The sequence below is a fragment of the Tinamus guttatus genome, unplaced genomic scaffold (genome assembly GCF_059628265.1).
Source record: "Tinamus guttatus ecotype Peru unplaced genomic scaffold, ASM5962826v1 Tinamus_guttatus_pri_ptg000293l, whole genome shotgun sequence".
In the NCBI taxonomy this organism is placed as follows: domain Eukaryota; kingdom Metazoa; phylum Chordata; class Aves; order Tinamiformes; family Tinamidae; genus Tinamus; species Tinamus guttatus.
This window is the reverse complement of record NW_028288827.1, coordinates 1,052,571-1,194,059: the sequence shown is the minus strand read 5'-3', so window position 1 is coordinate 1,194,059 and position 141,489 is coordinate 1,052,571. Positions and strand designations below refer to the sequence as shown.

Here is a 141,489-nt window from a genome sequence, read left to right as displayed (position 1 = left end):
AATTAATTGAATAATCCATACTCTAAACGCATTTCTCTTTACTAACCATGACATGCCAAATCCATCTCCTCTCATGGATCACAATTCAGGTAAGTATACTCAAGCCAAGAAGACATTTATTTCATTTTTAATGACTTGAAGATGCTTGAGGTCTTTTTGTTTTTTGAGAGACAGTATTTCTCAACTGCTTTATTTTATTCATTAAGCTAAGCTACATGACTTCCTTCTGTGCTCCTTGAATCACTTAAAAGATTCTTAAGAATTCAAAAACGAGAAGGTCTCCAGACAATATGTCTTCATATATATTTTTACAATCTGAGAAAAACATCAAGTTTGCAGAACTATGTGAGGAAATGTAAGAAATCGAGCAACTTTAGTTCCGTTTCCTTATGCTTATGAGACCCAGGGCTTCCTTATTCTGTGTTTTCTGTCATCCTGCAGCTCTTCCTTGGTCCTCTGACCAGACAGAACTCCACTTATGTCTGTGATTCTGGCTGGATCATCCCTCAAGTTCAAAGATAAAACTAGTCCCTCCGGCTGATCCCAAGATTGACTTCCATCAACTTTTCTCGCCTAGGAAAAGGGAGTGCACAGCTCTGCTTCCACTCTGCTTCACAATGGGAAGGTCAACAAGGAAATCTTGCTTTTCTGGTGACCTCGGCTTTCTCCGGGCTCTGGGCTCTTCACACCAAGAAGTCTCCTCTTCATCTCAGGTCCCTCTTTGCTCTTTGCGAATCAGCCAGTCAGTTTCTGCCATCCCCATACATCCCCTATCGTGATATAGTCAGTAGGTACTTCCCATCCCTAAAGATCTCCTGTTATGATAGGATCAGCAGGATTTGTACCTCTTTTCAACACAATTTGAGTAATGATTTTCTTTGACAACACATCTTGAAGCAAAGTGTGTTTTGTTTCAGGTTTGGTAAATAGGAGGTTAAGGATGGGTTCTTTGCTTCAATCAGGTATGAAAACTGAGCACTGGAAAATACCAGAGAAATCCGATTTTTCTCCAGGAAGCAGAGCCTACGTGTGCACACGAAGCAGGCGTGAGATAATGTTCCATATGGAAGTTTTATTTGACGGAGAACTCTTTTACAGAGCAAAGTTTATACAACCTTTATAGTCACCTTTCAATCCAAACAGAGGTAAACCAGGACACAAGACAGAGGAGTAACCAGTTGTTTCTGAAATCAGCCCAACTGGTCGTGATGAATCAGCACCTCAACATGGGCGAAATTTGCTCAAGTGGATTTTTATGAAAATGCACATCTAGGGAGAATGAAAAAAAATAAAAAAGAATAGGCGTCCAATGTAGGTTTAGCTCATCTGAGAGTCCTCTGAAAGTCCTTCTAGAGGCTTTCCCCTACTTGGCCGTGTCCCAGGAAGAGTCAGAACAAAAGTGAGAGACCCTGAAGCTTGAAGCCACCCTAAAGTTAGAAGCGGCTCTAGGATTAGAGAGCCAGAAGTGTGAGCTAGCTGAAAGCCTGTGAAGCGTGCTAAGGATAGAAAGGCAGAAGCAGGAGGCAGCCAAACCACGTACTGAGAAACCAGACCTGGAGCGCTGAAGTTGGGTGAGATTTACAGCGAAAGAGCAGAGGCTTTTATTGCTCCAGAACAAGGTAGGGACTAGCAACCAAGGCTCTTCTGACCGCACTGCTCAAATCGGATTGTCTGTCTCCTAGGGAGGGGTAATATCATATCTTTTGATGGAGTGCACTTATCTGGTCTGCTGCTACCACCAAATATGTTTTTCATGCCCTCTAGACCTACCACGGGACTGTAGAAATAGGCTAAGTATCAAGTTAATGAAAAGGAAGGAGAGAAGACAGTAGCTTTACTGCTGGTACTTTTTTCAAGCACTTCTGCAGCAATAGCCTCCATATCCTGTTAAAATACAACGTTATCCAAGGCCAATGCTCCGAATGGTTCCCAGGTACTCCTGAGCATCTGGAGCATGGTGCTTCATGTTAGTGGAAAATGGATCCAAACGCCTTCCAAATCCCATTAAACACCATAGCCTGGGAAAGCAGAGATCAGCTATTCCTAAGAGATGTCAAAAGACCTCCAGTATGGTCATATATTTGGTCATATATGGTTGTGTTTGCCAGTATATCTCTGGAAAAAAAAAACATATTTTGCAAAATTGTAAAATTGAGCTGGTAACCACCAAGTGCCCAGTCATCTTCTTGCTAGAATTACGAAATGTTGTCCAGGTTTGTTGGTTTGAGCCTGTCACCAACTCTGATATTTTTTAAGGAGAAGCTATTTGATGGATTTGGCTGCCAGAAGCTGTTCATTGTGCAAGTGCAAGGGTATTCTTCACCATATTCGACTGGGTGCTCCCAAAAGAAACACGATGCAAGAGGGGCATGCCTGGTTTCGTGGTTTTGTGGATTAACAAGTTTGAAGATCATGAGATGAAGCACACCTGAATTCTGCACCTTTGCAAACAGAGCTCATTTGGTGTCAGATTTAGTGGGATCCTTAAATTCCCATTGCAAAGTTATACGACTGGGGAAGTGTATAATTTGGATTTATTGTTGGCCCTTGCATACCACAAGGAAACCACAAGCTACCACAAGAATGCACAGGATTTATCTTGTGTGACCTTCTGTAGAGATCAGGGATCTATTGGATCTCATTAAATTTGGAAAACCATCACTCACTCTACTGAAAGGCCTCTAACCACTTAAAATGTATTTTAGCAACAAAAAGTGGTGTAGAAAAATGAGCTCCAAAATTAAGTCTGGTAAAAAAAAAAGCAGGAGAAGTGGGAGATTTTTTTTTGCTGGTTTTCAGCCCTGATAAAAACTCAAGTCTGCCAGTCGGTAACAGTCAAGCAGAACAGGTTGGGGATAACCTGACAGAACAGATGAGCTGGGAGAGAAAAGACACATTGGAGCGAGCTGTTGCAGCCAAATCTAACAGCCTCCAGGGGATACCATAGCTAGGAGATATAGAGGAATAAAGTCCCATGGAGATGAATGCCGTAGACGTGCTCAGCCTCTCCTTGCTTGATCCCTTAAGGATGATCTCCAAGCACAGTGGCTGTGGAGGGGGGATGCTGGAAGACCCCCCGTCTCATCGCAGGGCTCTCGGCTTGACTCTCGTGGTCAGGCCACCCTCTTCCAACCCAACAATGCGGCAGCTTTTCAGATCATGGTCAATTAAGCGTTGGCAAGATTGCGTTAGCGTCATCCAAGCTGCGGATGGCTACGATCAGCGGCAGCTGAAACGGAGCCAAGAAACACGTGGATTTCTATTGCAAAGGCTAGAAGAACCATTTTAACCATTAAAGTGCATAAACATAAAACTAAGGATTAATTACAGAGACCATAAGCCCGCGGGAAAATGCCCTTCAAATCTTTAAGGTGAAGACCCTTCCTTGTATGGTGGTCTTTCCACAACTCATGTGATAAGTTTGGCCAAGAAAAGATTTGTGAATTATTCTGTGAGTTATACAGAGAATCCCAGCAGATCCCTCCTCCTTTCAGTGAGCTCCAGCAGAAGCGTAAACCCAAGAAGTAATTTTACTGAAGGCTTTTCAAAACATTTTGAGCTGATAAGAGCAACCTTGTTGGAGAGTTCTTTCCATGTTAGCTCAAATTTTAACAAGATGTTGGAATTTTTTATGAAGGCTCCAAACGCAGGATTAGGAACTGTGGTTTGGCAGGGGGGAGAAAAGGAGGAAAATAGCCTTTGCTGTTTTAAATGAAAAATCATGACTTTGTGCAAACAAATGCCTTAAGTCCTCAAGAAGGCAGCTTATACCACTGTGTGAATCCAAAGAAATAGGATGTATGCTGAAAGGTTTCTCCTCTCCAAGGTGGTTTCCCCTGATAGCAGGGGAATACATCCCTAGTTGCTGCAATGGACCAATGTTCCAGGACCTTAACATGCAGGATATTCACGTCACGGCCAAGGGAACTTACTGGAAGGTCCATTAGCCCTGCAGGAGATTCCATGTGCTTTTGCCTTTGGTAGACACAACAGCCTATCTCTGAGTGTGAATTTCTTAGGCAGAACATACCACCTGGTCCCTTAAACAGTAATTTTGGGGTCAATCGCCCCAAACCACTATCGCTACAAAGTGGCTGCCATCGCAACTGGTTTCAATCCAAAACACTGAGCATCTCCCTGCATCAGTATCATTTATGTGAGAGCACAATACGTGGTTGCTAAGTTATAGAAAATAGAGAAATATAAGGTATGGTGCTTGAAGAGGCTTTGTCAGAACTTGAACATGGTTATCCTGGACAGAAGAGAATCCTTTACTTTATAACAAATTTCCCATCTGGAAGCTGCTCACTCCACTGTGGTCAACAGTGCAATGGAAAGAGCTTGGAATTGCCCTTCTCGCTGTGTTGAGTAAGAAGGGCCTGGAGAGAAGATTTGTGCTTGCATGGAGCTGCCTGCAATGCAAGGGAAGGACATAGGTGTAAAAGTGAGTATGTGATCTCAGAAACAACTTTTCCTTCCTGAATGTAACTCGAGGATGTAAAGAGTAGTCCCAAATCACATAATAGGAAACTGTCCAAACAGACTTCAACAACCCGAGCAACAGCACGAGAGAGCTGGTCTTAGGAAGGAGTTGTGGTTTTCTTCTGCTTCTCCTCGGATGCTTTTGTAACCCATACGAGTGTTTTGTTTGGCTTCTGAAAAGACATCATTTTAAGTTAGTTGCCCTTATCTAGCTCGTGATAAGGATGATGTTGAGATAACCAGTAAACACCAAAGCACAGCAGTTCATTGAGCCAGAATCCGGGATCATTCCTGAACTGCCTCATACCCCAAGGGGTGTTTGGGTGTCTTCCAAAGTAACCACATAGGATTCCTCACCTTAGCTGCTGGACTAATTCACTGGTTGATGGGGCAGGAACTCTGCAGAAGGAGCACTTTCTGCTGAAATGCACTGCCCTTGGCAAGCCTTAGGAGACTGAAGGGTGGTTGAACCCCACCTTGGGGTATGTGTCACCTCTGCATCTTCTGCAACACACGGCTAGGGCTGCAAACAGATCCACGGCACGACGTCCGGATGAAACAGCCCCATTCCAGAGTCACCCCGATGGAGCGGGAGCCCCAGTGGAGGGATAAGGCCAAGCTTGATTTTGAATCCTCTTGTATGTCCCCAACCACTCCAGATGCACATGCGGACACGCTGAGTACTTCAGAAGAGACCTCTCATATGAATTAGCACCAAACACGCCTCCTCGGAAAAACAGAGGAGCAAAGAGAGAGAAGATTAATGGTCAACTTCAAAAATGTTGGGTTAAGTTGGTTTAACTCTTCTTCTGCCAATATTTTCTAGCTTTTACAACAAAGACCACCATGTCCCAAGGCAACAATTTCCTTTAGTGCACAGCTCCAAACAACGCGCGTGAAGAAGGCAGGGGCCTTGGTGGAGCAAACCAGCACGTGGTGGGTGTCACCTGGGACATCTCTAGCATGTGTGTGTGATATAGGTATGTTTATGGATGAGTATGGATACGTATGTTGGGGAAAAGTCAGCTACTCCATATTCTGTATGCCCTGGCAGGTTTAAAGTCCTACTGAGATACTGCTCAAGTACAGGAGCAGGCAGGAACAGAGGGAGTCGCGAGACACCATTTAATTTTGGAAAATCCAATTTCCAATGGCACTAACTGGCAAACTAGGTACCTCAGCTCTTGCAAAACCCCATGAATCGGATTTTGGTTTTATAGAGTTGTACCTAAAACCAGAAGTATTTTGAATATAAATTCCAAAGTTTGGAGAAGGATTAGATAAAATATTCTAATGTAAGCCCATGTCTAGTTAATGGATAGAGTTCTCCTCCAGTATTTATCTTTCTCCTGCCCTTCCTTTATCGCTACTTGATCCGCAGCTAATCTCGACTTCATAACTGAATGTTTTCTGCGCGTATCTTAATCAGCTCTGTCTTCCAGGTCAAAGATCAGGGCATATATTTTAAAAGGATATTTCAGACTCGAGCAGACCCTCAATTGTTACGGCCGCAACATAAATCATTTATGGAGAGCGAATCTTCCCGGCTGATTCTCAGAGAGATGCAAATGCCAACTTCTGCTTGCTGGGTGTTTACAAAGCAATAGCCATAAATGGAGATAAAATCTGAAAAACCCCTGTCCCACAGAGGAAGGGGTGGCCTGACCCCAATACGCGGCGGGCTTGAGAAAGAGCAGATAACTTGCAATAAATATCTAAGCTTTTAGGGCAGGTTTTGTGCGATCTTTGTGTGATCTTCCTTCAATGGAGCAGAGTTAGGTTAATGCTGAATGTTTTGGAAAACACCATTCCCTCTTGCCAGCCTGAATCCTCTGAGATCTGCCGTCATTAGCTTAATTCAGCCATAAATGTTTGGAACAGCAGCCAAGGGATTAAAATGATCAACAAAGTCAATTGCTTTGTTTGTAAATGCTCTTTTGCTTAGTTTTCTGCAATGTAAAAGTTGTTCTGTGAACCTTGTTTTGACTCATTTAAACCCCATTTAGTAATTCTGCAGAAAAGATGGCATTTGTGATGTTTGTGTGATATCTTCCTCCTAAAAATCATCCCCTACCCCACAAACTTCTTATAGCTTGTCCCACATTGGACTGGTAAAGGCGCTTCTGTTCTATAGAGTGCCAAATACTCATATTTCAATTGATAGTTTGAGAAAAGGAATGCCAGAATATAACCCCTTTTTTCCCAGAGTTTCTGTAGATGAAGATATGAAGCCTTTAGAAGCATCCAGCATCGCTTTTTTGGAAAAGTACCTTATTCTGTTTTTACATTTCCAAATTGACTTAGTCTGGAAACATCACACACATCTGCAGACTCTGACGCTCACAGAAATAATGAGCAGGGGGAAATTTCAAAAATGAAAACCAAGACTAATTTTAACATCTCCCAATTTGTTCTCTTCCCATCTCCCTCCTAGGCAAGAAGTCCTGGGAAATCCACCCATGGCCTTTCTTGTGGTCAGTTTTCCCTATCCACCTTCCGTAATTTTCATCCTTATGAGAGGGAAGAGAATGGGATGAGGAGCTCCATGACAGGGAAGACCAAGGGGAAAGGACCTTCATGGAACAACAGCCCTTCCTTAAACAGCAACCTGCATTTCGTTGAGGGCTCTCCAGGTCCCCCAAATCCTTCTCCAAAGTTATTGTTTATAAAATGTTTGATAAAAAATAAATGATGCTTTCCATTTAAACAAAACCTCACACTGTTACCGGTTTTAATAACAGTTTTGACAGATGAGATTTTCATCATCTGTTTTTTCTTTGTAAAGCCTTCTTCAATAAACTAGAAACGCTTTAAACTAACAGATGTGGCTATAAAGTAAGGCTGAGCATGAGACATCAGGAGCTGAGGTTTGTCAATGCTACTATATATAAATTAATTCCTAGTTGAAGCTTCCGCTGAGCATTGGAACAGCTATTTTGCCCTGCTGTTGGTTTCTGGATGGTTAGCTGACCTTGCCAAGGTTTTGTACATGGAGAAACACTCCGTGTGAACAATCTAGGTCCTTCAGATTGCAATTATATGTGTGTTTTTGGCATTAAAAGATGCAGCAATTTATTGATGGCAAGTCGTTTGAAGCTAGACACCTGATGATGGTCTAGTATCCATCCAAAAAGAGTATTTTTTCCATCCCTTTGAATACTCAACACCTTTTGAATTCAGGTTTATTATCTGAAAGCCAAAATAGGAACCCTCAGGCTGGATTTTAGACAAAAACTTTAAAACCAGAAACCTTGGTCCCTTTCCAACATTTCTCCACCATTTTTGCAGGTCCAACCCTATTTTGTTTCTCTTACATTACAAATGTGTCCAAGAGCCATCAGGAATAGCATTGCTATCTGAATAACCAATAAGCTGTGCTTTATTTTATCTACAAAAAGTTCAAAAATCAGAATTTCCGATGATATTCTGTTTGCTGCAAACTTATATCTACTGATTCGGAGGGGAATTTCGCTTTGTTTAACAAGCTTGAATTGAGGGTGTTATTCCTTCTGAATGCGTAGATAAAGTAACTAATACAACATGGTCATTATTTCAGCTATGTCTCCAGATTTTACTCTAATACAACAAATAATAAAGAATAAATAAGACATAATGGGGTCTTGCCTCATGACTATGCTTCTGCTGCGATACAAAGGCATGCATAAATGAATTAATAATAACCACAATGGTGAAGGTATGTAAATATATTAGCTCAAGATAGGAAAAAAAAAGCAGATCAAACAAAAATACTGATGTCATAAAAATCCAAAAATAAAATTATTTGAGAGTATTGATTTGCTGAGTGCAAACTTAAATAAGACTTTGGAAAAGAGAATTTCCCAAAGACACGAGTCCACTGGGATCTTCCCTGGGAGATGCAGACAAGGTTCAGCAGGGACAAATCCTCAGGCTGAGGAGCCCTGGATATTCATGGAGCTTCTCAAAAAGGTGCTTTATACCTACCTTTATTTGATGTTTCATTACGGCGTCCCAGAGATTCCTCGGAAATAACTCGGCACTGTTATAGTTTTTATACCTTCATATCGCTCCATCTCAGATCCTCTTTTCAAACTCAGACTGCCGTTCATTAAATCCTTTCTTCTATGGAGCCATAAATGCAGTAATCTAGATCCTGATAAAGGCTTTAAAGTTATCCCATAGGATACTTGCGGTTGGAACTGATGGAACATTAGTGTCAAGGAAGCATATTATTTGAGTCTCAATATAATTAATAAACCCCTTCTCTCCCCCACAGGAATGTGCTAAATCTCCGAGTCTTGTTTGTATTAGGCAAAAGATTTAGTTACCTCTAACAGAAAAGAGGCAAAAAAAAGATGAAAAAGGCTTTAAATATTTAACAGTTTAAACCCTACATAAATTGGAGATTTGAATAAAAAATCAGCCCAAGTATATTTGTATGAAACTGGTGAACAGAAGGAATATACATGCTCAGAGGAATAGATTTTATGCCAAACATCAATCAATCCCGGCTCCGAAGCCTATTTATAATACTGTGGGGGTTCTGGACGGTTGCACTTCACACTGTGAGGACCAATCCATGACATTATCTATTGAACAATTGAAGTCTTTACAAATAATTAAAACTCTGTTTGAAAATGGAGATATTTTCCGCCGCTTTTGTGTCCATGCAGCGGATCATAGATGTTGGAGTGGAAATAAGGAGTAGTTAATATGCGAGCCTGTTTGGCAGCTCTGCTTTACCCTGTGCCCTTCTGCCTACCTGTGCATGGGCACCTGCCTGGTGCCACCTTCTCCCCTCACCTCCTTCCCTGGCCACCGATGATGCTCCAGACCCCGAAGCAAAAGGAAATAATTCGGTTTTAAGCCGGTTGCTGCATCATCATGTCCTCCTCCACCCTCCTCCTCCTCACGGCACGACGCTTTTCCATCCAGGTCTGTGTGTCCCGGGAATCCGAATAGCGCCAGGCCCTGCTCTGCTGCCCTACTTACACCTCGGAAAACTAGGGCTGCAGAAATCCATGTGCATCCCTGTTGGAAGCACCGGATTTACCGGACTGAGGAGCTGCCCTGGTCCGCTGCTGCAATCCAGAGGGATCCTGGATTGGAATCCACAAGAAGGATGCAAGGAAATCCCTGCACGGGTCGTGGTGCAGGTGATAAACCTCGCATTGCTTCGGGTGCGTTAAAAACACAGATACTTCTCTTGGGCCACAGCTGGAGGGAGCAATAAGAAGAAAAATAACCTACCCGTCAAATCAAAAATTTCTCAAGGCCACATCTAGTATCAGGTCTTCGAACAACATATGGCACTAGGACTCCCATTTCAAGCGCAACCTTCTATAACCTATTTAAAGGCTAATGTATTTCAAGTGATTTTTAATATTTTTTCTTACCAGTGCTTCTTTTTCCTTTTTACCAGCAGCATCCATCCACAATTAAAACATCCAGATGTTTTAACTAAAGCCAACCTATGAAATAGAGCAAAAATAAAACCTATTAAATACTTGCCAGATAACCACATCTGTTCAGGAAAACACAGGCCCGGTTCAAAACAACAACAAAGCAGCAACTGCCATTCCCAAGCACGCACAGCATTCAAAAAGAAAAATAAATAAATAAAAACAGCCTCATCCACACGGTTCTGCCGGGGACGGGGACTCCGCCATGTCCCTGGGGAGCCTGTTCCGAGGATTTTCCACGCTTTCCATGTGGAAATTCTTCCTAAAATCCAACCTGAACCTCCCTGGCACAACGTGAGGCCGTCTCCTCCCGTCCTCCATGGGAGGACCGGCTCCTTTGCTCCAGGTCTCCAAGTCCCCCTGTGTGCTGGGACCATCTGGAAGGCTGCACAGGGAAGCTCCAGCATCCCTGCAGGCTCCGGGGACCCCGTCGGCATCTCGGAGCTCTTCCCGGTCCCTCTCCCGCCGGCTCCTTCGGGATGCGGAGCACCAGGGGGAGCTCAGAGCTCCCGTTTGGCTCGCTCCGAGTGCCGCTCCCCGAGACCTTCGGCGCAATTAGGAAAAATCGAGCGCGAATCAATCACGCAGACACGAGGGCACGAAATAATGAAGATAAATGTTCTTTCAAGCCTCGTACGAGTTCCTGCCTGCGCCAGATAGCATCCTGAGCAGCGTTAGATAATCCAAGTGACCTTAGAGGCGTTCGAGCGGTGGCTCGGGTCGGGTCCCTCCTTTTGGGCACTATCCCCTTCCCTGGATGCCGCTGGCATTTTGGGATTCGGAAACACCAACAGCCCCAGCACGGGCATCCGCAGGGTTTCCCCTATACCGGGACAAGAGGAACGCTCCCTTCTCCCGCCTCGCTTTTCGTGAGGGAAATAAATCTTTCCCTTTGATAGGGAAAAATCCCTCTTAAAAACCTCTTCCCAGCTGTGGGACCCCTAGATTTAGTTTCACGGAGGGTTCCTGAGTTCTGCGGCGGGTGCGGGAATTCTGGCCTCTCGCTCAGGTTTCCTCGTCTTGCGGAGGAAACAGGTGGGCTTAAAGCCCTCCAAAGACACCAAAGCGGCTCTTTGCAAAGCGACTTGCAAAGCAAAAATGAAAAATAGATTATTTTCTTTTTTTTTCCCTGGGATTTTCGAACATACGAAGCACAAAAATAATCGCATAAATGGTGCAAAGGGGAAAAAAAAGCTATTGGGCTAAGTCAGCGTTTCCGACGCGGTGTCCTCGCCGCCTCCTGCTTTGCAGGGCCGTGACACCGAGGGCTGGTTCCAGCAGGCTGCCCTGCTCAGCAGCGGCCTAACCCATCATCTTAAATCCCTGCAGCCTCGGGGCAGCCGGATCTCGGTGCCAACCTCGAGATTTCGGCAGGTTGTGATGACGCTCACAAAGAACCGAGCGGATAACTCGGATTTTTTTATGCATCGCGGATGAAATTCTCCTGGATCAGCACGAGACGCCCACGTTGTCATCCCAGGACACAGATGTGAAGACCCCTGTGGAGGCTGCCAGCGCAGAGAGGGAAAAGCAAGTTCCTGGACCCCAACCGTTGCTTTCGGCAGGCGTTTCCATTGCCTTTTCCTGCGGCAGGTCCTCATATTTTTCCCTGCGTATCCGCTCGGCTTCAGGTGCGCGTTGCACCGGGGACTTGGCTTGTTCTGCCTCGCTCCGAAACAAAAGTGGCCCAAAATCAGCCGAATTCCTGCGCTTTTACGAACGCAGTGGGAAAAGAGGGAACTGGCTTCTTCCCTGCAAGGAATGCTGAGGCTCTTCCATAATTTCTGTAATGACATTTGATATTACGGTGATGAGTGCCTTCGAAATACATATGATAATCATTATAATCAAGCCCATGTGTCTGGAGAGTGTAATAGGTACATTCTATAAATTGGAAAATAAACATGTGTTAAGGCAAGGCTTCTAATATTAATTTCCATTTTTAGAAAGGGAGGTTTGAGCTCCAGCTATGGATTAGGGAGCCAAAGCGAGACTCGAAACGGGAGAGAAGCCCAAATCCGACCTCGCAGCCCACGGCCCTCCCGCCAGCATCCCGGGAAGTGGCTTGGCCACCAAATTCCCTGTAATTGAGTCCCACCGGGACGTGCCACCCTTGGGGCAGTGACGTGGGCGCATCCCCTCGCTTTCCCCAAACAACCCCCGTTGCACTCGCTGCTCTCCAAGGTCATTCCCAACCACGACGATTCCACGTCTTTATCCCGTGTTTCAGCACCGTTTCGCTCTCGCGGTGAAACGCAAACGTGCTGCAGCGCATGCAATTTAGCAGCAAGTAATTGGAGGCCACTTGTGCAAAATAGCTATTAATTATAAATAACAGGCCCACCCCAGCTCCCCGCGCCGCGGCCGGGCCCTGGAAGCAGCAGTTTCCCTAAGGCACGAGCAGGGCGGTGCAGGGCTGAACGAGGCCCATTTCATGCTTTTTGAATGGAATCATGCAGAATTCCGCTTTATGGACCTCTTCGGCAAGTCCAGCAGCTGTTGCAAATCAGAGTAGCCCCACTGGCTTCAGTGGATCTGCTGCAATTTCCAGCAGCTGGGAATCTGGCCTTAAACTCCGCCGATAGGTACTGGATTTTACCGTCAACAGTTTAAGCCTATAAGTAGGGATTTATTACAGAGAGGAAAATATGAATAACTGTAAACAGAATGTACAATGTCATATTTTGGAAAGAGCAAAGGAACGATGTTAGGAGGTGCATAATAACTCTTAAGAAACACATTTTACACAATAAAGCCTGAGCAAGCAGGCGCTGGCGTTGTTCGGTCCCTGAGATTTAGCCCAAAATTCTGGTCCCGACCGGAGCGTTGGGAAGCCGAAAGCTTCTCCCAACTGCACAGCCTATTGGTTTTATAAGTCATCAATGTATATTGTCTGTCTATACTATTAGCAGGACAAGCAGGAGGTGCGCAGCGTCATTCGCCTGCACAAGCCAGTTGTCCCATGCTGTGCCCTATGGGAAGCCACTGATTCTTACACTTGGAGCAGGGACAATGCAACTTAATCAGACTGACAGGAAACAGGCAGCAATTACAGTGTGCAGCTACATCTGCTGGGTTCCACTTCACTGAAGGAAGAGTTATCTCAATTTTAATGTACATCCCTTTTTCATGTTTCATTTAACCTCTGCTGTATTATTAAACACATCAAAATATAATGATGGTCGTTAGGAGAAAAAAAGGGAAAGGGAGCGTTTTGGAAATTTTGGACTCCCCTCTTTATCTGCAATTATCAGCACTGGCTTTACTTTCCTGCAATGCTCTGCAGCAGTAGAAGTCTCATTTAATATATAGTTTCGTTTGTTTTAAATAGCAAGCACAGACCCAATCCCCCTTCTCGCAAAGTTGACGGCAAAATAGCTACCAAGGCACTGAAAGCAAGATGTGACCTGCTGATACCGAGTCTTATTAATTTAGATGGCGGAGCGGAGCCTTCCCCACGGTTTGCTCGTTTGCACAAATTGTCTCGCTAACCTTGAGAGGCTCCTCGTGTGAAAGGAGCCTCCCAGGGACCTGACGTGGCCAAGGATGAGGTCCCCGAGGTCCCCGAGGTCCCAAGGGTCTGGCCAGGACCATGCGCAGCTGCGTCCTGAACCAGGATGGTTTGGATGTGAGAGGATGTTGGGCTGCTCGGGATGCCCATGAGCATCCTCTCATCCATCCACCCTCCATCCATCCTCCATCCATCCTCCATCCATCCTCCATCCATCCTCCATCCATCCTCCCATCCATCCTCCATCCATCCTCCCATCCATCCTCCATCCATCCTCCATCCATCCTCCCATCCATCCTCCATCCATCCTCCATCCATCCTCCATCCATCCTCCATCCATCCTTCATCCATCCTCCATCCATCCTCCATCCATCCTCCCATCCATCCTCCATCCATCCTCCATCCACCAACCCAATCCCCTCGCGTGGTCCTTCTCCCCCTTGGTCCAGTTTCTCCTGCCCTGCCTTTCCATGAACAACTGCTCAGGATGGGAGCCCAGAGATGGATTTTCATGTCTCACTCAGCTTTCACCCACCCATAGGGTTTGGTGACAGTACAGTCCTCAATAAATAACATTATTAAGTATTTTTAATAAGATTCCAAAAGTGTCCAGGATTCTGCTAAGAACCTTCTTATTATTCACTATCTGTTATTGTCACAAATTATCACAGCTGGGCTCGATGATCTTGAAGGACTTTTCCAACTGTAATGATTCTGTGAGCAGAATCCCTGCGCTCAGCCTTGAGCTCATGACGAATCCCACCGAAATCCGGAATCCTCCAGGTCGGGATCCTGCAGGTCGGGAGGGCCGTGGACCTGTCGGTGTCCACGGATGCCGAGCGTCTCCCCCCGAGTTCTCTGGGACCAAGGCTGTGTTTGCTTGGGTAGAGAAGTAGGAACAAAACAAATTAGTATGATGATGACACCGTGCTAATTATTACTCCTTGGTAATCATCCCGGAGTTGGACGCGGAATAATCCCCCAGGAACGCAGCGCCGTAATCTATTTGCCCAATATTTCGCTCGCCGAGGGAGGCGCGTGAGTCGTGCATCTTAAGTGGGATCCTCTAAGGCTCAATCTGCACCATGTTCGGAGGACGTGGACACCAACGTGGACCCCAAAATGTGCCAGGGAGCAGCACAACCCCAGCGCCCTGCTCCATGCCCGGCTTCCTTGGCATCCCGCTCCGGGAAAAGCTGCAGCCAAGAGTGCAGGGGCATCAATAACCCGACGTGCGGCTCTGGGAATGAGCAGCAGCGACGGAGCGCTCCGGCATTCCGCTTTTGGATGGTGGAAGTACAGCTGAAGCATGAAACCTACGGGTTTGAAATGTTTCCTGAACGTAAAGCTCCGCAGCGCTGCCTTCGTAGTGTCTAATGTGCTTTCGGTGTAACTCAAACCTTGAAAGCACGGATAAAATGCCTCATATTCTGCTGAGGAAAATGCCATTTTAGAGAGGCAAATTCGGCACGGAACAGCTAGAGCTCCAGCATGGATCACAAGGGTTGCATCTCGGCGGGTTTTGCACTGTTTGCATTGAAGGAGGTGCTGCCTGAGCGCTTCACTTGCTCGGGGAGAAGCGACTTTTGCCAGGAGACCTCAGGAGAGACCTGGTACCTCGTCACAGTTACATGGGGACCAAGTCTACAAGATCGGCACTGGGAAAGGCTTTTGCTTATGGAAACCCCATCTGCTCTCCCGGCGTTCCAGGATATTCCGCTGGGAAGCTCTCAGGAGCCTGCTTTATTACGCACCCTGCTGTGCTGGAGCATCCTGGACAGAGGAAGGGTGGTTGGAAATCCGGGAGCCCGGGCACAGGCTGCCCAGAGCGGCTGCGGAGGCTCCTTCTCCGGAGATCTTCCGAATCCACCTGGATGCGACCGGGTGCCCCGTGCTCTGGGTGTCCCGGCTGGAGCAGGGGTTGGAATGGGTGATCCCTGGAGGTCCCTGCCAACCTCAGCTGTTCTGGGATTGTGTGATCCGGTCTTTGCTTATGGGGGCTGCAGCCAACTCCATCCTGGCGGGCGAGCGGGGATAGAGGACCCCGAGGCCGAAGGCTCCTCTGCTCCCAGCGACGGCTCCTTGCACGGGGAGGTCCCGCTGGGATCGGTATTCCCTGCTCCGGGTGGGAGAGGCTTCCAAGGCAGGACATGCAGCTCACGCAGCAGGAGGCTCGCTCCCAAATCCCTGGATCTGTGACATTTGGACATGCCCGCGTTCGCTCCGGGATTGCCAGCTAGGGCACCCCAAAGGGGAGCCCACGGCACGGACAGCTGGTGATCCCGGTGCTAAGGACACTGCTCCGGGGAGGACACACACATTGCGTCCCGCTTGCACGGGGAATTGCTCCAAAAAGCCAGTGTTTCAGAGGGAAATCGTGTTCCCAAATCCCGCCGCGCGGTTGCTCCATGCACCAGCGCTTCCTGGCCGGAGGCACGTGCAGATCGAGGCTTGTGGAGAGAGTGTGCACCGTCTGCTCAGGAAGGGACCCACCAATACGTTCCCATTTTATTTCATTTTATTTTATTTTATTTTATTTTATTTTATTTTATTTTATTTTACTTTATTTTATTTTACTTTATTTTATTTTACTTTATTTTTATTTCTGTTTTTGGAGGCAGAATCGTTCTCCGCTGCTGGAGGACAAGCATCGCCGCACGCCCTATAACCACGGCAAGCTCAAGGTTCATCGCGATGTACTCGGACGTGGTCACAGAGGGCCTGACCATTAAAACCCAGTTCTGTTCCACCACTTCAAATGACAAGTGAAATTTGGGGCGTTTTCTGAGTAAATGCAATGTCCTGTCTGCTGCCAAAGTTTCCTTCCCTGGGAGGCACCAGCCTCTTCCGTTGCAGCATCCTCACCTGCTCCATGAGCACCTAAATCCTATGGATTTAATGAAGAATCATGGGCGTTCGGGTGACAATTCCAGCCTAGCTTGTCTAACATCAATGCAATGTGTTAAAGCAAGCTGATCATTTTAAGTTTTAACCTAAAGAACACACACGAAAGCAACTCCTCCATCTGGAAACCAAAGAAGAGGAAGCCAAGGGGGCAACCAGCATTTGAGGCCCCTTTAATATAACATGAACACTTGAAGTGAAGCTGCAGAAAGAACAGGGGATGTGGAATTGCCAAACAAGGACCAGACTCGGGGGCTCCTCTGAAGCTGCGTGTTAATTGGGAGGAAGCTGGAAAGCTTTCTGTCAGCATCCTGCAACGAGCCTCGTTAACACGGAGCAGAGCGAATTGCAGATTAAAATTAAAGAAAAAAAAAAAAAGAAAAAAAGGCGCACTAAGATAATTAAAGGGTGATTTAATTGAGAAAGGTACTGTCAATATGAGGTGGTAAAAAAAAAAGGCTAACCTGGCACTATCCGAGGCCCACTTGGGCCCCAGCACATATCAAGTGTGGCCACAGGGGTGTCACTAGAGGAATTGGTCCGTTGAGCGGGACCACGGATTAGACATGAATTATTCCGTTTTCATTTCATTTAGTTTGATTTTCCCTCTATTTCCTATTTTCTAAATTAAATAAACCTGGTTTGATTTAAGGTAATTTGCCCTCACCGCCTATTACTTAGGGCTCCGCGTTGCTAGGCCGTTCCCGGGGAGAAGGAGAGCGGGATCGCGGGTTCGGAGGCTGGCGAGGAGAGCAGGGAACAGGAGAAATGCAGGATGCAAGGGGTGTTTTGCCCGTGCCCTGTGTATGTGAAGCTCCTTTTGCCTTTCCAACAACTGAGCATTTCCTAAGCTGAGCTGCTCTTGTATTTACCGAGAGCGCAGCAAGAGGGACCCATAACCGGCAAACGCACCGGCTGCCGGGCCCTGTTTTCTTAGGGGTTATAGGATGAGATTATGGGTTTCAGCAATTCAGCCGCCTGCTTTTATTTCTCCTTTATGTTGCGGTTGCATCTGGAAATCAGAAATTTCCGTTTTAGGAACGAGAAAGGGAGGGAGAGGGGAGCAGAGAGGAGGAAAACGAGGGAAAAGGAGAATAAAACGGGGCCAGTTAGGACATTGGACATGTTTTCTTGCTCATTGGGCCCTATCTAATCTCGGAGATCTCCCTCCAACTATTAATATGGGAAAGCTGAAAGCTGTTTTTGCTGTTTCTAGACAGATGCACCATAAAGTGTCTCTCTGACACCTCGACCCCATGAAAATCCCTACCCCGTCGCTGCCCGCGTCCCGTATCTCTGCCCTCGCCTCTAATCTACGCAAAGCAAATAATTGTCTCGGATTTACCTGGAACGTCGCGGCCCACCCGGCAATTTGTAACTGCTGTTTGCGGTGACAGAAACTCTTCATCACGCCGCAGGATGGAGATATGTCCTTAAACTCATTAAAAGCAGGAAACTTTTAAGGGCGAAACGGCAGGAGCGGCGGGTCGCATCCTGAACGGGATGCACTGCTCCCAAATGGAAACGGATAACGAATAATGAAAAAGAAGCAAGGAAATGCTGAAGGGCGCCCTCCTCTTCCTACATGTGTTTTGCTGTTGGACGTACACAATAAATCGCGACGGTTACCGAACAGGCACTCAGGTCCAAACAATGTTCACGCATCTATAACGTTGCTCAGGATGCCACTGTGTCCTCCGGTGCAATTCCGTATCAGTGGCTTTTCCAAATCAATCTCGTTGCTGGTTGATATTAATGAACTGTCACCGTTGCCATTGTTTTCCCGGGCCCTTGCAGCTGCATTCTTTCACAGGTGCTTGGCAAATTAAAACGATGCTGGTTTGGGGTTTCGGGCTCATGCAAAATCACTCCTTCAGCAGATTGCCGGGAAGTTATTCCTGCAAAAACCCACGGCTTTCCTCGAGGCGCTCGGCTTCGCCCCTCGCCCTCCCGGTCCTTCGCTGACCCTCTGCCTTTCCGACACTTCCCGATGGGATAAAGAGCAGGATTGCTTCCCGCTTCTGCTGAGCAAATAGCCCGTTTGGTGGGGACTAAGTTCAAAATTTCCCTCTTTCTGAAAACCAAAATACTCTACAAAAGCCAAACTCTTGCTGACTCCCTGCCTGTGAAAGGCTTCTCTTGATGTCTTACCTCTAGGCCTTGTTTCCTTGGAAAATTATCCCAGTTAAGGATAGGGAAAGACTTTGGCATTTGATCTCCTTTTTAACACAAATATCTTTTGGAAACATCTCTGGAAATGACATTTATATTGTACATAAGCATTGCGTGCAATGCTATGCTGGCCCGCAGAGGCCTTGTCCAAAACGCCACCAAAATGCAGGAATCCCGACTTCTTCCAGCTAAGGAAATCCAGCAGATCCAGGGATAACCTCCCAGGATCTGCTTTGCTTTGGAGCCGCGTTGCCATCAACATTTTAATCTTGTCTTCCTCCCTGTTCTACTAAACGGCGTAGATTTAACCATCGTCAAAAACAGAGCAAAACAAAATAAAAAAATTCTCCATTTATGTAAATTTTATTCCTGACTATTGTAAGGAAAGGCCACACAGAGAAGTTTTAGTGCATTTGCAGTATCATTCCATTCACGTCTTCATTTTTGGGGGGCTTGATTGTTTAAAACTCCGCTGAATCATTGGATGAATAGACAAGAACACACAAGAATATTTGCTTTTAATAAGACTATTATTATACTTTAAATAATGCAGAGCATTAAAGCGACTCTAAAAGGGCCTTTTTTAAGGTGTTTTTGTTCAAGAGCATTTCTTGTGGGTGGATGAGTTCTGTAAAAGTCCACAAGTGATTTAGGAGCATGAATTCCAGCAGCAGCCCAGGAACGATGGGTGTATCCTAAATAACCCCGGTGTATCCTAAATAACTTCAAACAGGCCAAATTGGTTGAGAACTCAAATTTGTTTAGAATTGAGCTAATGTTTTGATTAATTAAGAGATGTTTAATGCGAATGCACCGAGAGGATAGCGGGGCTGAGCGGAATTTGCCCAAATCGGCCCAAATTGGCTCTTCCGCGCGCCCCGCTCCTGCCGGCCTCGCGCTCCTGCCCTATCTCTGCTTTCCAGAGAGCTGCTGCTAAAACCCGGTGCTCGCTGAGTTTCTAATCCTTAAAACATTTGCAGAAATAGAGATTTCATCCCACACAACGGATTAGCCGAAAGAAAAGGCAATATTGGCAGGAATCCCCCTCGGCTGGGGCGTATTCCGCAGCAAAGCAAATAATCCGGGAGCGCGGAAGGGCCGGGCTCCCCCGTGTAGGTAGGAGTGAGGAGCGGCTTTGCGTTTCCATCTGAAATGCTCCATTGCAACTTCAGCAAGGCATCTCTTGCCCTAAATACAGCCGTGATTTTTTATTACAGCTGAAAGGTAAATCAGCTTTGGAAAGCTGAGCCTCCTTTCGGGAAAATCAAAGCAAATTTCACTTTAACTCCACTATGTTGTTTCGCCTTGTATTATTTTATATATATATGTATATATAACACAGGGGTGCAAAGGAACAAGCCATTTGTTGTCACACCTCCTTAAGAGCGGGAATTTTTTACGTCACCCAGATATAAAGCAAAATTTGAAGACTTCCTGCCAGTTAAGGGGGAATTAACTTGAATTTCATGTATTCAGTCATTCCCCAGAGAAAGCCCCGGTGTTATTCCTGTACCAACCCTGAAATCAATTTCAAAACACAGCGAGAGAACAAAACAAAGCCAAAGCTGCTTTGCAAAACCACTAAATAAAGGTCAGACTCTTCCTCTCCCCTGCACTGCTTTCTGTAGATGGAATTGTGCTGTGTTTTCAGGAGCTTTGGGCAAACAGCAAGTCGCTGAAATTGTACACGCTGCAGAAGAGAACTTCTTTATATTTGTAGGAAAAACATTACCCAATGGGAACTCGGGGGCTTTAAGTGTTTGGTCAAGATGTTGCGCGAGGTGAGGGAGAAATGGAAAAGAAAACTAAGAATTTTACCACTTCTTCACATGCCTATAGCCTGAACTGTTAAATCTAGAAATGATGTGAAAAAAATGTATAAACACACTGCTAAAAATTGCCTTTGACGACCTCCCCGTCTCTCCAAGAAAAGCTTCTACGGGGACCGCAAGATGTTTGAACGCTCCAAGAAGGTCAAGGGGAGCGAAGGGAGAGCGGAGCTCCGGCGTGCAGGGCGCTCAGCTGAGAATTCCCTGTCCCCATCCATAAAGCCATCAGTCCAGAAACCGTCAGTTCGGATGCGCCAGCTCGTCCCTCACGTTGTGTTGGATCGCACAGGAAAGCAGGTCCCAGATGCCGCGGGCCTAAATCATGTATGTGGCAGAGCCGCCGTCGGAAACGGAGCGGGAGCCGCGCAGGAAAAGCCGGAGGAGGAATGTGGGGCTTGCTGGATTCTGAGCTGCTCCGAATCCAGCAGGTGCCGAAGCCACCGTCGAAAATTGCAAGTTATTGACACCAAATTGAGGCAGTTCTCTGCCCGATGCCTCGGAATGCTTCGCGTTCCTGAAAGTCCTCGTGTACACCAGGAAAGTAGGAAGCGGCCGTGATTTCCAAATCAGCAACCTCTGCTTCTGCATAACCGCAAGAAATCATTAACTTCTCCTTACCGGGCAGCGAGCTGCTGCATCGCACGCAGTGCGGGGTTCTTGAATAGCTGGGAAACACATTTATTTTTTCCAAATATGTCAAAACTGGAGGAGTTACCTCCGTAAGGACCCGGGGTCTTTCTCTCCTTTATCTCCCACCCGCTCAAATCGAGCAGCATCCCCGGGGAGCTGGAGAAAAGCCCTTTTGGGCACAAGAGGTTTTTGTCACGATAAAGCCGAGGAAAGCGGGTAGAGATCCCGAGGCAGAGCCTAAAAATAGCAGGATGGGGTTGGACTGCAGAGGAGCAGTAAAACACATCTTTAATTTGAACCAGATGTGGTTCCCGTCCCGATTCCGCACCGCGTTTGGGTGGAAAGCACGTGCTCGCGAGGCCGGGGCCCCTGCAAAAAGAGGGATTTGGGCTATTTTTCCCCCCTGCTCCAACTCCTGACAAGGTGCCTACGGAGGGCTGATCCGTTTTATAAGGTGGCCGATCCGTTTTATAAGGTGGATCCCATAGGGATTGGATTTTCTCTTCACATTAAGTTTTTCCATTAACTGGACCGGAGTGAAAAATCCTACATTGGTAGCACGGATCTCTGGTTCACACATGGCCATTTAACACTCAGCTCTGTGGTGGCCTGTTCGTATTTTCAAAAGCATTTTCAAAGCTTCCCAGCAGAGTCTTCGCTCACCCTCCAGTCCCTTCTCTGATACATTCCTGTCACCTGCTGTCCCCAGCCTGAGCTTTCTGAAAACAGGAATATTTCACCGAAACCTTTGGAGCAGCTTTGGAGCAGGAAGCATTTGCAGAGTCCCCCAGAGTCCTTCAGTTTTTCCACAGAGTACTGAAAAATTTGGAAAACAATCAAAACGAGAGGTGAAAATTGCATACTTATAAACATATATATGCATTTATTTACTTCGATGGCCACGGGCACAGGAGCAGAGGCAGCTTCGTGCACGTTGCTCACATTGCCACAGAGTCTTCACATGCACCTGTTGGAATCGTGAATATTGCTTTTTTATTTCCTTTCTTACAGTTTTTTAAGAAGTGGAATTTCTTCTATAGGCATCTCCAATCTCCAGCGACGTTCCCGTGCTAAACTGCTTCTATTCACCCCAAAGCAATCGACATAATTTGGAGCAAATGCTAATAGAGCAAATATTTTGCATACTGTCCTCTCTGTTTTCCCCAGCTGATAGGCAGCTAAATACAGAGAGATGGATATGATGAAATCCCTGATAAGGGAGTCAGAGAAACGGGGGTAAAATGATGAGCTGAGTGATGGGGAAACCGGCCTTTCCCTGCATCCTGGAATAATTCACCTACATCTCCATCACAGTGTTTAAATAAAGCCCAAGATTGAATATTTAACTTCTGTCTTATGTACAGATATGTGATTTTTACAAAAGTTTGGCCATGTCTTAGGCTGTTCCCTGTGAACTGTGTGGCACTTTGGAAAGAAAAGTTAAAATTCCTATCATTCACTTTGTGCCTTGATAAAAGGGGGTTAACGTGGAGAAGAAACAAGTCTAGCATTAGAAAAATAAGCAGAATCAAAATCCATTTAACTGAAACCTGGAGCTCTTTATATTTGAATTATAATACACTTACAGCAGCAGCTTCAATAAAAACTGTCCTTGTCAGAGATAGCCCTTTATTCTTTCCTCTGTATCTCTTGTCAAGTAGCTAATTCAAGTAGCTAATTGTGCAAGTAACTAATCCAAGCACCATGTATTCCTTTCATTATTTTCTTCCTCATCCCTTTTCTATTCTTATTGTCATGTATTTTTATATCATCTTTTAATTAGATTATAGGGATCTAGCAATGTATGTCAGTGCGTAGATCCCGGAAGCAAGGATCCCAAATGATCATCTCTGCACCTAGAATTTGTCATAAATGTAATATATATAACAATAAAAACAATGACATGATCTTTTCTCCATCAATACAGAGCCTTCAAGTAATATTCAATATGTTAAATAACACCATTTGGGAGAATACAGTATTAAATCTTGGAAACTCTCTAGAAGAGCTCCTGCACATGATGTATGAGCCAAGAAAATACCATCTATCTTGGCATTTTCTAAACAAGCCTTATGAAACATTGTGAACTTGGCCTTAGATAGTCGAAAACCACTTTTTCTTCTAAAAAGCGTGAGGTTGGAGACTGCCTAAAAGAGGAATACGACACAGAAAATAATTCTGGTTGTCGTAGCCTGACTTCGGTTGAGTCAAAGGACGCGCAACGCTCACAGGCCTCCTCCAGCTCTTTGGTGGTTTATCTCATCTAAAGGAAGAGCCGAGCAGCTATTTTTGTGATTCTTGGCCTTGAGAGCACATATATGACCTCCAAAGAGCTGAAAACCTGCGGGTTTTCACCCGTGTTCTGTAACCAAGAGTCGCCTTGAAAGAGGGTCCTTTGGCAAGCGAGGAACAAGGGTATTTGATTTCAGGGAAAACAAAGAACTAAGTTTTTTCTTGAGCCTCTTGCCCAGTTGGTTTTAGTGTTTCCTTACTTTTTCTGAATTTGGGTTGTTCAGAAGATAGCAGTATTTATTGGCTTCGTAGGTATAAAGAAACCAGACTAACTTTGTCATAAATTCATGTTCTGTTTTCTGAGACGCTCGGGAAATGCCTGTAGACACTCCATGACCAGCCCAGAAGACACCAAAACCTTCTGGGACACTGTGTTCGGCATTGAGACGCTTCAAGGTCCAAGAGCCTCCCAAAAAGCTCTGGAATTCTCCATCTGTAGGAATCCACGGAAAACCCTCCGAATCCCCAGCCTCCATTCCCGACGCATTTTTTATTGCATTTTTCTGATGCATTTGCATTGCATTATTGCATTTTTCTGATGCAATAGAGGGTTGATGAAGAAATTTTCCATTTCGCATTTGAATTAAAAATGTAAAATCAAATTAAAATAAAAATGAATTGTTTTAAAACGTTGATATAAGAGGAATAAGAGCATTAAAATTTTCCCCCAAACATCTCGAGTTAACAGGCAAGGTTCCTCGCCACCGCATTAGCCCATGTCACCTTGTGAGGCAAAAGACTCCTCTAGCTGTAGTTTCCATAGGTATAAAATAAACTGCAAACTACAGAAAATATATATAGGTAACTAGATAATTAACCCACAAGGACATTTATTATGTGGCCAAGCCAAGCCCTTCCAACCTGAGTTCTGTCCCCTTGGGTTTTGTCCAATTTACGGAAAGAAGCAGGAGGCACAAAGGGCTATAGCAGAGGAAAATAAGACTTTTTGCTGTGCTCCACGCCATGGTGGGAGGGTGGCGAGTTGCTCCTGGGTTGGATTTTGTGGTTATTCCAGGGATTTTATTGAGCATGGCTCTGGGTAGCAGCACAAAGCCTAGCAGGGCGGCTCCGGGTTGCATCCCTGATGGTCGGACCAGCCTGGCCCAGGTGCTCCCTGGCTTCTTCATGGCAGGGATGGATCATATATATATTATATATATAAATATATATATATAAGAGACACAGCTCAGCTCGCCCGCCTGGCCAAGACACTCTTGACTCTTTTAGGATAACTCACCAGGTCCCTCCTCCCGATTTCCCATCTCATCCGAACTCCTTCCTTCTGCTTTTTCCTCCCGGCGCTTTAGCATTCGGCCTGTGAAACCCGGGCACGAAGAACCGAGGTGTTACATTTTACAGATGCGTGTGGTCTGCAGTCCTTTACCCATTTCCCGCTTCAAACGGTAAATAAGGGAAAGAAGGAAAGGTGTTATCCTTGGGCAGAACGCAGATATGTTCCAGATGCAGCGCCAAAAATCCTCAGTTTTTCGAAAATTGGCTATCACTACAAATTGCTTAAAGCAAAGCCAGGCAGAGCAAGGCAGCGGCTATGGAAGCAGTCATTAGCAATAATTTTGTGGTTTCCGCCTCGTTCCTTTAAAAATGACTCACGAGCAGGGACTCGAGGGCCTCTGTCACAGCCGGCGTCCCGGCTCTCGGTGGCTGATGTGTCCAAAACAGCCAGGTTGGGTTTGCAAAGACTCGGTGTGCAAGCAAAGGCATCAAAACGGGCGCAGATCCATCTCCAAACCCAAAAAGGCAGCCTAGTACTTTGTGGTCCTGCTATTAAAATGCACCAATTGGGGGGGAAAAAAAGAGTATTTGGAGACGTGTAGCTACCAGACGCATTCGGGAGCCTCCAGATGTGGATTCACAGTGGTGCTCTCAGCTGAAACGCAATTTATGGTGTCCACGGAGCAACGTGGCCAATGCTGCACAGTGCCAAGCGGCTCCACGTTCCCTCTCCAAACAGTCCCAGGGCCAGTATGACAGTCGTGCCATTCCTTTTCTCATTTCATTTAAAAATAATAGCAATAAAAGCAGCAAAGCCTTTATTAAGCGCAGCTTCTGCGTTAATTTGCAGCCTGCCAACCTAGCGGGCTCCAGAAAGACAGGGCTTTGCCACAGAAACTGGCTTCACTTTTGTCACTGCGTGTGAAGCCTGACATGTCACCGCGAATTTCCATTTTGTGTTTTATTAGCATTTGACTGCTGTGAGGTGAATAATTATATTTACACTACTTTCAGGGAAAATAGACGTATTTATTATATTATTTTAATACATCCAGCGTTTCTGCTTTTGCTAATATTAAGAATGGATTTAATTACGACTTGATTAATCCCAAACCAAAACATGGCTGGTATCTGAACAGGCCAGGCGCAATTTACATCCCTAATTATTGCATTACAATTTCTTTCCCCCGAAAGGCCCAGGTGACGAGGCCGGTGCCACCGCGAGGAGCAAGGTCTGCGCTGCACTGAAATACCTGAGCGTGGCAGGCTGGAATTATCCCAAGAAACCTGTGGAAAATGCGGAACTGGGCTTGGAAAAGCCCCTGTGTTGTAAAGACTCCCAGCGTGCAGGGATTCCTCTGCTTCCCCAGGGTCCTGCATGGGGATTCTGAGGACCAGTCCTGTCCCCTTCCACGTTATGTCCCCATGAGCGTCACCCAAACCAGGGTGGCCACAAGATCATCCCGGTCACACTCCAATCTCCACTCACGTTCTCCAGGGATATCCATAGGTCCTGGACACACGTCTGGCTGAAATAATTAAACAAATCCTCGTCTCTCATCTGGGCTCATATTATTTTTGCCTTCTGTATTCGCTTTTTTTTTGCGGTTATTATTATTATTGCTAGACATCTGCATTTCAAACAATAAGTATTCTGGCACAGGAACTGGCTTTTCTTTGCACAATGCGTCGCGCTAAGACCACGGCCGGTGCCAGAGGAATCGTAACTCAATAGATAAAAAAGCCCTCCAATAATACCGGGAAATGAGTGACGGGACACGGGACACGGGACGCGGGACACCAGGCCGCCCGCCAAGCTGCACCACGGCTGCCTGGTGACAGCGATTCGGGGCGCTCTGATTTCCGTGCCCTCCGGGAGGACCCGTCTCCCTCTCCATTAGTCCCTTCCCTTGTGGGGCAGCACACGGGTGTTTGCACGTGGTCAGCCCGCCCGCTCCGAGCACGGGAACGCGTTCCCAGGGAATTCTGGAAGCGGAAAGCCCCGGGAAGGAGGCCCCTATGGAGACGGCGGTGACGAGCTGAGGCCACCAGGATCCTCGCATGGACACGGCGGATGGAGGAGGCTCTCCAAGGAGGAGCTCGGCTGGGACCATCCCCAGGAGGGACGGCAAGGAGAGGGGAGCGGGGATGCCAACCTTAAAGCCAGGGAGCTTCCCTTTTCCCAAGGGCTCTCCCTGGAGCGCTCCGGGCCAGGAAGGCCCTGCCACGCAGCGGGACTGGGCTGAGGGGCTCTGAGCATCCCGCAGGGCTCCGAACTCCTTGGAGACCCCACGGGAGCAGGGACGGGGGCCGCGCATCCCGCAGGGCTCCGAACTCCCCGGAGACCCCACGGGAGCAGGGACGGGGGCAGCGCATCCCGCAGGGCTCCGAACTCCCCGGAGACCCCACGGGAGCAGGGACGGGGGCAGCGCATCCCGCAGGGCTCCGAACTCCCCGGAGACCCCACGGGAGCAGGGACGGGGGCAGCGCATCCCGCAGGGCTCCGAACTCCCCGGAGACCCCACGGGAGCAGGGACGGGGGCAGCGCATCCCGCAGGGCTCCGAACAACCCGGAGACCCCACGGGAGCAGGGACGGGGGCAGCGCATCCCGCAGGGCTCCGAACTCCCCGGAGACCCCACGGGAGCAGGGACGGGGGCAGCGCATCCCGCAGGGCTCCGAACAACCCGGAGACCCCACGGGAGCAGGGACGGGGGCAGCGCATCCCGCAGGGCTCCGAACAACCCGGAGACCCCACGGGAGCAGGGACGGGGGCAGCGCATCCCGCAGGGCTCCGAACAACCCGGAGACCCCACGGGAGCAGGGACGGGGGCAGCGCATCCCGCAGGGCTCCGAACAACCCGGACACCCCACGGGAGCAGGGACGGGGGCAGCGCATCCCGCAGGGCTCCGAACAACCCGGAGACCCCGCGGGAGCAGGGATGGGGGCAGCGCATCCCGCAGGGCTCCGAACTCCCCGGAGGCCCCACGGGAGCAGGGACGGGGGCAGCGCATCCCGCAGGGCTCCGAACAACCCAGAGACCCCGCGGGAGCAGGGATGGGGGCAGCGCATCCCGCAGGGCTCCGAACAACCCGGAGACCCCACGGGAGCAGGGACGGGGGCAGCGCATCCCGCAGGGCTCCGAACAACCCGGACACCCCGCGGGAGCAGGGACGGGGGCAGCGCATCCCGCAGGGCTCCGAACTCCCCGGAGACCCCACGGGAGCAGGGACGGGGGCAGCGCATCCCGCAGGGCTCCGAACTCCCCGGAGACCCCACGGGAGCAGGGATGGGGGCAGCGCATCCCGCAGGGCTCCGAACAACCCGGAGACCCCACGGGAGCAGGGACGGGGGCAGCGCATCCCGCAGGGCTCCGAACAACCCGGAGACCCCACGGGAGCAGGGATGGGGGCAGCGCATCCCGCAGGGCTCCGAACAACCCGGACACCCCGCGGGAGCAGGGACGGGGGCAGCGCATCCCGCAGGGCTCCGAACAACCCAGAGACCCCACGGGAGCATGGACGGGGGCAGCGCATCCCGCAGGGCTCCGAACTCCCCGGAGACCCCACGGGAGCAGGGACGGGGCCAGCGCGGGGACGGCAGCACCCGGCTCCAGGCAGGAGCCTCCGCCCGGCCCGGCGCTCCCGGCCGCGGCTCCGAACCCCCCCAAGTTCGCGGGGCTCCCGCTCGCCCAGCCGGGGCCTCGCGAGCCCCCCTGGCCCCACGCGCGGGCGCCGTCCCCGCTCCCGCCACCGGCCTCCTCCCGCTCCGCCTCTCCCGGCCTCTTCCCGCAGGGAAGCGGGGCTGGATTTGCAGGAAGCGCCGCCGAGCCGGCTAAAAAAAAAGGAAAAAAAAACAAACAAAAAAGGGGCAGAAGCGGCGAAGAGGCAGGAGGGGAAGGGGCAGGAGGAGAAGGGGCAGCAGGGGAAGGGGCAGGAGGACCCCGCTCGCGGGGGCGGCCCGGCGGGCGGGGACGGGCGCGGCGCGCGCACGCCTGCGCGGGCCCCTCCATCTTGCGCGCGTGTCCGCGCGTGGCGCCCCGCGGGGCGCGGGGTGGATGGGCGCGCGCGCCGCCCCCCTCGTCACCGCTCCGCGCGCGCCGGGGCCCGGATGTGAGCGGGCCCCGCGGGGGCGGCGGCCCCTCCGCGCCTCCCCGCCCCGCAACCCCTCCGGGATTTATTTATTTTATTTTATTTTATTTTTTTGGTGTTGCAGGAAGGGCCGCGGGGCCGGCCCCGCAGGCACCATGTGTTCCTAAAAACAATAGGGGGAAAAGTTGTCGGACCTTCCTTTTTTTTTTTTTTCAACAATTATTTTTTCCCCCACCCGCCGGCCGTGATTTTGATTTTATTGTATTTTATTTTTCCGTCTCTCGGTTCCCCCTTCCCCCCAGCCAGGTGCAGCAGCGCCCGCGGCCACGCGCGGGGCCGCTCCGTGGGCTGCGCAGGGTCGCGCACGTGTGAGATAATAAAGCACTTGGGCAGAAGATTCCTCTCTTTTTATTGTCTTTATTTTTTTTTTCCCTTGGAATATTGTGAACATATTTGTGGCCATTTAAGGTAAAGTTACAATTTGCTTTTCGAGTAACTTATATCTTAACTTGTATCTTTTTTTTTTCTTCTTTTGCGATTGTTGAGCTCATCGATCCCATTTTTTTTTTAAATGCGGTGCAATTGGTGCAATTCTGACTCCGCGTGGACAGGGGAGCAGAGAAGGCCCCGCTGAGAGGTCGCCGGGGGTGCATGGGGGGCGCAGCAGGCCCGGCCAACGCTTCGTTTCCTCCTGGAAAATGAAGCCAAAATAGTGTTTTTTTAATTTTTTTTAAATTTTTTTTTCGGAGCACGCTGGGCCTGCGAGCCGCGCACAAGATGCCTGGGGAGGGGGAGGCAGCGGCCGCGCAAACTTGCGCGTAAACCCGCCCGAGCGGGTGAATATTTTTTTTGTTGTTTTGCAAAGTTTGCGGCGGCAGCAAAGCGAAAGGGTTGGGGAAATTCCGCCGTAGGAAGCGGCTGGGGGGGACGGCGGCCGAAACAAAGCAGAAATTAAGAGCTAATAACAATGAAGGGAATCGTGATAATTATTAAAAGCAGCAAAAGGAGCGGGGCAGCCGCGCTCCGCTTGGCAAAGTCCGCGCATCACGTGCGCGCGGCCCCGTCGAAACTTGCCCGGCCCCGCGTGCGCGCGCGCGGGGCGCGTTTAAAGTGGAAGCGGCGCAAAAGTGCGCGCAGGGCGGGCCCGGGGCCGCTGCGCTGCGCGGGGGGCGGGCGGTGCGCGGGGCTGCGCGCGCCGATCCCCCCCGTCCCCCCCGCTCCGCTCCGCTCCGCTCCGCGCGGCGGCGGCGGCGGCCCCGGAGCGCCGCGGCGGCAGCTCCGCGCGCGCGGGCGGTGGGTAGCGCGGAGCGGCGCGGAGCCCCCCCCGGCCCCAGCCCCTTCCCTGCCCGTCCGCGGCGCGGAGCAGCCGCCGGCTCCGCGCAGGCCCGAGCCGCGCGGGCTCGTGTCATTAAGCGCCCTCCTAATTGCAAACGGGGCTAATTGTCCGCGGCTGCTCGCGCGCCCCAACCCCCTCCACGCGCTCCACCCCGCGACTTTGCACCTTATTTTTTTTTTTCCTTTATTTTTTTTTCCTCCATCGCTGCTCTCGTCCTTTTTATATTTTATATTTTTCATTCCCCCCCCCTTGCCCCTCCTTTCCGCCTCTCGGCGGGGAAGAAGGAGCCGGGGAAAAAAGTTGGGAGCGGCGGGTTGTACTTTGCGCCGCGGAGCCTCATTCATTCCGCGCCGAGCGAACCTCCTGTTGCATAAACGATGCTCGGCGAGCGCGGCTCCCTGCGCGCCCCGCGGCCGTAGCGCGGATGCGCCCGCCTTCCCCGCGCCTCTTCGGAAATCCCATCTCGCCTCTTTCTTTTCTTTTTTTTCCCCTATTTTTTCCCGTGTGTTGTTGTTGTTTTTGCTGCCCCTCCATCTTTTCTTCCCTCCCTCGTCGCCGGCCGCCCACCCCCGCCCCCACGCCGACCCCGCTCGCGCTTCCTGCCAGCCTCGGGACTGCCTTTTCTCATTGCGGTTATTTCCATGTTTCTAGGTTTGGGTGATTTTGCTAAAATGCATCACCAACAGCGAATGGCTGCCTTAGGGACGGACAAAGAACTGAGTGATTTACTGGATTTCAGTGCGGTAAGAAACAACGCTGGAAATTAACAACAGCTGTAAAAAAAAATATCTGCTAGCTGCTCTGGTAAACTAAAAAAAAAAAAAAAGGCAACAAAAGCAAACTGCGAGCTAACTACATTGGGTATTTTTTTAACCGGCAGCTAGAAGCACGGTAAATATCTTTTCGCTTTGAAAAAAAAAGAAAAAAAAAATTAAGAGGCTTTTTTTTTTTTTTGGATTCTTTCGTCTTGCGGGCGCCGCTGCCGCGTCTGGCGTCGGGCTGGGCTCGGGTGGCGCGGCCCGGTTCGGTTCGGTTCGGTTCCGTCCCACGCTGCGCGGGCGGGCGCGGGGCCGCGCTTTAAAGTTGCGCGGGGGGCGCGGGGGCGGCGGCGCGGGGCTCGCGTGGGGGCCCGCGGGGCCTCCCCCCTCCCCCGACCCCCCCCCAGCATCATCCGCGCCCCCCCGGGGGCCAGCGCTGCACCTCGCCTTGCTCCGCTTATTTATTAAATTAATTAATTAATTTGGGGGGGGGGGGGGGAAGGGGGGGGAGCGAGGGAAGGTGCGCGAGCTCCGCCAGCGCCCGCCGAGCCACTCGGGCTCGCGCGAGCGAGCGGGGAGCACCCCGGCCCGACATGGACATCGCCGCCTTCATGGCCAAGGTTTCTCCCTCCGCAAAACTTTTCTTCCCTCTTTTTTCCTTTTTTTTTTTTTTCCCCCCTTTCTTTCTTCTTCCTCGGCTTCGCGGGGCGGGCGGCGAGCGCGGCCGAGGCGCGGCGGCCGCCTCCTCTAACGCGGCCTCTTCCCTGCTCTCTCCTAGATGTTCTCCCCTCCCGTGAGCAGCGGGAAGAACGGACCGACCTCCTTGGCCAGCGGGCACTTCAGCGGCTCAAGTAGGTAGCGCTCGGGCGCGCGCGCCGCTCCGGTGCCGGCCGCATCCCGGTGCCGGCCGCATCCCGGCTGCCCATCCCGGGAGCGCCGGCTCCGAGCCCTTCGCCCTGTTAGTTCCACCGGGCTGGGGCGTTTGCACAGCATTTCTGCGCGTTTATGATTATTTTAAATAGCAACTTGTGTGAGGTAGCTCAAGGTGAGCTCCTTGGAATCTTTTGTTTTCTTGCTTTTGAATTTGGTTATTCCTAAGCACGGGGAGGTTGTTTATTTCCCGTTCCAGCTGCTATCTTTGTGTGCGGGAGCGGCGATAATCCGAGCATCTTGAGCCAGAAGGAATTTTGTGGCTAGGAACGGAGGCTGCTGGAATTAAATAAATAACGGAGCTCGCCGGTGCGGCTCTGCCAGGGCGCTCGGTGGCAAGGCCGGCTTCGCTGCGGGAATATTTTCCCAAATCTTTTTCCGCCGAGTTATTCAGCCGGGGGGATTTTTCCGCTCCGGAGCGGGGCGTTTTCCCGTGGAATAGCGGGAGCTTTTGGAGGGGCTGCGGATGCAGCGGGGGGATTTGCGGTGCGGCCGCGAGCAGGTGGCACAAGGAAGGGTGCCTTGGTGGCCGGGCGCGCGGGCACCGCCAGCAGCTCAAGTTTTCCATGGAGTTTCCGCGTGCCCGTGGGATGAGGAGCAGGCGGGGAGATGCTGCCGGGGCCGGCATATCCTTAGATATTTATCAAGTGCCATCCTGCAATTATTCAGCGCTCGTTTTATGCCTTTTTATTCCGCCCCGGCTTTCAAAACAATTGCGGAGTTTTGCTTTGCCTTCACAAATTTGCTTTTCATTTGAGTGGGGCGACTTGGAGAATTTTATTGTTAGCTTCGAACAACTTTCCGCTCGCAATTCGCCTCGTTTCTCCCAAGCTAAAGCTTTTTTTCGATGCCGTCTTTCGCGTTTTCGGAATTATGGAATTTTAGCAAGCCGTGCGAGCGAGTGTGTGTTGGATTTGTTTTTGTTGGAGGGAGCTGGAACGTGTTTGCCAGGCAGATCCGTTGCTCGAGCTGGTGCAGCAGCCGGTGCAGCGGAGGAGACGCTCGTGTTTCATAAATGCCCCTCTGCGGAGCCGGCTCCGTCGGAAGGGACCGGAGGCCCCAAAACCCGAGTAGCGAGTGACAGGATTTATTTTGCTTTGTTTTCCTTTACCTCTCTAAGCGGAGGGCGTTGCGGCGACTTGGGGGCATTGTTTAAGGCGTGCGGATGGTTTCCGGAGCTGAAGTTTAGGAAAAGGACCTTGGAAAATGACACCTGAGCTCGGGCCGCGCTTGGATGCGGGGCCGTGCGGGCTGCGCCGCTGCTGCTGGGGTCCTATGGGCACCTCTGGGCACGTGGCTGCGCTCCCGGCCGGAGGATCCGGGCACGCTCTTCCCATGGGAATCCGTGTCCCGTTGCTCCTTGCTGCTCGCACGTGGGGATTTTAGTTGCCTTTTTCCCCAAAGTTGCCCCTGGGATGGACAGGAAGCGGCTGCTCCCGCTCGCCGCCGTGGCCGGAGCATCCCGGGATGCTGGATAAATACGTGGAGGGATTAGGGGTCGTTAACAGCGCCGGAGCGGGGTTGATTATTCCAATTATCCCCATTGCTAACGTGGGATCGGAGCGGCCGGCGCTCACCTTTTCCGCAGGGCCGCACGGACATCCCGGGAAGCACGGGTGTCCCTCCTCGCCACCAGCCCCAAACTTCTCTTATATCAAAAAATAATAATTAAAAAAAGGGCCCCGGAGCCAAGTAATCCCAAGCAGCGAAGTGAAACTAGCTGGACCCTGGGCAGTGCGGCGATGTTTCATGCGTCGAGCCCTCCTAAGAGCGCCCTGCTCCTCTAATATCCGCTGCTCCGGCGTGATTTGTAACGTGCGAGTGGAAATAAAGCGAAGCCCCTTTTTTTTTTTCTTTTCCCCCCCTTTTTTAATCCGTAATTCCCCCAACATGGCTCCGGAGGCAGGAATGTAACCTGAGCCCGGCGGCCGCGACATTCCCGGCCTTCCCTTCCCTTCCCGGGGAGCATTTTTCACATGAAAGGCTTTTGTGAGCGGGGCCGAGGAGCAGGAGTTTCTGTTTGATGTTTGCAGGTGTTCGGCAGGGAGCACGGAACGATCCGGCCGCTGCCCTTCATCATCATCATCATCATCATTATTATTATTTTTTTTAAGAAAGTCTCCAGGGAGTAACCCCCCCTGATACCCGGTGCATTTGTAAAGCGATTTCATACCTGTTATTTAAATCAAACAGCTTCCCCCTGTTAGAATCCAGGGGCCTTTTGAAAAGCTTTTTTTTTAAGAAAGTTGCCAGAATAAAATGAATTTTCCCGAATTTTCTGCACATTTTGGCCACATTTTTCTGAACGGCCGCTGCTTCTGCGGCAAAAACACCCGCGTGGAGCCGCACGGGAGCCCGTGCCAGGGAGGATGCCCATGGCTGGCATGGGGTTGCGAGGGCTTTTCGGCTCCGGCGATGCCGAAGGATTTGCTGGAATCGGGAATTTTCCAGCCCCGTCAATGCAACCCCGCGTCCTCCCCGTTCCACTCGTTTTTTGCTCCTTCTAATTGAAGTGGTTAATTGTACCTGGCTTGGGGAGCATCTGCTCTCGCTCGCCCGCTGCGCCGGGCAGCGCCGGGGAAGCGACGCCAAGCGCCGGCTTTAGAGGCTCGCTCTTAATTTCGCCATTAGTTTGATTAAGGCTTGTCCGGCATTAGAATAACAGTGATTACAATACATCTTAATCTAGGAATCCACAAATTCAGCTGGCCTTTGCAGAGCTTTTGTACTTTCGGTGTGGCTATTAAGCGAATGGCTGCAAAAAGCAGGTATTTAAGGACGGTCCGTTCATTATTTTTTGGTTTTGGACTGGGGCCTCCTGGGAAAGGCGCGTATTTTTGCCATTACCGGTTGATCAGCAGGAAAGCTGATGCAAAACACAATCTTTATGTGGAAGCGCAGGGCTGGGGGCACATTGGGGTGCCTGCAACGCGGGTGCACGGGGAGGTGCATTGGAAGGTGCATTTCCCTTGGTTGGGGGTTAGAATGCAAGGCGATGCAGCAGGAAGCGCTGCAGCGGGGGAATTGCAAGCACGTGGATTGCTCGGCAGCGCGGTTGCAATGGACGGCGTGCCGGCGGGCAGCTGCTTTGCAGCTATTTCGGGCCGTGCGGGCGCGCGACGCGGAGCGGGTCGTGCCGTGCCCTGGCGCGGGCAGCAGGCACCCAGCGGGGCCCGGGCGTCCGGGCCGCTTTCCCCCCTCGCGTGCAGGAAGGCGGCTGCTCCCGCACTCCTTGTCCGTCCCTTGTGTTCCAGGACTGCGAGGAGGAGCAGCAGGAGGAGGAGAGCTCGTGGCCCTGCGTTGCCCTGGGTGCCACCATGCACGGGTGCTGCATTGCCCTGGGTGTCACCGTGCACAGGTGTTGCGCCGCCCTGGGTGCCACGGTGCACAGGTGTTGCATTGCCCTGGTGTCACCGTGCACGGGTGTTGCATTGCCCGGGGTGTCACCGTGCACGGGTGTTGCATTGCCCGGGGTGTCACCGTGCACGGGTGTTGCATTGCCCTGGGTGTCACCGTGCACGGGTGCTGCATTGCCCTGATGTCACCGTGCACGGGTGCTGCATTGCCCTGGGTGTCACCGTGCACGGGTGCTGCATTGCCCTGGGTGCCACGGTGCACGGGTGCTGCATTGCCCTGGTGTCACCGTGCACGGGTGTTGCATTGCCCTGGGTGTCACCGTGCACGGGTGCTGCATTGCCCTGGTGTCACCGTGCACGGGTGTTGCATTGCCCTGGGTGTCACCGTGCACGGGTGCTGCATTGCCCTGGTGTCACCGTGCACGGGTGTTGCATTGCCCTGGTGTCACCGTGCACGGGTGCTGCATTGCCCTGGGTGTCACCGTGCACGGGTGTTGCATTGCCCTGGTGTCACCGTGCACGGGTGTTGCATTGCCCTGGGTGTCACCGTGCACGGGTGCTGCATTGCCCTGGTGTCACCGTGCACGGGTGTTGCATTGCCCTGGGTGTCACCGTGCACGGGTGCTGCATTGCCCTGGTGTCACCGTGCACGGGTGTTGCATTGCCCTGGGTGTCACCGTGCACGGGTGCTGCATTGCCCTGGTGTCACCGTGCACGGGTGTTGCATTGCCCTGGGTGTCACCGTGCACGGGTGTTGCATTGCCCTGGTGTCACCGTGCACGGGTGCTGCATTGCCCTGGTGTCACCGTGCACGGGTGCTGCATTGCCCTGGTGTCACCATGCACCGGTGCTGCATTGCCCTGGTGTCACCGTGCACGGCTGCTGCATTGCCCTGGGTGTCACCGTGCACGGGTGTTGCATTGCCCTGGTGTCACCGTGCACGGGTGCTGCATTGCCCTGGATGTCACCGTGCACGGGTGCTGCATTGCCCTGGTGTCACCGTGCACGGGTGTTGCGCCGCCCTGGGTGCCACGGTGCATGTGCAGCAGGGTTGCATTGCCCTGGGTACCTCTGCTTGCAGGTGTTGCAGCACTCTGGGCACAGCCATACGTGCACGGCCGTTGTGTTGGCCTGGGCGCACCGCTGTGCATGCGTGGGTGGGTGCTGCGCTGCGCCGGGTGCCACGGTGCACGTGTGCCGGGCGTTGCACTGGTCTGGTTGCAGCAGTGCACGTGTGCCGGGCGTTGCACTGACCCAGCTGCTGCGGCGGGTGCATGCAGGCACCGCTCTGGGTGTGTTGCACCGCTGTGCACGTGTGCCAGGCGTTGCATGGGTGCAGCACCGTGCATGCACACTGAGCGATGCACTGATGTGGGTGCTGTGCTGCTCGTAGGTGCTGCGCAGGGTTGGGTGCAGCACCGTGCATGCATGCAGGGCGATGCACTGATGTGGGTGCTGTGCTGCTCACATGCAGGTGCTGCGCAGGGTCGGGTGCAGCACCGTGCATGCATGCCGGGCAATGCACTGACATGGGTGCTGTGCTGCACGGGCACTGCACAGGGTTGGATGCAGCACCGTGCATGCACACGGGGCAATGCACTGACGTGGGTGCTGTGCTGCACGGGCACTGCACAGGGTTGGGTGCAGCACTGTGCATGCATGCCAGATGATGCATTGACGTGGGTGCTGTCCTGCACGGGCGCTGCACAGGGTTGGGTGCAGCACCGTGCATGCACACCAGGCAATGCACTGACATGGGTGCTGTGCTGCATGGGTGCTGCACAGGGTCGGATGCAGCACCGTGCATGCACACCAGGCAATGCACTGACGTGGGTGCTGTGCTGCACGGTGCTGTGCAGGCTTGGGTGCAGCACCGTGCATGCACACCAGGCGATGCACTGACCTGGGTGCTGTGCTGCATGGGTGCTGCGCAGGGTTGGGTGCAGCACCGTGCATGCACACCGGGCGATGCACTGACGTGCGTGCTGTGCTGCATGGACACTGCACAGGGTCGGCTGCAGCACTGTGCATGCATGCCAGGCATTGCACTGACATGCGTGCTCTGCTACTTGCATGCAGGCGCTGCACAGGGTTGGGTGCAGAGCACCCGGCTGGGCGCAAGGCAGCGCAGGGAGGGCCTGGTGCAGCGCAGAGGTCACGGGTTTTGTCACCGTCACACTTGTCCACCACCCCTGAGTATATTTAATAACCTGGAAACATGCACAGGGCCGGGGGCGCTTGGAGAGGCGAGCGGCACCGCCCAGCTCCTTCCTGCGTCATTCCCATCACGGGCAAGAGCAGCATCCCTGCACCGAATTCCCAAGGAGCAGGGAATAGGCCCCAGGAGCTGCACATGCTTTGCTGGTGCAGCAAGCACACATTGACATTTATTTTATTTAATTTTCTCCTCCGTGGGGAGAATCTTTCCTGGATTTGGGGGTCGCTTTGCCATTCCCCTCTCCTGCTGCGGAAGGGTTTATGGATGGTGCTCGGGATGGGGCACGAGCTGCTCCCACCGCATGTCACGGTGCCGTAACGGGGAAAGCGCTTAAATAACAGGCGGGTAACTAAGTGGCACGAGCACATAGAATTGTGTAATGAAAGTTTATGCTGTTAATTGCTCAAATCTCTCTTAAATGCCCAGAATCGTGGCACGCTAAAAGCTGTCGTATAAACAGTGCTGATTCGAGCTCAGCATCCTTCCTTTTGCCCTCCTTCCCCTCCGCGACGGGCACCGCCGCGCTGCGCATCGAGCACCTGCTCCTGCTTCCCAAGGCTGCTTCCCAAGGAACGGGGCCCATCCCGGGATGCTGAGGTGCTTCAGGCCGTGGTTTCTGGGGACTTCTGCTTTCTTCTCATTTTCTTAGAAGTTTACCTACAAAGCCTCTTGTGCACTGCCCATGCAGCAACCGATGCCTCTGTCTGCATGATTTTAGGGAAGCGCCCATGGAAATGATGGGAAGCGCTTGCATTCGGGGGCTGTTGCATCCCTGGCATGTGCCTCATCCATCAGGAAACGGGGCTTGTGCCCCGGGGGGGTATCCTGGGCTCTATCCCAAGGCTGCTCCCGCTTTGCAGGGAAAACTGCGGGAAGAGGCCGGCTCGGGAGCGGGGCCGGGCTGAGCTCGGGAGATGCTCTGGGATGCAGCGGTGCCGGAGCGGGATGCGCCCGGTGCATTTGGAGGAGCACCGGAGCAAAGATTAGAAAAACACGTTTCCTGATCACTATTTGTCCTCATTTTCTTTATTTTTCTTCTTAAAGCCAACACGATGTTGTGTGGTCGCGGGTGCAGCCGTTCCCTGTTGTCTTCCGTGGCTGTCACCGATGCCCTTTGCTTAGTTTTCCTTACAGAATTCCTTAGTTTTCCTGTGCTTGGACTCGCTGGTGTCACCTATTAGCTGCTGCCTTTGGGTTGGCTTGAAATTTGTGCTTAAATTTGTTCTTTGTGCTCTCCTAAGCCAACTTATTAAATGCTGTTTTGTCCGTCGTGGCCCTCTGGGAAAAATTAAGCATTAAGCCCCGCTCAGAGACCAGACACCGCTTTATTCCGCAGGATCCGCGTTGTTAGCGAGCCCCTTGCTTCACTTTTGTTTTCTGTGTCTAAATGCTTTGTTGATTTTACACTCCTTGGAAAGATTTACTTACGTAGGAAATGCTGTGCTTTGTTGTATAAACAGGGGAAAAATCGTGTTCCTAAAATTAAATATTTTGTAAACACTGCAAGCCAGAGCTTTTAATTCGTGAGCTGGCTTATTAGCTAATGGACGTTGTCTTTTTCCCTCTCCTAATTTTCTCATTTGGGGTTGGGGTTTTGGTCCCTGTGCAGGCTCGTGGTGCAAAGTGTAGCTAAGTGCAGTACAAATTAAATAATTGTTCTTTTATAACCCCAAACCCGGCTCATTTGAAGCATAAGAACGTTGCCACCTTCAGAAATGTGCAACAACCAGAATTTTTCCTAAGCCGTTCCCGAGAATGCAGCCAAGTCCAGGCTTGTGTGGGTTGGTATCCTGGTTGCTTCCCAGCTCCGTGTGGCTCCCAGCTTGTCCGGGTGTTTATCCGCTCCTTTTCTCCATTTCTCCCCATTACCAACTTGCTTGGATTCGCTCCTTGGCCTTGGATCTTGCTTCCAAGACCTCCCCATTCCCACTGGGTTATCTGCTGCAGACATCGGGGTGGAGGAAGGCTTGCAAGCTCTTCAACCCAAACCATGCCCAGGCAGCAGATAAGAGCATTGGTAATCACATTTCCATACTTCTAAAAGACCCGTTGCCTGTTATTTTCCGAGTGCTTGGTATCGCCGTCGTGCCCGCAGTACCTGAGCGCAAGAAGATTGCATTTATTGTGCTTAAAGTAGGATATTTCCAGATATTAAAAATGTAGTTTAACTTGCTTTCTGCATTTATTTTTTGCCTGTGAAAAGTCTTCTGCCTCTTCACCATCAGGTGAAGGTGATGGGTCTGAAAACGGGGCATGGCTGGATGCTGTCCCTAACGCAGAGCTGCCGTTTTCTGGCTCCAGAATAGAAAGTGCAGGATTATTAAAGAAGCGGCTTCGTTCCTGTTGATACAGAGCAGTTTCCTCTCCCGGTACCCCGGGTCCTGGAGGGAGAGGGATGGGGCCTCCGGGAGCATCCCCCTGCATCCCGCTCCCGCGGAGCATCCCGCTGGCGGCAGATGGGTGCCCGCGAGGAGACGGGAAAGCTTCTCCCTTTTTTTCGGAGCTAATGCCTTCAAATGGCTCTTTCCAGGCACCCATCTCTCCACGCTGCCTATAAAGAGCGCTCGGTGACTTGCTGCCTGCTTTCTAGATGGTTAAAGTTAAATGAGATGAATCCCGTCTTAATGGTCCCCTGGGCCTACTTGAGTCTTTTTTGAGAACACAAAACCCTTCCTTCTTCTGGCTCTGAAGAATCAAGGGACCACATCGTATAAACTGGAGAAGCGCTCTCTCCCTGCAGTGCTTTCCGGTGTTATTTATGTATTTAGAGTGTTTATTAAAGGCTGCCGCTCCGGCGTTGCGCGGCGTCGAGGGTTAATTGGGTCCCGCTCCAGAGCTAATTGGTTCCGGTCGGCTCCCGAAGACGAGACGTGAACCGGACCCTCCTCCGCGGGCGATCCCGGGATCCCCTTGGCGCCTTCGGAGAGCGGCGTTTTCCCTGCCTTGCCATTCCAGCCCATTCCTAACAGTGGATTCCCAAAATCCGGGATCTGCCCGGCCGCGGTTGCTCGTCTCCCTTGGTAGCATCTTTTGATCCGAATCCAGCTCGGTGACTAACAGCGCCCGAGTCCAAAGAGTTATTCTGAGGCTTTTGAGTCAGTCCCAATTTTGCCTTAAAATGGGTTTGCTTACATGCAAGAGCTGTTTTGCTCGCCCGCGTTTATTGTTGCGTTTTTGAATCATTCTCGACTGGAAAGGTCTCCGATTTCTTTTTTTCCCCCCCCTAATCTAATTGGCGTTTCCTGGGAGAACTTACTTAAGAAAGAAGGACGTGTCATTTACTGATGCATGAGCATGGGGACGGTCCTCACAGAGATATGCCACAATTTCCAGGTGCTTGCTGCCCAATCCTGGGTTTATAAAACGGGTGGAAAATGTGGTAGGAACCGTTTTTCTGCAGGGCTTTCCCACCTTGTGTCTCCAGCTCCTGCAGCAGCGCTGCGAATACGGCGCTTTGGAGACAGGGAGCTAATAAATAGGAAGAAGTTAAACACCCGATGGGAAAACATTAGCTGGGCCCTATGACTGCACAACCTGCATGCTCTTTGGAGTAATAAAAAATAATAGATAACATGCAGAGGAAGTGGTGTGGGGTTTATACAGCGGGAATATATCAGCATAGCTCCGTGGACACCCCATAGCCGTGCCCAGGCAGCATCCCTTAGTGGGATAAGGTGTAAAATCGCTTTTCTTGGAGCAAGGGCAGCGAGGAGAGTCCTTGCTGGCTGGCAGAGGAGCTGCAGCTCCCTAGGCGCTTCCGAAGATCTCGCCGCGTTCCCTTCCTTTTCAGCTTCCATTGTGGAATTAAAGTGCGCGTTTCCTGCTCGCTCGTTTGGCTCAAGCCTCCTTCAAGCGCACATGCAATAATTTGTCTTCTTCATCTCCTCGTCGTGCTCGTGGTTGTGCTGCGTTCGCCTACCGGGAGGCTTCGGGGATCCGGAGAGGCGGGATGAATATGGATGAAGGAGGGGAAAAAATGGGAATCTTCCTCCCGGCTTCCCCACGGGAAGGACCGGGTGGGATGGAGATGGGTGCAGAGCGGCACCCTTGGGAGCCAAGGGCTCTGCTTATTTATTATTATCCAGAATTATTTTCTCATATCCATTCCTTGAGGCTTTGCTCGGAGATGATGTTTTCGGGCGATGGAGCAAACTTTTCAATAGTTTCTGTGTTTTAAAGCAATTTAAGAATTATTCTTCCCTACCCGCTTAATTTGCAGGGAAACTTCTCTTTGAAAAACTCGCTGCCATCCGTACGACGAGGGTATGCTTTGTATTTCCTTGTCCTACTGTTTGGGTTATAAACATATTTAAAAAAATATATTCACATACACAACATTATCATGATTCGGCTTAAGCATCTGTGGTTATAAGTGCACTTCATTTCACCTAATTAAGTTATTTAGTCATTTACACATTAGCAGTGTACTACATATTCCACTTTTACAGGAACTTATTTTAATTATACCCACAGTTCTGTTCTGCTCCATTATAGCCATAGATCAAGCTGAATAATAACCATTCTAAAAGCCATATGCTAAAAGAGATTATAGGTCATTAAGGCCAAATTAAGGTAACATTTCTGATGGTCACAAACAGAAGTCTAACCAACAATTAGCTTTTTTCAGGTCTGGAGATAGGGTCCTCTTTGGGCTTTTAAGATGACAACCAAAGGACAATCTCCGAGTTCCTAATTGTCGGCATTGGTTTCAGAGGTTGCAATTGCTGAAATTAATAAGGTTTGCTCAGGCAGAACGATATTTGTTTGTTTTTTTCCCTCTTGCTCCCATTCAGGGGGTTGTCCCACGTATCCCTGCTCTTCCAAACGGGTCCAAGCCTGGCCCTTTGTGGCCATGGGAAGCGGAGGCGGCTTCCCCGGGTGTCCCCTGGCCCTGGGGACACCGCCTGGCACGGGGCAGAGCTGGGACTAAGTGTCTGCAGGTTAATCCTGCTGCCCAGTTTGCACCGAAGGAGCCCGGGCACGTGTGCACGTGCAGCCACCGGGAGCTGTGGCTGTTTCAGAGGAACATTTATAATGCCTTTATTGGATAAAAATAACTCTTTTGACAAAAAAAAAGCTACATATGGGTGTGAAATATAAAAATATATATAGTAAAAATGGCTGTTGACCATTTAAAGCTGCTGGTAGAAGGATGGGACGGGAATGGCGCCTCTCATCCCACGGCCGAGGCTGGCAGATCCCTCGGATCCCGGCGCGTTTAATCCAAAACGGGCGATATTACAGACTCGGATCCCCTCGCCGGCTGGCGTGGCTTAGGAATAATAGCAGGAAAAAGAGCAAAAAAAGCAGTCGCTTATCTAATGGTTGTGTTTAAAACAGGTAATCCGCATTCCTGGCGGGCTCTCCCCGCAGCCGGCTGGCGGGCCGCCCGCCGCTCGTCACTCCCGCGCGTCTCCCGTTGCCAACCGAGTCTTATAATAAGTCTTCGGATAATAAGTTTGGTATTGCAAAGCGTTTCCTTGGTGTTTATAGGTGTATATCAACCCCGTTTATTGGAATGTTTGCAGGAGGAAATCGGGGCTGGAAGGGACATTTGGGATTAGCCGCTCTGGTTGCCTGCTGTTGCTTCGATCGCCGTGCTTTGTCTTACAATCTTTTCGGTTTTATTTTTGGCTCCGAGGAACATCTTGGAATAACGTGGCAGCATCTCAGCCCCGATGGCCAGCAGTCTTATTGTAATGTTTTGACAAAATTTCAGTGCGGCCGGTTTGCGCTCGCCTGTTCTCGTTCCAGCACTTCGGCGGCACGTTTCCCGGCCCCATCTGTCCCCGTCCCCACCGCGCGGAACGCGTCTCCACCAAACGGGGGGAATGTCTCTCCTTGGGGGTTTGCTCGGGATTTGGATGCGGAGTGGGATTGAGCAGCCCTCGTTTTGCTCTTGGGAAGTACAAAAGGGCGCTTGCCTGCAAATCCGGTCTTTGCGTCGGTGCGTGTGTGTCTGGACAGCGGAATTTTGCCACTCAAATGTTATTCTGGAGATAAATACACTTGCTGGCCTAGTCTAGGTGTTCATGGGTTCCTAGCAGAGCTTTGCTCGCAGGAGGTAAAGCCCCTTTCATCAGTAGGGCCAAAATGGTGAAATCTGCTCTGAAATACTGACATTGAAGTGCCGTAGAGCCTCGCGTCCCACCGGTTGTGAGGACATCGTGTCCTCCACGCTTGGCTCGTGGGTCCCCAAGCCCCTCGCTGTGTCCTTGCCCATGATAAAGCTGGTAGGTAGGGGCTTGCCTTGGGTTGCACCTCGGTCTTGCGTTGTCACTGCCCCCGTGTTGAGCTGCAGGGATGGGGGTTGGAGTGGGTACGGGAGCGTTTCTGATGGATTTCCTTGTGCTCCAGGTCCAGTGGGTGTTGTAGTCCGGCTCTCATTCCTTGCAGCACCGTTTCCTCCCACCTTGACTTCTACTCTGACCATGCCCTTGGCCGCTGGGTTGCCCTTGGGCCTTGGGTTGCCCTTGGGCGTTGCGTTGCCCTCAACCTTGGGTTGCCCTTGGGCGTTGTGTTGCCCTTGGGCGTTGTGTTGCCCTTGGACCTTGGGTTGCCCTTGGGCGTTGTGTTGCCCTTGGGCACCGGGTTGCCCTTGGGCGTTGTGTTGCCCTTGGGCCTTGGGTTGCCCTTGGGCCTTGGGTTGCCCTTGGGCGCTGGGTTGCCCTTGGGCCTTGCGTTGCCCTTGGGCACCGGGTTGCCCTTGGGCGTTGTGTTGCCCTTGGGCCGTGGGTTGCCCTTGGGCACCAGGTTGCCCTTGGGCGTTGCGTTGCCCTCAACCTTGGGTTGCTCTTGGGTGCTGGGTTGCCCTTGGGTGTTGGGTTTTGGGTAGGTTTCATGCCTGACCTGAGATGCGAATGGTAACATCAGCAGCTCTTTGTATTGTCACCCTCTGCCTGGCTCCGCTCTTGACGAAACCTCCCGTGGGCGCCGTCCGGAATCGCCCGCGGCTCCGTGGGTTCCCACCAGGCTCAGACTCATGGAATTCAGAGGCTTTTCCTGCATTTTTGTCATGGCTAGGGAGCCCTATTTAAAGCACCGCGCTCGCGGCGGAGCCCCTCTAACCTTGCCGTGCGCGGCGGGACGTCGCCCGGCGCGGCAGCTCCGCCGGCTGTGACACGGAGACGCGTTCGCAGCCCCGGAGCTGCTGGAAGTGCCTGTGTTTTATTTAAACAGCGCGAGCGTTGAGCGTTGGCACCTTCTTATTTAAGAGAAACGGGACTCTTAAGGGTGACATCACGGGAGCATCGCGCGCGGGCACGTTTGGAAGAGACGAGTGCGTTTTAACGTGTTCCCTCCGATTCCCTCTCCGAATCCTGTAGGAAATTGCATTGTGGGGTCCCTGGAATAGACACCAACGTTTTTTCCTTAAACTGTGAAATTTCTATCTCCACGTCTATCATTTGCAAGAGCAGCTAGAGCTCTCCTTCCTATATAATTAGTCATCGAAACAATCTGAATTCCACGGTCTGCTATCAGTGAGATGGAAACCAGCTCTCACTTTTGCAAATCTGGCCATTGATTTGAAGTATCCGAAATAAAGGTGTGGAAACCAGCTTTAAAATCTCCCTTTTAATTAACGAGTTATTTTGGTCACTGGAAGCAGAAGAAATTTGTATTGAGCAGGGTGTATTTTAATTTGAAATTTCAGGAAGATTCCATGGCAACTGTAATATGAAAGGAGGAGAATCTTTCATGAAACCTTAGATTTTAGGTAATCAGGTTTGTTTACGTGCTTTTTTGTTTTGTTTTGAACAAAATCCTAGCAGTTGGACCGTGAGCCTTGTACGGTTGTCTCTTTGCGATAGGTAAATTATTGTGAATTGAAATGGTCTTGAAACTTCATAAACACCGTCGCAGCCTTTCAGGAAAATAAGAAATATTGTGCACTCTCCTGAAAACGCTTTCCCCAAATATTTGTAATTCAAAGATTAAAAGAAGGGTTCACAGTCGAATTTTTAATATGCAGTAATTAGTGTTGAAAAATAGTAAGAAAAAGACAGACAACTATATAAACATTTTCTGCACGCCATCAAAGGTAAATATTGAGTGATAGGAAAATAATAACGTTACCGGTGATAGCAGATAAATCTGGTGGCTGTTCAAGATTTTATTTCTTACTTAGGCCATTGCAGCGCCGTATTACTGAGGTTTATTTGAAGTATGAATACAAAGAAGAACTTTACCAGGTTGCTCGTCACAGAAGTTGCTATCTAAAGGGAAATATCACTGATGGAAAACCAGAGAGACTAAATAGATATATTTGGTCTCACAGGCAGTCCATTAATTTGCTCAAATTAAATATTATCTTTAAATATTGAAAGGTTAAATGTACACTGATAATGGATTTAGACAGCCATTAAGTCATAATTGCTCTCTAATGCAGTTAGCAAAAGACATTATTTGATATAACTTATTGAAAAGGGACTAAAAGCACCAGGATTATTTTTTTTTTCACTTGCCCTTTTTCATATAAATACACCAGATTAAATTCCATTTTCATCTTACATGGGGGAGCCTTCTCAGTGCCGTGTTTGTGGGGTTGGAGCAAGCGCGCGGGATGCTCCAAATGGGTGAATTTGTGTCCGACGGTCCCTTTTGGGGGACATACCCCCAATTTGGGTCCTTTTGGGTGAAATAACCCCAATTTGGGTCCCAACCTGGCAGCTCCATAGTCACAGAGCTCATAGGACTTTCCTCTATGTCGAAAATAATAAATAAATAAAAGATGGTTATCAGCATGTTCTTGGGTAGTGCCTCTTGTCCAAAGCCTGCAAGGGGCTTAATCGTAAGTGCATGTTATCCCTAGCTAGAGTATTTTTCTTCTTTAATGAAATTTAATGTGATTGTATCAAATAGGAGCCTTATTTAAAGTAAAGGAAAATGTCCCCATCTAGTATGGTCGTATACTGAAAGTTCAAAATTGTTCTAGAATATCGTGCCGCTTTTTTTTGGGTAATTCACGCAATTTAGCTAATGAGTCAGGGTGAAATAATGTGTGTTATTTTCTTGTTCTGAATCGCACGAAATAAAAATATGAACGGAGCGGCTGCGAAATGATTCATAAGGAGAAATTAATTACAAATTCCAAAAGGATGGGGTGGCAGGAGGCGGTTTCAGACTTTTTCAGACTCGTGTCTCCGTGAAAAATGTATTTCTGCAAAAACAGGGTTTTCTTTGTTTGTTTTGCAATATATGATGCTTTCTCCTTGGGCTACTTAAATTTGGGGTCAGATTTAGAGAGTTGACCTTGAGTTGACCTTTTTTTTGGTCATTTAAACAAAATATTATGTGGCATGAGTGTGCCTGCAGTTCGGGTATCTCCTGCTTTCCCATTAACGCAGCTGGGGTGGAGAAGAGACATCCCAATCCGAGCAGAAAAGGGAAGAGGGAGTAGAAAGAAGAGGCCGAGAGCAGGTCGGTTGTCTGCTTTTGGGCTGAAAATTGAGGAAAAGTGCACAGAAGGATACTGGAAAATGGACAGAAAAATGGCAGCAGAAGAGAGAACGTTCCTTGCTAAAGGAGAGCGGAGAGAGTCTAAGGAAGAGCAGAAGGAAAACAAGGAAAGTCATTCGACGAGTGGCAGCGGGAGGACCCCAAAGTGACACGTAATAGGGGAAAACGAAGAGTATTTATGAAATACCAGTCAAATTAGAAAGTGAGGTGAGGGGGAATTATTAAGTACGGGTTGGAAAGGACAGAAGGCCCCGGAGCGCTTCTGCAGGACGCGCTTTATTTACTGGGATGCTCACAAGGAAGCTTTTGGGCCCCATGTTGGGGTTGCAACGGGAGCAAATGTTGCTCCCCAAGGAAGCCTTTCTGGTCCAGACGGGCTCCCTTGGCCTCAGAATTGCACAAAAAGGAAAAAAATCCTCCTCCTGAAACACTGAACTTTATCTGAAAATAGAGAGGGTAGAGAGAGTGGAATAACCCCCCGGGAAACCTGTGTCCCATCACAAGGAGCGGTGATGGAAATCATAGGGTTGTTATGGTTGGAGAAGACCTTTGAGACCCTCGAGTCTGACCGAAATGCAGTGCAAACACAGAGCCGCTTCCCTCTCCGCGGTCCCTGCAGCTCCCGGCCGGCCTCTCCGCACCCTTTTCCCAGCTCCGCTTTCCTGCGGGAGCCGCCTTGGAGCAGCTCCAGCCTTCGGCAGATGTGGATAAGATCCCAGATGAGTAACATAGTTTTTTTCCCCATTCTTTATTTCTTTTTTGCAACGCACACCTTGCTGCCGGCGCGCGGGAGAGCAGCTAATCCCAGCGCTCGCTCCGGGCTGCTCCCATCCTGCTCCCGGAATCGCTCCCGGGATCCCCAACGCCGCCCTGGGAAAGGCCGGAGTCGTGCATGGGTGTCCAAGTGGGATGTTGGAAGCGCGTAGCATCCCATCGGGAAGCAGGGGACTCTTCCGCAAGGAGCCCACCTGCATCTCCGAGTGCCCCTTTCCCAACCACGGGGAAAACAAGTGAAATCAGCGGCAAAACGGGCCTTAGCGCGCGAGCAACAAAGCAGCTGAGGATGCGGGCAGCTCGCCTCGCTTTGATTTTTTATTCATATACGAAACAAGCCCGAGATTTGTTAATTTTGCTCAAGTGCCATGGCAACATACGGAGCTGGTTTGCGGTGTATTTTTGGAAGCGGTGACTCACGCGCGTTCCCGCTGCTCGGAGGGAGCGCGGGCGCCGCGCGGGCGCCACCGACCCCATGCCCAGGGTGTCCCCCAGAGCGTCCCCCGTGTCCCCATCTCGCAGGGAGGCACTTGGCACCGGCCACAACGCGGGTCCCGCGTCGCATCCGGAGGCTCTTGAAGCCGCCGTGTTGCTCGGGAAAACCCGCGCGCCGGATCCGGAACGCCGCCGGGACCAGGTGGCAGCACGTTGGGTTTGTTTTCCCATTCCCATTCCCAGCGTCGAAACTCGTGGAGCGTCTTTAACCGATAATTTGTTTAGCTCCCTACCTCCTAATTGGGCCGAGCCGTAACTCGGTAGCTTTATCTCTTTCCTATTCCTCATTTTATTTCGGTTTCAATTAGCGAGTGCGCCTTTAGCGAGAGACGGAGATTGTTTTTCTATCTCTTACAAGATTTGCCTGCCAGAGAAATAGGTTTTATTGCCTCAGATGCTCGAATAGCAGCTCCCCTTCCCCGGGAATGGGGAGACCAAGCAGCAAATTTGCCCTAGGTTTGGGCTTCCCATGCGATGCTGCTGCCCTCTCCTTGGAGCTTTCCCCCGTTGGCATCTCCAGTTGAACGGAAAAATGGCTTTAATCTCCATTTCACCTCTAGAATTGCAAAGAACAAGGCGGGAAACTTGGCTCCTGGGTGTGTCTTCACCTAACGGATATTAAGGAAGAAAATGGAAATTAACAAAGAAAATGGAAATTTACAAAGAAAATGGAAATTAACAAAGAAAATGGAAACCCCTCCCCTCGAGGAGCTAAAAAACAGAGTGTCAGAGTTTCCTAAAAAACAGTATTTCTCTGGGTATCGCTTGCATTTTAGCTTTGCCAGGTCAACTTAGTAATCTCTGTATTTCCCTGACATTGAAAAGAGTGAATGTGACTTTATTTATTTACTCCAAATTTTATATCGCGATTTCCAGCAAGTTTTGTGTTTGGATGAAATTGAGAATTAAATTCTAATGAAAAAAACCCAGCAATTTGAATCATTTTTTATTAATTGAAATCTAAGCTTACCAAATTGTTCTGCATTAAGGTGAACAGAGGCGCAAAAAATGTGAGCCCTGGAAGTTAGTGCCCTGAAATGTTACTTTTTGGGTTGCTTTTTGCTCTAGAATTAGCAAATCTCCAGCTTTCCGCGTTCATGTTTTGGTGGGAGGCTGTAAGGAAAAGCCAAGCTTAAAAATATGTGGAATTATCCCATGTGTGTCTACAGAGGAGATGAACTTTCCTGCACACCCTCGTGCTGGTTATTTCCACCAGACTAAAGGTTTCCACTTCTTTGAAACGTGAACATTGAATTTGCAATGCGTGAAAATTAACTTTCCTTTAGTTTTTTATCCACTGCGAATTTAGGCCTTGACAGAAGTCAAAGGTTTTAAATTTGCACGGAATTATTTTGAAAAGGAAATTATACTTAATTTCCACGTTTGAGGTTTGATTTTTTTGACCGATAAAAGTAATTGTTTTCCCTAGCCGGGCATTAGTTTTCCCCTAGAGTCCTTAGTTTTCAGTTTTGTACCACGGCCAAGGAAGTGATGGGAGGCAACGGCGGGGAAAAATCCTTGAGGATATTAAATGTTGAAGGATTAAATAAGAAAAAAAATCCCACATTAAATTCGCAGGGACTATATACTGCTTCTTCCACAACGCAGTGTTGTATTTCAAATGAGGGATGAAAAAATTAAGTAATAAATTAAGTTGTGACCAAAAAACTTTTCCCAACTCCGAGTGAGCGCAGTCGCAAGCACCTTAGCGGGAAGGGCTGCTTGCTGCACGATTCCTGCTTTTCCTTGCTCATCCTAAGTGGAAAAGCATCTCTGGGAATGCTGACATGGGAATGAAAATCATCCAGCACATCTAAATCTTAAAAAGATTTAAAAGGCTACAGCGAGGTTGATCTTTGCGATACCTGGATTTGGGAAAACTGAGGAGGAATTTGCATGGGCGCAGCCGGCGCTGGCTCTGGTGCAATTTTAATGCTCCTCCTCGCCCCTTTTTGGAAAACCAAAACCCCAAACGGGCAAAATTCAATATACGCGTTGCCTTTAGTGCAAAATGGCCTTGTTTCTTTTTTAATAATCGCCTTTTCCCAGGCTGTTAATCGCTTCCTGGGCTGAAGTCACAGCGCGGGGTGACATCACCTCGCTGCCAAGGAAGCTCCTCTGATGTCATCCCGGCAATTGAGGCGGTAACTCGGTTAATTCCGCATTAGAGCCCTCGTTACTCGGGCTGCAGGATCACAGGGGAGAAGTTTCCTTTGGAGAAGAGGGAGGTCTCTAATTACCGACGTGGAGGAGACGCGGGGAGCGGGCAGGGGGGATCAATTTGCGAGAAGCGCCGCCATTTGGACCGGCCTTTACGAGCCGAGCTGCAGAGATCTGTCACGAGCTGCCAATGCCCAGGCTCGGCGCCCGGTTATTTCACATGGGCAATTAGCAGCTCCGAGGAGCTCCCTCCGGCAGCCGCTCCGCGCTCGGGAGCGCATCCGGCTCGGGAGGCGCCGCGGGTTCCCGGTGACCTCCAGGATGCGGCTTTGCCCGCGTCTTCATCGCTCATCCGGAGCGTCCCCAGCTCCCCGGGGACACCGGGGTGCTGACGGGGCGGGAAGGCGGGATGCCACCTGCTTGGAGGAGCTCTGGAGGACACGGCTCTCGGTTCATCATAGACGACACCGCGTCCAGGCCATCCCCTTGATTTTGCTAGGGAGTTTCTGTTTGCTGACCTTTGTCAGCCGATTTGGGATTATTTCACATTGAAATGAGCCTCGGAAGGGCAGCTGCGATAAAAACGATTCTCTGAAACGCTTCCCTATTAAAAGACGCGTCGGAAAAAGCAGCATCCCGGGGCGAAGGAGCCCCCGCGCTCGCGGTGCTGCGCCGGGCGCGCTCGGCTCCGCAGGGCTGGAGGTGGCCGCAATCCTTCACACGCATCCAGGGAATGACTTCCATGAATAAAGCGGAAAGACGAGAAGGGAAAACGCGACACCTGTGTAAATCTCCTCAGATGAGACTAAACCAAGTATACCTTAACGATGCTAAAATAGAATAACTCGCAATCCCCTGGGGCGCCGCGAGCGCAACGCCCGCCGCCGAAGACGTGGTGATGCTAAAAGGCAGGGGCTAGGAAGGCAAGAAAAGACTTTTTCCTGAATCCTGGAAAGAAAGTCGAGATGCACATTAGCAGGGAGGCACTTAGGAGCCGGCGCAGAGGAGACAGTGATTATTGGATGTTATGACAGGAAGTCGTTGAGAATTTCCTGAAAGAAGCCCAAGAAGAGCGTCTTTGCATTCTGCTCGGTGATTTGGGAGTACTGAGATATTTATAGGCAAATTCCGAGAGGTTGTGTGTGTTTTCCATTATACAGATTTCCTATAAAAAATAAATACATGTTGCCACAGCAAACGAATGGCTGTATATGTTGCGCTCTACTGCAAACCTTGCCCCTGTTAGATTATATTGGGCCTATTTTTTTTCTGAATCTCTGACTGGCTTTGCAGGAACTGCGATTTTTTTTCACAATACAGAATGCGAAAGGCTCATAATAATTAATGCAAAGTTCATATTCGGGAACAAAAATGTGTTGCTGAAACTTTTAGATGCACAAACCTCCAAATCCTTCCGCGTATTTATCTAGATTCCAAGTCTGCCCCAATTCCATGTCTCTGGCCGCGCTACTTTCAGTGCTGTCCCTGTGGTGTTCATGGGGATAACTCGCTGTAGGTGACAGACCTGGCAGAGCGGTTCCCTTGGGGTACTCAGTTGGGTGGATCGGTCCTCGGGACCTGGCATGTAGGGCGGATTTGGGGCAGGAATGTTGCTTCCATGTGGGTCACTGCATCACCAAGGGTTGAGGTGGGATGGGGCCTAGTCCAACCCCTGCTCAAGCTGGCTCAGCTGGAGCACCTTGGCCTCCATGCCCAGGAGAAGATGGGAGTTTGCAGCCCTGGCTCTTCTGTAGCCTCCTGGAAGCTCTCTGGCTGCCTGCTCATCCCTGTGCGATTGGGGGTGCTCCAGGAGCAGCAGGATTTCACCGGCCGTCCTGCGGGACCCGGAGCCGGGTTTGCTCTCCAGGCTTTTGTGCTCGCTTGCGAGCAGCGCGTGCAGACGTGGCATCTGGATGTGAAAGTTTGATGAGGGAGAGCAGCGTGGCAGGGCCAGCTCTGCGTGTGCCCCCGGGGACGCCCGGCCCGCGCTCTCCCAGGGACAGCCAAAGCCAATGTCACCGAGGAGCACCTGGCTACGCGTGGGTCAGCTGGTGGCATCTTCAACACACCAGACCCCTCATCCTCCATCCGTGCTCACCGAGGAGGGGGAGATGAGGGGTCTCAGGCATCAGGATCCGAAATAGCTGCAGGATGTGGCCAAGGAGGCCTGGAAACCGTCGGGCAGACCCCGGCGTGTCCATGTCCTCGCGGGGTGGCTCTAGACAAACTGCTCAGCTTGGAGATGTTGACATCTGTGCGGAAGCCTCATTCCCAGCCTAAATGCTAAAACATGTCGTTTTTAGAGCGGTTGTGCAAGCAGGCGCACATTGTTCTTTGCAAAGTTGCTCTTGATTAGCTCTCGGATAAATTAATGAGGATCAGACCCACCACCCCATAGAGAGGAGAATGTGAAGTTTTTTGTTGTGTCTGGTGTGGGGGCTGGGGGAAGAAGTCATCATTTCCCCAAACCGCAGGATAGTCTGATCCTATCAATTCTGTTTTTCCAGTAAATGGGCGATTTTTTTTTTCTTCTATCCAAATCCTTCAAGCTCTGCCTCAGAGTGTTTTAACAATTAATGTAAAACATATTAATTCTGGTTAATGCTGCTGCCTACACAATGGCTTTTGTTTGGCTTCGCGTTACGGCTGTGTGTGAACTTCCTTCCAAGCTCCTATTCCAAGCCTGGACTCATGTGAGCTTATGAAAGCTGCCATTGCCATTCCCTTGGGAATGGAGCCGCTGTTCCCATCCCGGAGGAACTGCCCCAGCCTCGAGGGCTCCGAGGGCCGGCAGGTCCCTGGCAGAAGGAGTCGGAGGTTGCTTTGTGTGTAGGGCTACATCCCCTCCTTTCACAAACCAAGTCAGTTTTGCCACCCAGTAGATTAATTGAGGAAATTTATGTGATCCCCATCAGGAAATTGGGCTCCCACTGCTTGTTTGAGCCCTTGCCCTCTCTTGGAGCTTGTTCCCGGACCCATGGGTGGCCTGGGGCGGCTCCTTGCTAGCCTGCTCCTTTCAGCGGGTGCTGCGCATGCACAAAAGCACTCGCGTTTCTCAAGAAGTCGATCTGTGCAGGCATCAACAGGATATTATTAGTCCCGAGAACTGACGACAGTTTGACAGGCTGAAGCGGAGAGGAAGGAAGTTTACAAACATCTCGGCAAGAGCCATGTCGAGCAGTTGAAGGAAATGAGGCATGTCCTGCTGTTATTGTGCTTATAGCGCTGGGTGTCCCGAGGGGCCCCACCAGCCCATCTTGAGACCTCAGCCTGGCAAAGAACAAGTTGAGTCATATTTTATTTTTGTTGGTTTTGGTACTAGTCTGTTATTGTTCCAATTGTGCTGTTGCTTGTAAACAAACTGCCGCTATAATTTTATTTGCAGCCATTGAGTGATAGATTAGTCACATACGTGCTAAACGAGCACCCAGGGCTCCTCATTGTTTTGGGTGGGTTTTTTTTGGTGTTGTGACATGTCGGGTCGCTGCCAAGCTGCTGGGTGCAGGTGCTGTGTCCGTGGCGAGTCCGCAGGGCTCTGCGCGCCCAGCCCTGCAAGTGCCTTGGGAAGTAGCGAAGATCCAGCGTTGTGGTGGAAGAGGCACTAAGAGGCCCAACCTTGTGGTGGAAGTGACATTAGTAGGCCCAGAGTTGTGGTGGAAGTCTCAGTAGTATACACAATGTTGTGGTGGAAGTGACATTAGTAGGCCCAGAGTTGTGGTGGAAGTGTCACTAGTAGATCCAATGTTGTGGTGGAAGCGACTTTAGTAGGGCCAGAGTTCCGGTGGAAGTCTCAGTAGTAGACACAATGTTGTGCTGGAAGTGTCACTAGTAGATCCAACGTTGTGGTGGAAGTGACATTAGTAGGCACAGTGTTGTGGTGGAAGTGTCACTAGCAGATCCAATGTTGTGGTGGAAGTGTCACTAGTAGACCCAGTGTTATGGTGGAAGTGGCATTAGTAGGCCCAGTGTTGTGGTGGAAGTGTCACTAGTAGATCCAATGTTGTGGTGGAAGTGTCACTAGTAGACCCAGTGTTATGGTGGAAGTGGCATTAGTAGGCCCAGTGTTGTGGTGGAAGTGTCACTAGTAGATCCAATGCTGTGGTGGAACTGACATTAGTAGGCCCAGAGTTCTGGTGGAAGTGTCACTAGTAGAGCCAACATTGCTGTGGAAGTGACATTAGTAGGCACAGCGTTGTGGTGGAAGTGTCGCTAGCAGATCCAACGTTATTGTGGAAGTAACATTAGTAGGCACAGCGTTGTGGTGGAAGTGTCACTAGCAGATCCAACGTTGTCGTGGAAGTGTCACTAATAGATCCAATGCTGTGGTGGAAGTGTCACTAGTAGATACAACGTTGCGGTGGGAGTGACCATTGTGGACCTAGCATTGTGGTGGAAGTGTCACTAGTAGGCCTGGAGTTCTGGTGGAAGTGTCACTAGTTGATCCAACCTTGTGGTGGAAGCGTCACTAATAGATCCAATGTTGTGGTGGAAGTTTCACTAGTAGACCCAGCGTTGTGGTGGAAGTGACAACAGTAGGCCCAGAGTTCTGGTGGAAGTGTCATTAGTAGATCCAACGTTGTTGTGGAAGTGACATTAGTAGGCACAGCGTTGTGGTGGAAGTGTCACTAGTAGATCCAACGTTGTGGTGGAAGCGACTTTAGTAGGCTCAGAGCTGTGGTGGAAGTGTCACTAGCAGATCCAAGGTTGTGGTGGAAGTGACTTTAGTAGGCTCAGCGCTGTGGTGGAAGCATCACTAGTAGATCCACCGTTGTGGTGGACATGACATTAATAGGCCCAGTGTTGTGGTGGAAGTCTCACAAGTAGACACAATGTTATGGTGGAAGTGACATTAGTAGCCCCAGTGTTGTGGTGGAAGTGTCACTAGTAGATCCTATGTTGTCGTGGAAATGTCACTAGTAGATCCACCGTTGTGGTGGACATGACATTAGTAGGCCCAGTGTTGTGGTGGAAGTCTCACAAGTAGACACAATGTTATGGTGGAAGTGACATTAGTAGCCCCAGTGTTGTGGTGGAAGTGTCACTAGTAGATCCTATGTTGTCGTGGAAATGTCACTAGTAGATCCAACGTTGTGGTGGACATGACATTAGTAGGCCCAGTGTTGTGGTGGAAGTCTCACAAGTAGACACAATGTTATGGTGGAAGTGACATTAGTAGCCCCGGTGTTGTGGTGGAAGTGTCACTAGTAGATCCTATGTTGTCGTGGAAATGTCACTAGTAGATCCAACGTTGTGGTGGACGTGACATTAGTAGGCCCAGCGTTGTGGTGGGAGTGGCCCTATATGTCAGGGCTGGAGGTGTGAAATCCCTGTCCAAGCCTGCAGGTGTTTGGGCAAAGGAAGGAGACCCTCCGGGCACCCCTTCCCATTCCACAGGGGTTCCAGTTTTGCACGGTCAGCGGCTCCTCCAAGCAGCCGGCCGCCCTCTGGGCATTGCAGGTGTTCTCTAGCCTAGGTCAGTGACGTTCTCCAGATGAAGTGTCAAATCCCAACAGATTTTTCCCAGCGGAACTTAGTGCTGGGATCCGGGTGTCCAGTGTGCAGAGCGGCTGCCGTCCCGGCATCCCACGGCTCCTGCGGTTCTTAAGCTCCGTAACGCGCATCCTACCCGTCATTGAGCGGTCCTGGCTCTCTGTGGCTTTGCCAAAGCCCTTCCCTTTTTCCAAAGCATCCTCCGGTTGCATCCCCGCAATGCCGACTCTCCTGTGCCGAGGTTGCCCGTGCTCAGCAGGAGCGTGTTCTGCTCCGGCTCCCCTTCCCAGATCCTTCCCGGAGCACGGCAGGGTGCCAGGACATTCCCTGCTTGGAGAAGAGGTGGAAAATGTATTAGAAATATGTGTACGTGTGTAGCTAGAGCTGTTCACGGGGCAGTCGCTACAGCTACACAAGGCTGTAACACCACGGAGCATCTTTAGAGCAGCGTTGCAAAGCGGAGTAAAACCCAAACCGAATCGAGTTAAAGCGAGCGCTAACCCTCTCGCTCGTGTTTACGGTGCAGGTTTATTACTGAAGGTAAGACAGATAGCTGGGCATTACTCCAAGCTCCTGGCAGTTTTCCTTTTCCAAGGCACTAATATTGGGATTAGCATGTTGCTTTAAAGCCATTACCTTTCTTCACCTTCATAATTGCTCGTTCTTAGGGGAGAATACTGAAAACTCAGCACTCACAAAGTAGGCTTGTTATGCAACGTATGTAAAATTATATTTTGTTATCCCTGGGATTTATTTTAATCTGTGTGTGCGTGTTGGGTATGCTTTGCATTTGTGTGTTCCTCGCTTATTTAAGCATATATATGGCTCACTGGTGATGGGCCAGCAGCAGAACTCGAACCACAGGTCCTTTCGTGTTGCAGAAAGTTGGAAAATTCTCCTTGCAGGAAATCATTTGTGAGCAAACGCTGCTATGCTGCCCATTGGCATCACCATGGCGTGGGCTGCTGTAGGAACCGTAACAATCCATGAACGGCAACATTTCCTTGCGTATATATATAGAACGTGCTTATATAGCGTATATATGTCAATATGTAGAGCACCTCTGCGGGTTAGGCAGGCACAAGGTCACGGGAGCCTTTGGCACAGCAGCTCGAGGAGCCGAAACGAAGGAAGAGACAGCAGGAGAGAGCGTTTACTGCTCGCAACCGAGTGGATCCCAGGCCCTCGGGGGAGGTTTTGTTCTTTCCTTGGTAGGGGAAACAGCTCGGATGAAAGATAGGAGGGTATGAAATAAGTTTACCAGCAGGAAGTTGTGTAAACATGATTAATTCCATTAATGGGGACTTTCGAACGGGAGCTCGGCACTCCTCGCGCGCCTACCTCTCGCTTCCTCGCGCAGCGGCGTGCAGAGCTCGGAAGCGCTCGCGAAAGGCGAAGCGTTAAAAAGCGGCACGAGAAGGATGTGCTCCGTGAGCTGCTTGGAAAGAGTAAGGAAATGCTGTCCGCGTGCCCAAGAGGAGGTTTGGAAGGTGCCACACCAGGCAATGCAGCTCACACGGCTCCCGGTGCCTTTTCATGATAGGGGGATGCGGCAGAATCAAAGCGGGCAGGATGAAAGCACAAAAGCTTCCTGTTTCCAGCTGTTTTCCTCAGCAAAAGGGTTTTTTCTTTTTTTTTCTTTATTTTTTTTTTCCAGAGATGATGCTTCCTTTTAAGGGGCTTTTAATCTGCAGCCTGTTTCCTCAGTTTATTTCGCTACAGTGAAACGTGTTCCCTTTAGGTCATATCTGCGCCTTTTGAAAACCAACCTGCCCTTTTCGGTAGTTTTATTTGCCACTCAAAAGAACAAACATGACTTTATAAAAAACCTTTAATGAAGTACAAAGACCAATAAACCTTTTGCCACTAGAGCTGAAAATTCATAGCGATATTTGTTGTTTTTTTTTAAAGAGAAACCTTGAATAAATTGAGAAAATATACTGGCTTCACGACACTTTCGGCAGTATTTAATATTCAGACTCTAGCGTTTTTGCCTTTGCTTAGGGTACAAAAAGAAGGTTTAGAGTCATATGTCACCAGTTAAAAAAATAAGTTTTATTTGGGGACACTAGCACTGTATATAATGGAAGAAATGGTGATTTTGGTTAAAAGCAAATCAAAAAACCCTTCTCAGAGCTGCTTTGGCGATGCTTGTCTCTCTTCATTGAGACGGTCCCTCCTTGTTCACCCTCTTCCAGGGAAAATGACTTTTATCAAAGTAGCAGTATTGGAGTAGAGGGGACCATGCCGCGAGCTGAGGAACTCAGCGACTTCATGGATATCCTGGAAAAACAACAGCGAGCAGGGGCAAAGCTCATGGAATCCCGCACTTTGGAGCAAGCCACTCCACGCCTTCGTGGCGAAGGCAGCCCAATTGGTGGCATTTGGGGACACGGGGACGCGCGGGACCCGCCATCCCTGCCTCGCTCTCGGCGCTGACGAGTTAATTTGCGCTCGCCGCCGAGCGTAATGAATTAATTCGGCTTTCAGGCGGGTGTCGTGCCTCTTTTTTTTGAGCTTCCCTATTACAATGCAGAAGGAGCGAGGAGACACCGCGGAGCCGAGTCGGCTGTCACCGTCACCTGCGTGCGCTGGATAAGTGCATTAATACCCGGTGCCTTTAAAGAGGGCCCGCAACGGAATATTAAACACAGTCATTGCAAAGAGCTGGCTCCCACAAGTGCAATCGCTTTGCAGGGTTAAATGAGGGTTCAGAGGGGAACATGCTGCTGGGTCGCAGCAGGAGAGGGAAGCGGGTTTCTCCCGCTCGTGTCCCTGTCCCGGCTTTCGGCTGGAGAAAGGATGGTTTTCCCGCTCCAGGAAAACCCGGTTTGGTGACTCAGGGTGACATTAAGTCCCAGGAAGGGGGTGCGTGGACAAGGGTGGCAGGTTTGCCCAGGCCTTTTGGTGGGGGCTGCTTTTTGGTTATGTGTGCGTTTCGGTTTGGTTTTTTTTTCTTTTTTTCCTCCGCTTTTTCCAGTTCCACATTCCTCGCTAATCTTGCTGTTTCCAAGAAACATAAATATTGGGAATGGAGCAGCCACGTGGTGGCCAGCGAGGTCCAGGGCCCAGCTGCCGGGTGGTCTGCTCCGGCCCAGCCGCCTGCCACCTATTTGTGCACGGAATTGGCTTTATTTTCCCCATATTTGAATTTTGCTTGGGTTTTGCAGCTAATTGCTAATTAATCATAACGGCAGGCCCCAAATATCTGCTCATCAGCGTTTTCTAGGTATGATCATTGGCGTTAGAGTCCAGGATTTTTCCCCGCTTCTCGTTTGTGGCGACTGGAATTGCTGCAGTGAGAAACAATAAGCAACTATTAGTATGTCCTGTGTGAAATGTCTCGCTTTGCATAGAAAGCTTTTATTTGGAAGACGGTTTTGACGGTTAAGCCCCCTTTAAAACGACTTGTATTGGTTAATTTGCTCTTTTCCCCTTCCTTGAAGATAACATTCAGATGGGAAGCAGCCGCCTGTCTCTTCTCCTTGTCTGTTCCGTGTCTATTCACCGTGTCCAGGTGAACTCCACATTCCAGACCCTCACAAAAGGGAAAAAGCCATCGGTTTACACCCTTTTTATGCTCTTCATTTCACCTCCCAACTCCTTGCGCTGCTCCTCGAGATGGGATTTCCCTCTGAAAATACAGGCAAGAAGCTTTTTCGACAAATTCCCGAGGCGATCAAATTATATTTTACTACTCTTTCTACCTGCTTATGCCTAAGAATAATTCCCAGCTTGGTAAGCTCTCAATTTCCCAGCTAAAGCAGCAGGTTTGTTTAAGGAATTCATCTCTCTTCCCAGCTAGAGCTTGTGTTTTTATGGAGCCCCACGATGGGTGTTTTAGCCCCAGTTCCTCCTTTTCGGCTGCAGCCGAGATAAAGAATTAGTAGTTTAAAACAATAACTACATGTTCCAGCGTGATCAAGGAATTAGATAATCTGGCATGTTTGCTTACGGGGGCTGTATCTCGGGGCTTTTATAGGGCAGTATTAAAGCCCTGAGCCTTCTTATTATGCCAATACCCAGAAGATTGCTTTAATGAGAAGTAAAGGGCCTTTTTCCAATTACAAGGGAATAACTGTATTAAGTTCCTGTGTTATGTCAACCTGCTTTGATTTGATTACTGCGAAAGAAATGGATTTATCTGTCAGTGTTACTTAATTAAGCCTTCTCATTGATGTTTTGCAGAGTAATATAGTGTAGTTTGCACATTTAAGGCTAAATACAAAGAAAATTGGGCGAAAGCTAAGACACGACCCCTGAAGATAAGGTACAAGAGTCATTGCTTTTCATTTTACCAGCAGAAACTTCTTGGGGCTTCAGAACTTCAGCATCACGTAGGGTCGGGACAGCCCAAAGGGGAGCGCAAGGAGCATTCAGAGCTGTTGGAAACTGCTAAAAAATTTGCAATATGGGCAAATCAGCACGTTTTCCCCAAAGCAACGTGTTAGCCCATGCAGGGGCAAGGGGTTGTTGCGTGACTCAGGCTTGGGGCGAGCGGAGCGAATTCCCTGTTACATAACAGCAAGGATTTTTAAAAATACGCCCGATTAACCTAATAGAACGCTCGATCCGATCCGTCAGGTAAACGAGCCACGTTTTCTGGGGCTTAATTAAATATTTACCTGCGGGTGCCTGGTGCTGTTAACACGGTCATCCGTTATGGAGGCCCGTGGGCAGCGAGCGCCCGCACCGGTACCGCTCGCGTCGGCGCCGGTACCGCTCGTGTCAGCACCGGTACCGCTCGCTTGGGCACCCGTCCTCATTCCTTGAGGTTGTCACCGCTCTCATGGCAAACAGTGATCAGGAGCCGCATTTCCCTGATGCCGCGGGTCCGAGTCGGGAAAGAATCCCTGGAATCCCCCAAAACGCCGGTGCTCCCGGAGCCGCTGCGGGAATCGTTGCGGTTAAAGCTCGGGTTCCTGCGGGTCCGGTTCGTTTCTGCTGTGCATTTAAATGAGTTCATTTAAGCAGTGGGTCAGAAGCCGCTACCGTCGGAGTAGCCCCGTGCCTGATTCTTAATTAAAGGCAACAGGAGATTAATTTGAAACATTAATTTAAAAGTGCCTATACAAAAGGAAAGAATGATTGCAATAAAGCCTAAAGAACTTTTTTGTCCCTAGATGTAGAAGACAGAACTAGCTCAGGGTCCTGGGGGAATACAGGACATCCTAGTCCATCCAGGGTAAGTATATCTAATCTTTTTCCCCAAACCAGACTTCCTGCATATGTAAATTTGCAATCTGAAACACGACTTTTATACCTGATTGCATACAAAAACGGCCGTGCTGCAGCCCGCCCTCCCTTCAGAATCACTTCTTATTTTATTTTATGTGTTTATTTATTTATTTGGACGCTCAAGCCCGATCCGGTGGCTCTGGCACCCGCTCAGCCCCGCGGGCAGGGAGCTGGGTGCTCCGTACCCATTTGGCTGCTCGGGGCTTCAGAGCTGCCTTAAATTGCCTTTTAATTGTTTGTTAATTACCGGGGAGGACGCAGCCCCAGGCCCGTGGCCGGCAGGTCCCTATGAGGAGATCCCAGGAGGTTTCCCCGCTCCCTGTGCTCCGGAGCCCTCCTGCTTTGCATCCGTTCATTCATTCCTTCCCGCTTTTCCCCTTTTCATTTGTCCCCCTTTTTTTCGGGCTTGACAACTTGTATTGCTTCCCGGGGAAAAATGTTTTGAAAAGGGAAATTCGAAATTTGCACACACCATTATTTATGCATGCAAAAGCCTGAATGTGAGCGTACAATTGCGTTTTGGGGCATAAAGGAAGGAGCACGAGCCCGGGAAGAGCCCTGAAGTTTTAATCAAGCCCGCGCATTAACCGGCGCGGTCGCTCCGCGAGCGGCTTGACCTCTCCGCATTTCCTGCTTTGTGGAATGACGCTGGAATTTCCACGGCGGGAGAATGAGTTTCTTGTGAATTCTTCTGGGCAGAAGAAAGAAAACACTATGGAACTGCTGCGGGGAAATTGAAGGCTTTGCTAATCTTGAGATTGAATGCAGGGGACAGTCGAAAATTAGGGAGCAGCAAAGTCCTGCCAGGAGAGGGGACAAAATGCCACCTCCAGGGCCAAAAGGGGCAGGAGATATTCATTAGTGGCTCACCCAATTGCATGCATAAATACGAGTGCCATAGAGGCTTATTTTACAAGGAAGAGTAACTTTCCACACCCAAACGGCATGAAACAAATCTGAAAATTTGGTGAATCCCCGGATGTATCGACGAGGTGATTCAGCAAATTGATGCCTGCAAACCAGGGGTAAAAGCAAACATGCACAAGTGTTTCCCTCCTGTTTTTCCTGATGTTAATAGCAAGGTTAAGGGGAGGTTTTTCATGGAACTGCACGACACAAAACCCGTTTCCATGCCCAGATTATCCCCATCACCACGGCAAAGGGGATAAAGGCTGGGAATGGCCTTGGGAGCCGGAGCAGGAGGCCGGAGCGACGCCGGGCAGAGCGGGCGCCGCGGCTCACCCTTGTAAACGCTGTGTTTCTCCCCGTTTGTCAACAGAACTATGGCGACGGGACGCACTATGACCACGTGGCGAGCAGAGACCTTGGCTCTCACGACAATCTCTCTCCTCCTTTTGTCAATTCCCGAGTACAAAGTAAGGAACTGCCTTTCCTTCCTCGCGGGACGCGGGCCGGTCCCCAGGCGCTCCGGGGTGTGCGTGTGTGTACAAGGCAACGTTTGGGGTAGAATCTTTGCTGCAAAAGGTGGCCCTGCTTTTGGCAAAGCCCATTTCTCCTCCTACGTCTCCGTGCATCCTCTCCCGTTGGTGGCGGAAATGGGAGCGTGGTCTGGACGGGGTCTTTTGGGTGGAAACGGGTGGCTGGAGGTGCAGACCTGCGTGGGGAGCCCGTGGTTGGGCGCTTGCCAAGGTTGCCCACATGGAACAAGCCCCCAGTAGCCCCTTGGCTCCTCAGCAGCCACCTGGCCCGCAGTGCCTGCGTGCAGAGGGGCCGTGAGCGTTCCTGGAGCGAGTGACGGCTACGCTCTTTAATTAGGGCTGATAAACGAGCTCTGCTTCAAGTAAATACATGATGCAAAAGCATTAGTAATGCTCGCGCCCGGCCAAGATCGCGCCCGCCGCCGCCAGCGCGCTTGGCGAGCGCTTGTCCCTCGATACGCCGCGTTTCCTTGTGCCGGGAGATATCCGGGAGCTGTTGGAGCTCACACACCTCTGTGGGTGCCCCTGGGCAGCCCGGGACCTCCCGGGTCCTCCTGGGGCTGCAGCTTTGGCCCATGGAAGTCTCCCGCTGTCCTGGGGTTGCAAATAAACCTGGGTGCCGCCCGTGCCAAGGGCCGGGGCGTCCCCAGTCCATGGTGACTTTGCCTGGGTAGACCTGTTGACTGGGACGGAGCTGCTGCGTACTTGGGGCTGCCTGTTCCCTCTGGATTTATAGCTTTGGAGCGCCAAAGTTTTGATGTTGATTGATATCTCCTACCCGTCTTCATTATTATCGTGAACGCTTCAAGCAGGGAGCTGTGTGCTGGATATCGCCCGTTTCGCAGGCACGAGGCACGGGGGCGGCGCGTTCGGGATCGCGGCCTTGTCTTCCCAGCGCGGCTCCGAGCGGGAGGCGCCTGAGGAAGCTCCCGCATCCCGAGGAGCAGCCGGGACGTCCCTGCTCCCGCACGGAGCGACCTCGCTGTGGTGGCTCTTGCTTTCTAGTGGTCTTAGTCCTGATTTTAGGGTCGATGCTGGGAAAAGCGGGGTCCCTAATCCAGGCGGGATTCCAGCAGAGGCGGAATGTGCGCCGAGGGCTCGGCCTGCTCCGCGCGGCGAAACCGTGAGCGCTCGGGGTGCAACTTTCCATGCGGCGCGTCTGACTCAGCCCGCTCGCTGTTTTCTTAACCTTCTGCAGCAATGATTTCAGCGTTTCCTAAGACGAGATCGCGTTTCGCCCTGGCAGATCCCCGCTTAGCGCCGGGCCTGTCCCGGCCATTAATCCCTGTTCACACCACGGCTGTTATCTCAGGTGGCTTCGCAGCTGCAGGGGCTTGAGGAGCAATGAGGGAAACAGCAAAAATTCCCTGTCCACAAGCTCCAGTTGCAGACTGGCGTCACCAAAGGTGACGATGGCACCATGGCGTTCCCAAAATCCATCAGCGGTTACCGGAGGCAACCGGCCTCTTCTGGAGCTGGGATACAAATGAAGACGGGACTTTATGACATTTGCAAAAGAAAGTCGCGCGTGACATAGCAAAAGGAATGTGGCGGTTTTTTAAAATATCAGTCAAAGGTGAAGTTTCGAGAATGACAAGCAGAACTGTTTTCCATCAAAATCTGTGGCTGGCTGGCTATCCATAACATTAACTGAGATGAGCTGCAACAACATAAATCTGAATATAGCAGCCGAAACAACCAAGAAAGGGCTTAAGAGGCGGAAACCCCAAGCTCCCGTTTTATTCCAGGTGTTTTTTGGCGTGCAGCTTCCAAGGAGAAGCCAGGCCCCTCAGCCTTGGTGTTTTCCTCATGGAGATCTGCTGAGATTACTGGTTGATCTCAGGCAGGGTTTTCAAATATCACCTGAATCCACCAAGATCCCCCTGTTGATTTTATTTTCCCCCAAATCTAGAATTTTTTCGCCAACCCGTGTTGTCATTTGCCAGTCCCTCTCCTGCGCGATGCCGGTTGGGATCCTGGATGTCAGTGCTCAACCCCGGCCTCTCACACGGTCTTGAAGGGAAGAAATTACAAGGACATTTCCATTTATTCGGGGAACGAGCAGCAGAGGTATAAATAGAAACTGTAGACCGTGGCAATTAATGTCTGCCTACCGAGCAAAGAATTGAAATATTATTTTGTACTACATAGTTTCCAGGGAAGTTTACATTCCGTTGCATTTTGTTCTTAAACAAGTCTGCACGTTTAGTTGGGTGAGTAGAAAATCCCAAATCAAAGAGCGAACCGTTTCCATGAAAATCATGGAAAGGATGGGAGAGGGGGGTCCCTCTCGTGCCCATAGATGCGTCTTGCCATGTGGGATAGATTAAGGGCAGCACCAGTTCTCACACCGTAGAAGGCTGCTGGTGGAGCAGGTCCATGCTTTGATCCTTGTACCCGGTGAAATAAAAAGATACGGAGCATGCATTTAACAGGAACCATCAGGACTTTAATTAGGCTATATTTCTTTTTAAGTAAAATCAGAGTGCTCCGATCCATTTCTTTCTTCTGCCAACTTTTACTATGTGATGGTGGACCTGGACATAGTCAACGGCTCTAAAAATATATAGGATGAGAACTGATATGGAAAGATATTCTGGGGACAAAACATGCTGACTGAATATTAAGAGGATAAGAAGAACATAAAGAAGAAATTAGGAAGGAGAGTGGTATTATATATATATTTGTAAAGCATCTGGTGAAAGCAATGTTTTGATTAGTTTTTGGTTGAAAAAACTATGTGAATAGTCCAGCAAGCATTTAGTCAATAGTATTTTAAAATTATGTTGATTAAATACCTTTTAATTAGGATACCTATATCAAAACATTCACACCCTTCCTATGACATATATTTTTTCACTTTGGTATTTCACTGGAATTGAAAGATTCCAGATTCTGGTTCAGGTAGCCAACAAATTTTGTTCTTCCAAACATACCTTCCAGGAATATATTTTTTCCTTCCTAAATTTTACACTTCATGCAAGTTGCAAAACCATCTGATAGCTTCCAAAGACAATTTTGGCCTGGAGTTTGCAATTGGCTGCAAATACAAATCTCCCAAGGTATGTGGAGCAACACCCAGAAGATAATGGAAAATCTGAAGAGAGAGTGTATTTTAGGAGCCATTACATGAAGAAGTTTGCAGGCAACCATAAAATTTGGCTATAATCGGCTTTTAGGCGTTCTTCATTTCTACTAGCAAAACTCCAGGAATGGGCAGGTGATGCTATGTAGAGAAACAACGTAGAAAGGAGCTGGTACCTACTGAAATATAAATGTCACAGATAAATTCTACACACTTACGCTATGAATAAAGATATTGTGCTGAAAAATAAACTAACAGCCTAGTAAAGATGAACACACATGGACAAAATGTAATCCTAAGAAAGGAAGGCGAGTATATAAGATGTAAAACATCAAGTGCTGCTCAGAGAATGTCTGGAATGAGGTTGAATGTTAAAAAACAATAATCTGAAAGCAAAGAGAGAGGAAGAAAGGGAAGACTGTACATGAGGTTAAGATAAATAATCATGAAAGATTATTGCAGTGCATAAAGAAGAGGAGGTCAGTAAAGTAGATTTTAGGACCTCTTAGAGATGGAAAGGGTAATTTATTGACAGATGATGTAGACACTGCTAAAAAATAAATGGATTTTTCGCCTCAGTGTTCACAAAAGAGGATGGGGAACAGATGCCAGAATCAGATATAAATTTCCCAGGAGAGGCCAGATATATTGAAGGAAATAGGGATTATTCCAGAATGGGTGATCACAGGGTGGTTGAGAACATCAGTAGATGGATTAAGCTCCATAGAGAAGCCATCACAGAATTCTTAAATATCAGAAAGATAAGGCATATTTCATGTGGTGGAAAAAAAACCTAAACTCCCTTCTATTCCATAGTGTCCTCTGCCTTCCACAGAGATAACCTGAGAGGAGCTCAGTGTTTCACTTGAATGCCACAATGCTTCTGTCCCCTAGGGACATGCATTGACATGGATTGTGCATGACGTTGAATTTTGTTTATTTTAAACATTTGTAAAACTTAAATTGTGCTTTACAGTCAGGATTCTCCCCTGCACAAAATGCACAGGCCCTATGGAGCAGAAATCCTGAACTCGGGGCCATCCAGAAGCAATAACAGGTTGGCTCTGCAGCAACTTTGCTTTGAAGGAACCATCCCAGTTCAACGGATATAAAATGAAGAGCTTCCAAGTGGTCTCTGCTATGAAGTGGATTCTGCCTCCTGCAAAATACCTGATGTCTCTTAGTCCTGCTGGATTAAACATAGTTTTGATTTGATGGGAGGGTTGATATTGCATTGTCTGAAGCTACTTTAGGTCGTACATCTGCAATATTTTCTTCATGGTGTTCTACAGGACTGTGTTAGAGTAGAAGCAGTTATGCCTCTGTTTCTCTGTTGCATTTCTCCCAAGTTCAGAGTTGTGTGACCTTTCGGCTGGTCTGGACCTGGCTCTACCAAGCAATAATTTCTGGAGATTTTACCCTCTATTGAATCCCTCTAATAGGAAAATCATTTTTACTTCTGTCACAGTCTTAATTGCACAAACTGGAGTGGACTTCACGCTTTTGATGAGTGATCCAGTTCAGGTGCAGCTCTCCAAGTGTAGCCATGGAGTTTCATCTTAGTCAAGATGACTCTCTTGCCAACCTTATTCCTGACTCTTGTGTTTCTTGCTTTTGCTTTCACGGATTTGCCATTGGAAGTTCTCGTTCCTCTGCCTGGTCCAGATTCATTAGCTTCTTGTCCTCATTAGGTTTGACCATCTCCACAGGAATGAAGCCCAAGTGACCGGCAGGCAATATCCGTTACGGAAGCTGGAGGCAAAATGAGATGCTTGATTTCCACTGAGCAAGCAAACGTGTGAAAACTGATGGGGTTAATGGGTTAGAACATCTAGCACAGAGCTAAGTTGTGGCAGGGATGTGGACCTAAGCCTTGTGGCCTTCCTCAGCCCGTACATTCCAGGAACAGCAGTTCAGATCCCCCAATTCCTGGTGGGTAGTGGGAAAGAAAAGGCCAAACTTAGCTTGTCTGTCTAGCAGAAGAGGTCTTTAACACTCGGCTGCCAAGCTGATTCAGCAAAACCTTTTATTTTTAAAACCTTTGAATACTTTAGAAATAGAATCCAGATCAAACAAAGTTTCGTGTCCCCTGGACCAAAGTTCCTTTCGATTCCTTTGAAGAACTTCCGCAGAAGACCAACCCCCTTCTCTCTCCCTCTTCCCAAACGCAGCTGCCGTCGGCTTTTCCGCGCCGGCCTCTCCGCAGGGCAGAGGTTCCAGCAGAAAGACAGTCTGACCCCTGCTTTGAGCTACAGCCTTCCAAATTTCTTTGGTTTTGCTGGTCCTCCTGAGAAGGCAGCGCTTCGGCTACCTCCACCCATCCTCTTTGGTGGCACCCAAGGTGCTGCTGAAGGCTAACGTGGGTAGAATGGAAGTCTCTTTGGGGTCGGATGAATCACTTGAAACTTCCACCTAGATTTGTCTCAGACCTCCCTTTTCAGGATCTTCTCCCAGCTTCTAAAAAGGCAAAGTATGTGAGAGACGCTTGTGCTTGGGTAACATTTTGGTAGGACTCTTCATCGCGGTAGGAACACACTTTCGCTTCGAGTGGTTGCGTATCACATCACCAGCTTTCAACATCTCCATTGGGGCAGCAAGGGATGGCGGGAGGTTCCGAATCCCCCCACGCCGGATCCAAGCGGGAAGCGCGGGGCAGGCCGTGAAGGCGGCGGAGCGGGGAGAGGAGGCCGGGCCGCCTTCCCCTCCAACGCGCGGCGCCGTTTCCACCGCGGCGCCTCAGCGCGGCCATGGCGCCTCAGCGCGCTCATGTGGCGCCCACCTGGGCCCCGCGCCCTCCCACATGTTTTCGCCATCGTGTAACGGGATTTGATACCAAAGCGAGGGCGGCCGCTGCGCTTGAAAGGCAGGAGATATAAAACCAGCTCCGGGCCTGCAGCTGGAGCCCCACGAACATGGACAGGGCCCTGTGAAGGGATCCGGAATCATGGAATTACGATGGCTGGAAAAGACCTTCAAGATCATCGAGTCCAGCCGTAAAGGGTGGCAGAGGGGAGGGCTGATGGAAAACAGCACATCGAAACCATCCCCCAAATACAAAACAGGTTTATTTGCCCTTTCCCTTTTTTTTTTTTAATTTTTTGACGCTAATGGTGTGAGATTCGGGAACAAAGGTTGAATAAAAGTCAGAGGAAACTATTTTGGCACTTCCTAAGGGACGAGCGAGGCCACATCCGTAATCCTGCACACGGTTCTTGTCACCTTATTATTAGAGCTGTGTAAATCTGGCAAGGATTTGTATTTGCCAAATATACCTCTGGCCTAGATTTGGGCTTATATTTGGAATTCGGGCCAGTTTTAATGCCTGTGCAGCGTGTAATTTTTGCCAGTTTCAAGCAAAATAACAGGAAGGAAGATAATGAAGGACAGAGGAGTCAGGAAAGCAGAAAGCTAAGGAAGGAAGGAACTAGAAGAAGAGAAGAAGGACAAGGGAATATGGATCCCGTTCCTTCTTTTCTCCCTTCCCAACGGCCTTCCCGCACACCCTCTCCTTCTCGCACCTTGGTGCCCTTCATCCTGCTGCCGGCACAAAGCCCCCATCCCCGCAGCCCAGCGCTCGGAGCAGCCGGAATCGGCTCCGTGTGTTCGAGATAATCATCTCCCCGGCAGCGCTGCTGGGTGGGTCCAGCCTTTCGCATTCCTCGCTTGCCTCCTCCGGGGATGATTCATTGATTAATACATCGATAATCACATCGAATCTCCCCGCTCGTGGGCGCAAACCCACCCGGGCACCCTCGGCCGTGTGCCGCGCTCCGCTCGCCGGCCCCGGCGCAGCGTTCCCCGCGTTCCTCGGGCCGGCACTGCGGGCGACATCAGAGAGAGGTAGTGTATTTTTCTTTAAAAAATATTGGTTTTGGCTCGCTCCGGCGTGCCTTTGTGACTGTGCGCTTCTCTCCTCGGAGGCATGTGGCGAGCGGCTGCGTTTTCCTAATTCCCTGACAATGTCCCGGCTCCAGCGCCCGGACCGTCGCAGGGGCCGGGGGACCCGTTGGGGACACGCGGTGACGTGTCGGCTTCAGCATCTACCTTTGGCTCCCCGTAACAGCGGAGCAAAATCCCTGCGATCATCGGGGAGGAGGCGGGGACGGGGCTTTCGTGCCTTTGATCTCGAGCTGGAATAGGCTCCGCTTTGGGAAATTCCATCCGAAGGAACCCAACAACGTCCACATCTGCTTCTTGTGCCGCGATTTCTTTTGAGCCGGAAAAGAGAAACGTGTTACTGCAAACGTGCGGGTTCCCTTCCCGGGGGCCCTCGGGCATCCCGGCCGTCGCCGCCCTCATTCCCGTTTCCTCGGCGCGGCGCTCCCCTTGTCCGTGCCGTGGAAGCGGATGGTGCCGTGGCTCGGAGCATCCCCGTCCCCACTCCATAAGTCGGAGCATCCGCATCCCCCCACTGTGTCTCGGAGCATCCCCATCCCTACTCCGTGTCCCGGCACATCCCCATCCCTACTCCGTGTCCCAGCACATCCCCATCCTCGCTGCATGTCTCAGAACATCCTAATTCCCACTCCGTGTCCCGGCACATCCCCATTCCTACTCCGTGTCCCGGCACATCCCCATCCTCACTGCATGTCTCAGAACATCCTAATTCCCACTCCGTGTCTCAGCGCATCCCCATCCCTGTGTCATGTCCCAGCACATCCCCATCCCAATCCGTGTCCCGGTGCATCCCCATCCCCATCCCCTGTCCCGGCGCATCCCTGTCTCAGCGCATCCCAATTCCTGTGTCATGTCCCAGTGCATCCCCATTGCTGTGTCGTGTGCCTTTGCATCCCCGTTCCCACTCTGTGTCCCAGCGCATCCCTGTCCCTATTCCGTGTCCCGTTGCACCCCTGTCCTCATCCCGTGTCTCAGCACATCCCTGTCCTCATTCTGTGTCCCGTTGCATCCCTGTTCTCATCCCATGTCTCAGCACATCCCTGTCCCCATCCCATGTCCTGGCACATCCCTGTCCCCATCCCATGTCCCAGTGCATCCCCATCCCCACTCTGTGTCCCGGCGCCTCCCTGTCCGCATCCCATGTCCTGGTGCATCCCTGTCCCCACTCTGTGTCCCATTGCATCCCTGTACCCATTCCATGTCCCTGGGCATCCCCATCCCCACTCTGTGTCCCGGCGCCTCCCTGTCCGCATCCCATGTCCTGGCGCATCCCTGTCCCCACTCTGTGTCCCATTGCATCCCTGTCCCCATTCCATGTCCCTGGGCATCCCTGTCCCCACTCTGTGTCCCATTGCATCCCCGTCCCCATCCCGTGTCCCATTGCATCCCCGTCCCCATCCCGTGTCCCGGCTCATCCCCATCCCCATCCCGTGTCCCGGCGCATCCCGCGCGTTCCCCCCGCGCGCGGCGCGGATGAAGCCGTCAGCGGCGGCGGCGGCGGCGGCCGCGTGCCGGAGTGTGACAGACTGTGAAATGGTCGCGTTGCTGCGCGGCTGCGCCGCACCTGGGCCCTTCAGCTGTGATTGATCGGGGTGCTCATGTGTGATGGGCCCATCTGCCGCTCCGCGCCCGCTCCCGCCGCGCCGGCGCGGGAACGCCGCGTCCCGCATCCCGCGCATCCCGCATCCCGCATCCCGCATCCCGCGCATCCCGCGTCCCGCCGCCCGGCCGCGGCCCCGCGACTCTTACGGCGGCGAGGAGCTTTCTTGTCCCCGCGCCAGCGCTTAATTAAAACCGCTGACATCATGGTGTTATAATTAAGCGTGGCATTAATTAAGCTGGAATAACGATTTTTTTTTTTTTTATTAAGAGCCGCTCCGATTGTATAAGCACCCGATTGGCAAAAAGACGGAAAAACAACCGAACGATTTGGGGGGAAAGGGGTGGGAAAAGGGGCGCCGGGGGCCGGATCGCGCGGACGGGGGCGGCCGCGGCCCCAACTTTGGGGGCGGCCGGAGCGGGGGCCGCGGGGAGGGAGAGGCTGGAGCGAAATTTGGTTGTTTTCTTGTATTTTTTTTTTGTTTTACCCAAAAATGCTGATCGGCTCCTGGCATTCTGATGGCTAATTATGCATCGGAGAGCTTCGACAGCTGCATTCATCATCATAAAATGTAATAATTAATGACATTCCAACAAAGAAAAATATGCAAATGAGAACTCATTAGCATTTTCATATTCAGCTTTGATAATGCTTTTGCTGACAAGGTTGTAATTAATGAAAATTCATGTCGCAGTCAGGAGATTGGATCAGTTTCATTCCGCTCACAATTCCCAAATGCTTGCATTATGGAAAATCGGCGGCTCTGCCAACTTTTCAGGGAGGAAAAAAAAAAAACACACACACACACACACTAAAAGCACCAGATGCAAATGAATGGGAGGGAGCCTTTAACTCCTTAAAGTCCTGGCCCCCGGCACCGGCCGAGAAGCCCAAAGTGCCCAAGGAAAACGGCGGGTTCCACGCGCCGATCCAAGGGTCTTTCGGGAACACCCGCTTTCTTCCCGGAATAGGGACATTTCTGCGGAACTTTGGGTTTTTCCTCTTCGCTCTCCCCGTTTTCCCTGGGTTTTGCGCCTAAGAAACCGCTTTAGCGCTGGGAAAACCCGGCCTGAGCCAATTAGTGCCCCATCCCGCGGCTCCCGCACGGGAAGAGCCGGGCACATTCCCTGCCGGAATGCCGCCGTGCCGGCCCCGGGGCAAAAGCTGCAAAAAAAATTTCAAAGACTGATTTTTCTATTTATTTTTGAGTTGTATTTTTACAGAGAAAAAGGCCGAGCTCAGGCCTGTTCCCGCAGGATGGAGGAGGAACGCCGGGTGCATTCCGCGCCGTTTTGCGCCGCATCCCGATGCAGCGGGTCCTGCTTTTCCATGGTTTCCCCTGGCGTGGGCAGCGTGCCCAGGCAGATGGTGCAATGTCACCTGCATCCGAGCGGGGACGGGGACGGTCCCTCTCGCCGCTTCATTCCCTCCCGATGCGGCGCCTCAAGATGGTGCCGCTTTTGTGTTCCCTGCTCTCGACGCTCCTGCAGGGATCGGCTCTTTTATATTGTTATTTTTCCCCTAAAAAAGGGTGTTTTGGGGCCTGGTTAGAAATCCGCACCTTAAGGAACTTTTTGAGCCAATATCATGTGAATTCTCAGGCGTTTTTTTAAGGAAGGGTAAATGAAGAGGTGAAAAGCTAGCTAAAAACACACCAATGTCCTTAGAGACACGATGTTTCCATTTTGTGAGTTCCAAAATTACTCTTTTTTTTATAAAAAAAAAGGAGCCTGGTCCTTTTGGGATGCTCCGCATGGGAGAGCTCCCGTCCTGCAGGCAGGTCCATGCAGGGCGGATGCCCCCTTGATTCAAGGAGCTCCCAAAGATCTGTGAGTCCAGGGCTTCACTTACATGTTTTTCCTTTGGCATAAAAGATTTTTATTATTTTATTTTAATTCGTGGTGGCCGAGGAGCGGGTCGGGAGGGAAGGTGCTTTTGTTCCTCGCAGCCGCCTTTGTACGCCGGCACGTCCGGTATTTTATACGGGATTTTGCAGGGATTGCAGGGGGAGAAGGAATTCTCCCGGGCTTCGGAACCGCAGCAACGGAGCAGAAACAGCAATTGGAATCAGCCTCTTGCCCCTCTAATTTGGGATTTTATTCAGGCTCAGTTAAAAAAAAATGTATATAGAAAAGGAATTTCATAATTAATGAGGTTTCTTTTAATGCTTTAATTCCAGAAATTCCTTTTTTTTTCGTTTTCTGCGACACAATAAAATTTTCTATGAAGGACGACCGCTTTTTTTCTGGTCCAAAAGACAAGTTGGGATTTGAACGTGGAGTTTCCCTTTCCCAAACATTGCCTTTGGATGCCTCTGGAAGCGCCCTTAGTGCTGGAAAGCTCAGCCCAAGTGCTGGCCTTGGAAATGTCTCCCATTTCCAGGATGTTATCGCTCCGGCTACGATTCACCTGGGCATGGAGAGCGAAGCGACTCATAATTCATGGGCAGAAGTAGAAATATTCGCTGTGGTTGCGAAGGCAGAAAGCGGAGCGGGAACCAGCCCGGAGTCGGGCTCTAGGAGCAGGAATCGCGGCACCTTTTCCGCGGAATTTCCTCCATTCCGGCTGTTTTAGACAAAGATGATCCCCACTGTTGCCTGCGTTGATCTCCTAGCCCCTTTCCGAGGAAATATTTGCGGGCCGTAATTATTCGTTAGGATTCATTAATAATTTGGAGCCGCCGAGTGCGGCGTTGCCCCAAATCACGACACGCAGCTGCGATGCCGCGGATTTTTTTGGGAACAAATTTGTCTCTCGGCAATTTTCCCACCTGGAAGTAACTCCGGGGGCTCTGGTGTCCGTGGAGGAGCTGGGGAGGACGGCGGGATGCTCCGTTCTCCCGTGTCACAACGTGAATCCCATCTCTTCCTCCTCCTCCTCGCTTGGTGGCCTGGGCCTGCTCATGGCCGGGATCGGGCCTGCTCCTCCGCCCGCTCCCAGCGAACATTCCCCATGGATCTCATCCATCTCCATGGACTCCATGTGGTCCCTGGATCCATGGGGTGGCCTCCTGGGTGCTGGTCCGTCGTGGTGGAGGAATCGGCTCCGAGGAACCGGGTGCCTTGGGCCGGGTCGCTCCGAAGCCACCTGAGGTAACGCAATGCAACGCTCAGCTCCGCTCGACTTCCCGCTCGGAAAACGGGAAGGAATCCGGGAAAACCTCGAGCCTTGCTGGCACGCAGGCAGCTACTGCCCTTCCCGGATCCAGCGTGGCTTTTCCATGGGGGATTTTAATTCCTAATCAAAGCCTTGGGCTGGATTTCGCGGCCTCCTCTTCCCATGGTGCGAATTCCATCCGTTCCCCTTCCCATCTCCCGGCCGGGCCTCATCCGACGCCTCCGTTGCTAATAAATGTGGAGAGCCGAGCAGCAAAATCCCACTGGTGACACTAGCAGGAATTCCATTTGGAAATTAAAGCCCGTGCCGTAGAAATGGGCGCCTGGAATGCCGGCGTCTTTGTTCCCGGCCTGCCAAACGCCACTTCCATAAGGAATCCAGGAGCGATGGAGCCAGCGTGGCCTTTGTTCCCTGGCTCCGGTCCCTTCCCGTCGCCTCCTGAAAACATCGGGAAAAGCCTTTTTAGTAATTTTGAAGTCTTTCGTCGTTTCTTTCTGCTTTCCTGTTTGTCCAGGATAGCAAAAAGCAATATTTTTGCACTGGCAAAACAACACTAGTTTAAACAGGTTTAATTAGGCCCCAAATTTTCTTTAAAGGAGTAATAAAACACAAGCAAATATCTTGTTGAAAGGAGGGGGAAATTGCTGCGTATATTTGGGGATGAAATTAAAAATAATTCTGCTTTTTGGGACACCCAGGAACCCAAATTCGCCTGCTGGATGCTGCCCAGGCCACATCACTGGCAAACACGTTTAATATTAGAAAATAATTGTTGTCGTATGTTTACAAGGCCACCAAATATTTAACAAGTGGCCGCTTTTGTCTTCGGAAGGCAGAGCAGGTGTCCGGAGCAGCGGCCACAGGACCAAAATTAGCAAAAAAGAAACCAAAAAAAGGGATTCCCAAAATAGATTCCCAATTCCAGAGCCGGAATAAATGGCTAGTTTGGGTTAGCTGTCCACCAGCAAGTTTCCCCGAAATCAACGGCACCGGGTTGGATTTACAGCTCCTGTCATTTAACTATTGATTTAAATACCTAAAGAAGGATTTAGCTCAATTTACCGACTTTATTTTTACATCTCAATCTCAAGAAATTGTCCCCAAATTACGTGTTTTATTAGTGATCAATGGCAAGCCAGGCTAATGACAAATCTATATCACCTTTCTCTTGCCTTTTACCAAAAGAGATTCCTGGCAGGGAATTCGGCAAATACCAGCTTTTTTTTAAACTATTTTCAAAACATTTCACAAATTTCCTTCTTCCTTAGTTATTTTATATTAGGCTCTCTGCTCATTGGCATGGTTTTCCTTCTAGCTTCACTTGTTATTTAGGTCACACCAGATCGGCCTCGGCCGCGGTACCAGGACGAGCCTTTCCCTTTTCATCCCATTCCCGAATCCGCTGCGGTGTCCGTGGGCTGCCGGGATTCCTCCCAAAATCCCGCTTTTCACGGGAACGTTGCCGGCGGATGGCGGGCACAAAAAGGGCCGTTTCGCCACTATTCACATCCCGGGTTGCTTCATTAGTGGGACGGGGTAATTAAAGCGGGACGAGAAAGGGCTGCGGCAGATGTGGGCTCCGACCTGATAATTATTCCGGAGCGGCTCCGGTCGCGGCTGCGAAATCCGAGGAAAACGGGAGGGTGTTTAGGAGGCTCGAGGGGGCTCGGCAGGGACATTCCCAGGATTATTCCTCTTTGGATGCGCACCCAGCTCTTCTTTGGGGTGACTTTTCTATGGAGAAGCCATTCCCGGGACTTTGTGGGAGGTTGGGCTGTTTCCTGCTCGTTTTTCTCCATTATTTCTCCGGTCTCCAATGGGCAGCTCCCAATATTCCCGCCGGTTGACAACGGGAATGTTTCGCGCTCCGCAGAGTTGCCCATTCCTTAAAAACGCTCCGACGAGGCCATTCCCGAAGGGAGCCGAGCTCCCGGGAGAGCATCCCGGTGCAGCGCCCGATCCGGGGACCGGCCAAGGGCCGCACGGAAGCTCCGGCGTTGGATATCTAATCCAAAACAAAGTAAATCCAAGCAAAGTCTGGAGTCAAACTCCTTAATTGTGATGCATTTGCCGAGTTTCCCTCTCCCATCGCCGGCCCTGCTCCGATGCCATATGGTCTAGCACGGAACATTTAACTTGTCAGATATAATGGATCGTCCTGGAAGCAGATTTTTGCTCGGAGCGCTCGGCTCCTTTCTTGCATTTCACTCGCGGCTCCGGGCTGCGGGATGAAGGATTGGGCTGGAAAAGCAGGGAAGAGGCTGCGGCCCCCGCAGAGGGGGACCTATAGGGTCCCCCCTACATGGAAGGGGGACCCCGGGCCTTTAAAACACATATTGGCTCTTAAGGGAGCGTCCATTTTCTAATTATTGTGGGGGTTTTGCGTCTTACATTGGAATAAACGAGCGGTTTTCCTTCATCCCGCCCGGAGCGTCGGAATTCCGGTGTTTTCGGAAGGATCCGCCTCGTTCGGCAGGTGCAGCCGAGGTTCTTGCATCGGTGCAACCTCCCCAAGCAAACGGTGGGATAAGAGGGACAAAGCAAATCCACCCCGGCTCGGCCCCTGGGAATTCCCTCGGCTCAAATAAAAGAGGAAATGCTGCAAATTTGGCTAAAAGTTCCAGGTGGGGCTGCCGAATTTTGCAAAACTTCCCCGCACGGGAAGTTTGTGTGGAGCAGGGCTTTCTTTTGCATGAAGGTTCTTGCATTTTGCAAGCTCCTAAGCAAAATCCTAGTCCGGCAGCGGCGACAAATCCCTCTTGCAAAGACATTTTTTTTTCCTCATGTAGGAAAAATCCCCCTGACTTTGTTTTCCAGCCAGAGCTTTCCCTGGATTTCACCTGACGGCGCTGGGGCGATGACTTTGCCAGGCTGCTCAGCCCAAATTGCGGGTTGTTTTATCCCTTTTTTCCCTGGAATATTTGGGAAATGTCAGTTCCCAAGTGTAAAAATCTTCTTGGGGAATGCATGCCCTCTGCTGGATAGCCCGCACCGGAGCCTCCCGGGTATTTCCTAACGCTCCGCGATATCTTTCCCAGCACATTCCTGCTGCTTTGCCGCGCTCTCGGAAGCGCCTGGATTCTCTTTAGCTATTCCAGGCCACCCCATCCCTGTCGCTTCTCCAAGGTCAAAATGGGATTGTGATGGGATTGGGTCGTTTCCCAGCGCCTGTTCTCGAGTGCTGTCCATCGGGAATGGGAATGGGGCCGCGTGGCGAGTGGGATTCATGGAGTTTTTGTCTCTTCCCAACATTTGGCGCATGCAGAGCCATCCAGGTGCTCCATTATCTCCCTTAGACTCCAGCTCCGTGCGGGCAGGAAAAGCAAAGGAGCCTGAGGACGCTGATGAAGCCGGCTGAACTGCAGGATTTCTTGGATAAACGCTCCCTTTTCCCCATTTTTTTGCAGTCAGCTCTGCTTTTCTGGACAGAACAGGGGCAAACGCCAGAAAGGCCATCCTAAAAAAGGAAATACGCCTAAGGCAGACTGCAGAGCGGAGCAGATCCGCATTCGCGTTGCAATCCCTGCTGCGATTCCTTCCCCTTTTTATTTTTTCCTCTTTTCACGCCGGCCGGGAACGAGCCCCGGGCTCCGGCATCGGGATAACCGGCATTGGGGCTCATCCCTGAAGGGCCGAGGCCGAAGCGAGCCCCGACTCCTCCTCGCCGCCGCGATTGACGCCGCCCCGCCGGCTCCTCTGAGCAGCCCCAGCCACGGGGCTTGGCACTGCCACCGTTGTCCCGGTGCCAACAAATATCCGCAGCGGCTGCCGCATTCTAGCGCGGGAGGCTCGGCCGGAAAACGCCGCGGCGAGCGCCGCTCCCGCCGCCCCGCTTCCAAAAAATCCCCCCAAAACCAACGTGCCGCTGGGTTTTATGCAAAGGAAGCTGCTTTGAAGCGAGCGGTTTGCGCCAAAGGTGGTTTTTGGGTCCCCTGCCCTTGTGAAATGAAGGATTGTTGGGACAAAGCAGCAGCGCGCGGGTGCGGCGGGCGCGCGCGGGGCTTTTCCCGCGTTTTCCATGGATTTTCCGCATGCTGTTCCCCACGGTGCCGCGCGCGGGGAGGCATCGCCCCGCGAAGCCGGGGAATAAGGAAAGAAAGGAAGAAAGGAGGCCCGAGGAGGAGGGAAAAGGCCGTGCCCGCGGCTCCGGCGGCGCCCTGGCCCGGTGCCCACGGATGTCATGGAAACCCGCGGCCGGCGGCACGGAGAGGGCACCGGCGGGATCTGCCTCGGGAAGGAGGGGATGGAGGCGGCGGTGGGGAGCCGGCCCCGCGCTCCGGACCCTGCGGAAAGCGGAGTTTGCGCAGGGATCCTGGGGGAACAGGGGCTGCGCGCTGCCCCCAGCCCCTCGCAGGAGGGATTCTGCCCTGGGCTGCCCGTCGGGCCGCTCTTTCCAGTGGGAAAAAGGCTTTTTTTCCCTTTTTTGGGGTGTGTGGGGCATGGCTGGAAGCGCGCAGGCTGTCATGGGGAGAAAGATGGAGAACAAGAAGGAATAGAGCCGGGCGTTGCAGTGCACGCACGGTGCTGCATGCACAGCACTGCACGCCCTGCAATGCACACGGGGTGCTGCATGCACAGCAGTGCATGCACGGTGCCGCGTGTGCAGCACGGCACACAGGGTAATGCATGCACAGCATTGCACACATGCTGGTGCATGCACAGCAGTGCACACGGGGTGCTGCATGCACAGCAGTGCATGCACGGTGCCGCGTGTGCAGCACAGCACACACGGTAGTGCATGCACAGCATTGTACACATGCTGGTGCATGCACAGCAGTGCACACGGGGTGCTGCATGCACAGCAGTGCATGCACGGTGCTGCGTGTGCAGCACGGCACACACGGTAGTGCATGCACAGCATTGCACACACGGTGCTGCATGCACAGCAGTGCATGCACACTGATGCATGCACAGCAGTGCACACACAGGTGTGCATGCACAGCACTGCACACACGGTGCTGCATGCACAGCAGTGCATGCACACTGATGCATGCACAGCAGTGCACATCCAGCACTGCATGCACAGTACTGCACACCTGGTGCTGCATGCACAACAGTGCACACGCATGCATGCATGCCCAGCACTGCACACCCAGCACTGCGCCCACGGTGCTGCATGCACAGCACTGCGCCCACGGTGCTGCATGCACAGCACTGCACACACGGTGCTGCACCCATGGTGCTGCATGCACAGCATGCAGAAGTGCCAGGCCCTCGCTGGTGCAACCCAACGAGCAGGGTGCATTAAACACCGGGAGAGGGCAAATGCACCTCTTCCAACATCCCCCATTCATTAATTAACCTTAATCATTTTGGTTTCTCTCAACAGGTAAAACAGAAAGGGGCTCGTACTCGTCGTACGGAAGAGACTCCAATCTCCAGGGTTGCCACCAGGTAAGCGCCCGGCGCTCGCTCCATCCCCATCCGGCTCCATCCCAATCCGGCTCCATCCCAATCCGGCACCATCGCGCTCGCTCGGCGCCATCCGCATTTCCAAAAACCGGGAAAGCCGGGCGCAAACGCGGGAGCTGCCCTAAATCCCGCTTTTCCCAGAATTCACGCATCGTGGCGTGAAAACAAGCTTGCACCGAGGGATACAAATGTCTGTGGAAATATGATTCGTTGTCCCTTTTTGTTTGGGAATTGCGTTTGGCTGGAAGTCAAGGCCAGCAGGCTAACAGCAAAGCCGTCCCAGGGGAAGCTAGGAAAAGAAGAGTAGTTTAATTAAATAATAAAATGCCAGCGCAATACAAAGGTAGAGCATGTGCACTTTGCATTTCCATCCTTTAAACTCTGCAGAGAAAGTCTGCGTCTAAAAATACTGACAATTGATTTCCTTAAAAGACACTTTTTCCCTGGAATTTCGGGAGCAATATTAATCGCCTGTTTGAATCCTTTGGGGTTTTTTGTTTTTGGAGCGGTGCTAGGCTTTCTTTTTCTGAGTGCGGTAGCTTGGATGGGAAATTGGATGGGATTTCCCTGGTCTGCTGGCTCTTCGTCTGCTCGCTGTGGTTGCACTTAGGAAAATCGGAGGAATATCAGGAAATATCAGGAATATCAGGAAAACATGAGCCCAAAAAGCCCAAATAATGAATGGGCCCAGCCATGGAGCAGGGTCTTTGGTGCTGTGGGTCTTGCTTGGCTGTCAATATTTTAACAGCGAGGAAAACGTAGGCTGTCGGATAGCGCCGCTGGAATTAGGGGGATTTTCCCCATCAAATTTTTGGAGGAAGAGATTTTTTTTTATTTAAAGCAATGCAAAAAGGAAAAAAAAATAGCAATTAATGACTGAGCCCGTTATAGCCATCTATAGAGGAAAGAAGCAAGCCCTGCGCTCTGCCGCATCTCGAGGCCTTGTCCTCCTTTTAAGGCATTTATATATATATATATATAAAATATGCATATTTTATACATATTCCCGGGTCAAATCCAGAGCAGAATGGTGATTTGTGGAGCTTTTGACCCGGGACAAGGGATGTTTCTTCCCCCAGAGGCTGCAGATCGTCCCGGGGGCCGATCCCGGCACGCGCGGTTCCCGCGGGAATCCTGCAGCGGGAGCAACGGGAATGGGGATGAAGCATCGGGACGGCTTCTCCCGTCATCCGAAAGCTGGGGATCAATCACACAATTAAGGAGCTAATCATTAATTATCAGGGAGCAGCAATATAGGAGCTTCAGGCATCACGGAGGAAGCAAATGCACCCTGGAATCAGTGCAGGAAGAAGGAGGTTACAAGTTGCAGGTTGGTTTTCCTTCCTCCTGCTCCCCTGGAATAGATTCCGGAGGAACCGCCGGAGTCCCCTGCATCCCACGGAGCATTCCCGGCGCCGGGATGCGCTCCGGAAGCAGCCGTGAGCTTGCAAAGCTCCCGGGTTTGTGCTGATTTTATTGTATCCACCATCGTCCGTGCTCAAAAAGCACAGCTGGGAGAAATGCCTTCGGGAAGGGCTAAACTCCAAGAGCAATTTGGAATGATGCAGGGGAGAAAGAGGGAAAATCAAGAGCGAGAAAGCTCATCCTAATGACATTAATGCACGAGGATTGGCTGAACACGGAAAAAAAAAATATTTGGTAATGCCCGCGAGCGTTTTTTAATGGAAAAGGGCAAAGTCTGGAAGGAAAGTGCTGGCCGCTGCGCACGGGCGTCCAGGAGGGAGGAGCAAGGAAACAAAAGGCAGAGAAAATGGAATAAACAGAGCAAAATCGCCTTCCCCGAGCGCTCCCGAAAAACTCAACCTCCATGGGAAAGGGCTCCCGGAAAGCCGGAATTCCGCCACGCTTTGGGCTGGAGGAGCTTTGCTTGGACGCAGCCCCGGCGCGGGGAAACATCCGAGGAAAAACCCTGGCGCGCGGAAGGTTTGGTGGGAGCTGCCAAATTTCCAGCGGCCAAGGAAAGGCGGCTTTTTTGTAGGAATTGGACGGATTCTGAGCAGATGCCCCGCTAGGCACGTGACGCGTGGAAATTTAGTTTCGTAATTTGATTAAAAGCAGAGGATTGAAGTCACAGAAGGAAATAACCACGAAATGATTCAGATGGGGATGCGGCCTTACTTAGTTAACTTCCCTGAAAATTCATAAACCGAGGGGAGAGCGCATAAAAGGGGCTGCAATGCTGAGACGTAATGTTGCATTTTGTGATTTTATTAAAGGAGGAGAAAACTGGACAGTTTCCTCCAGAAAATTTTTAATATATCTCCCACAAAATCAGAAAAAAAAAATTTACCTCCTGTCCGTGCATTTTGTTATGCGTTAAAAGGGATTTCAACAAATTCAAGTCGCTTTGTTTGCAAATCTGCAGCGGAATCGATGCCGAAAAGGGGAGACGGTTGAAGAGCAGGAATGAAGGGAAAGGAGGGATGAGCTCGGCTAGCACGGAGCAACCGGAATGCCGGGGCCTAATAGTTTATTTAGAGAGCTGCAAACTATTGCCCGGGCTAATCTATGCACATGGAAGTTTTTGGTGTTGACGATGATCGCATTGCACCATTTGTGCTCTTTTTTTCCCGAAGAAAACGGTAATTGGATTACACAAAAGCTGCACAAAGTGCGAGCAAGCGGCGGAATGCCGCGCCGCGCCGGGAAGCGCCGCGAATTTTAATTCGGAAAATGTTGTGACATTGCAAAAGAAACCCGGGCTCTCGCCTTTAGGTGAAGCGTGCAGGCCCTATGCGGGTGCATAGGGGATGTGCTGCAAAGCAGGCTGGTTTTGGAAGGACCCAGGGAGGGGATAAAGATACATAAAGTGTGTTGGGATGAGGTCTGCAGTGCAGCTGGGCGTGCAGGGGTGCAGCAGCCGCGTGCACGAGGAGGTGGAGGCACCTGGGAGTAGATGGGTGCCCACACACACGAGTGGGTAGAAGCACATGGACACGAGGAGGTAAAAATGCACATACGTGAGCAGGGGGGTGCAGACATGGAGGAGAGGATGGATGCACGAGTGGATGGATGCACATATGCACAAGTACCTGCATGCACAAGAACCTGCATGCACGCATGCACAAGTACCTGCATGCACGCATGCACAAGTACCTGGGTGCACGTATGCACAGGAACCTGCATGCACGCATGCACAAGTACATGGATGCATGCATGCAGAAGTACCTGGATGCATGTATGCACAAGGACATGTATGCACACATGCAAAAGTACATGCATGCACTCATGCACAAGTACATGGATGCACGCATGCACAAGAACCTGCATGCATGCGTGCACGAGTAAATGCATGCAAGTATGCACAAGAACCTGCATGCACACATGCCCAAGAACCTGCATGCATGCATGCACAAGTACATGGATGCACGTATGCACAAGTACATGGATGCACGCATGCACAAGTACATGGATGCACGCATGCACAAGAACCTGCATGCATGCACAAGTACGTGCATGCAAGTATGCACAAGAACCTGCCTGCACACATGCACAAGTACATGCATGCACGCATGCAAAAGTACATGCATGCACTCATGCACAAGTACATGGATGCACGCATGCACAAGAGCCTGCATGCATGCATGCACAAGTACATGGATGCACGTATGCACAAGTACCTCCATGCATGCATGCACAAGTACCTGTGTGCACAAGTACATGGATGCACACATGCACAAGAACCTGCATGCATGCATGCAGTAGTACCTGCATGCACAAGTACCTGCATGCACGCATGCACAAGTACCTGCACGCACAAGTACATGCACGCACTCATGCACAAGCAGATAGGTGCACACGTGTGTGAATAGATGCCTGCACATCCCCACCAGTAGATGCACGGCCACGTCCTCATGCACGTGAACACGAGAGGACGGATGCCCACCTAGACACGTCCTGCAAAGCCACCAAGCCTCTGCCTGAGGCGTAGCAGCAAGAAGAGGGCAAAAAAGCAGAAAGAAATAAGCAAAAAAAAAGCAAACCCCTTTGTCAGCAAAAAAAAAGGCCTTTCCTGCGAGATTTTTCCCTCGTCTGTGTTTGCAGAGGCTTTGGGACTGCAGCCTTCAAGGTCATTTGCCTTTAATCGAAATTAACGTTGTGTTAGGAGAAATGCAGCGTTCCGGCATACTCCAATCTCACCTGTTTTTCTGATAGAAGATAAATACCACCATATATTGAAACCCCTTTTCTACCTCTTAGGTCTCAAACCGAAATTGGAGTGAAATTTCTGCAATTTTTCTCTGCTTTTCACTCAAAAAGCAAAACTTCAGGTCCACAACAGAAACCACCTTTGTTTTTTCCAGCCATGCAATATCCACATGGGTGTCATTTACTATTAGGAAATGTTTTTTTTTTCCCCTTTTGTTCCCCTCTCCGCACCAAGCTTTAATCCTTTGCTCCGTTAGCCAAGTTAGGGAGGCAGAACTCGGTAGCCAGCGACTTCTTTCACCCTCTACAGGAAATGCTGCCAGGGCCGTTGCTAAAAAACACGGATTTGAGCCCGGATTGCGCTATATTGCGTTTATTTCCTTCGGAGCCCCTTTTAGCTTCAAATGTGCAACCCCGCGGGCTGGCCGGGGCTTTGCGGCTCGCTGGGCACCATGTCTACCCCATAGAAAACATACGCGTGCCCTAAGCCCGTGCGGGCGCCCGGGCCCTTTTCCGTGCGGATTCTGGGCTCGTTTAGGCCGGAGCGGGTCCTTCCTTGGAGAGGAGGCTCCGTGTGCCCCGTGGCACCGGCCCTGGCGGCCGCTTTCCCTCCCTCTTTGTTGCGGCGCCGCGCGCCGCTCCGGCAGCCGCTGCCCATTGTTCTCCCCAGCGGCATCTCCCAGCGGGGACGGACACGTATGTGTCACTTAGAGACAGAAATTCCTCATATATATATATATTATATATATACTTTTATATATCTTTACATATATATTTATTTCTTTATGCCTGGCCACTCCGTGAGCTCCCGGGAATGCCCCGAACCTCCCCGATTTGCTCCATCCGCGCCCGCACAAAGGAGGGCTCTTTCCCGTTTTCCCGTCGTTTTTGTTTTTCCAAGGGGGACTAACGGAATCGGGCGGTGCCAGCTCCGACGACGAAAGTTTTTCCCAATACGTTTCAACAAACCGGCCTCGGCCGCAGGCAACGAGCCCGTTGTCCGCGGTATCCGGGTGGAATTTGCTGGTAGGAAATATCGGCGGGTAGGAAAAAGCGGGTGCCAAGAGCCACCCGGTGCCACCGCGGCCCCGTGTCCCACACTCGAGGCCTTGCAAAACTCAACTCATGGCCAGGGGAGCCCCGGGTCGCTCCTAACCCAAATTTGGGTTTCTTTTCCCTGCAGAAACCTCTGCATCTTTTTTTTAAATGTTTGGATGAGAAAACAAAAACAACATAGGGTATGTGTATGTTTTCTGCTCCTCGAGTGAATCTTGTTTAAGCTCAAATAGTTTGCAAACGCCGTCTTCTGTGCATTTTTTTTTTCTGAAATCAAATTAAATCTAGTAGCATGGATATAGGAATTTATACAGCTGATGGCTGTAAGTCTTTCAGACTACCCGACATATGGATAAACCAGGCACAGATTTAGCAGGTCTGTCTTTATGTTAAGATGTATACGTGATAAAAATATATGCCGGAACAGAGTTTTTGTGGTTAGCACTGTTTCATTCTGAAACGCTCAGAGACATTCAATAAAATTACGTTTATTTTCAGCGGATATTCGCGATGAATGATAACCAATTTTTTTTTTTCCCTCCCAAAGAGTTTCTGCATACATTTCCTTGCCATTATGCAATAGGCTCGCAACCCTTTTTTGCCGGTGCAGGTGCTGGTTATTAAAAGCCGCGCCGTCAGCGCAGGTGGATATTTATATTAGGCAGGAGCATCACGGAAAGATATCGGGATCCGGGGATCGCGCCGGCTTCGCCATTCCCGTGGCGGGAACGGCTTTCCCCGGAGCGGCGCCGGCTCCTTCCCTTTCGCTCCTTCCCTTTCGCTCCTTTCCGAGGGGGGAGAGAAGCAATATAGTTTTCTCGAATCAAAAGTTATCGGCGAATGTTTCTGGGAGCATAGCAAAGGAGTAAGGATGTTTTAATTTGGGATTTTCCAGCTCATGGCTCATATTTGACCAACTGCTTTCAGGAGAAGACATGCCACTTTGTTGAGCTATTTAGGAATCAAAAAGACTGTCTTAATTTAAAACAAGGAGCCTTTGTCTTAGTTGGTGACTGCCTTGTGAAATTTTTCAGTTCTCAGCGGGTTAACCAGGGAACAGGGGCAGAGTCATAATTGGCCTATTTAGAGTATTTTGCATGTGAATAGTGTGTTAGTGAAGCATTACTAAGTCTGTTGTGAGTGACATGGTGATTAGAATTTAGATTAGGGAAAACACATTCTGTACTTTATCAAGTACAGTAATTAGTTCAGTCAGTAAAAGTTGATTACAAGTAACGATAAAGTTGGATTTTGGGGGGCTTAATTTTAAAATTTCTTTATTAAATGGTAAAATTGGCCTTAATATAAATGGTGGCATCTACACCTGCTTTATTGCGTATCAGAATAATTAAAAGAACAATGTGCTCAGTGCAGAGTATAATCAGGGCATTTCTATATCGGGGGCAACTTTCGAGGCAGTTTATAGCAAATTCCTCAGGAAATTGGTGCAGACTCCTGAAGATTCCCGCTTGGGGGTCAGAGCTGCTGTATGGATACTGTGATCCCGGGAAATTCCGCATTTCCGAGGAGGCCGCTTATGGATGCATAGGGAGTCCACGGGGGTGGCTCTGGAATCGCGCGGGGGTTTCTTTTGGAAAACTTTGGGAAAACCCCCCCAACAGGGCGGCCTGTTGGGCTTCGCGGCGCCGCGTGCGGCCTGCGCTCTCCACAGGGCCGGGCGGGCCTGGCGCCTCACGCTGCGGCCTGCGTGTCCCGGCGGCCTCCGTGTCCCCCCGTGTCCCCCCGTGTCCCCACGGTCCCCCCGGGTGCGCGGAGCGGGACAAGGGGCCGCAACGTCCCGTCGTGCTCTCGCAGCAGGGCCTCCTGGGCGCCGACATGGAGCTGGGCGCCGTGTCGCCCTCCAAGCCCGCCTCGCAGTACTACCCCTACGGCAGCAATAACCCCCGCCGGCGGCCCCTGCACGGCAGCGCCATGGGTGAGTGTCGCGCCGGGCCCTCCACGACAGCCCCCGCTCCAGCTTTTGATCCCATTCCCGGGGTTTTTCCGCCTTTCCGCGCGGAGGGGGAGCGGGGCAGCGCGGGCAGCCGCTCACGCGCCCGCCTCGCGTTTTCCTGTGTGTTTTTCTCCTCTCTCCCCGCAGAAGTGCAGACAAAGAAAGTCCGCAAAGTTCCTCCGGGCCTGCCGTCCTCCGTAAGTAGCACCCGCCGCGGCCGGGGGGACGGCACAGGCCGGGATACAGAACCGGGATACGGGGCCGGGATACGGGACCGGGATACGGGCCGGGATACGGGGCCGGGATACGGGGATACGGGTGGCAACCGGTGGCACCCAGCGGCACGACGGGGTGTTTCATCATCCTTTGTACGGATGCCCTCCAAAGAACCGGGATTCCTTCCTTTTGGATTCTTTCCCCCCCGACGTTACCCCGCAATCCCGGTCCAAAGTTGCCCTCGGGATCGGGAAGGCCCCTTTTGTTTCACGGCGCAGACGGGTTTGCTGGCATTATCCCTCTTTTTTTATTTTTGGTGAATGTGCAAAATCTTGGCGTGGTGCAAACAGTTATTCTGCTGTTTTTCCTCTTTTTGGGTAATTGTGCAAAATCTTGGCTTTTTTTCTTTCTGGAAAAGCTTCCTCGTGATACGCTGCACCTTTTAGGAGAAGGTTGTTTCGAATGCCTTAAAATGCATTTAAACCCAGCAATTTTAGAAAGAAACGCTGCAGCATTTCCGTAAAAAATCCCATTGCAATTAATACTACAATTGCATTTTATTCTTTTATTTTTGTTCGAAGTTTGCCTCCACTGTTACTGTAAAAACGCGCTCCATCTATTTTCATATTATTATCTGCGAGCAGCGAGCGAAACACTCCAGAAGGGGCAGCTTTCTTTCCATACCTGGCAACTCTATGTGTTTTATCTATAAATCTGGTTATTAGGCGGAGCCGAGCGGTGATCAATCTTGCGGAATCCACGACCAAAATTGACATGTTAATCTCGGAGGGCTTTTCTGTTTTTCCCATAAATCCGAGGAAATTTGCAGTTTGCAAACTCGCTTTTCCGTGGTGCCGGGGAATGTGCTAAACGCTCGTCTCCCTCCTAAGCTTTTGCAAATAATAAGATGATAATCTCAGGGTGCAAAACGCAGAGGTTTAATTGAGCAGATCAGCTCCAGCTCCGTGGCATTAAGGAAACGCAAGCGCGGATCTTTCCGCAAGGTGGAAATCCTGAAACGGAGGGCGCTGCTAAAGCAAGAACACTCGGATTTTTAATTAAAAATAAGGTCCCACCTGCGCGCGTTTAAATTTATTTCAGGGGGTGTTTTTGCTCAGGGGTATTTTGGGCTGCTTTGCAGCGACAGCCAATATCCATGCCCTAATTCCAGGGTATTCTTGATTTTTCCCAAAGTTTCCCCGAAGTTGAATATACCCTTTAAGTGCCTGATATCATTTTAACGAGCCGCGCCATTTGGAGGCAAGGGAAACGTGAAAAGCCTCTTCTCTGGATATCTCTTCCCGGAATATTTTCCTCGCTTTACGCTGCCTCCATGCACCTCCCTTTTATTGGGAGAGCACTCCCAAATCCCAAATGTCCCAAATGCGGGAATCCGCGTGGGAATAGGTCGTGCTGTCTTTAGGTGATAGACCGTGTCGCGTTGAGCAAGCAGGATTTATGGTGCTGAATAAAGCCTCTACATTTATGAACTAACTAGATTATAATGTACTTGGCTGATAGGGTGGAAATATTGCTGTATTTCCCTTAAAATACGTATATTAACTTGTTCTCCATATGATTTATGCGGTGGATACGGAGATTAACGCCGCCGCTTTTGTGGAAGCAGTTCTTGTGGGTTAATTCCTAAGGAGTCTTATCAAAATTTCCATGATAAACGGTAACAAATACCTCGGAGCAGCTCCCCCTTATTGTAAGGAGTTTGGAAAACAGAGGGAACGGAACTACGGGAATAAGCCCAGGTTGGAGAAGAGACGGGAAAGGGGCTGCGGATGCGGTGGGTGCGGGAGCGCCACGTGGATCTGGGAGCTCCGCTCGGCTCCGTGCGGATATCGGGATCCGGTCAGGTTGTCCCTGTGGGAATGGGTCCCGGGCATTCCCGGCGGGAAGGAGGCGTCAAACGGCGGCCACGCGGGGCCGGGACGCGCGCTCGGAAACGCGGAGCCGCACCGGGAGCAGCCAACACGGAGAAAAACGGCCTCGGTTGCACCGGGAAAAAGCCGCGGGAAGGAAGCAGCCCGGGAATGTTTCTCCCGTGCATCTTTCCAGGCCGGATGGAAGCGGAGCGCGTCCAGGCGCCGTTTGCGCAGCTGCGGCGCGGGGCCGCGCGGGACGCCGCAGCGTCTCCCTCTTGAGCGCGGCGCGGGTAGTGCAGAGCGACCCAAAAGGGCCCTTTTTCCCCCCAAAACCCGCCGCCTCTTTCTCTCCGTCTCCGTTGGTGCACGTGCCGAGCGGGAGCGTCGCACGATGCCCGGGAGAGCGAACGCGGGCGTTTTGCGGGATCCGTGGGGTCCCCGGAAAGCTCAGGGATTCTTCCCAAACTCCCATGTTTTTGCCTTCTGGGAGGATCAGTGAGGACGCCGTAAAAAAATGCAGAAATAATTGCTTTATACCGCTCTGTAATTTGTAATTATTATTATTTTTTTCCAGCTGGGGATTAAGCGAAGTTTCACCTCAGCACTGAAGTTTCCTGTTTGAACTTGGGGATAACAGTTAGCAAAGGGCGTTAAAGATAAAAAAAAAAAAGAATATTTTAAAGATAAAAAAAAGAATATTATCACCGCGGTAATTTGGTTTAGGAGCTTTTCTTTAAATATTATCTGCAGATTGTCATCGGTACAAGCAGGGCAGCGGCCTCAGGTCCCCGATTAGGGCATTGAGCGTTGGAGGCAGCGGCGTTGGAATGGCAGCTTGGAGCAGAGATCCCAGCGTTGCTGTGGGAAAGGCTGGGATTTATCCGCTCTCCTTGACTCCAAATGCTCCTTCCATTCTGGAGCAGGTTGAACGCAGGGACGGGGAAGTTATCCCGGGAAATCGGAGACGTTCTCCAGGATGCACGCCGGGCATTTTGCCCCTTTATTAGGAGAGTCGCTGCTTTCCCCTTGTGGTTTTTATTTATTATTTTTTTAGCAATGGTGATTTTTTCGCTCCGCGGCATTTTTGCGTTTGCACCGAAACGTGCAAAAAAAAAAAAAAAACGGTGAAAATGTCTCAAAAAATAAGAAGCAAATAAAGGGCTGCCGAGCTCCGGTGCCGGCTCCTGCTGCTGCCCGGCGCCGTGACAGCTTCTTGGCAGCGCGCGCGGCCGCGGGGAGCTGCGGAAAACGGGCGCGTTTGCAGCTTTTGCAGCACGTTGCAAATGCTGCAGGTGCACACGGAGCTGCCGGGTCCCCAGCCCTGGGGACACAGCCCTGCGCTCCGGGCAGGGGGACATTGGCACCCATGGGTGTCCCTTGGGCCGGGGACGCGGCTCCTCCGCTGCTCCGCGCTCGGTTCATTTGGGATTCCGAGGAGAGCGTTTTTTTTCAGGAAACACACATTTCACTTTTTGACCTAGGAGCATCTGTTAGGATTTTTTTTGCAATCCTCCTTTGGCATTCTGGAAGTGTTAATGTCTTTCATATCTGTTTAATGCTATTTAGGGATATTTATGATCACCTCTCGGTTGCTCGGGGTAAAGCGTGTGGCGGTTTTCTTTCGAGCAGACAGGAAAGCGCTCGCACGAGGAAACAGATTGCTCCAAACATGTGCTTCCTGTGACAGTAAAAAGAACAAATCCCGTTTGCACCGCGGAGCGAATGCGAAAACGGGGACGTTGCAGCCCCGTGTCCGGGCGCCGGGACCGGGATGCACAGGGAGCGCTCGGCCTGCTCCTCTTCCCGGCCTTTTTGCCCCAAAATTCATGCTTTCTCCATCATAACGGGCAGCATTTTCCATGCTCCCGTGCATCCCGCAGGATGCTGCGGCCCCGCACCCCAAAACGCCGCAAAACACCCCCAAAAAGCAGCCAGGACCGGGAGGGAGCTGGGAATGGAGCCCATTTTCCTCGGTAATTAGCGCACAGCTCCAAGGAGGCGCCGGGCTCCGCGTTCCCGCTCCGCGTTCCCGCTCCGCGTTCCCGCGCCGCGTTCCCGCGCCTTTCCGCGCCCCGCGCTATTTAAGCAAATATTTTTGCACCGGCGCCGTGCAACAGGTTCCCCGAGATTTAAAAGTATGCAGCAGGTTTCCCCAAAACTTCGCTTTTTTCCGGGCTTTCGAATGTTCTGTTTGTGCAAAATTTTTGAGAATCACCATAAGGGCTTCTTTGCATTTTTAATTTAGTAACTAACATATGAATAAATTTGCATATTAATTAGTTGCAGATTAAATCATGCATACATAATTGCCTCCTTACTGTGTTTAATGTTTGTCAAAATCTCCAGCCCGGTTTGATGGATGTCGTATGAAAGATTACAATTTGATGTACCCTTGGAAGTATTTACACCAATAATGCGGGATCCTTAATCGTGGAATTCTCTGGTTAGACCCCGTTTCTAATAAACATGTAAGGTAGGTGCATGTCCCTTTTGACTAGGTTTTTTGCCTTGCACCAAGTCATTTACTATTCATAATCATTAATGCATCTCCTAATTATACAGCATATGTCTGTTAACCACTTCGGCGCCGGGCTCGGCGCTGCGGCGCCGGGATTTTTCGGAAAACTCGCGTTATCCGAGGGGCTCTTTCCGCCGCTCTTTTTTCCCCCCGATCGTTCGGGATTTTCCCGGCGCGTGGGATTTTGGGGATGGCTTTGGGATGCGTTTGGGATGGCTGCGGCTTTTCCCGCTGCAGTAAATAAGCGAGGGCGTTCCGAGCGCAGGGATAACGCATCCCATAGATCCCAAGGATGCGGGGGAGCCCGCGCCGTGCCGTTGGGTCCCCCTAATTGCCAATGTGCTCGGGAGCGTTAACGAGGGTGGCTGAAAGGAGAGGCCCGTGGGAACGCGCTCCGCGCAGAAAGGGGGTTTGTTCTCCCGCGCGGTTTGATGTGCGCGTCTCAATAAATAACGGGCATATTTCATATAACATAAAACACACAATGAAACCACTGTACGGCCCCAATTACTCCCCAAAGCCCTTTGCGGAAGGCAGAGCAGCCCCGAGTTTGGTCGAGTTTGGACATTGGCCCCTTAGGCGCGTTCTCCGCAAGCCCTGGAAATCCAAGGTGCAAACCCCCTTTTCTCCCGAAGGATTTTACACAGCAAAAATAAACCGTGGAGGAACTAGTGCCCAAAGACCTCAGAGCCATGTTCTCTAATCACAGAAGAACATAAACTGCTTAATACTCCCCACTAATTATCCTCCTGCACTGTGCGCTTCGGCATTAAGCCACAAAAGAAAGCGCAAATACCATTAAGGGACAAACCTAGCAAAAGCAAGAAGCTTGGGAGGCCAGGCCAAAGCCGGGAGACTCGGCCCCGCGCTTAGCAGATGGGAGTGCAATAAAATGCCTGCGCCTCCAATCCGGTGCAGTTGCAGTGCCTGGATTTGATGCCATTGCAGTGTTTGCATCCGGTGCAGTTGCAATTCCTGGATTTGATGCCGTTGCAATGCCTGGATCCGATGCACCCGCAGTGTTTGCACCCGGTGCAGTTGCAGTGCCTGGATCTGATGTGGTTGCAGTGCCTGGATCTGATGTGGTTGCAGCGTCTGGATGCGATGCGGTTGCAGCGCCTGTTCCCAGTGCAGCTGCAGCGTGTGGATCCCATGCATCTGCAGGGGCTGGACACCAAGTGGTTGTAATATGCGGAGCTGCTGCAGTTGCAGTGGCAGGACCCGATGCAGTTGCAGTGGCTGGATGCTATGTAGTTGCAATATCTGGATATGCAGTTGCAGTATCTGCGCGTGATGCAGTTGCAGTGTTTGCATCTGATACAGTCGCAGTGCCTGGACCCAATGTAGTTGCAGTGCCTGGTCCCGATGCAGTTGCAGCGTCTGGATCCGATGCAGTTGCAGTGGCTGGATGCTATGTAGTTGCATTATGTGGATATGCAGTTGCAGTATCTGCACTCGATGCAGTTTCAGTGTTTGCATCTGATGCAGTTGCAGTGTTTGGACCTGATACAGTCGCAGTGCCTGGACCCAATGCAGTTGCAGGGTCTGTACCTGACGCAGTTGCAATGTCGGGACATGATGCAGTTGCAGTGCCTGGTCCTGATGCAGTTGCAGTGCCTGGTCCCGATGCAGTTGCAGAACCTGGACTCGATGCAGTTGCAGTGTCTGGACCCGATGCAGTTGCAGTGTCTGTACCTGATGCAGTCGCAGTGTCTGTTATCTGATGGATGCAGTTGCAATGTCAGGTCCCATTGCAGTTGCAGTGTCTGAATCTGACGCAGTTCCAGTGTCTGTACCCACTGCAGTTGCAGCGCCTGGTCCCGCTGCAGTTGCAGCCCTTGGTCCCATTGCAGTCGCAGCGCCCGGCCCCGCCGCAGTCGCCGTCCCGGCTCCTCGCTGCCGGTTCCCAATGGAAAGCAGCCGTTCCAGGATCATCCAGACCTGCCCATCCCAGAACCCTTCCCCGCGTTCCCGCGCGCTCGTCCTGCCCCGCTCCCCCAGCCCCAGCCCCGCTGCCCTCGGCCCAGGGTTAAAACCGGCTCCGAAACAAAATCCTTCATGTTTAATGGGAAAATCGACGCTGGATGTTGCACAGAACGGCTTTTGTTAGGAGGTGGCCGGGGAAGGATGGGTCCCCGGCGGGTCCCTTCCTCCGGGCTATGTCCCTGGAAGAGTGGGAACAAAATGGTTTTATGCAGAGAGACGAGGGGAGAAAAAAGGCCTGGAAAGAAGGAAAATGCTGCCGCTCCCTAGGGATGCTCCGAGGCCTCTCGGAAGCGGCCGCTCGGTTTTTGGGCGCGAGGAATGGGATCGTGCACGGATAAGATCATGTCCTCGTGTTCTTTGGTGAGCAGACGTGGGTTTGGATGAGTGCTGGGGTGCAGGCGGAGCTGCAGTTAAGGCCCTTTGCGCTCCTAAAGCAGATGCCGGCCGCGTTTTCCCACTTCCGAGGAGCTTTTTGCGTCTCGTAGCTTTTAGGGCCTGATTTATTCATATAACATCTGTATAATCAGACATTTAGACTGTACTCGCTCCATGGGTCCATAAATATCTGAATCCGCTTCTTCCTGGGGGGAAAACGGGATGGGATTATCCGGGCTGCTCCGGCTCGGGGCAGTTGTGGATATTGAAGTCATTTTTGCCCCCATCAGTTGCAATTTGTTGCTTCCAGCCCCTTCCCGAAACACCTTCCTTGGGATGCCGCAGGTGCGGCCACGTCCCCCAAATCCCGCCGGGAACAAAGCGCCGCATTCCTCCCGGGAATCCGTCGGGAACGTTCCCCATCCCGCAGCGGGGAAGCCGCACGCAATCCCGGCCCGCCGAGCCGGTCCCCGTGCCACGTGCCAGGAATTGCGTCGCCGGCACGGGCCGGGAAGCTCTTCCCGAGCCGCGGACGCTGCCCTCGTCCCGGGACGTTCCCGGAGCCGGATCCCCGGATCCTGCGGGAACTTGGCGGCGCCGCTCCGCTTTCCCTCGGGATCCGTTCCCAGGGGCCCTCCTTTCCTGTGATGCTCGGGCTTTGGCAACGCGTCCCGGCGTCGCTGTTTTTCCCTTTTCCTCTCCCCGCCCTTTTTTTTTTCCCTCTTTTTATTTCTTATTTTTTCCCCTCTTTTTATTTCTTATTTTTCCCTCTTCCTATTTCTTATTTTTTCCCTCCATTTCTTTCTTTTCCCCCCACTTTCAGCCCAGGGCAGTTCCTCCCCGCGCACGGCCGGGACGGGGAGCGCAGAGCTCGGCCCGACATCCCCCAATCCGCGCGCTTCGCAAACCCCTCTTTTTTAAAAAAGACATAGATAACACTACCGAAATGGTGCAAATTCCCCAATTTTCCCCCGTTTTGGCGGGGGGCGGCGGCGCGGGCGGCCGCCGGCAGCTGCGCACAATGCTGGGAGCGCGCCAGCAGCAGGGACAGATGGCGGAGTTATTAGATGTGCATCATACGATTCCCTTCCTGCCACTCGCTTTTTAATCAAATTAAAACAAAAAAAAAAAAAAGGGGGGGGGGGGAAAAAAAAGAGGGGGAAAGAAAAAAAAAAAGGGGGAAAAAAGGGGGGGGAAAAGGGAAAAAAATAGCAAGGGGGGGGCGCGGCAATTAGCGCATTTGTATTCGGCGCGGGGCGCGCGCTGCCCGCGGGCGGCCGCGGGGGCGGCGCGGAGCGGCGCGGAGGGAGGGGAAGGGAAGGGAAGGGGAAGGGGAAGGGGGGGGCGCGCAGCCTCCGCCCCCGCGCCGCGCGTTTGGTCTCGCCCTGCTTTGCATATTGAGCGCGCCCGGCCCGGCCATATGGGAACATGCAACCGCGGGAATTGCGCTGAAAAAAAAAAAAAATAAGGGAGGGAGAGCGAAAGGACGAGCGGAGGGGCGAGGAGAAGAAGGAGCGAAAAAAAAAAGAGGGGAAAAAAAAAAAAAAAAGAAGAAGCGAGGGGGCCTGCGGAGTTTGCGAGAAAAGTTGCGCGCGGGGGAGCGCGGGGAGCCGGCGGCGGGACCATGTACTGCGCGTACCCCCTGGGCGGCATGGGCGGCAACTCGCTCATGTACTACTACAACGGCAAGGCGGTAAGCGGCGCGCGCGCGGAAAGTTCCGCGGGGCGCGGAGGAGCGGCCCGGAGCGCGCGCGGAAACGGCGCGGAGCGGCCCCGGGGGCTGCGCGGGGCGCGCGGGGGGGGTTTGGGCATCCCCCCCCGCGTGGAAACGCCTGATTTAAGTGAAAAAAGAGAGAAAAAAGACGGGGGGAAAGGCGAAAAAGCAGCGCGCTGAGCCCCGCGCGTGGTGAGGTTTCCACTCGCCATCTGGAGGGTTCTTTTTCGTCCCCGCGGCGAGGAAAAGTATTTGGGGAGATTTTCGGGGATTTTGGGGCTCGGGGAGGGGGGGGGGTGCGGGAACTGTTGCTGCGGGGCCGCGCGGCCTCCGCGGGAGCGCGCGGGTTCGTGGCCCACGCGCGCGCGGCCGCGAGCAACATCTGCGCGCGCGGCCGCCGCTGCCTCCCTCGCTTGCATTTAAATATATATAGAGAGATACTTAAGGGTGCTCCGGGCCGGGGCCGCGGGCGGCCCTTTTGTGTCCCCGCGCTGGCGCTTGGGGACACTCGGCGCAACTTGGCGCTTCGGGGGGGCCGCGAGGGGCTTCGCGCGGGGCCGGATTTTCCCACTTTGCGGGAGTTTTGGGCTTCTTTTTTACGCTTTATTATTATTATTATTGGAGCTTTTTCATCTTTCAGCTTCCCGGAGCGGGGCGGCCAGGCCAGGTCCTCGGCCTGCGGTCCCCTTGTCCCCCCCTAAAAGCAGCGGTGCCACCAGGCCCGTCACGAGGGGGCTTTAGGGAGGGGTTTATTATTTGGGACTAGTTTTTCCCTCTTATTCCCCGCAGCCTTTGGCAGTGCCCAAAGCGCGGCCGGCCCTGCCAGGGAGCGCGGGGTCGGGGCGCCCTAAATGCCCCCGTGGGCAGCAGAACCAGAGTCCCAAATCCCCTATTTTTAATTTTTATTTTTAATTTTTATTTTTAATTTTTAATTTTTAATTTTAATTTTTAAATTTTAATTTTAATTTTAATTTTAATTTTTATTTGTTATTTTTAATTTTTGAATTTTATTTTTGATTTTTTAATCTCATTTTATTTCCCCCCCGCCCAGTGCCAAGCGAGCCCCCGGCCGCCGCGCAGCTCGGGATGCGGCAGCTTCCCCGGGAATCCACAAAAGGGGGGGAACGTTCCCGCGGGAAGCGGCCGGAGCTTTGCGGAGCGCCGCTGCCTTCCCGCTGCTTCCCGGGATTTTCCCCGTGCCCATCGAGGAGGAATGTCGTCCTCCGGCCCCCGGAGCGCCGGGATATTTGCTTTCGAAATCCGTCCTGGCGAAGCTGGAAGTGTCACGTAATAAAATGTAAACAGAGCCGGGCGCTCTCTCGCTGGGCGTTACGTAAATGCAGAGCTTTTGGTTTACAGGTTTTTTTCCCCTAAAATATTCCAACATGAAGTTTTGGCAGAGGGGCTTCGAAACGTGCAATATTTTAACCCAGATCAACAGGAACGCGCTGGGGTTGATTTTTGGGAGCGGGGAAACGGAGCAGGGTTTCATTTTGCTTTGTTTTTCCTTTCGAAGCGTGTTGCCCACAACACGACGATGTTTTAAGCCCTGCCCGGTACCCGGCCGGGTTTTCCTCTTATCCCACCGGCTAAACCGGGTTCTGGGCGCCGCTTATTCTCCATTTCACCTCCCTGCGGGTTCCAATCAAGTGCTGTTTGCTCCCTTGCAGCGCCAGGCAGGAATCGCTGCAAACAAAAGGGGCAAACAAACCAAATTCTCTTTTAGCCGTGTCCTAAGCTCGCGTCCCCAGCTCCCCCCAAAACATGTGTTAAATCAGATCGGGAAACCTGTAATTATTGTAATTGCTCTTTCTGCTCCATCCCGCCGAGCGTCAGAGCCGTCTCCCGGGCCGGCCGTTTTGCAGAGCGATTCGTCAAGGCGTCGGGTCCCCAGAAGTCGCCGCTAATGAGTTTGTCCTGTTTACGTTGGGCCCCCTGTTCTTCCGAGGGGGCTTCGGAGCTCCCCGGAGCCGGCGCGGTGACAAGTGCCAACTCGTGAAGCTCCCGGGCCCCGGCGGGATTTACGGGCCCGCTTTGTTTTCCGGGAATGCCGGCGCCGCTCGCCGGAGGGACGGAGATGGGTCAGGAAAAGTTAGGGGATGCTCTACCGCGTCTCCGAGGGGCAGGGGCGGATTTGGGGCCGGAATCGCGCGGAATCGACGCCTCTTTTGTCAAGTGGCATCTACGTGCGAGCACCTCTGCCTTCATTTATATATATATTTAACATTCATATAGAAACCCCATCATATGTGTATTTTATATTATATTATACATATAATATATTATATGTATATTATGTGGGAGCGTTTTGGAATATTCCTGGGTTTTCTGGCAGGGCTGCGTGTCCGCAGCCTAAATTCATGGCATTTTTGAAGCTCTCCTAGCAAGCAGATTCTGCACATGATGAGCGCGCACATCAATGTCCTTCTGGCCAGGCTCTGCATTCCGGAGGGCGGGAAGGAAGGGAACAGGTTAATCCCGAGCTCGGCATTCCCGCAGCTCCGGAGGGCTCCACCTGCCCTCGCGGCTCCCTGCTACCCCGTTTGCAAAGCCCGATTTGATGGAGAATTTAAAGAATCCCTGGAATATTTTTGCAGGGCTGCTCCGCAGCGTCACCTCCGCCAGCTCCCGCAGCCTTTTCCCCCCGCGAGGGAAAGGAATGACGGATAACGCGGCTGGATGCGGGAAGCGGCGCCGGCTCCGAGCGCCTTTCTCCCCGATCCGCAGGGAATGGTGCGGGAAGCGGCTCGCTTCCTGCCGCGGCCCCAATGTGCTTCCCATTAGGCACGAGCGGCCTTTACGAGGTGCCGCTGCATTCCCTTTCCCCCTCTTTTTCCTTCTTTTTTGAAATCCCGATTTAATTTTCAAGGCGCCTCCTGCTTCGCCCCGTGTCCTTTTCCAGCCCCGGCCGCGCTGGCGCTCCCATTCCCAGATTTCCACAATGCAAGGTGCTTCCTTGCCCAATTCCGCAGCAAGCCTCCCCAAAACCAGCTGCAGGGCATCATATATGCAAGCCTTAAATATATATATATATTTTTAAGCCCAAATGCTGCATTCCTTGATGGCTTCCTATTGAACCAAACCTGTGGATGCAACGTGCATAAACCCCCCATGCATCTTCTTTATTCGAAGGGATTTGCAGCCTCCCATTGGAGACGTGCATTCCCTGGAGCCCATTCCCGAATATCCCAGCGTCCCGGGCCGGGTGCCCTCCCTGCTCCGAAGCGGAGCGCGTCTTCCATAGGGGCAGGACGCAATTAAAAATACATTTCTATGCAATAATTAGGGCGTTGGGGTCGTGCCGGGCGCTTCTCTTTCAGCTCCCACCACGGCCGCTTCCTCTTATGCAAATCCCGCTTTAAACTTAGAAATGGCAATTTGCATTAATATTTTGGTTTCGTGTAGCCGGCTATTGCGGCGCAAAAACAAGTGCATTTTAATGAGCGCTTGGCAGAACGTTAAAAAAAGATACGGTGCTCATTAAATCCTATTCTATGAAATGCAGGAGTTTGGTGCCAAAAGTCATTAGGATAAAATATAACGCGAGCGGAGCCGGCGTCGGAGCGCTGCGGACACGCGGGAAGTGCGAAGCTCCGGCATCGCAGCCTGCAAACTCCTCTTTTGTGCTAAAATGGGAACAGGGGGGACTTGTAGCCTTTTCCAAGCCAGTTTTAGTGTCCTTGGGCCACGTCTTGGCCTGTCTGACTTGTCCCTTCCGGGTCCCTTCTCTCCGACGCTGCAGCTTTTTGGAAAGCAAATTCCAAAGCTTTGGCTCCCCAGGCGGGTTCGGAGCCTGGCTTTGCCGTCGGTGCATCCCGGAAGGAGCGTTTTGCGGGAATAACGGCGGGATAATGGGGAAGACGGGCTGCAGCGCGCGTGCCTGTGGCCCTGGGAGCTTGAGCTCTCTCTAGCAGGGCAAAACCCACTTTATATATATCCAAAATATCCATATTTTATATAGACATATGCGCATGCGTGTTGTGTGCGTGTGTATATATATAATTATATATTTTATAAACAGATATGCACACACTTACATGCACATGTATTAGTATATGCAATAATGTGTGTTATACATATATGCATATGTGCAGTTTTATCCTATATGAGAAATTATATGGATTATATATCATTGTGCATGTGTATTTGGGTGTGTAGGGCATGATATATGTAATTTGATATATAACATAATTGCTTATACACATACAATGTATAGAACCGCTCCCCCCTGGGGACCCCTTTGGATCCGCGCGGATCCCGGATGCGGAGCGGGAGGGCGAGGACAGGGTTAACCCGGCTCCCTCCGAAGCCTCCGAGACTTTTCCTGGCCTAATGTAGCTTAATTAGCGGTCAATTAAAACGGAAGGTTGCGGGGCCGGGCGCTTTGATGGCGCTGGCGCGCTCCCCGCTCCGACTCGCCACCATCTTGAACCCATTTGGGAGCAGCAGTGTAAACAAGTTTCAAACTGGTTCTTTTATAAGGAGTCAGCAGGCTCGGAGGGCTGCGGTCGCTTTTTTCCCCCTTTTTTTTCCCTTTTTTTTAAAAAACTTCTGGAGGCGGCGATTCAAAGCCGGCCTAACTGGAAGCAGCACCGTTAAGCAGAACGTGCCTCTTCCTGCTTTCGCTTCTGCTCCTCGTCTCTGCTTAATAATAATAACATTTCGGTGCCCGGAGTCGTGCTCGGCACCGGTATTCCATAGGGAAGGAAGGCCCTGCAGGTGCCGGCGGCTCCGGCCACGCTCCGATGGTCCCTGCGCCGCCGGATCCGCTTCCCGTCGGGAATGACTCCGTCCTCGTCCCTTTCATCAACAAGAGGGTGGAAATGATCGTCCTAAACGATAACGAAGCCCAAATTTCCATCTCTTGACAGAAAGTGTTCCTAGTGAATGTGCCTCTCAGCCTTCCCGCATGCCTTCTCCCAAAAGGGCTGATTAGGATGTAATAATTGGGGCTGATAGCAGGAGGAAGACGACAATTCCATTTAATTAAAGATAATTTATTTTCCTTTAACTTGGTGATGTCCCACATGAATAAGAGTAGATTTAGCAGCGAGATTTATTAATGGGTCCTGACATCTCTGCTGACATAAAAAGCAAACATTTTCCTTCCTCCGTGTTTTCACTGGGGCTCAGCACCTGATGCTGCCGTCACCCGCCGGGATGGGGACACGGCAGGGGCTCATGGTTCGTTGCTTGAGGCAGCTCTGAGATGCTGAGGTTGGATCGGGATCCGGTTCTTCCTAAAAAACCAGCCTGCGGGAATGTGGCAAACGGTTTGGGCCTGTTTCCCTTCTTCATGGGAACATCTCCTTCCACCCAAGGAGCGCTCGGATGTCTCCGCGTCCCTCATCCCGCAGGACCGTCCGTGTCCCGCCAACCCTCCTGCTCATCCCTCATCCCAGGCTTTCCGCTGCCGCCTGACGTAGCCCCATGAGCTGGATCCAAAGCAAAGGGATCAGATCTAATTAATTGCTTTAAAGTATTTGCTCGCACTGTGCTAGGTGGGTAACGACCAGAGCCACGGCGAGATTGCAGGATTGAGGCTCTTGGCTTTGCGGAGAAATTTGGGAGGAAAAATACGGGCAGATGTCTGATGCATTCACTGTCTCTGCATGTATTTGTAAACAGAGCCCAGAAAAGGAAAACACAGAAAATGGCTCTCAGGAATGCAGCGGAGAGAAGGAAAGTTAGGGAGCGGATCCAGAAGAGAAGGAAAATGCACCAAGGAGGCCTCTTCCTTCCCTCCGCTTCCTTCGGGAATTCCGCTCCTCACCCGCTCTCCCACCTTCTCCTTTGCTCCTGCTTCTTCCCGTTTTTCCCCCCAAACCCACTGGAAATGGCTCCGATCCAGCAGACCCTATGGTGACACCCGGCGTCACCTGCCGTCTCCCGCATCCCAATGGGAACGGGAAGGACCGCGTTCCTTCCCGCGCCGCATCGGGAGCCGTCCGGGAAAGCTGCCTGGGAAAGACAAATGGCAGAAAGAAATCGGAGCCGGAGCAGAAAATCTGCAGCTCCTCTGATGTGCGGCTTGCTTTTTGGGAATGTATATTATTGCACAGGGATGACATAATATTGTAAGGTTTTTTTTTTTTTGCGCTTTTTTGCTTTAATTCGGTTGACCCTTTTTTAACTCCAGGCGTTCACATGATGCCGCCCCATCTGGAAAGTATTTCACCCGAGCGGGATCTGCAGCCTCGGAGGATGGGATGGGGCGGGAAGAGGGAGAAAGGAAAGGCCGGGAAGGCCGCTCGCGTTCCGGGCTCGTGTCCCTGCTCCGGGGTGATTCCCGGCGGATGGAGCGAGCGGGGGGGAATCTGGGCCGCGCTGGCCCCCTTTGCAGCCGCCTTTGCCCCTCGCTGCATCCCGGGGGATTTTTCCCGGATTTTTCCCCGCCGGGGCTCGCACCTGCAGGCGATCCCGGCGCGCCGGGGCCCTCCGGCGCGGGCAGCATCGGGAAGCGCCGACATCTGGTGCGCGGGGCCGCCGCTTCCGCGCCTTTCATCGGCCCCCGCGCATGTGGCTCCGCTTAGGGAGCCGCCGCCGGGAGCAGCCGCTCCGAGCGGGATCACGGGAGCCCCGTTCCCGGGGGTTGGAATTTGGAAGGGGTGCAGGGTGGCCCCGCTCCGTGCCCCGGTCCCCAGGGATGCTCCCGAGGTCCCCGCGGAGCCGGTGGCTTCAGGCTCTGCTGTCCCCAACGCTGCTGGTGGCCCTTCCCCTTTGGTGATGCCCCTCCGCTTCCATGGATGCTCTCCCGGAGATCTTCAATCCCGAGCGCCTTCGGCAGGGCTTTGGGTGGATATCCCTGGTGTGGGAAACCCTGGAATGGGAATGGCCATGGGAACAGGGCACCCTGGCTCCATGCATGGAATGGGCATGGGAATCCCGGCTCCATGCACGGCATGGGTGCAGGAGGCACCAGCGCGGCGCACGTGGGGTGAATAATATGCTTTAAAAAAGCAATAACATGTTTGTTTTGTGGAACAAGGGCACGAGGAGATGCTGGCAGGTTAACGCGTCGCGTGTCCGTGCAATTGGCCGGTTATTCCCTGTTGTGGACGCGGCCATCCCTGGGATACCCCGGGAGAAGCAACCTGCGGAATTTCGCGGGAGAGGGACCTCCATGGCGCCATGAAAACCGTGGTGTGATAAAAACCTGGCAGTGCCGAATATTTAACCAAAATGCTGGCTCTTCTGAAGGGAATACGGGATCTGAGAAGCGGCGCGCCGGGGAGATGCTCCCGGTGCCGGCGGCTCCCGGCGGAGCGGGCTCCCTGCCAGCTCCGCAAAATGGAGGCAGGAAGGGATCCATTTTCATCGGGAGCTCTTCCCGACCATCTGGAGAGCGCGGAATTCCGCGGAGCGCCGAGAGGCGTCGGAGAGGGGATCCGTTAAACGGCACCCGTGCCCTCCCCGTGGCAAGAAATGCCCGGGCTGCTTTGTGCAGGGAAGGAGCTGGGAATTCGGGAATTCGATATCCCAAGATACCTTTATAATTTTCACTCTTCCTGATAATGCCATTTTCTAAATATCCTTTTTTTTTCCTTTTTCTCGGTGGGGGAAGCGATGACTCGGACGTCCTTGCGCCGCTTTGGGTGTTGTTCTTGGATGTGTGAAGTCTGCCCGCTTCCATTTAGGAAAATCAGCATTGTCTCGAGTTCTGCTTTATTTTTGGCTCCTTAATGCGCAGGCAGGAACATATGTGCGCCCGCTTATTCGTTTTATTTACAGAAATACCTCCTTTGACAAACACCTTGCAAATACCCTTGTTTAAAGCTGGAAAATGTCAGGCCGGAGTTTCTTTTGAAGCTTAAAATTTATTTTCTAGTCACACATGTACCGGGGGTTTTGTGTTCTGAGAGAAGAATTATGTAGTGTTGCGAACTGATTTATACCGAGCAAGGTAAAAACTCAATATTTCTTCCCTGCTCCCTGCTAAAGGCGTCCTAAATGAGCCTTTTTTTCCTCAGGTTTATGCCCCGTCAGCAAGCACTGCCGACTACAATAGGGATTCACCAGGTTATCCATCCTCAAAACCAGCAGCCAGCACTTTTCCCAGCTCCTTCTTCATGCAAGGTAAGACGCCGCTTTCAAAAAAAAAAGCAATCTCTTTTGCATACATTTCCCGGGTTTCTATTTGGGAATATCATCCCGCGCTCCGCAGCATTTCCATGAAAATGAAGAGCTGGAAGTTTGAGCATTATGTCCCCAAACACCTTGTTTGGATCCTGCAGTGGAACGGGATAAGGAAGAGCTCGCCAGGTCCTTATCGTTTGGGTTCCTGGGAGCAGTTTTTTCAGCGTGTGTGTGCACATATATTATTACAAAATGCACCCGAAATCATGCACGTGCTTTCTGCAGTGTTGTTCTTATGCCAACAAGAAAGATTTTAGCTTCTGTAAAGCATGCAGAGCTGTGCAGCTACATGTCGCCTATAGAACTGCTGCGACCTTGTAAAAATTAATTAAAAATTAAGAGCATAGTTGCTCACATTCGAGAGGGAGTTAGTCGTCGGTATGTGCTCACTGTTGCATTCCTTGCAAGGATTGCATGCAGGTAAGATGAAATTCCACCTAACTTGGAGAATAAAATTCCAAGGGTTTGGAAGCATCCACCTGGAATGAGTCCACGCAGCTTTTGCCACGTTTAGGGCACAATAATTAGCTTTTAATTGCTTATGCATGCACTCAGCTTTGGGTGGACAAGTGGTTCAGGAGGGTGAAGCATCCGCAGGGCGAGGGATGAGGTTCTCGAATTCCCGATTCCCACCCTGGAGGAGCTCTTGATCCATGGGCTGCCACGTCCCCGCGGGGTCATTGGGGACCAAAAGGGGTCCCCAAATAGCTAGTTAAATGCAAAATGCCCAGGGAGCTCTCTGTGTTGCAGATGGCCATCACAGCAGCGACCCGTGGAGCTCCTCCAGCGGGATGAACCAGCCTGGCTACGGAGGGATGCTGGGCAACTCGTCGCACATCCCGCAGTCCAGCAGCTACTGCAGCCTGCACCCCCACGAGCGCCTGGTACGACGGCACGCGGCGGGATGCGCCGGGTGGCCCTGGGGGGCATCGCTGTGTCCCCATGGCCCGGCACTGAGGCGCTGTGCGGGCATCCCTGTGTGTGCTGGGACATCCTTGTGTGTGCTGGGACATCCCCGTGTGTGCTGGGACCATCCCTGTGTGTGCTGGGACCATCCCTGTGTGTGCTGGGACATCCCTGTGTGTGCTGGGACATCCTTGTGTGTGCTGGGACATCCCCGTGTGTGCTGGGACCATCCCTGTGTGTGCTGGGACCATCCCTGTGTGTGCTGGGACATCCCCGTGTGTGCTGGGACCATCCCTGTGTGCTGGGACCATCCCTGTGTGTGCTGGGACATCCATGTGTGTGCTGGGACCATCCCTGTGTGTGCTGGGACATCCCCGTGTGTGCTGGGACCATTCCTGTGTGTGCTGGGACCATCCCTGTGTGTGCTGGGACATCCCCGTGTGTGCTGGGACCATCCCTGTGTGCTGGGACCATCCCTGTGTGTGCTGGGACATCCATGTGTGTGCTGGGACCATCCCTGTGTGTGCTGGGACATCCATGTGTGTGCTGGGACCATCCCTGTGTGCTGGGACCATCCCTGTGTGTGCTGGGACCATCCCTGTGTGTGCTGGGACATCCTTGTGTGTGCTGGGACCATCCTAGTGTGTGCCGGGACATCCCTGTGTGTGCTGGGACATCCCTGTGTGTGCTGGGACCATCCCTGTGTGTGCTGGGACATCCCTGTGTGCTGGGACATCCTTGTGTGTGCTGGGACATCCCTGTGTGTGCTGGGACCATCCCTGTGTGTGCTGGGACATCCCTGTGTGTGCTGGGACATCCTAGTGTGTGCTGGGACCATCCCTGCGTGTGCTGGGACATCCCTGTGTGTGCTGGGACCATCCTAGTGTGTGCTGGGACATCCATGTGTGTGCTGGGACCATCCTAGTGTGTGCTGGGACATCCCTGTGTGTGCTGGGACATCCCTGTGTGTGCTGGGACCATCCCTGTGTGTGCTGGGACATCCCTGTGTGTGCTGGGACATCCCTGTGTGTGCTGGGAAATCCTAGTGTGTGCTGGGACCATCCCTGTATGTGCTGGGACCATCCCTGTGTGTGCTGGGGCATCCCTGTGTGTGCTGGGACCATTCCTGCGTGTGCTGGGACCATCCCTGTGTGTGCTGGGGCATCCTAGTGTGTGCTGGGACATCCTAGTGTGTGCTGGGACCATCCCTGTGTGCTGGGACCATCCCTGTGTGTGCTGGGACATCCTAGTGTGTGCTGGGACCATCCCTGTGTGTGCTGGGACATCCTTGTGTGTGCTGGGGCATCCTAGTGTGTGCTGGGACATCCCTGTGTGTGCTGGGACATCCCTGTGTGTGCTGGGACCATCCCTGTGTGTGCTGGGGCGTCCTTGTGTGTGCTGGGGCGTCCTTGTGTGTGCTGGGACATCCTTGTGTGTGCTGGGACATCCCTGTGTGTGCTGGGAAATCCTAGTGTGTGCTGGGACCATCCCTGTATGTGCTGGGACCATCCCTGTGTGTGCTGGGGCATCCCTGTGTGTGCTGGGACATCCCTGTGTGTGCTGGGACATCCTTGTGTGTGCTGGGGCATCCTAGTGTGTGCTGGGACATCCTTGTGTGTGCTGGGACATCCCTGTGTGTGCTGGGACATCCTTGTGTGTGCTGGGACCATCCTAGTGTGTGCTGGGACCATCCTAGTGTGTGCTGGGACATCCCTGTGTGTGCTGGGACCATCCCTGCGTGTGCTGGGACCATCCCTGTGTGTGCTGGGACATCCATGTGTGTGCTGGGACATCCCTGCGTGTGCTGGGACCATCCCTGCGTGTGCTGGGACATCCCTGTGTGTGCTGGGACATCCATGTGTGTGCTGGGACCATCCTAGTGTGTGCTGGGACATCCCTGTGTGTGCTGGGACATCCCTGTGTGTGCTGGGACATCCCTGTGTGTGCTGGGACCATCCTAGTGTGTGCTGGGACATCCATGTGTGTGCTGGGACATCCTTGTGTGTGCTGGGACATCCCTGTGTGTGCTGGGACATCCTTGTGTGTGCTGGGACCATCCTAGTGTGTGCTGGGACATCCCTGCGTGTGCTGGGACCATCCCTGTGTGTGCTGGGACCATCCCTGTGTGTGCTGGGACATCCTTGTGTGTGCTGGGGCATCCCTGTGTGTGCTGGGACCATCCTAGTGTGTGCTGGGACATCCCTGCGTGTGCTGGGACCATCCCTGTGTGTGCTGGGACCATCCCTGTGTGTGCTGGGACATCCCTGTGTGTGCTGGGACATCCTAGTGTGTGCTGGGACATCCTAGTGTGTGCTGGGACCATCCCTGTGTGTGCTGGGACATCCTTGTGTGTGCTGGGACAACCCCGTGTGTGCTGGGACCATCCCTGTGTGCTGGGACCATCCCTGTGTGTGCTGGGACATCCCTGTGTGTGCTGGGACATCCCCGTGTGTGCTGGGACCATCCCTGTGTGTGCTGGGACATCCTAGTGTGTGCTGTGACATCCTAGTGTGTGCTGGGACATCCCTGTGTGTGCTGGGACATCCCTGTGTGTGCTGGGACCATCCTAGTGTGTGCTGGGACATCCTAGTGTGTGCTGGGACATCCCTGTGTGTGCTGGGACATCCCTGTGTGTGCTGGGACCATCCTAGTGTGTGCTGGGACATCCTAGTGTGTGCTGGGACATCCCTGTGTGTGCTGGGACATCCTAGTGTGTGCTGGGACCATCCCTGTGTGTGCTGGGACATCCTTGTGTGTGCTGGGGCATCCCTGTGTGTGCTGGGACATCCCTGTGTGTGCTGGGACATCCTAGTGTGTGCTGGGACATCCTAGTGTGTGCTGGGACCATCCCTGTGTGCTGGGACCATCCCTGTGTGTGCTGGGACATCCTAGTGTGTGCTGGGACCATCCCTGTGTGTGCTGGGACATCCTTGTGTGTGCTGGGGCATCCCTGTGTGTGCTGGGACATCCCTGTGTGTGCTGGGACCATCCCTGTGTGTGCTGGGACCATCCCTGCATGTGCTGGGACATCCTAGTGTGTGCTGGGACATCCTAGTGTGTGCTGGGACCATCCCTGTGTGTGCTGGGGCATCCCTGTGTGCTGGGACATCCCTGTGTGTGCTGGGGCATCCCTGTGTGTGCTGGGGCATCCCTGTGTGTGCTGGGACCATCCCTGTGTGTGCTGGGACATCCCCGTGTGTGCTGGGACATCCTAGTGTGTGCTGGGACATCCTTGTGTGTGCTGGGACATCCCTGTGTGCTGGGACATCCGTGTGTGTGCTGGGACATCCGTGTGTGTGCTGGGACATCCCTGTGTGCTGGGACATCCCTGTGTGTGCTGGGACCATCCCTGTGTGTGCTGGGACATCCCTGTGTGTGCTGGGACATCCCTGTGTGCTGGGACATCCCTGTGTGTGCTGGGACATCCTTGTGTGTGCTAGGACATCCCTAGTTTGTGTTCATGCATCCTTGCTGGTGCTGGGACATCCTTGCACGCAGTCAGTGGCACGTGTCCTTTAGGAACAGAATCAAATTGGAATGAAATCCGTCTCGAGCAGAGCTGAGGGCTCAGTTGGCTACAGAGCAGTGATGCTGCATTGCATCCGTTCAGTGTTTTGGGAGAGGGCTGGTTGTTTTGGTTGCTTTTTATTTGCTGAAGGAGGAGGTAAAGAACAGACTGCTAAAATGGAAGGCATTTTCCTCAAAATGCATGCAATTTTACGAGCAGCATTTTCCCATTTCCCACTTCTGGAAGAGCATTGAAGAAGAGAGTAAGAAGTAGTGCTGGTTTTAAGGGAGGAGGCAAATGCTTTAAAGTTTAGCAGAAACTTCCTTTGAGGAATTAGGAAAAAAAAATAAATTCAGTTTTGCAAACTGAGAATTAATTTGCAAAACAAATTTTTCGAAATCTCAAATGTAATGAGGTTAGCGCAGTGCTATGTAACGCTAATAGGAAGTCAAAAGCAAAAGGAATTGCCTCAAAAACTGCTTAATCATGTCCTTATAAAATGGCATAATTAGGGCACTAAGCAAATTTAACACTGCTCTGAAGCGACAAGCATATATTATAAAATCGAGCATACCTTTAAAACCCAATTTAATCGAATTTATCTCCGCTGATACCCATTCATCAGAATTAGGGGGCATTTGCATGGCAGGAATTCAGGGGAGAGCTAAGACTACCGAGGGCCTTCAGCGTGCAAGCCGGGAAACTTGGAATTTCCTTTAAGTGTGCCTGGATTCCAGCTTCCCTGTACCCATCCCGGTTTTCCAGGTTTTCCTGGGAGGTGGCGGTGCTGATTATTTTTGCTTTTGCAGCCGTGTTCGCAGTGGCCCAAACAGAGGCTTTGCATGCAAAGGGCAATCCGCAGATCCCGTGGTTTTTTCCCCTAAAATGTTTGGCAATAGCGTTGGGATTTCTTCCCCGGGGAAAGGAGGGAATCACGAGATGCTGCTTCATGGAGCAAAGTTTAGCCAGGGTGGGAATGCTGGGATGGCCGAAGCCTTTGCTGCTTCCCGCACCCCCGTTCCCGACACATCCCGCTCGTCCGTGCAATTCCAGCCGCTTGGATTCAGGGCCGGAGGCCTGGGGCGCTTTAGACGTGAGTCAAAGCCTCAGATCTTCGGGCAGGGTTGGCAGCGGCTTTTTCATGGGTAGGAAAAGCAGAGTTTGGCTCGTGTTGACGTTTTTGGCGAAAACTTCCAAATATCCTGTAACTTGGTCCTTAAGTAAGAGAAAATCCTGCCAAATTAAATAACGCCGATGAGGGAAAAGAGACTTTTTAGCCATCTTGATGTGAAGCACCTAGGGAGCCAGAGGGTGCAGGGGGATGTTGCATTACAGGGTCTTGCTTCAGTTATTGGTATCTATTTCCAAGCCTCTATTTCCAAGCCTCTATTTCCCGTCCGGGCCACCCTTGGACATGGTTGAAACATTCCCATCCTTTTCTTTTCCCTGCCTTTCCGCAGAGCTACCCATCGCACTCCTCCGCAGACATCAACTCCAGTCTTCCTCCGATGTCCACGTTCCACCGCAGCGGCACCAACCATTACAGCGCGTCCTCTTGCACACCGCCGGCCAACGGCACCGACAGCATCATGGGTGAGTGCGTTCCCGGCGTTCCCGGCGTTCCCGGCGCTCCGGACCCCGCTCCCGGCACCCCAGCGCTGCCGGCGAGCTGCAGAGGGGCAGGGAAAGGCTGCTGCTTGCCTCAAGAGGTCTAGGAAAATGGGAAAAGCTCCGCAAAATAAATCCTTTGGGGATGGCCTTTGCCTCCCTTGCCTTATGCACACACTGCTGCTTGGAGGCTCAATATAAAAACACAATATTCCACTCAGGGAAGTGCTCCCTTTCCGAATTTGCCCGGGCTATATCAAGTGCCTGATCCGGCTGCTTTTGGAGTCTAATTTTATTATCTTTAGGCGTTTAATCACCGGCGGGGCCCTGTGAAGTGATACCTCCCTTCGCCGCCGCAACGCCCCTTCCCTTCAATTCTTGACTTGCTTCTCACATTGCCAGGAAGGGGACCAGGGCATCGTGTCCTTCTTTTCCTGCCCTTCCTGCCCTAACACCCTCACCAAATTACCAGCACACATCTGTAGGCTCCCCTAAATATTTGGCAAATCCCGCCTTAAATGCAGGGAATAAAGGCATACTGCTTTGCCTGTATCTCAAAGAACAAATAAAGCTAATGAAATAATTGGGAAATAGGGAACACAGCATTTGCCACATGTTTCAGATTACACACATGATTCTGGATTGAATGACTGCGAGCAGGACTAATGCACTAAGAATGGAGGGTGGGTTCAAGCATTAACACATGGGCATCATATTTTGCAAGGGCTCTGAACAAAGAAGAAACTAAATACAGTCTCTTCTTAATTTATCACTGTCTGGGAAAAACGTATCCCCTTGCAGTGTAGTATTTCTGTGCTCAATCTTGCCATTCCATTGAGAATTCTTCCTTTCCAGTGTATTACTTTTCCTGTGTGTGTGACACGGAAATCACTCTCTCTCTTTCTCAAAAGGAGCCTAATAGAGTCAAATTTAACTCATCCTTTTTTTTCATTTTTCCAACACTTCCATAGAAGCCTTGCAGATAATATTTAGGGATGCAGGATTTTGCAGCGGGCTGGAAGCAGGTAGCAGTTTCAACAGGGGAAACCTGTTCTTCTACCCAGCAGTGCCAGTTCCTCGGAATTTGGGAGGATTCCAACTAGGAATAGCGAGCTGGTGGGAGTTTTTCCACTCTCCTTTACCTAGAAACCTCCCTTCCAGGCTGCTGTTGTAGAAAGCTCCATTGCAGCAGAGCAGCAGGAGCTCGTGCTAGAATTTAAACTCTAAAAACTCTGCCTGGAATCTCTAATAGATGGCTCCAACCTACCAGTTCCACCAGATACTTCCCTAGATATAATTATACTCAAGATTCCTGGGAGTTTATTCCATAATTTTAAGATTTACAGGCAGAATTGCAGCAGTACCACGTGAGAAGGGCCTCGTTGAGGCCGTTTTCCTCCCAAAGCATGAGGAAGCTTCACGGGTAGCGCGGAGCCATCGCGACGCCGCAGCCTTCCACGGTGCCTCGGGCACATTAATAGCTCGGTGAGTGGGAGAGCAGCTCGAAATTAGAATTCCCAGCTCGTGTGAGGCATTTCCAAGCCCCGTTTTGCGGCGGGGGAGTCCTGTTTCCAAGGAATCTCTCCGGTGTGTCCCAACAAACCTCGCCGATGCGTTGGAGAGCTGTCCTCCGAACGCCTGGAGATGGTTGGGTAGGTGGATGTGCTCACCTGCATGTGGTTGTCTCCTGCCTCAGAGCTCTGCTCCTCATTCTCTTATTAATCAAAACCTTTCTGGAAGTCTGCGTTGGACTACTTCGACTCAATTAAGCCCAGGCCGGAAATGTTTTGGATAAACTGTCCCCTTCCAAATTGGAGCGGGTTTCGTAGCGTTCCTTGCGCTAAGTTGTTCAGAATGTTTTGCAGAAGAACTTCAAAGCAGCTGTCCTGCTTCAGCCCCAGAGCTCCTCTTCCCCACGCTCCCGTCTCCAGCAGCCTGGAAGGATTCCCTCGCAAGGAACGGAAAACCGGAGCAAGGATATGCGGTGTTTTCCCAGCTCAGGAGCTGGCTGAGCTGGTTGGAATTAGGAGGATTGGAGAACCTCAGGCTCCTTCTTCTCCATGAGCTGATCCGCTCTCTCCTTGGACGGAGCTCGCGGCATCCCCGGCATCGCATGCGGACGCATCCGTAGAGTCACCAAATCATTGTGATTGCAAAAGACCCTCAAGACCATCAAGTCCAACCATAAAGACCATCAGGTCCAACCATAAAGACCATCAGGTCCAACCAAGCGCAGTCTGCGCCAGACCCGGCTCTTCCCAGCTTTCCTGGAGTGCCCCAACCCAACGTGGCACTTGGCTTCATAGACTTGGGCTCCTCCAGCCTTAGGACCTGCTACAAGAGCTGCTCTCCGTGGGCAACTTTATATTTCATTATCCCTAGAATATTTTTATATATTTTTTTAATATTTTTCCCATCTCTTGATCACTTCTTAATCTGTAGAAATACCTTGCTTCCCTGTAATCTGGAGGCCATCCAGTGTATTTGAGAGCCTCTGCAGGGAGATTTGGCTGGATGCTTCCCAGGAATGCAAGCAGTGTTTGCTGCATCCCTTGTTTCTCCCCATCCCTCTGGAAGACTTAAGATTTGCCAGCTTTCCCTCCAGAAAGCAGATTCCATGGCTCTCTGCATTCGGAATTCTGGGTTTTAATGTCGCTGTCATGTTTTCTGGGAAGCATTTATTTATTTTTCGGAGCCATTTTCTCCCATTCTGGATGCTGCTTTGCAGAACGAAGCCTCTCTCCATTCGAGCTGCGGTCTAGCTGAATTTAAACAGTGTTTCACTGAAGTCAGGAGTGAAATGATGGACCAACAACTGGTAGATAAAAAGAGAAGCTCTTGCTAATATCCCACAGTCATTCCCTATGTAAAACAGCATGATCTGGTGCCTTCTGCAAGAGTGAAAGCAGACATAGAAGTTAGTTATCTCTTAAAGCAGCGAGTTGCCCTATTTAACTGGACAACAAGAAGCAAAATGTATTTTTCCCCTTTTTTTGAGAGAGAAGCATGCATAACATGCCATTTTAGCCTAAAATGCCCTGCATTTTAGGAAAGGAGCATGCACAAACTCACTTCATATAAGCTTACGTCCAAATGTGCAATAGGAATAGTGAAACTCTACCTGGAAGAAAGGAAAAATGGGAGCAAGTGAGGAGGTGAGCAAGCCCCACTGGGGGAATTTAGTAGGAAAGCTTGGAATTAGAGCAATTTGGAAAGGCCTTTCTAAAGCATTCCGGTACAGGAGAAATACCGAAAGGCCAGGACTTTATGTAGTCTAGTTAAATGTCGTTTTTCCTTTTCTTAATTAGGAAATTTTCTTAATTAGAAGGAGAAAATTTTCTTAATTAGAAGGAGAAATTTTTCTTAATTGGAAAATTTTCTCAAATGGAAACTCGATCTTCCTTTTCTTAAATGCATCACCCTACGTGTCGTAAATGGGAAGGAGACCCGAGACCCGTGCCTAGAAACCCAGGAGCAGGATGGGGGCCATTCCCGAGTTAGGAAAATGGGGAATTCGCAAGGAAAACGGCCATGAAATGTGGGAAGGAGGAGGAGAAGGAAACCAAATCCGAGCACGACCACCTTGGATTGGCACCGAACGCGGCCCCGCTCTGATCTTGGATATTTTTCATACCTTTGAGCATCTTCCACCCTTAGCAACCTCTCGTTCAGGGAAAAATCAAGCCATATGGCCAAGTCCTAGCAAATCCGCAATATATTTTTAAAAAGCAGCGTGTGGAGTTGATGTTTTCTCTGCGCAAAGGAAACTGAATGCGTTGGGTACCCACCTTGGCAAACCGATTAATGGCAATTAACGGTTAATTTCAAGCAATTAGCTTTAAAATGCAATTGAATTATGAGGAGGTGGACCGGGAATGGTGTTTTTCTGTGTGTTTTTAGGCCGAATCCTTTGTTTTTAACACTGTCTCTTTTGTTTTGCAGCAAACAGAGGGAGCGGGGCAGCAGGCAGCTCGCAGACCGGCGACGCGCTGGGGAAAGCACTGGCCTCTGTAAGGAAACATTTCCTTTGGAATACCCCCTTCCCCTTTCTGTGAATTCCCAACGGGAATTGGAGGTGGATGAGCAGCAAAGGGGAGAGAGGTTGGGCTCGGAGGGCGCCCGCGTGGTGCAAAACAGCGCTTGGAAAATTCACATTTAATTTTGCAAGAGTGGAAATATTAGAGCGGCAGGGGGAGATGTCTTTGGGTCTCACACGTTCCAAGACGAGGGAGGTTTGGGGAAAAAAAAACCCCAAATGATGCTTATTTTCGTGCTACCGAGCGAGGTGCAAACGAGGAGCGGTCGTGGCTTTCCTTGGCCTCCCGACGTGGTGTTTTCGTGGCAGGTTCCACCTCCGCGGTGGCTGCTGCAAAGCCCGTGGTCGCCGGCGGCGCCGGGCTTTCCAGCAGCGCCGCTGCCGTTATTTTCTGGGCAGAGTGGGTTCCATTGAGTTCTCATGAGAGTCGATTTGTCTTTTGGGCATATTCTTCCGATGCATCCTTTAAAAAAAAACCAAAAAAAGCGACTAAAAAAGGCACCCTTGGGGTGCCCTGACGGACGCGGCGGCCGCCGGCCCCTTCGCTTCGTTTTGGCTGCTGAGGGATCTCAGCGTGACAAAGCGAAAGCAAAAAAAAAAACGATGCAAAAAAAAGGCACCAACCGCCCCAAACAAGCGATTTTGCGAGGCTTTGTGCGATGACGCTCATCCGTGGAGCGGTCCCTGGAATGGCAACGTGCCCGCGTGCCAACCCGTGGCTTAATTGGCTGGCGTCTGTCTCCATCGAGATGTCTCAGTCAAAGGATCCTGTTGTCTGGCTTCCTGCATCTAATACCGTGTTGTCTTTATGAAAAGAAATATTAATATTTGAATAAGAGGCTTTTTAACCTGTCCTGCTTTCATTGAAATGAGCTGAATGCATAAGAATTCCATATTTCTCTCTGCATCAGTTTGTGATGGCTCTAGATTAATTCTTTATCATCTTTTAAAGATCTATTCTCCAGATCACACCAACAACAGCTTTTCATCAAATCCTTCAACTCCTGTTGGTTCTCCCCCTTCTCTCTCAGGTATTGTTGTTACAATTCTATTTTACTGAACGTTGCAACCTATTTTTGGTAGGAGATGCCTAAGGGGGCTCCTACGGTCCCGGGGCTGCATCAGGCTGCAGACCCCGTGCAGCGGCTCGTGGCTCTTGCAGAGATGTTCACCCCAAGCTGAGTTTTCTCTTGGGCAAAGGCCAGGCAGAATGGTAGCCCAAAAAGCCCTCCACGTGTCTCTGCACCAGCCGAGACCCTGCGAAGCTGCTTCATCTGTTGGATACTTGGTTTACGAGGAGGACACGTTGACCCAATCCCAGCCCGGTTGGGTTGGAGGAGATCCGGGCGGAAAGCCGCGCGCTGAGTAAGTGATGGGACTACGCGGCTTTCTGCGAGTTTTCCTGGGAAACCAGTGAAAAACCAGCAAGTGGTGTCCAAAGAAACGAAAATAAGGATTTTTTAAGTCCTTCTGACAAAGAATTGATTGAGCTGAGCGTGCTAGGCGCTTTTCCCTCAAGGATAGCCAAGGCTAGTTAGAAATTATATCCAAAGCAAAGATTGCTTTTCACTGCTCCATTCAGTGTTATCACCAAATCCCAAATAAAATAAGAATCAAAATCCGTGGGGACTAGAAAAGAGACGATTTAAGTTTTAATTAGCATAATATTGCAATGAGAAAAAAACTCGCACGCTGAGCCTAAAATGGACCGCCGGGAGATCCGCCCTGGCCTGTCTCCGTCCAAGCGAATGCCGTTCAATTCCGACGTTAGGATTAAAATCTGACCGTTTCCGTCGCAAATTCCTAACCTCGCTTTGTAAGATCAGCCAGAAGATCATTAATTTAAAAAAAAAACAAAGCTCTAAATTGTCTCACCACTTTGCTATAAACACAAGCCGTTGGGAAAGGACTCGAAAAGCATCTTTCCCCATGTTTGCTTTGCCTCTTTCACAAGGCCAATTTCGTGTTGCGTTAGCAAACGCTGCTGACGACCAGGAGGCCTTTTCTTCCCGCACGCAGCGGGAATAGCTTAGGAGCAGGGGATGCCAACCCCATTTTTTCCTATTTTTTTTGCATTTTTTTGCTCGGGTTGGCTCCTCATGACCCAGGGGCTGCATCCTTGTGCCGGCTCCGGTGCCGATGCTCCCTGTGCCGGGGACTCCGGCTGCGCTACCAAATTCCCTTATTTTTTATTGAATTATTTTTTTTCACCCATGTGTGTTTCGGAAGTTGTCTGCTCTATAGCCTATCTGCAGCAGGGCATTTACGTGTCTACAAAACTGTCCAAAAAAAGTTTGAAAGACCTTTTTGTTTGCACAGTTCTAATGGTAACTCCCATTTTACTGTTAGCAGGCACAGCTGTTTGGTCTAGAAATGGAGGTCAAGCGTCATCATCTCCCAATTATGAAGGTCCCTTACACTCTTTGGTATGTTTTGCTTAGCGACCTCCTCTGCCTCAGTGTTTTACTTGCTGTTCTTTCCATTTCTCATGTGTTCTTCTCACGCAGGTTTTCATTCCGCGCGCGGGATGGGGTGAGCAGGGACGCGGGCGAGAAGCTCCGCGGTGGTGGAGGCACCACGGGATGGACCTGGTCCCATGGGGCCTGGTCCCGAGCGAGCTAGGAGTTGAGGATTGTGGAGATGTTCGTGCAGTTTGTTGGCTTTCCCAATGGAAAGATGCTCCAAGCTGGCCAGGAGCACGTTAGGAATGCAGTGTCCTCTACAACTGCCTGGAAGGAGGTTGTCGTGAGGTGGGAGTCCATCTCTTCTCCGGAATATCCATAGGACAAGAGGAGATGGCCTCGGGTTGTGCCAGGGAGGTTCAGGTTGGATATTAGGAAGAATTTCTCCGTGGAAAGCGTGGAGAACCTTGGAACAGGCTCCCCGGGGCTGTGGTGGAGCCCCGTCCTTGGCAGTGTTGAGGAACCATGGACACGAGGCGCGTGGGGACGTGGTTTAGCAGGCGCATTGGGGTGGGTTACGGCCGGACTCGATGACCTTGAAGGTCTTTTCCAACCAAAACGATTCCGCGTTTCCATAAAGAGCCTGGAAGTGGCCAAGCTGCTGAGAGGAGAGCAAGGAGGTCATGTCCAAGCTCTGCTCCAGGGACTCCCATTGGGTTTTGCCATGGGCCATGTCCCCGGGGTAGCGCAGGGGACAGGACACCCCTGTGACAGCCCCGCAGGGCCCGGGGTGGCACCAGGGACACCCATTTACTCCTGCTTTTACCCACGGTGCATGGAAGGAGGATGCCCATCCATAGGGACAGGCTGTTCCAAGGTGTGACGTTGCTCGCCAGCTGCTAGCGCCTCTTCTCTTTGCGCCTTAGCTAGGGGGAGGAAAACCCCAAAACCGCTTAAAAACCAGAGGTGTGTTTGTTTCTTTGCTTCTTCTCCCTTTTTATTTTGCGCATCTCTCTTATGATTTCATTTTTTTTAATTTCGTTTTGTTTTTTTAAGCATCACTAAAACTTTTCAAAGACGCAGAGGGCCACGGACGTACTGTCACGATTCTGTCCATGAGGAATCATTGAACCTGTTTTGCCCATGAAAATCAAAGCCGGCCTCGTGCCGGCCGTGCTCCCCCGTGTCCCCCCTGAACCCCTCGATGTCCAGGGCAGGGGGAACCCCCCCCAAAAAAGCGGGCGGAAAGGCAGGAGCGGGGCCGCGCGCGCGGGGTCCCCGCTCACGCCGCGCTTGTCCCCGCGCCCGCAGCAGAGCCGCATCGAGGACCGGCTGGAGCGGCTGGACGACGCCATCCACGTGCTGCGGAACCACGCCGTGGGGCCCTCCACCGCCATGGGCGGCAGCCACGGCGACATGCACGGCCTCCTCGGCCACAACGGCGCCATGGGCGGCCTCGGCTCCGGCTACGGCACCGGCCTGCTCTCCGCCAACCGCCACTCGCTCATGGTAAGACGGCGGCGCGCGCGGGGCGCGTGGGGTTCGGGGGGCACACGCGCGTGTGCAAGGCAGCGCGTGCAGCAGGCAGCCGGGTGCGTGCAAGGCGGCTCTCGTGGGGTGTGCGAGGGGCGGCTTGCCGTGTGCGTCTGCGCGGTGCGGGCACGCGTGCGAGCAGCTCTTGTAGTGGGAATCTATAGGGTGTGAACACGCGTGCAAGGCAGCTCTTGCGGTGCACATTTATAGGGTGTGAACACGCGTGCAAGCAGCTCTTGTAGTGGGAATCTATAGGGTGTGAACACGTGTGCAAGGCAGCTCGTGCACTGTGCATCTATAGAGTGTGAACACGTGTGCAAGCAGCTCTTGTAGTGGGAATATATAGGGTGTGAACACGCGTGCAAGGCAGCTCGTGCAGTGTGTATCTATAGGGTGTGAACACGTGTGCAAGCAGCTCTTGTAGTGGGAATCTATAGGGTGTGAACACGCGTGCAAGCAGCTCGTGCAGTGTGAATCTATAGGGTGTGAACACGCGTGCAAGCAGCTCTTGTAGTGAGAATATATGGGGTGGTAACACGCGTGCAAGGCAGCTCGTGCACTGTGCATCTATAGAGTGTGAACACGTGTGCGAGCAGCTCTTGTAGTGGGAATATATAGGGTGGGAACACGCGTGCAAGGCAGCTCGTGCAGTGTGCATCTATAGGGTGTGAACACGCGTGCAAGCAGGTCTTGCAGTGTGAATCTATAGGGTGTGAACACGTGTGCAAGCAGCTCTTGTAGTGGGAATATATAGGGTGGGAACACGCGTGCAAGCAGCTCTTGCAGTGTGCATCTATAGGGTGTGAACATGTGTGCAAGGCAGCCCTTACAGTGTGCATCTATAGGGTGCATGCATACATGCAAGGCAGCCCTTGCAGTGTACATCCATAGGATGTGTGCATACGTGCATCTGTAGGGTGCATGCATACGTGCAAGGCAGCCCTTGCAGTGTGCATCCATAGGATGTGTGCATACGTGCAAGGCCTGTCCATAGGGTCCTGGAGCGCGTTTCCAGCAGTGGGAGTGGAGGAAAACATGTGGGAAAAGCGACGGATCCGTGGCCAGTCCGCTGCCGTGTGGCTCCGTCCCGCTCATCCCAGCGCGCGGCCGAGCGGAGCAGGAGGAGGAATTTCCATTAACGCGGGGGGCTCCAGCCAAGGAGCACGGGAACGTGCAGGAAGTGGCTCTGCAGTGTGCAGGAACCATTAAAAAATAGAAAAAAAGGCCAAAAAAAGCCCTTTGAATTAAAAAAGCACGTGAGAAAGGACACCGGAATTGATGGTGTGCCAAAGAATTCCATAGATATATATGGAAATATATATATGTATTTGTCCTTACCTGGAGGTCTGTGTTCTGTTTGGGTTTCCCTCTGGCCAAAAAGCTGGGGAAAATGAGGAAAAGCAGCCGGGATGATTGCACGGCAAAGCTTTCCCTGTGAACAGCTTGCGGGGATTCTGTTCAGCGGGATGAATAGGAGGAGGCACAAAAGAGGTGTGGGGATAAAAGAGCGCGCGGGGAAGGTGGATGTGGCCCTGCTATTGAGCCCTCCTGGTAATTAAAGCGCAGGGGGACAATTCGGGGACCCTGTCCCAAAGAGGGACTTTTCAGGGCCGCACAATGACCTGTGAAGTTCATTGCTCCACGCTGTAATCAAGGCCCCGGCGCGTTCCCAATGGGATTAGGCGTCCGATGGAAAATGCAAACATTTAGCGTCTTTTTTTTAAAAAAAAAACTTGACAGGATTCCTCTTTTTTTTCACAAAATCAAAGACTTTGATGCAGCTCCGGAGGGAAGGAAGACGTTCCTTGTGGTGGCCAATTACCCCGTAATTGCTGCACCCGCGGGGATGCCCTCGGGATAACATAATGAGGCTCCCAGTCTCTGGCATGGCCCTTCCCAGGGTTTTCCCGGGATTTTGCTGCACGTCGCTCCGTGCGGACGTGGGCCGCTCCGGTGCCCCGAGCGGAATACGGAACCCTGCAAGAAGGCAGCGGTTTCTGCTGCAGCCGTGTGATATTAGTTGGGATCGAGCACCTGGAATAAGGCGGATTTTTTATTTCTTTACCTCGCACCGGCCTCTGCTCCTCATTAAATGAAGTATTAACCGAAGCAGGGCCGAATATTGCCAAAAGCCACCGGAGCCGGTGCCGTGGGCAGGCCCAAAGCCAGGGCAAGGGGGCAGCCGAAGGGGGCTGGCGTTTCCATCCCCTTCCCCATCCCAAGGAAAGGAGCGGGAGCAGCTCCCTGGATCTCACCAAGGGAAACTGGAGCTCAGCTTGGCCTCAGGTGCTACGTGAAATCCCCGTGGGATCCACATAATCGAAGGTTTTTGTTTGTATAAAGCTATTCTTTTTTCTCCCCCTCCCCAGTGTTTAAACAATACTGCTTTTAATGAAGAAATCTGGCTTTAGGAAAAGCCAGATCCGCGGCCGTTCCTGCGGATCTGCTCCCAATCAAGGGAGGAGAGCTTCATTCCTGCAGCTTTGCATGTGTTCAACTGCTGCAACGGGGCACCGCTGCGGAGCCGCTCCGTAAATCCGCACGGATACAGGGACACTCGGGGACACCTGGGATAGGTGCAACCCATTCCAAGGGGGAATGAAAGCCCTCGTTCTGCACATTGCAGGGCCTGGGAATTGCACCCGAAAAGGCTTCGCCCTGGCAGCGCCGAGCCGAGCTGCATTACTCACTGTCTGAAACTGCAGCTCGGGCGAAGGAGCCGGGCCGGAGCGTTTCTCTTGGAAAACCGGGCTGGATTTGGAAGCGCAACCCCTAGAACAAAGGAAATAGTTTGTGAGTGGAGTCAGTCTCCCGTTAGCCTTTGACCATTTGATACATTCCTCGCTGCAAAGGAAGTCGAGGGGGGGAAAAAATTCAAGGGGGGGGGAAAAAAAAAAAGAAAATCAAGGAGGATACTGGTAATGTTTTCCACATTTGAATTTTAATACATGAAACAGGCTATAAAACTGCGGCCAGCTGCAGTAAATAAAGGAGCAGTGGGAGGTACGGGCGGAAGCGCGCGCAGACGGGGCCGCCGACGGCTCCGTGCCCACCTTGGGCCGCCAAATCGTCGGCGCTTCGGCTTCCAGGTGGCCCTTGGGATTTGCCGGGGCCTGGAAATCCGGGAGCCGCCGTTCCCGAAGCCGGGGGCTCCCGTGGCCGCCCGTGTTTGCAGCCCGCGCCGGGAATTTCCTGCCTTGCCGCAGTTCCTGTTGTTCCAGAGATTGCAGGGATTTTATGGGAACGTTGCAAATTCCGTGGCGGAAAACAGCGACCGAGGGGAGCAGCTCTCCTGCAAGACAGCTCCTCTTTCTGCATTGAAACCAGTACAAACCCAAACTGCCTTGCCTTAGTTTTAAGATACTTGCCTTGTTTTTAAGATACTTGCCTTATTTTTAAGGCACTTGCCTTATTTTTAAGATACTTGCCTTGTTTTTAAGGCACTTGCCTTGTTTTCAAGGCGTCGCTCCAGGGCCCACAGGAAGGGAGCGCGCTCGCGTGGAGCCCTTTTTTTCACATCCCCATTAAATTAACTTATGGAATTTTCCACCCCTAGGAATTAAAGCAGCAGCTCATGAAGTAACTCGGTTATGTCATCCGTACATAAACAAAAAGAGGCGAGCGACTTGGCGCCGGTTAAAAGAGCCAATTTGGCTTTTGCTGGCTTTTTCCCTTATTATCTTTCTCGCGTCTTAATTTTTAGCGCCCTCGTGGCTTTTGCTTGTTTTGTTGGCCCGTGGCTCCCGGTGAACAGGTATCCCAGGAATCGGGGGACCTTTTTCCTAAGCTATTTCTGAAGATATTTGCAGAGCTGCTTAGTGCTCAGCACCACTTTTTTAATTTTTTTTTAGCCAAGAACTTTGCTTTTTTTTTCCTGATTTAATGCCACTCTTAATGTCTTTTTTTTTTTTTATTAAATCCTTTCTTTTGCTTTTGATCTTATTTATAGCCAAGCCACCGGTCATATGGAAACTATTATTGTATAGCATGGAGATGAAAGACTCCGGCGCAGTTAAATAAGAGGGAATCATTTGGCCGGATAACGCACACGTACAGCGAGAGCCCGGTTGTTCCCAAGCGCCGGTCCCTTTTTAATATCGTTTATAAGGAAATTTGCACAACTCTGCTTTCCGTCAGCCTTGGGAACTCGGCCGATATTGGACACGTGTTAACACGCGGCGCCTTGCGACTTTCTTGCCCCGTGTTTTTATTTATTTAATTGGATAACGCGGGGTCGCCGCTTGGAAAAGCGCGACGCGCCGTTGCGTGGACAAGGGGGAAGAACCTCTTCCAACCACGCTGGAAAGGGCCGTCCGGGGACGTTCCGGGGCGTTTCGGAGCATTGGGGAATCTTTTGCTTCTTAGCTCGTTAGCAAGCACTAAAATGTGCCTTTATTTTTGTTGATTTGGGGGTAGAAATATTCGCTTGCCTTGCGTCGGCGTCGTTGGAAGAGATGGGAATCAATCAAATATTAATAGGACTTCAAAGGGAGTTGGATTCTCCGAGATAAGCGTTATTTATAGACCCGCACTCCTGGGCCGGGGAGAGCGATTCTCAGGAAAGATATTAAGGATAAAAGCTCCTGATACTGGGATTTTGCTCCTTGCAAAATAAATTATCCAGGGAAACGAGCTATGGAGCACCAGTTGCCTGGTGCAGATTTCCTATGGGTCTGGAAAGGATCCGCGAGCGGGAGCGAATCCCTTGTGGAAAAATGGGCTTGCTCCGAATAAATCCCGGCATCAGGAGCGCCCCTTTCCGTGGGGTAGGGATGGCCGTAGGACACATTTGTTGACTGAAACGAGCTCAGGATTTGCAGGGAGAGAAAAAGATAGCTCCAAAAAGATAGTTACAAATCTCGGCAAGCGGTTGTTGGTTGGAAAGGAGAAAATAGGGCCTGGTGGCTTTTATCCTGCCGTGGCGGTTGTCTCCCAGATCCCTTGGGAAACTGCAGGAAGAGAAGTGTGAGGAAAGCTTTTATTATTGGAACCGATTTTCCAGCCGTAATTAAAACGTCATGTCCGTAGTATCGTGTCTGGGTTTTGGGTTTTTTTACATCTGGGTTCAACATATTTCACTTTAAGGAGTCTCAAATCGCTGGGGTCGGGTGGCTGCCCTTGGACGGGATGAAAGGGGCAGGTAACGCTCCGTGTCCCCGTGGGGCCACCCGTCAGGAGCGATGTCCCCTGCGGCTCCCGGAGGCCAGGGATGGACCCGGCTCTTCCCAGGGCATCCGTGTGTCCTTCCACACTGGACACCCTCACGAATTCTCCTTGGTGGTTGTGGTCCAGCCCTAGGAGGCATCACCTGCTGGTTGGGCTCCCTCTGCCTCCAAAATCGACGTTTTTTTCACATAGAATCACAGAAAAACGGGGATTGGCCTTCCTGGAGGAACCCCCTGCTCCAAGCTGTGAAGCCAGACCCAACCTCGGGGTTAGACCGGGTTGCCCAGGGCCGTCTCCACGAGGGTTTTTCCCTCTTGCAGGTGATGCCAAATGTCACATCCTCTCGTCGTCACGATCTTCATTCCATTTGATCCCTTTATGATTTAAGGCAGCAGAGCTGCAGCGCTCTAAACACACCTCCTAGCAGCTATTCTTCCCTGCAACCAAATAATGCCAGTTCCAGGCTTTTCTTAGCGTGTCATGTTTTTAAAATTAAAGCGTCTCAGCGAGGAGAGAGTTTTTGTCTCTCCGACTTTACACTCGCTTTTGGTTATTTGCATTTCGTCTAGGAGGAAAAGATTTTCTCAAGTTCCCCTTGGCAGGATTCCCTTTTATCTCCCTTCCTGCGGTCTCGGCTTGCTGCTAGCAATTAGACTAGATAATCTCGTCAGTTTGACGAGGAGCTTCTCTATCTGCACGAAGACTTTTTGGGGCAGTTGTGCACCCGAGACCCCGTGTGTGGAGATGCTGGAGATGTTACCAGTGGCTTGTGGGGTTTTACCCATTCTGGGCATTTTTATTGCAAATCCGGGTGCCGTTCCTGGCAGTTTGGCTCTTCCCGGTGTCTTGGGTGCTAATGTAAAGGGGGCTCCGGAGAGGCAGCCGCTGTCGGAGGCTGCGCGGGCGATGCGGGCGCGAAGGCTGGAGGAGCCGGATGCCACATTGAAATTCCTGCCGGATTTCCGAGCGCGGAGGGGGAACGGAGAGGCCGGCAATTAAAGCATATGGGGCTGCCGATAATGGTGAGCTCTGCCGGCGGCCGCGACGGGAGGCAGATGGGCGCGCAGCCCGGGGGACGCCGCGGACGGCCCTACCTGCCGGAGCCGGCGCGGGCACCGTGCACCGTGCACCGGCGCGGCCTCGCCGGGGGCACCGCGCGGGCCGCCTGCGCCCTCTAGCGCGGAGCGGCGCCGCGAGCCCCTCGCCACGGCCACGGGCACCTCAACATGGCTATGAGCCCCTCAGCGCGGCCCCAGCCCCTCAACATGGCTGCGAGCCCCTCACCGTGGCCATTAGCCCCTCACCGTGGCCTCGAGCCCATCACCGCAGCCATGAGCCCCTCACCGCGGCCTTGCGCCCCTCACCGCAGCCCGAGCCCCTCACCATGGCCTCGAGCCCCTCACTGCGGCCTTGCGCCCCTCACCGCGGCCTTGCGCCCCTCACCGCGGCCTCGAGCCCCTCACCACAGCCTCGAGCCCCTCACCATGGCCTCGAGCCCATCACTGCGGCCATCAGCCCCTCACCACAGCCCGAGCCCCTCACCATGGCCTCGAGCCCCTCACTGCGGCCTTGAGCCCCTCACCACAGCCTCGAGCCCCTCACCATGGCCTCGAGCCCATCACTGCGGCCATCAGCCCCTCACCACAGCCCGAGCCCCTCACCATGGCCTCGAGCCCCTCACTGCGGCCTTGAGCCCCTCACCACAGCCTCGAGCCCCTCACCATGGCCTCGAGCCCATCACTGCGGCCATCAGCCCCTCACCGCAGCCCGAGCCCCTCACCATGGCCTCGAGCCCCTCACTGCGGCCTCGAGCCCCTCACCACAGCCTCGAGCCCCTCACCATGGCCTTGAGCCCCTCACCACGGCCTCGAGCCCCTCCATGCGGCCGCGAGCCCCTCACTGTGGCCTCGAGCTCCTCAACACGGCTATGAGCCCCTCAACATGGCTGTGAGCCCCTCACCGCAGCCCAAGCCCCTCACTGCGGCCCTGAGCCCCTCAACATGGCCATTAGCCCCTCACCGTGGCCCTGAGCCCCTCACCGTGGCCACGGGCACCTCACCGCGGCCATGAGCCCCTCACCGTGGCCCTGAGCCCCTCACTGCGGCTATGGGCACCTCACCGCGGCCTCGAGCCCCTCACGGTGCTGCAGCCTCTCACCGCGGCCATTAGCCCCTCACGGCAGCCGTTAGCCCCTCACGGTGGCCGTTAGCCCTCACTGTGGCCGTTAGCCCCTCACAGCGGCCATTAACCCTCACTGTGGCCGTTAGCCCCTCACAGCGGCCATTAACCCTCACGGCAGCCGTTAGCCCTCACCGCGGCCATTAGCCCTCACGGTGGCCGTTAGTCCCTCACCACAGCCGTTAGCCCTCACCGCGGCCATTAGCCCTCATGGCGGCCGTTAGCCCCTCACCACAGCCGTTAGCCCCTCACGGCAGCCGTTAGCCCTCACCACAGCCATTAGCCCCTCACCGCAGCCATTAGCCCCTCACCGCAGCCGTTAGCCCCTCACCGCAGCCGTTAGCCCTCATGGCGGCCGTTAGCCCCTCACCGCAGCTGTTAGCCCCTCATGGCGGCTGTTAGCCCCTCACCGCGGCCGTTAGCCCTCATGGCGGCCGTTAGCCCCTCACCGCAGCCGTTAGCCCCTCACCGCAGCCGTTAGCCCCGCATCGCGGCCATTAGCCCCTCACCGCAGCCGTTAGCCCCTCACCGCAGCCGTTAGCCCCTCACTGCAGCCGTTAGCCCCTCACGGCGGCCGTTAGCCCCTCACCTTGGCCGTTAGCCCCTCACGGCGGCCGTTAGCCCCTCACCTTTGCCGTTAGCCCCTCACCTTGGCCGTTAGCCCCTCACCGCAGCTGTTAGCCCTCACCGCGGCCATTAGCCCTCACGGCGGCCGTTAGCCCTCACGGCGGCCGTTAGCCCCTCATGGCGGCCGTTAGCCCCTCACGGCAGCCGTTAGCCCTCACCGCAGCCATTAGCCCCTCACGGCGGCCGTTAGCCCCTCACGGCAGCCGTTAGCCCTCACCGCAGCCATTAGCCCCTCACGGCGGCCGTTAGCCCCTCACCACAGCCGTTAGCCCCTCACCGCGGCCATTAGCCCCTCACGGCGGCCGTTAGCCCCTCACCGCGGCCATTAGCCCCTCACGGCGGCCGTTAGCCCTCACGGCGGCCATTAGCCCCTCACCGCAGCCGTTAGCCCTTCACCGCAGCCATTAGCCCCTCATGGCGGCCGTTAGCCCCTCACGGCGGCCGTTAGCCCCTCACCTTGGCCGTTAGCCCCTCACCTTGGCCATTAGCCCCTCACCTTGGCCGTTAGCCCTCACCGCAGCCATTAGCCCCTCATGGCGGCCGTTAGCCCCTCACAGCGGCCATTAGCCCCTCACCTTGGCCATTAGCCCTCACCGCAGCCATTAGCCCCTCATGGCGGCCGTTAGCCCCTCACAGCGGCCATTAGCCCCTCACGGCGACCGTTAGCCCCTCACCGCAGCCGTTAGCCCCTCACGGCAGCCGTTAACCCTCACCGCGGCCATTAGCCCCTCACCTTGGCCGTTAGCCCTCACGGCGGCCGCGGCCTGTGGCGCTCTCTCGGCAGGTGGGCGCGCACCGGGAGGACGGCGTGGGCCTGCGCGGCGGCCACTCGCTCGTGCCCAACCAGGTGCCGGTGCCACAGCTGCCCGTGCAGTCGGCCACGTCGCCGGAGCTCAACCCGCCGCAGGATCCCTACCGGGGTGAGTGCTCGCTTCATTCCCATTTAGCTTATTTTATTTTATTTTATTTTATTTTATTTTATTTTATTTTATTTTATTTTATTTTATTTATTATTTTATTTTATATATTTTTTTCACTTCGCTATTTTCCTTCATTCTTATTTTTTACATTTAGTCTCATTTTCCTTTATTCTCTGGCCGTGACCTCCTTGGCAGTCCCCAAGGCCACCGCCACGCGCCGCAGTGACGCTTTGCTGCAGGAACTCGGGGCCGTTTAGAGCCACCATTGTCCCCAAAAGGGCATGGGGGGACCTCAAAGCTCAAAAGCCGCAGGCGAGAGCTGCCCACGTCCTCCCCGTGTCCCCCGTTGGGGACATGGAGCCCAGGGCACTTCCCAGTGCCGCTCACAGTGCCTTTGCTCCTGGGCATGTCCCCGTGTCCCCTGTTGGGGACATGGAGCCCAGGGCACATCCCGGTGCCGCTCACGGTGCCTTTGCTCCTAGGCATGTCCCCACTTGGGGACATGGAGCCAGGGACACCTCCCGGTGCCGCTCACCCTGCCTTTGCTCCTGGGCATGTCCCCGTGTCCCCTATTGGGGACATGGAGCCCAGGGCACGTCCCGGTGCCGCTCACCCTGCCTTTGCTCCTGGGCATGTCCCCGTGTCCCCCATTGGGGACATGGAGCCCAGGGCACGTCCCGGTGCCGCTCACGGTGCCTTTGCTCCTAGGCATGTCCCCGTGTCCCCCGTTGGGGACATGGAGCCAGGGGCACCTCCCGGTGCCGCTCACCCTGCCTTTGCTCCTAGGCATGTCCCCACTTGGGGACATGGAGCCAGGGGCACCTCCCGGTGCCGCTCACCCTGCCTTTGCTCCTGGGCATGTCCCCACTTGGGGACATGGAGCCCAGGGCACCTCCCGGTGCCACTCACGGTGCCTTTGCTCCTAGGCATGTCCCCGTGTCCCCTATTGGGGACATGGAGCCAGGGGCACCTCCCGGTGCCGCTCACGGTGCCTTTGCTCCTAGGCATGTCCCCGTGTCCCCTATTGGGGACATGGAGCCAGGGGCACCTCCCGGTGCCACTCACCCTGCCTTTGCTCCTAGGCATTCCCACCGGCCTGCAAGGACAGAGCGTCTCGTCCGGCAGCTCCGAGATCAAGTCCGACGACGAGGGAGACGAAAACCTCCAGGACACCAAGTCTGCCGAGGACAAGAAACTAGAGGATGACAAGAAGGATATCAAATCAATTACTAGGTCAAGATCTAGGTAACAGTATATAATAGTGTCGCTTCATTTAATTCCTTTACTGGATTTCGATGAAGTGAACAGAGCGGGGTTCTCCCCGAGGTTTCTTCCTGGCAGGTGGAACCACGTGAAAGTGGAACGTGACACTTGCCTGGCAGTGCCGAGTGCGTTTGGGACACTTGTGCTCCAGGAGCTCCTCGAATTCGGACAATTCACCAATTGGGACCCTGAGGAAGTTCTCCTCAATCCACCAAAGAAATTGCGTGGCACTAAATGCGAAATGCTTGGATGTGTTTGCACTGCCAGGGGAACAAAGTTTGCTCTGCATATTCTTCCCAAGTGTTTTATATTTATATTTATATTTAATATTTAATATTTATATTTATATTTATATTTATATTTATATTTATATTTATATTTATATTTATATTTATATTTATATTTATACTTAGCTGGATGTCTATGTTGGTTTGGTCAGGGCTGCTGAAAATTCACTGCTGTATTTGCATAACCAATCCAGATTACCTAGTGCCAGCGACTCACTAGTTACTACGTTTTCAGTTTCTAATCATGACTTTGGACCTATGGAAAGGGATTTTTGCTGCAGAGAAGGTGCAAAGTCAACGGCAGGGCTCTCTACAGCCCTAAAGTCCTTCAGTGGCCACTTGCCCATGGCCATTGCATGTCCCCATGTGCGGTGTCACACGGAGCAGTGGGTCCTCTCACTGAATCCAAGGCTGGGAGATGTTTGCTCCGGAGCTGGTGTGACACTGCTGAAGGTGACATGGGCAGGGACATGGCTGTCCTGTGCCCTGTAGCTCCCTCATATTTCCATTTTGACCTCACTAGGCCTCTTAGGACATCTTAGGAGGCTTCCCTTATCCAGAAGACCATCTATAATGGCCATAGGATTTCAGCTCTAGGTTTCCTGGCCACAATTGTCCTGTTTGCCACAGAAACTTGTTGAATATTCAAGGTGCTGGGGCTGCTCTTTGCCTCGGTTTCCCCACCCCGTTGGAAAATGGTGTCTCCCTTGTGCCCCGCAGCAATAACGACGACGAAGACCTGACGCCCGAGCAGAAGGCCGAGCGGGAGAAGGAGAGGAGGATGGCGAACAACGCGCGCGAGCGCCTGCGCGTGCGCGACATCAACGAGGCTTTCAAGGAGCTGGGCCGCATGGTGCAGCTCCACCTCAAGAGCGACAAGCCCCAGACCAAGCTGCTCATCTTGCACCAGGCTGTGGCCGTCATCCTCAGCTTGGAGCAGCAAGTCAGAGGTCAGTGGGACAACCGGGGCCTTCAGCCCCTCCGCGTTCGCTTTCGATGGGGCAAAATGCTCTTTTTGGGCAACTTGGCAACGCCTTCATGGTGGCGCCAAAGCCAAGGATGGAGACAAGCCTTGGCCTCCCCGTTGGAAGGTGGCTGGCACCTTGCCTGGTGGGTGAAGGCACCTGAGGAGAGGAGGCCTCGTGGCTGTTGGAAAGGAGGTTTTCCAGCCCTTCCCGTAGAGCTCCATGGCCATCCCGTAGAACTCCCAGCCCTTCCCGTAGAGCTCCATGGCCATCCCGTAGAACTCCCTGGCCTTCCTGTAGAGCTCCATGGCCTTCCCATAGAACAACATGGGGCCAGGGAGGGAGAAGTGTGATGCTAGCATGGTCCAGGCTGCTCCCATGGTGTGCAAGCAGCCTTGGAGCTCTGCATGGGGCTGAAAACGCTGCTTCCTCCTCCTCTTCCTCCTCTGGGATGCTCTGCTGGGATGCTGAAGGTGGAGAGCCCAACCTGCCTCAGCCCTGGCTGGTTTGCAAAGCCCATACACAGATATTTGAGGTTGCCTTTTGCTCCCATCCAACAGAAAGAAACCTGAACCCTAAAGCCGCGTGTCTGAAAAGAAGGGAAGAAGAGAAAGTATCTTCAGATCCTCCTCCGCTTTCCCTGGCGGGTCCCCACCCGGGCATGGGAGATGCCTCCAATCACATGGGACAGATGTAAAAAAGGCAAGTGGATTCCTGCAGCGCCGGTACGAGGAGCTGGGGCAAAGCTAGTGCGCAGGACCTTCTTCTTCTCCTTCTCCTCCTTCTTCTCCTTCTTCTCCTCCTCCTCTTCATTCTTCTCCTCTTCTTTTTCTTCTTATTCTCCTCCTTCTTCTCCTTCTCCTCCTCCTTCTCCCCATTCTTCTCCTTCTCTTTCTCCTTCTCCTACTCCTCCTTCTTCTCCTCCTCCTCATTCTTCTCCTCTTACTTCTTCTCCTCCTCTTCCTTCTCCTCCTCTTCCTCATTCTTCTCCTTATCTTTCTTCTTCTCCTACTCTTCCTCCTTCTCTTTTCCTCCTCTTCCTACTCCTTTTACTCCTTCTCCTTCCTGTCCTCTCCTTCTCCTCCTCCGCTTTTCCCTCCTTCTCCTCTCCTCTCTTTCTTCCTTTCCTCCTCCTTCCCATCACGGTTCCTCAGGACCAAGCATGAATTAAGTAGGGGGAACAGGCCCACTTTACCCAAACCATTACCAAGTCATCGTGCATTGATTGATGATTGATTTCCAAGGCTGTGTTCAAATCACTTTTTTAAGAGGCTGTAGTTGTTCATGTTCAACTATCCTTGACTGATTTGACTTTTTTTTCACTTCTTTCACAGGTCCAAGTTGCCACATTTCTTCATTTAAACAAGAGACCACTTCCTTAACAGCTGTATTATCTTAAACCCACATAAACACTTCTCCTTAACCCCTTTTTTTTGTAATATAAGACAAGTCTGAGTAGTTAAGAATCACAGACGCAAGAGATTTCAGCATTCCCGATTATTAAAAACGAGAAAAAAAACACAAAAAGCGACAAAAAAAACCACAAACCAACACAAAAAGTGCAACTTGAGGGACGACTCTCTTTAACATATCATTCAGAATGTCTAAAGCAGTATGTTACGAGCTGTAGATGCACAGCCGAGAGACTGAATGGCAATCTTCTCCACACTGTGGGACAATGCATTTGTGCCTAAACTTCTTTTGGAAAAAAAAAAAAACTATAATTAATTTGTAAGTCTGAAAAAAATATTTAATTTAAAATTGTAAACTTGCAATAATGAAAAAGTGTACTTCTGAAGAAAAAAACAAAACTGAGCGTTTTTGTTGGTGTGCTAGACAGCTAGTGTTTATACTTACTGGATATGAAAGGGAAGCTTTGCTGCCCAGATATTTACAAAACCAGCAAACGTCCTAATGAAAACTGAAGCGATGACATTAGCCATTCCTTAGGGTAGGAGGAACAGATGGATCTTATAGACCTATGACAAATATATATATATAAATATATATATAAATATATATTAAAAATTTAGTGAATATGGTAAGCTTTTGTTCATTTGTTTCAGACTTTTTTGCTCCTGTAAAAAAATAGTACTGATTAACTTTTTTAAAGAAGAAGATTTTACTGTAAATAAGGATTTTTTGGTCTTATTTCCGTCCCTCTGCCCTGGTTTTTTTTTCGTTCTCGCAGCCTGTAGTGCCAACTCTGTCTCCGGTCACGAAATCAGTAGCGAGTTGTTTCTGCGGTTCATTCGGGGGGACACAGGACTTCAAAATAAAATAATGACAAAAAAAAAGAAGAAAAACGATGTAAAATAATAATAATAACGCCAGTCACGTCGTGTTGTAGATAGCAGGGGCGCCGTTCCCGAGGCTTGGCTCCCGCTGCCCCCTTTTCTGGGGATTTTTTCCGAGGTACAAGGTTAGAATGCTACAATGTTACCACTGTGCCTTCCAATGTTTCCAGCACCGGGAACAGAACGGAGTGAATCCAAGCGGGCAGTTTGCTGGATCCGTGCTCGTTTCGGGGGAGGGATACGGGGGGTGGGGGGGGCGGCTTTTTGGGGGGAAAAAAGCCCCAAGCGGGAAAATCGCAAGTAGCGCGATGAGGACAGATTCGATCGACTCTTTTTGCTTCGTTTCGCTCTGTTTTTTTTTTGTTTCTAAGTGGATTATTTCAGTGTAGACCACTCGCTGCCTCCTCCTTTCTTTGTAGAAAAAAAAAAGGAAAAAAAAGCAAAAAAAACCCGCCGATTCCGGCCATCCTGCAGCGTTACAACAAGCCTTACGAGTCCGAACGCGTTCGGTTGCGCTTGGGCGAGGAGGGGGGTCTCTCCGGCCGCTCCGAGGGCCGGTCCTCCGGATCCCATCCCGGCAGCGGCTCGGCCCATCCCGCATGGAAAACCGAAGCGACTTCCGTAGTGAATCCCGCTCCCGCTCTCGGTGTGCGGTGCGGATAACCGGCCGTGCTCCCCGGTCCATATTTGTCGGAATCCTTTTGTCTCCCGGTTCTATTTTTGCAGCCGCGCCGACCCGGCATGTATTCGAAACGAAATCTCCCTGTTCGAGTAGATTTCCCACCTATCAACACTGAATAAATGCCATAAATCCATCAAAGACGGTCTAAATGTTCCATCTGTTCTCCTGTTTTGCCAGTTATAGAGTAATGAAGAAAAAAAAAAAGAAATACATTTGTAAATTTTATGCAACAAATGGCAAACGTATCATTATTTTGGAATTGTGTATGTAAAAGTTATATTTTTACATGTAGACTCTTGTTATTATGTGTTTTAATACATTGTATCGGTTCTTTTTGTTTATAAAAATCTGTGTGGTTGAAAAAAAAAACAAAAAAAAGAAGAAAAGTCTCATTTAAATGAAATAGCGAGAGAACAAGAATCTGCATTTTATGTTTGTTCCTGAAAAATGTCAAAAATGAGCCCGGCGTCGGTCCCGGTGCCGCCGCGCGTGCGGAGAGCTGCAAATCCCCTTGTCGGACCACGATCCCGCCGGGATGCGCGGATCCCGTCCTCGGGTGCGGACGCGATTCCCGGCGGGATGGCGGGAATTGCGCCGTGCCGAAACGGGTGCGATGAAGGCGAATTCCGGCCGATCCCGAGCCGCGGCCGCCTGCGCGTGCCGGGCGGGTTGTTGCGAGCAGGGATGAACAAGCCATACCCTTTTTCCCGGAGCTTTTCCCGGAGCTTTTCCCGGAGCGACGGCTGCTGGATTTGGCTCCGCGGGGGCCCCGGAGTTTTGCCGCCGAAAATGCCGAGTTTGGGGTGTTTTTGAGCCCGTTTTTTGGATAAAAAAGCCGGCCGCGACGCGTCCATCCCGCGTTGCCACCACCACGGGGGCAGAGAGCCGAGCTCGGGGTAGGAATCAGGCCCGGGAGCTCTTTTTGGGAACAAAAACATGGGAAAACGGCCCGTTTGGGGACGCGACGGCCACCTCCGGGCCCCCGCAAGGACCACGAGCGTCCCCACCGATCCAGTCTTCCGATTTCCTTTTGCTTCTAGCGCGTTTTTTGGTTGTTTGGGGTTTTTTTTTTAAGTCTTTTGGTTTTTCTTCCAGGGGTTGGGGAGAAAAGGCAGGGAAAAGGGGCACCGGGAAAAGGAGGGTTTCGCCTCCGGAGCCGCCGGGCAGGGAACGAACCGGAGCGCAGAGCGCCAGCAGGGCCAGGGATGTGAGCGGAAACAAGCACAAAAATAAATATATAAATTAAAAAAAAACACAAAAAAATGCAAAAAAAAAAAAGGAAAAAGCAAAAACGAGTCCTCTGGTTGACTGGAAAAAAAAAACCTGAAGGTGGAATATGCTGAATTCCAACGCGATGGGGCACCAGGGCCTGGGGGGGCCCTACAGCTTTTCGTTGCGGTTCTGTTCCGTTGGGTTCTGTTTTCGTTTTAAAAAACCATGTTCTTTCTCATGGGACTTGAAGTTGACTCCTATTTGTGCAGTGCTGGTTTGCCCATCCTCATTTCAAGTATTATAGACTTCTGTAATGGTGATATAATATATGAACTGTGGCCTTTTTCATTCTTGTTACTTGTGATGCAATTAAGTGACGATAAGGATTAAAAAAAAAAAAATGAAAAAAAAAGGAAAAAAAAAAGCAGAGATTTACCATGTATCAGTGCCTGGCTTTTTGTTATAAAGCTTCGTTTGTCTAGTGCTCTTTTTGCTATAAAATAGACTGTAGTACACCCTAGTAGGAAAAAAAAAAAAGAAAAAAAAAAACTAAATTTAAAAATAAGAAATATATTTGGCTTATTTTTCACAGGAGCAATCCTTTTATACCATGAATATTACGGGGAGGCGGGCGGGGGAAAACTGTCAGATTCTGAATATTTCTTCTTTGTAGATTTTTGGAATCATTCGGAGTAAAAGTTTGTTACTTTATTTTGCTATTTAAAAAGATGTTATTTTACCATGTGTTACGGAGATGAAACTGTATGGTAGCGCTTTTTCTTTTTTTTTAATTTTCTTTTTTTCTTTTTTTTTTTTAGTTTGTAGGTCGCAACGGGGGCGTTTTTGCGACTATGCACATAGCTGCGGCAGTAAAAAAATAAATCAAAAAAATGGAAAAAAAAAAGGAAAAAAGGGAAAAAGATTTAAAAAAAAAAACAAAAAGATGAACAGTTACACCTTGTTTTCAATGTGTGGCTGAGTGCCTCGATTTTTTCATGGTTTTGGTGTATTTCTGATTTGTAGAAGTGTCCGAACAGGTTGTGTGCCGGAGTTCCTTGGGAAGGCCGACGACCCCGGCGTGCTGTTGGCCATTGCCTGTTTCTCATCTGTAGTTTTTCCGATGCCGTCATGTACATGACCGTTCTGTAGCAATAAATGTGCCATTTTTCTACCCCGTTTCCGGCACTTTTTGTCTCCTTCGAGGCCCGGTCCGGGCGGGATCGCGCTTGGCTTCCAGCCGCAGGAGGCTGGAATGGGAATGGGGACAAGGATCATTCCGGGGTGCTGGGGACAGACCCGGGGCGCTCCGGCCCCGTTTGTGGAATTCTCGGCATCTCCCGTCTTTCCGCTCGCAGATTCCCAGCCCTCGTGGCCTCGTCCCTCCCTCCATCGCTCCCAAAATTGCCGGAGCGGAGCCACTTGGAGGCCCGGGAAGGGCTATGGGTCTCTCTCCGGAAATGCCGCAGAATTCCCGCTTTTCCGCGGAGCGGAACCGTCAGGCTCCCGGCCCTGGCCCAGCTCCAGTCCCGCTAAAGCCGCTGATCCCCTTGGTGCCGCTAAGCCAATATTGGTGCTTAGATCCGAAATCCCGCGGCTGCCTTGGGAATCCATCCCGGAAATCCGGCACTGCCGGCGGGGCCTTTGCTCCGCAAAACAGGGCAGCTCGAGGGGATTAAACCAGCTCAAATAGGCCAGGACTATCCCGGTGCTCCCGTTTGGTCCAAGCGGGAGGAAGGTGCCGCGGAGGACGGTGGTGGCCTCGTGCAGCCGGGTGCCACCACGGCACAACCGTAGCCAATGGTTTCCAGGGGAATATCCCTGGTTTCCACCATGTATCCCTAGTTTCCGGCGCGTGTCTTTGGAATAAAGCCCTTTCCTTGGGCTGGGCCATTGCTTCTTCCCAAGGAAAATACCCCCAGGAGCAGCAAACGGCCTCATGCTCCCATATGGATAATCGGCATGGGGAGAAACCACGGTTGTGCTTCCTCCTTGCCAAATCCAGGGAATTTGGAGCTCTTTTCCAGCATCTTTGCAGCCTGCAAAGGTTTTGGAGCGATGCTCCTGTCTCCAAGAGCAGTGGGACCGATGTCCATTAGGAAGCACGGGAGCAGACCGGGAAAACCGGGAAGAGAACAGCTCCTTGGCCTTCGGTCTCCAAAACCACCGGGAATTTGCGCTGCGACTTTGCATGGAAAGAAGCGTGCGAGATGCACGGGAGCAAAACCCCTCGGAGGAAGCCGAGCGCGGCTGAAAACATCCGAGTGGATTAAAGGCCACCGAGCCCCACTTAGATGCAAAGATTCCGCTCCGTTCCCCGGCAATGTGGAATAAAAGGGCCTCAAAGATCATTAAAATTAATCGGAGATTAGCCGGAACGAAACGCAAGACCCGCTGAGCCGGTGTTATCTGCTATCGGGCGAACTTGGTTTAGCCGAGCGATAAGACTATGAGCTTTGGAGCACCATAATAAGGATAAATAAGATTGCTTCAATCCCCCGAGAGCCGTGGCGAGCGTGCGAGGCCGGCTGGCCCCGGCTCCCATCGGCAGCAACGGGAACAAACCCCTTTAGGAGGAGGATTTGCCCTAAAAATGAGCAGGCTGGGAGGTTACCATTAAATTCATATTCTTTTGATGGGAGTAATTAACACCTTTTGATGAGAGTGATTAATAAACCAAGGCCGGGTCTTCCTCCTCTCCCTGCCCTCCTCTAAGGGTGGTTTCATTCCCTGCTGTCCCGAGCTCACAGATTCATCCCAGCTGGGGAAAATTGCAGTTTTTGGGAGAAAACGGCCTCTTCCTTCGGCTGCTGCTGACTCTCTTCCCGTTTCCCTTCCTGGGAAATCCTTTTTTAAGGAAGTCAGGTAATGACGAGGGTTCATTTATTTTTAATTTCCATCTAGCGTTTTCACATGTGGCAGAAACACGCAGCGTATTTCCAAGGGAGAAAATATGTGTGAAGGTCTCCGATTTACCCATTCCAAGACTGCAGTCAGCGTCAGGGTGGGTCAAGCCACCTCCTGCAAAGCTGGGATTAATTTTAACCTCGTCTTCGGTTATTACACAGGTGCAAGTTCTTAAAACAACGCAGGAAATGAAAAAATAGGGACGACATCGGGCCAGAAGATTGCCACTTATGCTGGAATTTGCATGGGGAGGGCGGCCCATCGACATCTAAAGTGCATCAAGTTCCTACCTGGTTGTCACAAGGGGTTGGTGATGGACTCAGCTCTTCTGGGGGGCATCCAGGGATCATCTAAGAAGAATATAAGAAGAAGAAGAAGGATATTTAGTGGCTTCCTTGAAATGTGGAGGTCCTCAGGCGAGATCTGGAGGTTTGCAGGACCATCCATCAACGGATGGATCCCAAAGAAGAGCCAAGCACCCAAGGAGGCCAAGTCTTGGCCCAAGAGCTGCATGTCCTGGATCACCTCTTAACCAATTGGAGTATCCGGAGCTGTTGTTCAGCAGCCTTTAACCTCCCTTCCGTTATTCCCAGCAGGAAAAGATCGTGTTTGTAGCAACCAGCGTGGACCAAAATGCTCTTTAGTTGCATCCTGCTAATTTACAGGGAAGTTCAAGGTGAAATTAAGACAAAATCCTCACGGTTTGAGTTTAAAAGGCGTTCTTTATGAGAAAGAGCATATATGTAGCAATATGGTGCTTTAATTTAGCTATATTTAGAAATCCCAGTTAATTTTCACAAGGATTTGACCCATGGCTCATCCCAGCCTACGAGCAGCCCTCCAGAGGCAGCCTGAGCCTTGGGGACACCAGGAATTGGGGTTCTTTTTTCTGCAAAACCCCAAATTCCCTCAATAGCTGCTGGGTCTTCATTGCCAGGAGTGCCCAGGTCACATTTTTAAGCTGTTTTCAGGGGCCGAGCAAGGAGGTTGCCAAGGGTTTCACTCAGAAACTGCTTCATAAATGAGACATGGAAGAGACTATATTTATAGCAGAAAGAACAACTCTCTCGGGATAGGAATAGCATTATACCATATCATGTAATTAAAAGCGGAATATGACTAACACATTCCCATACAGATGTATCACAGCACTGGCGACCATGTGGGATATGCGGAGAAAAAAGCTCGAGCTAAAGAAACCACAAATTCCAGGGGTGGGAGTGCGAGAGGGGGGGAATGAAGAGCTTTGCAATGTACTTTTTTTCCCCTTTTTTTTCCTGTTTTTCCCTCAAGAACAGCCTGGGAACACATGAAAAGCGTTAGGGAGCTCCTTGCCATGGCTCCAGCCCAGGCCAAGCCGGTGATTTGGGAGCAGTTGGTCCTTCACCTCCAGCGCCCAAGTTGATGCCGAAAACACCGAGTTTTCCCTCTGGAGTGAGGGATAACTAGAGAAATACAGGAAAATATGAGCAAAAATGAAGGGAAAAAAAGAATAGCACGCTGGAAAAACATGGGAAGAGGGATGGCGGCTGGGAACACGGCCCTTGGAGCGGCAGATCCCGTTCTCCGGGATGTGCTTTAAGGCTCTCTGGATGACAGCGTTTGGATTCCCAGTCTGGAAAAGCTGGATTGCCCAATGCCAACTGGTCCGTGCAGGAGGAACAACGGGTGTTGAGAGCAGCACAGGAAGGGAAAAACGGTTGAGCAAACACTGGAAAAGAGACACATCAATTCTGCGGGTCGGGGAATGGAGGGAAAAAGGGCTAAGGGACAAATGGTTCTGGGTGGACACGGTGGCATCTGCCTTGGGCAGCCTCCGTCTTGTGGGCTGGAAGGCAGAAAATAATCCGCACTTGGATGGGAAAAGCGCTTTGTGCATCTCCCCAAATCAGGTGGATTGTATATACGCCTTTAGCTTAAATAAATAACAGTAATAGCAGCAAAAAAAATGGTCTTTGGGGTGAGATTCCAGCCTAGGCTGAAGGGAGGCGTTGGATCTCCTTGGGATGCAGCTTGGTGGACCACAGCAATGAGGGCTTCTAGCAGGTCCAGACCACCATGAGGCTGGTGGGTGCTATGACCAGCACTTGCTTCTTTGGTAGCAACATCTCATGATTTTGGGGCCTGCGGGTCTTGGGAACGCGCTGGTGGTGACTTCTCCATAAAGAGAGGTGGAAGCGGCTTCTCACAGCATAGAAAGTCCAACAGAGTGGGACCCATCACAGTGTCAAACACGAAAGCTCTCGTGTGAAAGCCGTCTCCAAGTGCCTATCTCAAGTGCAATAATTCCATTAAAAGATCTGCTCTTTCACAGACTTCCTGATTATTCCAGAGCCTTGGGGCTGTATTTTGTGTTCTTGCGTTGATGCTACTGAAGACTCAACTCCTGGCCACACCACAACCGGGTTCTTCTGCCACCCCAGTGCTGCATCTCCATGAAGAAACTCATGAAGACCTTGAGTGCACTCAAGTATTCCCATTCTCTTCCAGAGCTGGAGCCAACACGAGCGCCCACGGCTTCTCCTCCATCCTGGTGCCCTCATGGAGCAGGGAATCAGACGGGCTCGACGAGATTTATCCTTGACAGACCCATGTTGGCTGTTACGCAGCTCGTTCTTCCATATAGTTAGGAATTCTTTGATTAATTGCTCCAGTACTTTACTTTCCTGGAACTTAATGCTAAACTGGTGGTGTAATTTCTCCTCTCTCCTTCCTTTTTCCTTGTTTTCTCCTGTTTTAAGGATGGAAATCTTGTGGGTTTTTTTTTTTCCCATTTCTTATTCTCCCGTTATCTCCCAGGGCATCCAGCCTGGAGCCCTCAGTCCTCCAGCCTTGTGCTGCTCTTCCAGTCCCTCCGCACGGCCTCATCCCAACCCATTCCCTTCGAGTTCGTCTTGGACACCCGAAGGATCCGGTGATTCCATTGGGATCGGGGCATGGGGCAGCGCACGGCAGCATCCCCATCGGCATCCGGCTCTCCCTATGGAAAGATGCAACATCTGGCCACGGGTTTGGATTTGGCTCCCTGTGTCCTCCTCCTCCTCTCTCCACGGTGGCTCTGCTGCCTTAGAGCTAAATTAAAAAGCTCCCGAAGACTCAGATGGCTTAATGACACATCCCTCCTTTTATTTATAATATGTTCCTCTGCTCTGATCACACATTCTTGTTTGAAATACGCTGTAAATCAACGTGCCCTAATCCAATCTTGCGTTAATTAATTCTTCCCCTTGCATTCTACTTGGGGGGAACAGAAGAAGAGATGTAAAAACCACGATAGTGAGGTTGGAGTGGCTGATTATTATTTTGCACAATGGTGTATTGATAAGAAAATGAGCGTGTTCTTTTCCCATTTGCAGCACAACCTTGGGCAGGAGTTTGTTATATTAGAAAGAAAAAAAAATAATAAAAAAAAGCAATTTGAAAAAATTGCTCCCTGGCTCCTGCGCAGCCACTTGAAAATTGATTTATTTGGGGGTTTCCACAGCTGTGTGTGGGTTTCCGCAAGACTTTATTTTGTGTTATTAAATCTGGCCGTTGAAATGTTCCTTTGATTTAATGTGAAGTGTGTTTTATTTGATAATTCCTTATAGATATGGAGGGGAGGGCTCCGCGGAGCTGGGCAGGAATGCACAATAAATAGATATAAAGCGATACGCTTTATAAAGATATAAAGGCCAAGGGCAGGTGGCAGCGGCTGCAGGTGGGAAATGGCCCCAAGTGGCTCTTTGGGGCCAATGAGGCTGTTTTGGGGGCGTTTTGGAGCAGGGATGGGGTTTCCAATGCCGTTTTGAACGTGGATTTGGGAAGTCTGGAAAATCACGGGGCTCCGGAGGGAGAACGGCGGCACACGGATGCCTAATACGACGCTTTTCCCTGGCCATTTTTGCATCAGCCCTTTCCATCGCTGGCTCTGGAGTCAGGGCTGTGCAATCACTTCCTCCCCGGGGGGTTAAAAGTCGAATTAAAATTGAAATGTGGAATTTAAATAGTCCCCAAAGCGCATGGAAGGGTGCAGGGGGGCCAAGCAGATCCCGGGAGAGCGCTGCGGTCCGGTTTAGCAATGGGAATTTGAGTCACCTTAGGTAGCTTTTGAACCACGCCGTGATTTATGAGGCCGGGGACAGCAGCAGCGTTCCCATGGATTTTCATTCCGTGGCTCTGGAAGTCGGGATTGGCGCCGGGAGCAGCTGGAGCAAACCAGGGAGAACCGCGTGCGCCGGCCCCTGTTCCCACCCTGCTCCAGTTCGGCTTCCTGATACTGAATAAATTCAGATAAATTCAGATTTCCTGAATTTATTATTACCTTGGGCGAGCCTGACATCCAAAGCACAACCCGGCCTGCGTTTGCTTTTCCAGCCTTATCCCGGGCTCCCTTCCCGGCGCCCGGGACGACCTCCAGCCCCGTCGGAGCTCCCTGACCTAATTTACCCGGGATTTGCCCCCGGACGAGGCCGGCGCTGACCAGATTAACCGCAATTATTCGGGATTTGCGGAGACTCTTTGCAGAAGCTGCTGGCACTGAGCAGATTAACTAACTAAAATAATTTGGGATCCAGGCAGACTTCCCACGGCAAAGAGCCTGACACACATAAAATTGAGAGAGGGACCAGGGGAAACACGTTTGTTCTGCTTGTTCATCACGGTTACAATTTCTATATTCGCTTTCCCTATTCTGGGTTAACCCGTCCTATTCTGGGTTAACCTTTTCCTTCCTTTTTTCCCTTTTTTTGTGGTCTTTTTGTCTCTTTTTCCGCTGGGAGCTCCAGGGGAGATGCAGCCGGTGCCGCCGCGCGGAGCCGGGCGCTGCGATGCTCTTCCCGGGAGGCCACAGTGCCACCTAGCGCGGGCCAGCGCCACCTGGCGCGGCCGAGCCGAGCCGTGCCGAGCTGTGCCGAGCTGTGCTGAGCCGTGCCAAGCCATGCCGAGCCGTGCGGAGATGCGCCAAGCTGTGCTGAACTGTGCTTAGCCGTGCCAAGCCAAGTCGAGATGCACTGAGGTGTGCTGAGCCGTGCTGAACTGTGCCGAGCCGTGCCAAGCCAAGCCATGCTGAGCCGTGCGGAGATGCGCCAAGCTGTGCTGAGCCGTGCCAAGCTGTGCCAAGCTGTGCTGAACTGTAATGAACTGTGCTGAGCCGTGCCAAGCCAAGCCATGCTGAGCCGTGCGGAGATGTGCCAAGCTGCGCCGAGCTGTGCTGAACTGTGCCGAGTCGTGCCAAGCCAAGCCAAGCCATGCCGAGCCGTGCCGAGCCGTGCGGAGATGCGCCAAGCTGTGCCGAGCCGTGCCAAGCTGTGCCAAGCTGTGCTGAACCGTGCTTAACTGTAATGAACTGTGCTGAGCCGTGCCAAGCCAAGCCATGCCAAACCGTGCGGAGATGCGCCGAGCTGTGCTGAACTGTACTGAGCCGTGCCAAGCCAAGTCAAGCCATGCCGAGCCATGCGGAGATGCGCCAAGCTGTGCCAAACCGCACCGAGCTGTGCCGGGCCATGCGAGCCACCCCAAGCTGTGCCAAGTCATTCCGAGCCGCGCCAAGCTGTGCTGAATTGTGCTTAGTCGTGCCAAGCCAAGTCGAGCTGGACTGAGGTGTGCTAAGCCGTGCTGAACTGTGCCGAGCCATGCCAAGCCAAGCCAAGCCATGCCGAGCCGTGCG

General features: G+C 51.6%; 1 protein-coding gene across 3 annotated transcripts; it reads left to right on the top strand.

Annotated features, from left to right (window-relative positions):
* The first annotated feature begins 30,537 nt into the window (after window positions 1–30,537).
* Window positions 30,538–130,740, top strand: TCF4 (transcription factor 4). 3 transcript variants are annotated; one of them, XM_088527869.1, is made up of 19 exons: window positions 30,538–30,664; window positions 31,458–31,530; window positions 60,685–60,746; window positions 62,079–62,175; window positions 79,267–79,331; window positions 86,391–86,511; window positions 86,677–86,726; window positions 103,183–103,288; window positions 104,099–104,232; window positions 109,223–109,355; window positions 113,313–113,380; window positions 114,359–114,437; window positions 115,756–115,832; window positions 117,120–117,317; window positions 126,097–126,232; window positions 127,315–127,477; window positions 128,503–128,732; window positions 129,308–129,447; window positions 130,081–130,740. In XM_088527869.1, the coding sequence occupies exons 1-18, from the start codon at window positions 30,563–30,565 to the stop codon at window positions 129,442–129,444; spliced, it is 2,031 nt and encodes a 676-aa protein (XP_088383995.1). In that variant the 5' UTR covers window positions 30,538–30,562; the 3' UTR covers window positions 129,445–129,447; window positions 130,081–130,740. The 3 variants fall into 3 exon arrangements, with proteins under 3 accessions (XP_088383995.1, XP_088383994.1, XP_088383993.1); XM_088527868.1 differs by lacking the exons at window positions 30,538–30,664; window positions 31,458–31,530; window positions 60,685–60,746; ... (2 more) ...; window positions 86,391–86,511; window positions 86,677–86,726 and adding an exon at window positions 94,854–95,191 and having other exon boundaries at window positions 127,315–127,465; XM_088527867.1 differs by lacking the exons at window positions 30,538–30,664; window positions 31,458–31,530; window positions 60,685–60,746; ... (2 more) ...; window positions 86,391–86,511; window positions 86,677–86,726 and adding an exon at window positions 94,854–95,191.
* Window positions 130,741–141,489: the final 10,749 nt, after the last annotated feature.

What these genes read in the sequence shown, in the direction of transcription:
- TCF4 (XM_088527869.1), top strand. Translation starts at nt 30,563, where the DNA reads ATGTTTCTAGGTTTGGGTGATTTTGCTAAAATGCATCACCAACAGCGA. An exon ending in CGGCACCGACAGCATCATGG is followed by an intron (nt 109,356 to 113,312) that starts GTGAGTGCGTTC and finishes TTTGTTTTGCAG; the next exon opens with CAAACAGAGGGAGCGGGGCA. An exon ending in CCAACCGCCACTCGCTCATG is followed by an intron (nt 117,318 to 126,096) that starts GTAAGACGGCGG and finishes CTCTCTCGGCAG; the next exon opens with GTGGGCGCGCACCGGGAGGA.